General features: G+C 27.5%; 5 protein-coding genes and 1 long non-coding RNA gene across 14 annotated transcripts; 5 read left to right on the top strand and 1 right to left on the bottom strand.

Moving 5' to 3' along the window:
• Nucleotides 1-4,075: 4,075 nt before the first annotated feature.
• Nucleotides 4,076-37,611, top strand: LOC118066941 (leucine-rich repeat-containing protein 70-like). 8 transcript variants are annotated; one of them, XM_035083393.1, is made up of 8 exons: nt 4,076-4,207; nt 31,342-31,865; nt 33,022-33,244; nt 33,830-33,969; nt 35,560-35,712; nt 35,825-36,005; nt 36,900-37,039; nt 37,212-37,611. In XM_035083393.1, the coding sequence occupies exons 2-8, from the start codon at nt 31,511-31,513 to the stop codon at nt 37,478-37,480; spliced, it is 1,461 nt and encodes a 486-aa protein (XP_034939284.1). In that variant the 5' UTR covers nt 4,076-4,207; nt 31,342-31,510; the 3' UTR covers nt 37,481-37,611. The 8 variants fall into 8 exon arrangements, with proteins under 8 accessions (XP_034939284.1, XP_034939288.1, XP_034939287.1 ...); XM_035083397.1 differs by lacking the exon at nt 4,076-4,207 and adding an exon at nt 30,200-30,218; XM_035083396.1 differs by lacking the exon at nt 4,076-4,207 and adding an exon at nt 30,606-30,743.
• Nucleotides 27,779-30,403, bottom strand: LOC118066943 (uncharacterized). 2 transcript variants are annotated; one of them, XR_004690303.1, is made up of 3 exons: nt 30,277-30,403; nt 27,972-28,050; nt 27,779-27,908 (listed from the first exon to the last, which is right to left on the bottom strand). It is a non-coding gene; the product is annotated as an uncharacterized lncRNA (long non-coding RNA). The 2 variants fall into 2 exon arrangements; XR_004690304.1 differs by lacking the exon at nt 30,277-30,403 and adding an exon at nt 28,391-28,705.
• Nucleotides 37,612-46,677: 9,066 nt separating the features above from the next.
• Nucleotides 46,678-48,204, top strand: LOC118066999 (leucine-rich repeat transmembrane protein FLRT2-like; the record flags this gene model as incomplete). The annotated part of the gene is made up of 1 exon (XM_035083503.1): nt 46,678-48,204. A coding segment is annotated over one exon (1,527 nt), but the record flags the coding sequence as incomplete, so codon positions are not given.
• Nucleotides 48,205-49,344: 1,140 nt separating this feature from the next.
• LOC118066907 (troponin C, isoallergen Bla g 6.0201-like) lies at nt 49,345-50,948 on the top strand. The gene is made up of 5 exons (XM_035083328.1): nt 49,345-49,503; nt 49,648-49,681; nt 49,775-49,921; nt 50,356-50,610; nt 50,807-50,948. The coding sequence occupies exons 1-5, from the start codon at nt 49,501-49,503 to the stop codon at nt 50,830-50,832; spliced, it is 465 nt and encodes a 154-aa protein (XP_034939219.1). The 5' UTR covers nt 49,345-49,500; the 3' UTR covers nt 50,833-50,948.
• A 2,878-nt stretch (nt 50,949-53,826) lies between these two features.
• Nucleotides 53,827-55,767, top strand: LOC118066908 (troponin C, isoallergen Bla g 6.0201-like). The gene is made up of 5 exons (XM_035083329.1): nt 53,827-53,962; nt 54,079-54,106; nt 54,189-54,332; nt 54,422-54,673; nt 55,236-55,767. Exons 1-5 carry the CDS (start codon nt 53,960-53,962, stop codon nt 55,268-55,270), a joined length of 462 nt encoding a protein of 153 aa, XP_034939220.1. The 5' UTR covers nt 53,827-53,959; the 3' UTR covers nt 55,271-55,767.
• Nucleotides 55,768-99,596: 43,829 nt separating this feature from the next.
• LOC118066920 (laccase-5-like) lies at nt 99,597-107,574 on the top strand. Its single transcript, XM_035083349.1, has 2 exons — nt 99,597-100,049; nt 105,565-107,574. Exons 1-2 carry the CDS (start codon nt 99,953-99,955, stop codon nt 107,544-107,546), a joined length of 2,079 nt encoding a protein of 692 aa, XP_034939240.1. The 5' UTR covers nt 99,597-99,952; the 3' UTR covers nt 107,547-107,574.
• The last annotated feature ends 114 nt before the right edge of the window (nt 107,575-107,688 follow it).

A 107,688-nucleotide genomic window follows, 5' to 3' on the forward strand; every position in this document is an offset into this window, starting at 1 on the left:
CGATAATATTATTTATATTAAATTGTAACGAAAATCATAAATAATGTAGTAACTTCAGATAAAAAAATATATGAACATCTTTATGACTTATAAAATGTGTATTTACTTTTTTAACTCATAAAGTTTAAGTTTTAATTACTCTGACATCAAAAATTATTTTAGTTTATGGTTCAATCCCATTTGTAAATTTATTGTGAAGAGTTAAATTGTTATTAAAATACCCTTAATTGTTAACTTTTATCAGACGTTTATGAAGTAAATGAAAATTGTTAATTCAAATCGAAGCTTGAAAAAAAAATAATCAATTTTATTTGATAATTTATTAAATGATAGAAATATTTAATTTAAGAAATATTTTGAGATCATAAAACAAGACAAATGGAAAAATGATTGTAAATAACCAAAGCTTTTTCAAGTACTTTTTTTTTATTTATAACGACGTTACCTTTATACAATTCCTTATTTATTTAAAAGCTCATGCTACACAAGACTAAATTAGAAATAAATAAAAGATGAAAGAATATTATACCAAGTGAAAAAATTTTCTATTAATTAAAAATAATTATGAAACTTTATCCGTTCAAAGGTTTAACTTTTGTTTTTTTTACCTTAAATTATTAACAACATAATAAAAAAAGTCATAATGAAGAAAAAAATTCAAGAAAAAAAGTTTTTTTTTCACTTAAAATTTTCTATTGTTTTACTTCTAATAATTAAAAAATTTCACGAAATAAAAACTGTGTTAGCCAGGAATAAAAATAAGTGGATTATCAATCATCCATTTCGTGTAGTTTGTTAAGTAGCTTATTTTTATATTATTATTTATTATTTTGTTGGCTATTTGTTTTTTTTTATGATGTAAAATAATACCAGGATACAGGATAATATTAAGTAGACACCTATACGACCCGAATCGGTTGCCATGACAACGCCCCATTAGATCTTCAATGCCCGGATGTCGAACAAAGTTCCTCACCCTCTTTCTCTGTGAGTAATAAAAAAACAATACATGTTGAACATCACAGCCTAACTTATCGAAACAAAACATTTATTTATAATAAATTTATTATTACCACTTTTTTTTGCTATTTTTTCTTTTCTACTTCAACTTGGAGGAATCAATAGCATTCAGAGATATCTGGTATTGAATCTTGCATTATCATTTCGATCAAGAAACACAATATATACTAACTGCCATTTTTCTGTTATCAAATAACTTTTCAAATCTATCTGAAATTTTTGAATAAATTTTCTCCTAATTTTAACGTACATAAACATTGAAAAATATCTTCTTTTTATGTAGTTTATGTCACGTTTTTGATTTTAAAATGTCACTGATCAATTTTTCTATCACAACTATTTTTTTCCACATCAATAAATAGAAAAAGAGTTTTTAAAAATCATGAGATAACTTTTATATCTATAGAAAACTTATTTACATAAATATTCATGCAATTATATGATGGTATAATTAATACCTTAAAATAATTTATTTGCATAATATTATAAAGGACAATATTTGTGCACTTTCACAAAGCTGTTTTTTGTTATGATTGCCATCATCAACCTAATTTTATATTTATCATAGAAAAACACTCACAATAATTTACAGAAATTATTGTTTTCATTAATTAACAGTGAAAAGTGTATAATTGATAATGTAATAATAATAATAATAATTAAATGCATTTTATTGACAATGTTATGAATAAATAAGATAATGTTACATATTATTGCAATAAGTTTAAATATTATTATTATCATGTTGGTTTCAACGAATATAAATGATAGAAATTATGTTAGCAAAGAAAAAAAAAAGTAAAAATTTATGAAATAACTAGAGTAAAAAGAACAGTCACAGAAAAGGGGTTTTTGAAGTTTATCTTATCTTTAGTTAGCCTAACTACATACATTTTTTTTCTCATGCCTCTACCATTTCATAGCTACATCCTTCGTAACCAGCAATCTACAAAACCATAAATTCTTACAAAACTTTCAATACAGTCTAGTCTAGAATTCACGCCTCTAGGTATTCGTCTCACTTGCAATATTCGCTTCAAATATATTCCACTTAATGTTTATACAAAAATTGCATTGGCTCTTTTTTTATAACGATGTTCATCTAAAATTCAGTTCTACTTTTGTTTATTAGCCACTTCTACTTTGGCAAATTTTCCGGTCATGTTCTTAAATCTCTAAATTCAAATTAACGTCGACCAATTTTTATAAATCTACTCCAAAAGGTGGCCTTTTTCGTTTTTAATGTTGAAATAAAGCTTGACTTTTTTTTACGAGGGTTTTTGAATATTTATGAGAGTCTATTTGTCTACCATGTGGTTTCCTTTTATCAGAAAGTAAATCCCACTTTGCAGAGAATAAGAAGCAAGATTATATAGTTATTAAATTGCAAAGTTTGAGTAAGTTGTTCTAAAATTAATCTATTTACTGTAAACAACGTTATTTAATTATGTAAGTAAAGGAAATGAATAAATTTTATTAAAAAAATCAGTACAAAAGAAATTCAATGTTCAATAAAATCATATTGTTTGCTGCCAATAAGAGAGAAAAAATATTAAATTTCAATCTTGAGTTGTTGATTTGAGGACTTTATTTTGAAAAGAAAAAAAAATTGTTATTCATTTATAGAAAAAGGAATTGTTGGAAAAATATTCTTTAAATTTTAGAAATTTTATTTATTTATTTTTTTTTAAAAAAAAAGGAATTATCTAGGAAAAAGGATTTCTAATAGAGAAGAATTATTCGAATGGAAAGATGTAAGATAACTCTATTTATTCAGGTTATCTTTAATCTTTGACAAGACTAATTATTTTAACCCTCTGGCAAATTGAAAAAAAATATGATTACAATTCTGGAGTATTCTGCTTTAAAATGACAAATTGATTTTCAGAATTCATTTTTTAGATTTATTAAAATTTCATGTTGACTTAAAAAAAAAAAATTACATTCCTTCATTACAAATTTTATCAAAAATTAAATATAAATATTTGTGAGTAATTTTAAATTTATCATAACTGAAAATAAATGTTATAAAATCTAGAAAAGGTTTAAAGAGTTATTAAGAAATCCGATTACATGAAAACCCCATTCTCTAAAAGCCTCTAGTAATGATGAAATAGAAGAAAATTGAAATAAAAGTATTCTCTTTAAAAAATAAAATACCTCTATCTCCAGAACAATCTTTAAAGAATTATAAATAAATTCCTTTACTTCCAACTAATCTAAAAATTTTAATGAACAAAAAAAAAAATGAAAATGTATTAAATAAACATGAGATTGTTGTTATTCTTAAAGCAGTTTTTCATTTCGTGACAACACTACGAATAGTGAGTTAAACTGTTGCATGGTTATTAAAGCAAAAGAAGTTTGGAACGAGGATTATGTAGGGGAAGAAATGTTGAAGGTGAGTTATAAAGCAAAGAGTAAAAGAAAGGATAAGAAATAGTATTGACCCAGTTGGTAACATTTGCAGGGTCGGTGTACAAACTTACCCTGTCAACAGCATTATTCACATTCATGTGTACACGCAATGTCAAATGAGCATTTAGTTATGATGATTAACGTCTCTATAAGCAAAGGAATCATATTACAACATCGTTCATATCATCATCATAATTCAATAGTGTAACATAACTTGAATTTAATCTTCTTTGTTCAATCAAAAATAAATTTCTCCCATACTCTTCACATATTAATCGAGCTATTTTCACATACTGAAGACATTTCAGCAAACAAGAGATAAATGAAAAAAAAAATCAACAGATATTTACCAAGTTTCTATTGAGAAAATACAGAAGGGCAAATGTTTAGGAGATTGGGAAGGGGGTGGAGGTGAAAAAAGGTTGGATAGTTGACTCAGGTGTTCCTATACTTGAAGTAAAATAAAAAAAAATGAGAAAAGAAGGGATGCAACCTGCAGGGCGCAGGTGCGAGAATGAAAAGCGCCGGCGCCAAAGACTTCCCCCACATTCAAGATGTACAAGGCAAATCGTTTGTATGATAAAGAGGGTGAGAACTTGAGACAGAGACCTGTACATGTACGATCACGAGATCGTGCGCCTTTCCATCATAACCGGTAGTCGCCGATTCGCTCGTCGTTAAGTCTCATATCAGAGACACGTTACTTCCTGGGTATATAAAGAAAAAACCAACATTGATATTGAGAGACTAAAAAAACGTTTTAAAACAGGTCAGTTGGACACTAAATCAAAATCAATTGCACTGTGAATTTTTGTGTCTCGCGCGTGATATAAATATTAGCATTTAATCTTGTAATAATTTACCTTACACAACAGTATCGAAAAGTCTACGTTGGAATAGTGAATGAATTCATCAAACTGAGAGAGTAATACTAATTAATTCACGTCAAAGTAACGAAGCATTTATGTCATTCATCAATTATCTTATTTACTTTTTTTTCTTTCGGTTATTTAATTATAAATAGTGATATGCTATTTTTTATCAATCATCTGAGGATGAAGTAAATACCGTCACCATTGATCATTTTTATTTTTAGCATTATTAAAATACTGTCACTAATAGTAACAAAAATAAACATTTAAATAGTGATATATACCTAATTAAGTAATCTTCGTGATCTAATGATTTGAAAAAAAATAAATTATTCATTAATTACATTTATTTTTTTTTATTACAAAATGATCGTCAAAAATGGAATGAATTAATTTTTTTTTTTTTATTTGCCAATAATAAAAATAATAATTTGTAAGAAATATAAAACAGTGACAACGAATTATATTGATACAAGTAAGTGAGTTGTTGATTTTTAATTTTTTTTTGCAACGCATGAATTTATTGTTTGTGCAAGTGATTGGAATTATTGACACGAGTAATTAAAAAATAAAAAAAAAAGAGGATTTTAAATTTTATTATTTTTTTTAATACTCGTGAATTTTTATTGGTGTGATTGTCGTACCAATATAACTCTTGGTTGCGTGATTCTGAAGAGGTCGAGCTCCAGGCGATTCCTTGGTGAGATAATAAGTGCTATGGCTGTTATATTATCCATCCCCTTCGCTAGTTCGAGCGGTTTGTGCGCCCCTTGAGCTCGACCGAGCGCAAAGACCGAGCCCAGAAATGGAACGTCAATTTTCTCATTCTCTCACCCTCCTTTTTATTTCTAACTGACTCATCGAAAAATTAATAATTTTTGTTCATCAAAATTGATACCGCTTAAGACAGGTAAAGAGGATAAAAATGATGAAGATTAATTAATAAAAGAGATTAGAATAATAGCTAATATCTTTTGTAAGTTGAAAAAAACTCTATCATGTCAGTGTGATTTTATTTTTTTTATTCCATCATCATTTTACAAGATGAATCAATACACTTATGATCCGTCGTGTATTTTCGTTTGTAACAGAAAAGTAGAGAATCAGAACACGTAACAAGTGGCTCTGTTCCACCACCGGGCTTGAATCACTTGTTGTCGCGACGTACCAGCCAGTAAAAGCAGGAAAAAGCATTACGAAATATTAAAATTCTGACAGTTGAAATGTCTACACAGTTCTTCAAATATTCAAACCAACTTTTCATATATGTTTTCCTTTATGCAGTTTGCTTATTAGGTAATGGATTATTTGATTGATATCAAAATCGTGGTCTTTTTGTTGACCACAATCCACTAATTCAAATTTTTGATTCAAAATTTTTCAACTTTCTGCTGTGATAGCTTTCAAGGTCTTGGAAAGTAAAGTTCGAAGGTTAATTGAAAAAGATTTTTATTTGGTAATATAAAATTTAAATTTTGGAAGCACATATTATATTGCCATTTTCATTTATATATATTTATTGTGATGACTGTATTGCAAAATATTATGTATCGATAAGTAATAACAAAAGAACAAAAATAATAAATAACAATAAGAAGATACAGTATAGTATCTAGCAGCAGTAGTAAAGTATGAAATGGTAGTAATAGGATGGTAGTGGAAGAAGAATATGGTAAAGTAGTAACAGTCGTGAAGAAAAAGAAGCAAAATAAGTAAATAAATAATTTAGAGTAGAGCAAATGGAAGAAGTAGTGAAAATTGTTATGAACACTATACCTTAAATAATAAAAATTCCTGGTCTTCAAACAACTAGTATTTAGAGAATTTTGAGATTTTAGTAATTCCTGATTTGCATCTACAACAAAGAACTCAATTATAATCATTTTCATTTATTTTATTTGAATACCCATTGAAATGAATGGTAATAAAAATTTTAACAATTTATTGGCAATGTGTGAAAAAGGTAGATTTTTAAAAAACTTTATTAGCAGTATTAAATCGTAAAAAAACGTGAATTACTTTGAATCAAACTTTTCATGTGTAAAAAAGCTTGTTATAATTTTAAAAAGTTTTTATAGAATAAATGATATCATTTTTAAAAGTGTTCTGTTATTAAAAAATTAATGTATCTTACTGTAATTAAAATAAGCTGGATTATTTAAGTAGCATCAAATAATGTGTTCATTAAAGCAATCTAGTTCCATATGTGCTCCCAACACAAGGATTAAAAATCAAACTAATTACAATCGTTATACTCTTTGATCCTTTTTCTAACTAATACGAATCACTTGTCTGTACATTTCAATTATTAACTATTGATAAAATTCCAGGATTGGATTTTAATTTTTGAAGTAATAACTTCTTTTTTTTAGTGCATCAAAAGCATGGTATACAATCCATTTGAGTTATATGTTTTTATCTCATCGTTTATTACTACCATTCAAATACTCGATCACTCATTTTTTTTTTAAATGGTACTATTATTTATTTGTACAAGTTATAAAAAAGTTCAGTCAAAATAGCTAACTAGTTCACCCTAATTAATTAAATGCAGTTCGTTAGAATTATACATTTTTAAAGCACATTCTGCACCAACCCCCACGGCAAAAAAGGTTGTGTATAAAAAAGTAGGAAATAATTAAAGACATAATTTCAATTGGCTTTCAAATGTTGATTTTATTTGAGTATATGAATGATGTGTTCTACAAAAAAAAAAACTTCTAATTAGAATTTTTCCTGAGGCTTATTAGGAAAGCTTAATTTAAATATTTTTTTAATTAAATATATGTCTCTATTTATATATTTTAAAATAATTGTATGTCTCCATCTATATATTAATTGATTGATCAATTTATTTGTGTTTAGGATTTGATTGAGACTAGCCTTAACTTGACATCTCTCTGAATCTATCATAATTTATTCATCTTCAATCAACATTTAATTAATTTTTATTTCAAACATTGAAGTTTCCATTTCGTTATATTTCACAATATTGTTCAATAGTGTCTACAAGGTTCTGACAATGTAAAATTCCAGTTATTTGACAGACATATGCCTAGATTATGATATTCTTTCCTAGACTCCTTGACTCAAAATGGTGTTACATCTCCAGTAGAAATCAAAAGTAGATCATATCTGGCTTAACATTGAACCATGCTTGGAGATGCTCATTTAATTATGGGCCAGTAATGTGTCAATCTTATTTTTTACTAAAAAATACCTCTTGGTATAATAAATATAAACATATCTGAGGAAAGGCCTAATCAAGAACTCTTGACAAATCTGTAACTAGAATAATAAATAACACAATAAAACACAAATAAGAAGAAAGAATAAATAAAACTAATAAAAAGCTTAAGGAATTTAATTATCAAAAGCTGATTAAAAATAAAATATTTACTCATCAAGTAAATAAATCAATATTTAAATATTAATTTAGCTTTCAACTGTCAATCAATCAGCTTGACTGAAAATTATAACATTAAATATTCACAACAGAAAATGTTCATATAAAGTTGGAAAAAGCGATGCAAATGTGTTAATTTTCTGCGAGGAAAGGTGTTAAAATTGTCGCCAATTTTTTTGTTGTTGAATATATTTTTTAACGACAAAGTACTTTGGCCACTTTTCTCGTTACAGATTTGACATTTTGATTATATAACAGAGAATAATTATAGTATAAAGAAAATTTAGATATTTAGATATCATGCATTTGATTTCCTTTTATTATTAGAACATGAACTCAAGTACGCATTGTTTATATGTACACAATATATACATATTAAAACCACAGAGAAAATGTTCATACAATGATTATCGCGCGTACAATCTCAAGTAACTCTCTGCTTTAATATCGCGTGATCCGTTGAAACTTTGAGTCATAAATGCTCCACCCACCTGCACGCACATATATTTTTCGCACGTTTACTTTTCTGTCTCAGTTATTTTATTTTATGCAGCCCATAACTACTCACTATATCAGACGTCTCTAAATGTCCCAGAAAATTTACAAAGTCTATAAAAAAAAGAATACTCTCATTCTATAATATATTTGATTACTTGTCTTGACAATTATTTTTATTAATTCATAATCGATAAAAATTGATCAAAAATATTTCTTTTTCTACCATGCTGACACATTCTAAGGCTAAGCATTGATCATTGGACAGAAATTATTTCTACATTGAGAAAAAAATTTCGTTAAATGAAAAAATTTTTTATTTAATCAATAAAAGGAACTTGGAGTATTTTCAAGATAATATTTTATTTAATCTAATAATATTGTTATTTAAAATACATGTTGTCGTTTCTTTAAATGTTACGACAAGTTTGAAAACAAATTTATTCATTTGATTAAATAAAATGATTTTAATAAAATATTTCATTGTAACTATTTGAAATTTCGATGTTAATTTCCAAATGAAATATCTTTTGTATGAAATAAATTTTTTTCTCAGTGTAAAGCCCAAACTAAATGTATATATTAGTCAGCTATAACTTAGAAATAATAACAAATAATTGTTGTGACTTGGAATAGAAAGATATTTGCATGTTTATGAGCATTGTGTTGAAATTGAATTTTTAATAACAAAGTTAATCATTTCTGAGAACTGTAAGTAAAATATTGTTGCTCATAGAGATTAATGTCTCTTAGTATGATTTAACACGCAGTTGTTAACAGAGGAAATACTAGTACAGTTGATTTTATCCTGTTATTTAAATCCTGAAACAAATTCATTAGTTCAAGAATAATAAAATCGATAAAATTAATAACGGATTGGAAGTGAATGTAATTAATTTCAAAAGTAGTAACGATTATTTGTATTCTATTAATATGTTAGCTAGTACAAATAGGTTAAAATGACCTTCGATAACTTTTGGAATAAATAAATTTCTAATACAGAGAGATATATTCAGTTATAAAGATTTTTTTCAAAAAAAAAAATAGGGTGGATCAGATCAACAGATTGTTAAGGAAATTCGAAACGTAAATCAAAGAATTCATTCCAACATGAAAGTATTTTTTTTAATGGCTAAAAAATGTTGAAAGAAATATCATAATTTAATAAATAATCTATTCACCATAAATATAACATTAAAATTTATCAACAATAGAGAGAAAATATTTTTTTTATTCAACTTACAGTCTTTCTAGAAATCCTACAAATAAGTTTGGAATATTTCTAGCAATATTGGTGTTTGAATAAATCTTTTTCGTGTTATTCTCTCTGAAAAAAATACCCACCAACATTTCTTATTTAAATTCCCGACATTGTAACATTTTTCACGCTATAGTTTAACAAAGCTCTGAATAATCTATAGATGAAGATAAAGATAAAAAAGCAAAAACAGGGATTCCCATATTTTATTTCGAACGTTTTAAAAGAATCCCTTAGGGCAATTTTGAAATAAGTTGTTCAATTAATGGCATCCTCGACAGTTTATTAGATTACTTTAGTCATTAAATTAATCTTAAAAATGTGGTTTCTGTATTGAGATGGAAAAATAAATAGCAACACTCAAATACTTTGTTCATCTAGTGTCAATTAATTATAATCAATAATTGACGACTTGCTTCCCTTTTATTACGTCAACCATAAATGTACCTAAAATTAAGTTATCTTTTTGGTCATTTATCTTTCTTTTTTCATCTAATAAGGATTTTCTTTCTCATTTTCTTCAAGTAAGAAATCGTGTCCTAAATCTTTAATAAATAACGGCATGTGGCTATAAATACAGCACTCTCGTGCAACCTTTAACTATCAATCACTGCGTTTGATTTATCTCAATTTGAATTTATTCCATCATATATGAATTTTTTATTCGCTCTAGAATCCTTTGTCATTTGATCCAGCAATATTTTCTGCATTCAACTTTTGATGCTTTATTTTTCTTGTCAAAAAATATAATCTATTATTATGTCAGTTGTGTTGAATAATAATATCATACACAATGAATTGAAGGTGCGTTAATTAAATAGTGTGTGAATACGACCACGCAATATTTATCAAAGTGATAGAAAATACCACAGAGTAATTGTAAATTCTAAAGTACAATTAAAAGCTGAAAGCTAATTGTAAGAGTGTTCATTCATTGATTCTATTGATTTTTCTTTTTCAGTAGTTGAGAAGAAAAGGAAATTAATAGACGTTTGAAAATTATTAAAGTTATGTTTCATTGACTAGGTATGAGAGTACATTCATTAGTCAAATATCATAAGCATTCACTATTGGCTTTATAAAATTGTATATTTCGTTGCCTAATAAATAATAATAATAATTAATCAAATAAACCTCTTTTCAATCTGGCAACAAGATTATTCTTTAAAAAAAAAATTCATTTAAAGTACGGTTTAAATGTTGTGCCTTAAATTTTCTGCATGGGTTAAATTCTCAAGTTGCTTGGGTGAAGTAATATTTGTTGAGCTGGTTGTTGAAAAAGTGTTAAGAACTCTTATATCAAAAATGTGGAATTAAAAACTTCACTCGATGGATTATCGACGTTACACTTTTCCTGATTTACATGAAAAAAATTCTAGATACCAACAGAAATAATTTTGAAGTAAATATGAAAAATACAAGTTTTGAATTGTTGTAATCATCATATTTCCTTATCTGAGTGACTGGTATCAAGGTAATAAGTCTTATCTCGATACTTATTCTGAATAAAGCACAGATTCAGTCAGTAAAGATGATAAGACATTTAGATAGTCAGTAATATTTTGAAGACAATGAAGATTGTTTTCATCAAGAAAAATTGTGTCATAATTAAAAATTAAAGTGTTGTTAGAAACTTTTTAAATCTTGGATTAATTGATATCATTTATTTAATTATTGCTAAAATATATTTCTAATATTTATGTGGATTTAAAATTATTGATCTGATATTTATGTCAAAATATATCTGAATTTATAAGTCCTTTTTTAAATTAATACAATTACTCTAGAGATGTTATTATTCAATTTTGTTGAGAAGTTCTAATGTTTCAGACACTTTGAAATACAACTGGTGTATTATTGTATCCTATGTATCTATTCAACTCAACTTTACTTCTGTAATATCAACTAGCTGTCTTTTTCAGAATGAAAAGAGATACAATGCTTGATGAGTTCTCTTGGTATAGTGTTCAAATTCAGTTGTAAAAATTGATTTAAAATTCTTGTTCTCCTCTGAAGAACTAATTTATCTAGAATAATTAAATTAACCTCAAGCAATTGTCTTTAAAAAAAAAAAAGAAAAAGATAAAGTCTTTATCAATATTCAATGTGATTGAGTACAAAAGTTGACTGAAATATTTCGGGTTTAAATATAACTAAAAGAATTATTATTCCATAAATTATCAACATATAAAGACATTAAACAAACAATCATGTAGTTATAATAAATTTAATTATTATACTGACCTTATCAACAAAATATTTATTAATTAAAATATAAAATTTTGTATATTATAACACCCTGTCTGAAAGAAAACTATTATAAATGAAAATTAATACTATTTTTGTAGGTCAGGGTAATTTTAAATAATTCCCTACTAAAAAATGACTTGGCCTGTGCTAGGGATTACGACCCCTTAGAAAAAAACCTGATGCTTGAAGGGAGTAAAGTGAGACTTTACTCCTGGACTCCAATCATCACTAGCTATTCTCCCCTTGTCTTTACCACTTTGACATTTTTTTTTATTCTTTTGAAACACGTATTATAACGAGATACTTTAAAACCAGGATCAATTAGTTTGGATTTTTTTATTAGAGGTATTATTATTGTGGGATACTTTGTCAGACAATTGGAGTCGTGATGCTAGAAAATTTACATACCATGATAATAGTATTGTTATGTATAGTCTGAACAAAGTTGTGAATTAAAATGAATTACATTTAATATTTTATGGTAGCATATCGTTTTAAGTTCATGGATTTAACTGAGAATTAAAAATTTTAAAAAGTAATAGTAATTAAAACAAGTGTTTTATAAAATTTATTTTTTAAATTATAAAAAAATTTAAAGTTCAAAGTATTCTGATGTTTAATCATTTTGGATTAATAATATTAAATTGATTTAAACAATGTTACGAACGTTTGATAGATGTTGTAACTCAACTTTACGTTAATAACAGAGTAAGTACTCCTAGAAAAGTTTAAACCATCAAACAAAACGAAATTCAGCGACATTACTAATTTAGTTTTAAGTTTAAAAAAAAAAAAGAAGGAAGAATTTTTAAGCAGAAAGTTTTTAATTTTACCTTAAGGACCTAAACAAACTTCATTTTCTTTTGATAATTGAATTTATTACTTCATCGTCTGAGGAGAAATTTCGACTGTGTCTTACAATAAAGTGTCTTTCATTTTTCCTAAAGGACAAGTAACATAACACCATTTATGGTATATTAAATTATCTATTTTCCCGTCTATTGCTGGTCTTATAGCTTATAAACCAATAAAGAAGGAAAAACCGCTAAAACTTACGAGGAAAAGCTGTCTGCAGTTGACAACAATATTTCATAAATAAATAAGAAATATATTCTTTCAAGATTCTCTGTAGGTAATAAATGATGAAAGAAAGTAACGAGTAGTTGAAAATGAAAATAATATTTATGGGAAAGTGTTTTTCACTTAGACAATGCTCTCGGTTGTTATCAACTCTTGTATAATAATACAAAAAAATGACCTCAAAGAAATTAACGAGCAAACAGAATAGTGAATTGAAACCCGCCATTTCGCTAACGGCTGTGACCTACATTTCCTTCGTTCAGGATAATCATAGTAATGAAAAAAAGTGCGTCAAGTTTCGTGAAAACGAAACAAAGTAATGAGTAAGGATATTGATTTTTTAGTCTAGAATTTTTCTGCTCTTTTTCTTGTCCACATTTTAAAATTCAATGGTTTATTTCAAATCCATCAAAAAAAAAAATGAACTCTTGCTTATGAAATTTTTTATTTGGCTCATGTAAAAAAAATTTATTCCAAAGCTTCATGAAAATGTTCTAAACATCATACACAATAGAACTTTAGAGAAATATTTTTAAAAATACTTAAATAAAAAATAAAAATAAATTTTTAAATGTTGGTTTATGTCAATACACTGAAAGTGTTTTTAATAACATTGTTAATCACTTTTACCTGCATTAAAATTATACACTATAATTTGTAGAATTTTAAAAGTTAAAAATTTTAAAAAAAATTTTACTTTTATTTAAGAACTTTGAAATGTAATTTTTATTTATGTTTGTAAATAAAGTAATTAATAGTTTAGTTGATAGTGATTGAAAGTATTAAATAAATTTTTAGCCAATTTTAATAACCATTTCTGTAAACAATAACTAGATTAATTACTAGAATTCATCTTCCAATTTCTGATTTCGACATAGTTTATTGATACAATTTCATGACAATTAATATCGCACTTGTTTACAGTTGTGGACTGGTAGTATAGTAAGTAGTTTCAGTAAATACATTTACATTTGTGATAATATTTATTTACTATTCAATATTTATCAAGACATTTGTTTACTAAAAATTAAACATCAATTTCTGTAGTGCTTATAAATAGAAATTAATTCAGAAAATATTTTTTTTGTCTAAGAGAATTTTAAGAACCATGTAAATTTATGTAAACAACTACGGTTGAGTTATGATGATTTAATTACATCAATGCAAATTTTTATAGTCAGAGGTGTCTGAATATGAAAAACATTTTCAGACGTTTAACCAAATAATAATTAAAATTGTAGCAAACCAAACAATGATAGATAAAAAAGGGGATTTTATAATGTTGTCTATTTCAAAAAAATTAAATAATTTTTTTATCATTAAAAATATTTTTTACATCCTCTAAAAGTTAATATCCATTATTCTGCAAGGGTTTTAACGCATTCATTTTTAGAAAACCAAAAATATAAATTTCAATATAAAAATTATTTTCACATTGATTTTCAATTTTTTTATTGTCAGAATAATTAGGAATATTTGTTGATAAATTGATCAAACATTGAAATCAAAGGTGACTTCAATGCATGTCATTGTTTCAGAATATAAAAAAATGTCAATCTCTGATGTGAGTGCCACTAGAAAATCATTGTATATTGTATAATAATATATAGCACGGAATTTCCCAAGTTGCATATTACGTTTAGTGCAATATTATGGTACGTTATGTACATTAAATACAGCTCGTGGGAGCGAAAATTCATCCTGATTTGCGAGGTAATGACTAAATCCCGATGAGCGAATTTAATCGTAAACCACGCGATCGCGGAGTCTTGCAAATTGCCTATAATTTACCTTGTCTACATATCTATACACAATCAATCACTTCTATTTTAAGTTATCCGATTGATTTTCTAAATATATACTTCATTTCTATATTATTATTGTAATTATAAAAAAAAAATATAACACGTTATGAATTTATTTAAAGTCCATATTTTGTTATTTCATCACTCTAGCAAAATTTTTCTTTGATGGTTTATTCATTGTAAGAATTATTCTGCTTGATTTAAATGCTTGTAATTCATGAATAAATTATCATACTAACTTGTCCAATCTCCAGTAAAAATTTCCAAACATGTATGACCTTTACTGACCAATTTCAGTTTCGATTACTATCAAAAATTGAGACAAATTATATTGATATCATTGAGGTTAAAGTGATAAAGGAAATAGCTGAAAGATGAGAAAATAATACTTGGAATTTAGTCAGGTTCAATATATCTTAATAGAAAAATTGATTTCTAGTTATTTTATTCCAAAGGGATAAACTCCCTAGAGAAACTACTTTTATTATTTTACTTTTTTTCATCAATTGATAATCAATGGCACTTTTAAAACGAGAAATTAATTAAAAAATATGAAATTTATTGCAACGAGCTTATTTAATTTAGTAAAAATGAAAAAAAAAAAAAAATTCAAACCAGTCAAATAAAAAACACTAAAGTGAACATTTATTTTCCATGTTGAAAATCAAAAGTGACTCTTTGCACTGTTAGCTCATAGTTGGTTGACAGTAGACATACAACAATACAATAGAAAATTAAAGGGAAAAGTGTAACTTCCAAAGTTCACTCCTAAATGTAATTTAATATTTGTGTTTATATCTTTGAAAGCTTTTTAAGTGTATAAAAAATAAAAAAATACGATTCTCAGTTTGTTATTTTTCTTTTTGCAATTTTTTTCAACATCTTAGGTTCTGACGTAATAACTGTAAAAAATGAAAGAACTTTAGTAATGAATTCCCAATAATAGATCTGTACTTTTCTCAAAGAAATAAATTCAGAAAACTCTAAAGAAAAATTTCAAATAATTTATTAGCTAGGTTGAATGTTTTTTTTTATTAGATCAATTTCTTTTACAATTTACAGAGTAAAGAATAAGATTCGAATCTTGACGTAAACTTTTAAAGCTCTAAATATCTTAGGAAAGGAAGGAAGGGATTTAAATCTCCTCCTGCAAATGCATAAGTTTAAGGCTTTGGTTGATCTTTAGTATTAAAGTTATAATAAAGAGACAGAAAGTAGGATGACATTTATTTCAAAATTCTTTTGCTGAAATATGATCAATACTGTTTACTATTTGGTTTCGTACATTCAGCATATGAGAGAGCTATTTATAACATGAAAATTTTATGTGGTGATGGTAGCATGTCATATTAGTAACTTCACACAACTCTAACTGTAATTTGGAAGTTCAATTTGATCAGCTTCAAACCATGAATAAATTCAAACTATGTATTAATATTTATTATTCCGTTATATCAATAAAAATAACTATTACCCCTGGTTTTATTTCTTTCCAAGTTTAGTTCTATCATTTAATCATCATAAAACAATTTAAGAAACACAAGTACATAAATACTATAGAGTTTTAAATAATTATATCCACTTTCTGCTGGAGTAACTTCTGCTAATCATCATCTAATTTATTACAATGTTGATTTACTTGTTGATGACTTACATATCATCAGTCTACATGCTACTGAATTTTTCACCAAAGGTATTATCGTTAGATTGATTAAGAAAAATCTAGACAATATTATTGACTAATGAAGAAAATAGAAACATATGATTCACCTGGAAACACTTATCATGATGTTATGTCTGCTCCATAGATCTATTTATCATTAATGGTTTCACAACTACAGTCAGTAAATAGAATATTTGTTCATTTATCATCAATAATTAAAAAAGAATATATACTTCATCTTGTGCAAAAGTATTTCCTGCTAATTTAATATAATTATTGGAATATTTCTAAATTAATTGTTTATCTAGAAAAAAAAACAATGATGCTTTTAATTTATTCTTGGAGATTTATTGTGTAAAGAAGTGTTAATTATTCTCACATTGTGCAACTAGAGAGATATTGCATAGAATCAGACAGATTTAAGAGTGTAAGCAAAGGAATGCTAGAAGGAATCTTGAAATACCACTAAAACAATCTCTCGTTGGCTTTAAGTGTAAGAAAATATTTAAAATTCTTTGAAAAACTACGCTTTAAGTTATGGTAGACAGAGTAAAGCTTTTTTTTTTTTTTTAATATCAAAAGATTTACTTTGAAGTTGAAGTGAACCTGTCACCAAGTTTACTTCAATTTCAAAGGCACTCTTATGCATTTTAATAAAAAATTATTACTTACTAAATTTTTTATTCTATTTTCTTGACTTTGATGACTTCTGAATCAGTTTTTTTTCAATCACTCTTAATTCTTTGAATGCAACTTAGCAGTTGGATCTCTATGATTTTAAGTCTTTTCCATCAGATTTCTTTTTTCAAAGATCAACAGTTGCTCATAGAATCCAAAGAATAATTTTGAAAATAATCTAGTGTATTCTAAAAAAATTAGAATAGCAAAGCAGTAATTCTTCTCGTATAATTTATTTCATTCTTCCATTTTCCTTGAATATTTCTCTGATACAAATTTTTTCTCCAACTTCTAATCAACATTGGAATATATATTTTATCATCCAGTTCCAACTTTAAACGAGAACTATTTCAACTCTACCAAGAAACAGCTTTATTCTCTCTAGAAATTCAAATGACATACACTAAAAGTCCCAAGGTTGTCACAACGCTTGCTTAACATGTTGTATATTTTAAGTTGAAATTTTAAAAGAAACGTTTCTTATTCTAGTATTCAATCCTTTGAAGTTTCAGTAAACTTGACAAATATTTTATATTATTCAGTATTGATGAAAGATAGATAGGGGGAAATTGTTGACTTTTCTTATTTATTTAATTTTTTCTTCCATCACCTGTACCTTTCCCATTTGCTTTCCTTAGTCAAACTCGTACGTGATCTCTAGAGTTACCCAGGTGTCACCCTGGGCAATGTTACTTCTAGGAAGGCAAGGTCTCTTTATACTTGAACCACTTTCCTCTACCCTTGAATATTTTATCAGTGTATACTGAGTAGGGTGAACTGACGGTAAAAGTTGTTATAGTGAAGCATAAGCTACCGTTTGATGACCTTTGGAAGATGAATTAAAGCTATTTTGCCGCAAGGAAGATGCTAGGTTCTTGTCGGCTGTAATTGCTCAGTCTAAATGAAAGCTCGTGGCTCTTCATGGTACAAAAAGCATCCTGGCTCTTGAATTTGCACCATCGCTACAAGAATCAGGTGAAAATTAATCTTCCTTTATAGTTTAGTCTAAGGGAAAATTAACTCACATGTGCCTGACCATAAAAGTACTTCACTACTGGTTCTATTTCCGCCTGGGGAAATGGATTGGAATAACATAAGATAAAAATTCTTCAATCAAATTCAACTGATGTCCACAATAATAAGAACAGTGTCAGTTATTGGAAAATTTTTATCAAATAAATTTATTTCTTCTAATCAAATAAAAAAGGAGTCAATTTTGTAACAAGGTTTTTTTTTGGCTGAGATGATTTGGTTTAGTATGAGATAATTTTAGATTATATTCCTTATTATTTTTATTTCTTTCATAGTGACTTTCTAATAAATAAACTCCCTCTACAAATGGGTGAACATGCTTATCTTTAGAAAGTACAAAAATAGTTTACACCTGTAACATCGATCCTCACTTTAATATAATTGCATATTATTTACAAATAATAAAAATCATTAAATTCATTTTTGTATTCGAATTGATAGTCATACTCAGAAATAATATTCATCTATTTTTACACAAAAATAAACATTATAAATTTTAAATATATTCACAAGGATACTCAAAAAAATGAATTAGATTAAATATAAAATTATAATCTAGGTAAATCCAGACGTAGATACTTGTTTTTTGATGTAAAATGAATAATTAAAAGCTCAAGTGTATGTTAAGAAAGCTTTAAGTAATGTATTCGATCATTTTTATAGAATTTATTTTATATTTGATCATTATCCTTGACAGAAAATAATAACTATTATTACCATGCAATCAGTTAAATGTTAGATTAAAGATAATTGAACTCAGTAATTAGGATTGACATTGATTAATAAAATCTGTCTAGATTGTAATAAGGGCGTGTTCATTGTGACAATGTGCATTACATTATTAATATAATATTATTTCATCCACCGAGTGAATTAATAGCTGCATGCTTATGATGAATTTAAGTACTTTGTTTTATGTAATAATTCACTACAAATGTATTCATTCCATTGTAAAGGATAATATGCAATTCAAATGTTACAAACTCCATCTTATAATAACTCTTTCTCGTATTTTTCATTTTAATTCATATGAAAATAAGCAGAAGCAAACAATGGAGTTCAATTATACTCAAGCAATATAACATATTTCAAATACTAATGTTAGTATTGAGTTAGAGGACCAGAAAAATGTGATGAAGGTCATTTCATTCCACTCACGTCTGAAACTTGTACACGACTGGCGTTGACTTGTAATATTAAGTATTGACATTAGCACTGTATCCAGCCAGTGAACGTCATCTCCACAAAGGGATCGATAATGCTCGATTTATTTTAAGGACTTTATATCAAAATTCTACCATCTTATCAAGCTTTCTATTTAAACATATTGATATAATCGTAAAGTTGATTGCAGTAATAAATTCTAAGAATGTTAATTGTTGATTATCATAAAAAATTATCTCTGATGATATATAGAAGATGTCAAAAAAGTTGGATCCACATATAGATTCAGTTTTATCACTGAGGAAAATATTTCTTAAAAATAAACCTGGACGACGAACTTTTTCATTTATTAAAATCAGTAATTATGTCATCTTTTGTTTATAATAAATTGCCATTATTATAAACAATACACCATTTTCGAATCACATCAAGCTATTTATAACAATATTTTAATCATGGTAATGGTCATTCAATAAATTAAAACTATCTTTAATTGTTTATAACAAATTAAAATTTTTATAAACAATTTATAATTGTTTTTAAGTCATGTGAAATCATTACCATAGTAGAGCTAAATGAAACAGTGATTTCCTTGTAGATCATTTTTACTTACAAATTTTCACATTTAGGAGAGATTTTCTAAATTTTTGTTGCTAATACCTACATTATTCATACGAGTTAATGACTTGTTTCACTATTTTTGGTATAGCCATGTTCATTTTCAGTTTGTTACTTGAGGAACAAAATATTCATTACTGCAGAGCTTTAGATCGGTAGACGAGGAAAACTCCATGATAAACAGAGACAGAGGGATAGTTAAATATGTAAAATAGGGTTGACCAGGGCAAAAGTTTCCCAGTTGATGTGTTGACTTTTTTATTTGTTTGAATAATGATCAACTCTATTTATATGGTCATTCTGTATTAAGTAATATTTCGTTTAATTAAATATTAAGCAACGTACGTCCATAGAATATTAACTAGTTGACATGAAAACCTTCGGGGATGAAAGATATTTTAAACATAAAAAATGTCTTGACTTAAATAAGAAATTATTAAGAAGAAAAAGAAAAAACAACATTTTTTTTAATAAGAAAACTCTAGTATCAGAATTTAAGCAGAAGATTAATAATGATACTTTTATTTTTCTATTATGTTTGAAACTTTCTGATAATAAATTATATTTTATTATTGTATTCCCATGTAATATATCTGACTGTCAATTTATATTAAAAATATAATATATTTTGTTTTTAAAAAAAGTTTTCATGTCGAAAAGTTAAATTAACAACATTCCCCTCAATACCTAACAAATGCATGGTATCATCAATTACGAATATGATTTTAGTCAAGTGCATCAAATTCTTGTTTATCGATATTAAATTGGACAATCTCGCAATGAAAATTCAATTATTCAATGTATGTAACTCCATGAACCATTGAATCATGCGAATTTTCAATTAATATATCCACCAATAGATCAATGTTATCATCCTAGAAATGCGTCATGTGATCACTGGATTTAATGTTACTATGAAGTTATTTGTCATACTACTTTCCACCAATTCTATTATCTGATTCTTATCAAATGATTTTATCAAAAATCCTTGCTAAAAATTAGTTATATTTATTATACAGGTAATATAACAGTATCAATTTGCTGCAACGTTGATGAATATTTTTGGTAATTGAATTAAAAGAGACTGAAATAAAATCAAGGAACTTGTGAATATTTTTGATGTAACAATGATAGAAAGTATTTAACGAGCTATAGTATTCAGCTTTTGGCATTGATCAGAAAGTTCGATTGAATGACCACTTCAATCTCAATTTCAAAGGACTTCCAACAGCATCATCATTAAAGGGAGAGAGAGATCTTCAACTGCAGGTTGTGGTTAGACTTTGTAATGGCTTTGCAATGAAAAGGATCACTAAAATCAATGATGAACAATAGGGAATCAAAAAGTTAGCAGAATGATTGAAAATTTTGCTGCTAATATGGAAGAAAAAAGATCATCTTGCTAGGATCATACCACCAACTTGTTGATTGTTATTAAGAGTATTAAATTATAATAGAAGAATGTTTGTGAGAAACAGAAATCACACATGCATTTTTTAACCGGATTTTCTTGGGCTTCTTTTAAACTAAAATCAATTTACGAGCCACAGAATAATAAAGTTACTCAAGAGAAAATAATGAATTGAATCACTGTTGAATCTTAATTAAAGCCTTTTTTAAAGAGCTTAAGGTAAGCTATACCTGCAGCGAATTTTATGATGATGAGCTTTTCTTTATTATAACTTGATGGATTGAAAATGATGTTATAATTATACTCAGGATAAAATAATTTCATCCTCAACTTTATTATAAGATAAAAGTTGATTAAAGTTTAGATATTGTTGATTAATTATTTCACTAAAATAAAAATAAAATACATTTTTAGACCCATGTATCTTATTATCCATAAGTTGGGTATTTGATTAACTGAAACATATTGATGTTGTAGTAGTTAGAACAGATGAAACTCCAAGATAAATCTGCTAAACTATTTCCAACTTATTTAAAGGTATACAATTATTTATATTAATTTATATTTATAATTCATGAAAATGAACTCTGAATAAAAAAAGCTCTTCTATTTAAAAAAAATTTAATTCACAATAATTGGATATCACATAAAAATTATCACAGATTTATAAAAGTTTGTTTATAAACTCTACAAAATTATTGTATTGTGTATTCAACAAAATGTAACAAATGTAATAATCATCATTTGGTTTAGCAATGTTCCTTCAAACATAAAAATAGTAAAACAATTACTCTCCTGTTTCAATTGTTTTAGTTTTTTATTGTGTTATTGTTAAAAAACCATTGCTAGTTTGCAAAGTTATTTGATTTATAAAGGAAATAAAATTAAAACCCAGTAATAATCGTTTTAAAGTTTTACCTACTGCTTATCACTAATTAAAACTTTGGAGATGTTGGTTTTGGTGACATTTGTGAAAATAAAGTACTACTGATCAGTAAGTACTGGACATCTGAATCTCTAATCCAAGTTTAATGTATATTTTCGAATAAACTATGATGGTTTTTAACATGAAAAATGAAGCATAATAAAAAAGTAGATTTTATTTTGTTTTATCTTCTAAAAAGTTTCTTTAAGTTTAGGTATTCATACTCAAAAAAGATGTAACACCAAAAGAGTAAAAAAAATTTAACCTGTGGACTTATCACACAGGAGTTTTCAAAACTCGAATCCAACTTCCGCGATCATTTTACAACAATGTAATGCCCCTAAGTTGGAAAATTCAAGTTCCTTTTCCTGTACTTTTGCATGAACAATCTAACAGAAAAGAAAAAAAGGTAAAGAAAGAAGGAAAAATAGTAGTCATTATCATTATTGACTGTTTTTATCTCACACATTTGTGCAAGATAGAATAGTCTGGAATTTTTTATCTCGAAAATACTTCCAAACGAGTGCAATCAGAATCCTTTATTTTACCTTTTTTTTTTCTTTCTTTTCTGTATTTCTTCATCTGATTCCTTTTAACAATGTCTAGGAGCATTGAATATTCAAATACTCAAATACTTGTGTATAATTCACGCTTGCTGGAAATTACATCCTGAGTTTTCAAGTATATAAAAAAAAAGACCATGCTTTATCGATTATCAAAGCCGATAATGGATATCACAAAAAACTCGACAAAACAATAAGGTAGATGTTTGTATTGTAGTTATGTTTATTCAGATAAATTGTAACTAAAGAAAATAAACAAGAACCCATGGGATATAAAAATAAAATAGAAATCAGAGGGAACGCAGATAAACCAAAATTAATGTGAAGTGAAGGGAATAAGCTTCAAAATATTAATCACAATAAAAAAAGGAATGTTTTATGATGAAAGTTTTATTACATTTTGCTTACTTGATTAGTAAGTTTTATATAAAAATTTGATTGGTATCCGTTCGTCTTAATCGAGTTAAATTTTATAATATTTGCTATTTTTTTAATATTCTTTAATGGAAAATTTCATTAGTTAAAAGCAAATATCGTTTTGTATCAAACTTGATTCAATGAAATTATTAATAATGGAATGCTATGATTTATCGATGTAATCATTTATAGAATGGAAAAGAAAATCAAAAAAGATATTCATTGAAAGAATATTAAAAGATACTCCCACAACACATCTCTTATTTATTTTATATTTATTAAATATAAAGAAAACAAATGTAGAAGAATGTGTTATTTAGACTACATCACAGAGGAAATTTTAGTCTTCTTTGTCATCTTGAATTTTTCATAATGATAGAAACTCCTTAATTAAAGTGTAAATTAAAATTTCGAGTTGGCAACAATAAATGTAAACTTTAATCAAAGTACTTCTATTGTTCAACATTTAAAATAAGTTAATAAAGAAGTAAATTTGAAAGAGAAGACTTTTCATGTTCTAAATAATTTACACAGTCTTCAAAAACTTTATTGCTCACTTGTATTAACTAAATGCTTTTGAAGAAAATAGATGGTGTCCATCAACGAGTTTATTACAGAACTTGAAATTACTCGAGGTTTTTCATCCTCTGCAAGTAATAAGAAGTAATGTTCAGAAAATTTATTGTATAATTCATGAAATTAATGTACAGCTAATTAATGTTACTGTAAAAAAGAAAGAAAAGTATTACAAGATAATTGAGAATTAAATATTGTTATTCAAATAAAATACTGATAACTCGACGACCATGATTGAGTATTTTAATTTTTGAAGGAATTTAATTATTCGATTTTAATACATTAATTTATTGGCATCCTAAGTAAAATCTTCTATTGAGTTTCTCTTCAAGTCCCTTGAGGTTTTCATGGAAAATGTAACACATGCTACAGCTACTCAATGACTGCCTAATTGGGAAAACCTCATAAGCTCCATGTTAGTCTGAAGTTTAACTTCTAAATCTAAGTAGATCCGGGTTAGTTTCACAGGCTTTAGATGAACTCTAGGCTAACAATGGATACAGCTATAATTAAAAACTGTTCTAATCAAAATTGAACATTGAATATTGATTGAAATATTTTCATGGTTTAGGTCGAGTTTTTAATACATATTTTAGAACATAAACTATCTTTATCAATATGATTATTACCCTGGTAGCTAGATCTTGATGATGGACTTGCTCAAATCTTCTTGAAATGTTGGATTCAACAATAAGCCTTTACTAGATGTGAGCAAGATTACTATCAGAATAAAAGTTGTGCTGCTAAAGATACTAAAGAAAATGCAAAATTTCAAAGAGTTGTTGTAATAAGGAAAGATTAATGGCGTTTTTGAAATTGGAGCCCACGAGCAATATCCCTGGGTGAGTCTAAAGCAAAGTGTATAAACGTTATCAGTTGCCTGTAGATATAGGGTTTGTTTATGGAGATAATGTAAATATCTTTATAGTAGCAAACAAAACAAGGGTGGAAATCGATATCTTCTATCTTCAATTATTTTTACAGTCATCTCATCAATAGAAATAATTTAAATTACCTATTAAAGAGTTGTTTTTTAACGTAACAAAGTGATCAAAAAGTCGTATTTTACTAGCACCTACTCATTGTCACCAATGAATATCAACATAAGCAATAAATTTTTCTGAAGACGTTAATCTTCTAACTTTATTTTCATTGAACCAGCAAAGAATTCAAATTCAGTTGATAAAAAATTGCTCAAGTTTGCATCTGAATGGAGGTGAAATCGATGCGATAATTAGAACCAAAGATCAATATCTTTCCAGTTAGGAGCAATTAAATAGAAACCGATAGCTAAGTTGAGATATAACTAATGAGGAATCAACGAAAAAAAACGACCTACGTATATGATAACAATCGTGATGAAAAGGTGTTAATCTTGTAACGCTTGAAAAATCAAGATTCTGATCTTTCACACCTACATCATTTAATCAAGTTTTTCTTTGTTTTGTAATTTTATCTCGTGGATAACTTTATTACTTTCATGCCATTTTTTTATAATAAACATTTCGAGTATTTTTTATTCTTCTATTTCAAGGTAGTACTTTATTAAAAGATACAGCAAATCTCCAAAGAGGCCAAAGAGAATTGAACTTTACAGTACTTCTAAATTCAAGCATTATTTTTGATGATTAGTTGAATCAAATGAGTTTTTTTTAGATGATTAAGGCTGACTTTTCTAGAATGTCACGTCATTTTTATATCATCAGTTATCACGTGACCTCTAAATTGCATTAAAACTGTAAATGGCATCATGCTGACTGGATCCTTGAAGCTCTCTTGAGAGTGTCTTGATAGGGTTGAAAGGATTCCAGGAGATTTGGTCCAAAAGAGTAACCATATTTACTGAAGATCGTGTGCTCCTTGTAATATGTAATGAGATGAAGTTTGCTACTAGGTTGATGCTTTCTATGAATTGACATTTCCCTTATTTACTCAAAGATACAATTTGTTTACACTTGTTTGAGTACATTTTCTACTGAGGTGAGCTTTATTACTTGTGAGTACGATGGGTGTAAATAAAAAAAATATTGTCGTAAATATTTTATACTCACCAATAACTTAGTTCAGAATATATACTTGAGGTAAGCTCAAAATTTTCTCATAAAATTTTACTATTTTGTTTGATAGTTGATTATTTGGAAGAAAAAAGTTACACTTCATATTGAATAAATTTATGATGGGAATGAAAATTTCTGATCATAAATTCAAACGACATTGCGTTTTCAATCTTGAAAGATTCTCTAGTGATATAAAAAAGAAATTTAAGCTTTTAAAAAGCTTAATTCATGTAGATTTAGTTTAAATCTAAATTAAATAAACGATAATATTTGAATATTTGAGTCATAAAGATAAATTTATGGTAAAAATGATCAAGGAAAATTTATTCCGTCATGAAAATTTTTATCATGCGACAAAGTAATTTACATTATGTAACTAAATAAAATTCAGTATGATCGTACAATTACTATAAATTCTGAGGTAATTTTGATGATATAAAAACCAATTTCTTTATTAACTCATGTTAAAAAAAATTTTAACTCTTGATATGTACTTTAAAATAGATAATGAATTTCACTGAAGACAGTGTATGCATATAATATATATTTAAAAGCTTCAATAAAGCTCACAAAACACTTCAACATTTGAACATCGATTATCTTATTACTGTTGCTTATTTATGAGACACTCTATGTTGAATGAACTTTAAATATTTGATTTAAAAATATTTTAAAAACCTGTAAACTTGAAGTAAAGTGTTCTAGACTTTACATCATGTGTACATAAAAATCTGCTATTTAGCAATTTCACTTGTTGCTCTAAAAAGCTGGATGATAGAGAAATTTACGTAATCCTGTTCCTATTAGCATGCTGATAAATTAACTAGGGTACCAAATTGAATATTTTTAGATGTGTCTTTCTTATAAAACATTATGTAAAATACCAAAGATGTAATATTTTTTAACTCAAAAATTTATGTGAATATATGATTTTTCACATTTGACTAAAATATACTTTTTATATATTCCAAAATGTATATGTAATAGCAAATGTATTCTTATGAGTTTAGAATAATGCTCCACTTCGAGTGCATTGGAATAAAACAATCATGTAAATTCTCAAGCAGTTATACTTTTAGATATTCCAATAATACAGTCGCAGTTCATTGGATGATAATGATGATCTGGCTAATTTTATATTCAAAATATTATCTCAGGAGTATGAGTTATTCTGATTTGACATACACTTGCAGAAATGTTTCATCACTCTAGCTATATCTGGATGAAGGAAAGTTATAAGTTTTTTACTTCACCTGAATTTTGTTGTTAAATAGTTAAATAAGTAAATTGTCAGTAAATTGAAAACTGAGAATCCAACAGAGTTCAAATCACATTATTATGATTTTATTCCACGTTTCCAGAAACATATATTGGAACCATATGCACGTATCTAACATTTTCCAACATTTTAACCATACACTCTGGCAATTACAATTCTCGAACCATTGTTAAACAACTTCTGAACGTATATTACGTTGAATAACTTAACCATTTCAAATATCTACTCGATTTAGCTCATTTTCTTGACACCTCTGCACAATGTTCCTTTAGGAACAAAATTAAATACGAGATTTAATTCAACAAATAAATCATAGCAGCTTGAAAGATTCCTTTCCTGTGTGTTAATAAGTTGAACATATATCCTAGAATTAAATTTTATGTAGCAAATGTATTGATCAATAATACCCAAGTTTAATATGACTGCATTTTTCTATTTTACAATGCAAGTTGTATAGAAAAAAGCACTCTTTGATGTTGAAAATATTGAAGCAAAAGTAACATACAAATTCAAAAGAAATTCTAAGAATAAATTTTTTAAATGTTCAAATTATTAAGAAAAATGTCAACGATATTTTTCATTTCATTATTATTGCATAACTTTTCAAATTTTTTATTTTAAAAAACTCGTACTAAACTTGAACAACTTTCTTTTGATTGTATTGAATTATCTATAAAACTTATGATGAATGAAGGTTAAACTATATTGATTGGACTTTTTTTTTAGAAATTCAGGGAAATATTTTCAAGTAAACTGATGGAAGAGGATGTTTAAAATATATTACTTATTCATTTGGAAATAATATTAGCTTTACTTATTACTTTCAAGTTTGTTTTTCAGCAATTGTAGACAAGTTTTTGAGTGGCTGGACAATTGTTTGTCATCAACTATTTTCATGTTGATATAGTCTTTTCCTTCTAGCTGTTTTTGATAAGAGCTTTATTAAATTATGACGAACTTGTTTAATAAAACCTTACTACTTACTCTTGGTAAAGCTAGCTAGATTTTGGTCTTGATGATCATGATGATGAACAGTCTCCAAACTTCTTATAATTTTTGATACCTGAAACATAATTTGATAGTTTTGATGATTGACACACTATTAAACGTAATTATTAGAAAGCTTTGTTTTTTGATATTCAATTTAAAAAACAATACAAGAAACAAACAATGAATAAAAAAAATTGAATATTTTAATCAATATTTTTTCCACCAAATAACCTAGATGAAAGCAATTCGAATATTGTCAAACGGCTTTTTTGTTACTGGGGAGTTGCAACAAATGGCACTCCCTTGTGACTTAAAGCTCGAGTAAGAAAGAAATTGAGAAAAAAGTGCACATGCATTGGATGAATTTAGTGGAACAAATAAAAAGCGATTGAACGACAGACGTCCGCACAAACCTTATATTGAATTCCCACTGCGTCGTCTATAGTTCGTCTTAGTACTCTTCAGTTTTTTCTTTTACATCTTAACCATTTTTATTCTAGAAACGTCTTGCCAAGTTGAAGGTTTTATAAAATATTCAATTGACAAGTAGAGGAATAAATCTTAACTAAAATCAACTATTTGGGAAAAATTTCGTCTAAGCATATTTATTTATAACTTCCATTTATCTTTAATTTTTTTTACTTCCTTGAGTAAATGAGATAACATGATCTCCAAAGTAAACTTGAACAAACGTTCATTGGATAAAGAGCGAACTATATAAGTCTACAATTATGAGATTTTTCAAACGTATTGCATTAAAGATAAAACAAGTAAATTTTTTTAATTATTTCATGTTTGATTTTTAAATAAATAGATTAAAGAATTTTAGACTTAATAACTAAAGCTCTTAGCAACCACCAGAAAGGAAAGATTAATAATTAATAAACGGCAAAGATTAATTTTTACCATCTTTCGTTTTAAGTTTACTGAATTTTTGATAATTTTTTTTTTTAAATTTTTATCCATGTACTTGAAATAAAATGTATGAAGGTTTGAAATAAGACTATCAATTACAAAATCCTCTAATAAATTATTTCAACTTATTCAGTTTAACTGTCTAACTTTTTTTACCGTGAGTCTCACATATTTCATTCCCACCCTATTTATAGAAAATTATTCAATATTTTTCATCTGATTTTCCCATGTAATATGTGTTACAGGTATTCTCCAGTGTAAAGTTATATTTTGTCTCAATTTATGGTGCACCAAGGTTTATCACTATGAAATAACTTTCACCCCTCTTGTGTAAGACCAATCTTACTTTTTTATGAGGCAATTTTTACTTTTTTATTCTTTTTATGCAGATGCCATTTCATAGAGGAACAGTACAAATACAATATTTATGAATAACTGTGTTGCATTGAACAAAATATGCAAATAAAATTAACCAACGATAAATTAATGAGTAAAAATAAAATTAAAAATTTTTTTAATCTCTCTCTCTCTCTCTATGATGTAAAATAAATTTAAATTTGAGATAAAAGTGAAAAATATTTTTGCTCATTAAAAAAATTTTTTCATATCAAATATTTAATTCTAAAAAAAAAAAAAAATGAAATACTCTAGAATGATAAAAAGTTAATTTTTAAATATTTCCCATCAGAAGTAAGGAAATGAAATGTATATAATCAAATAGTTAATCAAACACAGCATATTTGTTCACACCATCTAACCTCTAAGGCGTCCATATATTTTATTTATTATCGTCTTCATTATTCAGTCACTTAGCACTTAATATTAGTAATAATTCACTCGATTTTTATCAGTACACCATTTTTTCTAATCCATCAAAAGATGAAAAAATATAATTACTACAATTTGATTGAAAACTTAGAAAGTCCATTAGCAACAAAAATTTTAAAACTTTAAGTTTATATTCTCCTACTTTCATGAGTCTTGAAACTCAATCATCATTATTTATATTTTCTTATCAGCCTCAGAAACATGTTGTTTGTTTACATTTACTGTATCTGTTTCGTACTGTACGTTATTTAATACAACACTAACTTGGTCCAATAAATGTTTTATATAAACTTTTATCAATAAAAGTTTCTCTATTATTTTCTATTCTTCTATTGTTATCTATTCTGAACAATTGTATTGTTACAATATTTATCACATCATCAATTCTATTAAGTAGCTGATGGAATGTTTGTTGCATATTAAATGGTATCAAAAGAAAAATTAATATCACTATAAAAAAATGACTGCGTAAAATGATCGAAGAAAATGAACATCTGGGTAAGTAAAAGATTTCCAAATTGAAAAGAAAAAAAAAATTAAATAAAAACTCCCCCACCTTTTGTGTGAAAATACATGACGCACTATCTCATAATTCTCCAAACCGGAAACCATCCATTAGTGCCTTAGGGAATGACGATGCTAGCAGCCAGGTCTGAGTAAGAAACGCAGTAGTAATACGTCGTGTTACAAAATAATACACTCATTCTAGTTCGATACTTATCATTATATAATTAAATTGACCTTTGATACTCATTTTATTATAATACACGAAAAAGATGTTTGTAAACATCCATGTCAATCAATCATAATTAAGGTTATCTAGATTTGATTTGTGATTTTCAACTTTGAAATGAAAACTTGGAACATTTGTTATTATTATCCCAACAACTCAAGACAATTAAATAAATTAATTCAAATGTAAGGTCGAATTTTCTTGTTGACACAATAACGAAAACGTAGAAGAGGTTTTAATGTAAATTTATGATGGTCTCCTGCAAGTTGCACGTGTTGGAATGGAATTAAGTGTGTGTTTGAACTGATTTTCATTTAGTTATCGAACAACTTTTGTTTACTACTTTTCGATATTGCTCTCGATAGCTGTTTTCGAAGAATTTTACCAACACAATTCTTCATTACTGAACTGTGTGTTCAAACTGTTGTGGAATATAATATTGCAAGATTCAATGGCTTCTAAATGAACTTACTCGATTGAAAATATATCAGTGGATAAATATGTCGAAAAATATAATCATTTTCAGTGAAACTTGATAATTATACCAATTGTGTTTTTATTTTATTGAAAATAAATGAATTGTTTTAAAGTTAATAGCAATTTTAAATTGTTTTGATCAGTGTTAGAAATTTACAGTAACTAAAAATCAGTCATGTATAAATATAAAATTAAATGAATTATTACCCATGGTTAAAGTTCTAACAAATGGTGTTATTAATACAAACGAATGATTTTTTCAACAAAAAACAAACTATCTTTGCAAATGACATAAATTTAATAGCTTAATTTTGATAGAACTCTACTGAAATTCTAAAAAAAAAAAATAATCAAATTATTAATTCATTTCCTGTCGACTTACCAGAGCAATTATTTTGAATTAATTCACAGATTTGGCGTCCTGGGAGTACCGTGAACAATGAAAATAAATAACATAGACTTGAAGTAGCAGGCTGAGGTACAGGAGGACAAATTGGAAGTGGATAAAGTGAATATCATTGTGGAGAAAAGTGAAGCAGCTTATAGATAATAGAAAAGCTAAATAGAAAGAACCCAAACGATGTGCAATAATATGAGGATACGAAGATTTTTGTGTCTTCTCTTTGTTTTTGTTGGTAGTTCGTTGACACAAACGATTCAACATTGTCCCAAACCTGCTGATATTAGTCCATGCTCTTGCTCTGTCAAGAAAAATGGTTTGGATATCATTTGTGAATTTACAGACCACGTACATATCAACAATGCTATAACAGCTCTCAAGCAACAGCAAAATGCTATTATTTTTTATCTTAAGTTACGCCACAATAGTTTCCCCAAGCTTCAAGGTTTTGTGTTCTTGGGATTAGTTGTTCAACATCTTACTATACATAACAGTAGTCTTGCAACAGTTGAAGAAAGCTCTCTTAGCTCTATTGGTAAGTCTTCTTTATTTAATTAACCATCAACTTTCTACAATAGATACTAAAAGAATTATTTAGTTTTTCTTAGCAGTAAATCGTTTTCAAAGGGAAATGTAGTAAGTTTGTGTTGAGGGAATAGCTTGGCTTCTAACTTTTCAATTCATCTTATTTTCTTGATTTTAATTGAATGATTAAGAAGAGTTTCCCTTACTTTTAGAAAAGTTATTAACTTCATTTTTTGACTTAAATATTTATCAAAACGGATATAGAAAAAAAGAACAATTTGTTGTGGAGAAAAGTTACTTTAAGATTAAACTTTTAATTTGCTTTTTTGGTATGTACTTATATCAATAATAGTTTTTTTATCGATTCTTGTAATTAAAAAAAAAATGGAATAAGAAGATTAAATTAATGAGTTAAGAAGCCTTGAATGCTTTGCTTAAAACTTTTCATACCAAAATTCATTCATTTAAAGATTCTCATTGATTTTCACACTGAGTAGTAAAAAAAAAACTGAAATCATTCTTGCTTCAATACTTACCATAATTGGAAAAAAAATTTGAATGAGTTTAATGTAAGTATTTATAAGTGAACTTCAGTCGATGAATAAGAATAAAAAAATCCTCTTGAAAAGTGGTGTGTGTTTTAGAAATTTTTCATATCACATCTGAATTTTTAGAGGTAAAGTTATTTTACAAATTTGTTCAATATTTAAAAAGAAAAAAGTAATAAAAAATTTTGAATGAGGTTTTTTATAAAAAAAAACTTCTTCATAATTTTTGATCCGTTAAAATTTGATTATTTTTTCAACAGCAGTACTACTCTCTGAAAGTTTTCAAAATTTTAGAGTTTTTATTCAGAATAAATTTTTAATATTAAAAATTCACTGTTGGAATGATAACGTAATTCAAATAATCCTTTCTATTCATTATTTTTTTTTAAATTTAATCATCTCAAAATACAATACATAATAATATTTTAGATTCTATAAATTTGAGCGATTTAATAATATATCTAGATGTAGACAGCTTCAATAGGACAAAATTCCTATGAACGGCTGTAAATCAATTGAAAAAGAGGAATTGATTTAAAAATCTTACAATAAATATGAAAATTACGATTTCATATAGTCGTGCAAATAATATTGAAGCTCTTTTTTTTTGCTCTACAGGAAAAGGACTAACGCAATTGGATCTTTCACAAAACTACCTCACTTATGTACCATCTTCAGCTTTAGTAAATCTTCACTCCCTCATAATATTGAATTTGAACCGGAACAAAATTAAGGAATTACATGCACGTTCATTTGCTGGATTGGATACACTAGAAATTCTGAGTCTTTATGAAAATAAAATTTCTTCAATCGATCCTGATGCATTCACTGGCCTTGATGAGTAAGAAATACATACACCGAAATTTTTCTATTAAATAGAAGGAATACTCAAGAATAAAATTGAAATTTGATTATTATATGTAATCATTTGAATTGACTGTGATGAAAAGCATCCAATTAATTTGAAATAGGCAAGAAATTTTTATTCTCTTTGTAAATAAAAAATGATGAATGGCTTTTCTATTCCACAAACTACAGAAGAGTCTATCAATTTTTCAATGATATTTATTCCAACAATTTTATGAAAATCTATTTACGTGTTCAGAACGTTAAAAGCAAAGAGAAAAAATTTTACTCAATTGTAAAAAACGAATCCAATAATAACGATTCAGTTTTCTTTATACTTCCATAAACGTAAATCCAATAAACATCACAAAAAAAACGGATGAATAAATGTAAAAATTAATTTAGAAAGATAATTTTGAAATAACTCGCTTCAGTGAAATGAAAAAAAAAAATAATAATATCAAAACCATGATGAATTTCTGTAATTTTGTTCTTGAGTATATCTCTTCATTTTCTCCGTTATAGTTGAAGGATAGTTGTTGATGTTGATCACTGATTCAATGTTTACTCATTTGTCCAGCCGGAAATTAAAGCGGCTAAACCTTGGTGGAAATCAGCTGACAAGTGTTCCTACATCAGCTTTATCATCCCTGGATGTGCTAAAAAAGTTAGAGTTGCAAGAGAACAAGATTACAAGCATTCAAGAGGGAGATTTTGAAGGTAAATAAATCTTCTAGACATCCTAAATATTTTTGTTTTCCCTTGAGAGATTTTTTCTTGTATTTCAAATCCCTTTAAATTACAAACATTCAAACTGTGGATAGAATACGAGCAAATGTCTTTTATTTGTAACGGAAAAATTGCTAAACATTTTACTTTGTCATCACGTAGTTATATTGCCAACGAAAATATCATTTAGAAGATTTCTTAGGTCTCACGTCTATACGAGGAAGCTTTTTTTTTCATTTTTTTTTCTATGTCTTTTTTATATCTAACTTTATAGCTCATCTTTCCCCTCCATTATGTGAACTATAAAGGATACTTAAGCTTTACCTTTATTTTGAATTTTTCAATGAATTTTTCCTCGGTCACTGATCTTACGAAAAAGCTCTGAAGCAACCGTTACGGATTATTCATTATACATATTCATTTTAACTGCATTGTAAGTATAAAAAAATATAAAAAAGTAAATCTTTCAAAAATTATTATACACCTACCACCTCTAAATAGCTTAAAACGACGCTCCTACCACCCCCCTAGCATCTTTTATAAATTATATTTACCCTCATGGCTATAATAAAGCCATGAATTTTTATGTGGAACTGAGAGCCAGTGTTGGAAACTTAGTTTTATTTGCACTTTTGAATAATTACCAATTTTATCTACAAAAACTCTTGTTGTTATTTTGAATTATTCTTTTTACTAAAAATAATTATTTAATAAAAACAAGAATCTTTTACTTAAATAATTAGCATATTAGAATAGAAATAGAATTAATTAATACTCCTTCTATTTTTTATTTCCTTAAAAAACCAAATCATACCTGAGAACCTTAATTTTATAATCCATCACATCATATACATTCAGTCATCAAAGTGAACCCATTCGAGTATTAAGCCCAATCAACAACTAGTGATGTTTATTTAATTGGATCATGACTTCACATCATTTAGCATGACTTAGTCTATCATAATTCACTAACGAATACATCAGCATCAACATGAGTAAAATTATCAATTATAAATATACATAGAATAACTTGTATAGCTGAAAAATACGTAGGATTACTCTTTGATGTTGATTACTATTACATACAGTTTACGTACAGACCACATTTGAAAGCCTCGCTATTCAGAGAGATACCAGTAGATCTACTGCGGATGGAAATGATTAAAAGTGATGATAAAAAAACCGGAACTGATAGCTTGATTAGTCAGCTTGAAGTGTTTTATTTAAAACTTTAATAGCTATTATAGTATTTTTATACAAAATAAAAAAACAAAATTAAAATAAAGCAAATATTTTATTTTGATTAAATGTATTGTAGATACTTGATACAGTAATTAATTATTTTGATAATTTTCTTGAATTCTACATCATTCATTTAAAATTTAAAACATAATTTATTATTTGCCATGAATGTCCAAAAAGTTTCCACATAAAACGTACAGTTCATGATATAAATTTTAGTTTATTTCCCTTTAGCTTAAAGTTATTACCAATTCTTTCGTTCGAAAACATATTTCTAACTTGAACTATCGTTTAAAGAGATCGTGACAACTGACCCAATTGAATTTTTCTACTCTGCAGGTTTGAAAAGTCTTGACTCATTGGTATTGTCACACAATCAAATTCGTGAGGTGCCAGCACGAGTATTTTCACACTTGACTCAATTAAACTCTCTAGAGCTTGAAGGTAATCTTATCAACTATGTGGATCCTGATGCTTTTATAGGTTTAGAAGGTAAATTAATATTATTTTTATAACATAGATTTTTACTACTGTAAAAATTCAAATGACACACCTGGTTCAATTGTTATTATACTTTTCATACTTTTCTCTTTTTATTATCTAGAGAATCTTCAATACCTCAAGCTCAACGAAAACAATTTACATATTATACCAAGTGATGCGCTCCGACGTCTTCATCGCCTTCGCCATCTGGAACTCAAATCTAATAACATCACCGTCCTTTCAGATGATGCATTTACTAGTTATGGAGACTCTATATCATTTCTGAACCTCCAGAAAAATTTGTAAGTATTTTTAAAATGAATTTGTTATTTTTACCAATGCTTCTTGGTTTTTATTATTTCAAGAAATTATCTTCAAGATTAAAATATGCATGTTTATTAAATTTTATACATCGTCTTCATGTTTTAAGAAGGTATTGTTTCATGTCATAATTATAATTGCAATTTAAAAACCGTTCTATTGATTCAATTTATTAAAGAGCAAATCGATTAGTTTCAAGTTACATAAAACAGATAAAATTTCAAACAAAATTAAAAAATTATCTCAGAATAATAAAAAAAAAGCATGGATTCAGTTTTTTATTTTTATCTTTGAATTAATATTACATATAATTACATTTTGAATGATCTATTATTATTGGATATATTTTATTGTTGATAATTATTCAAATTTATGTAATAAAGTAGTAAGATTATTATTATCAGCATGACTAAAATTGATCGTAGATATATATGCACGTCATTGTATATTAAATGAAGGGTGGAACCGTCTTTTTTAAAAATATTCTGTTCATTTCAAAGATTAAGTTTCAATTTCGAAATGAAGAAAAGAAAATAATAGTTGAATATTTATAAACTCACTCAATTACATTTTCAAGAATTTTAATAATTGAGTTAAAAGTATTGGTATTGAATTAGATTACGAATAGTTGAAACTTTTTTTTCAGATTATTTCTAGCTTCCAAAAATTGAAAATAATGTAGCAAAGCTAGAAAAAGCTTCCAACGTTGTGCTTATAATAGTCAAATAAATCATAATTAATCCAATAAATTTTCATTTTTAAATGAAAAATGTGAAATTTTTTTCTCAAAGTCATAAATCATTTTTAATTTATGGATAAATGTTACGATTAAATATAAAAATAGTAATATTTTTATTTTTTTAAATTACTTTCAGAATTAAGACCCTGCCTGTAATGATATTTGAAAATCTCAATTCTCTCCAAGCACTTAACTTAGGAAACAATAAATTGACACACATTCCTGAAGAGACAATTGAAGATGTTCTTGATACTTTAGTCATGATTGATATAACAGGTTTGCATCAAAATATCATTTCTTTCTATTTATAAAATGCAATGATTTATTAATATCGATTCATTTTAATTATCATCAAAAATAATTGATATTTAAATGAGTTTATTTGATGAACAAACTTTTATTTTTCTTTGATAAATTGATTGAATGTTTTTAAAATTTTTTTTTTAAGACAACCCGCTAATCTGTACTTGTGATCTACGATGGTTTCCTTATTGGCTGAAGAATTTAAAAGGTCAAGATGACGACACGATGTCAAAGAAAAGAACCGTCTGTACAATGTTACCAGAAAATCGCGAATATGCATTACAAAATATCCCTCTCGAAAAAATGGGTTGTGTTGGAAAGACAGGCAGAATATCAGGATCAGGCATTGCATCTTATTATAACGTGAATGTTCTTCAATTTATTATCGTCGTGAGTACAGCAGCTTTGCTGTAATATTAACGAGATGATAACAAATTTATTTAATAGCTTATTTAGTTAGATTCAAATCTGCATTAATGAATTTTAAAGCATTTTTCATGAGACTTTCTCTTCGATATCAAGGAAGCAATTAGTGTAGACAATGAGAAATTATTATAATAACATTTACTTCGACAATCCGTAAAAGACTCATGTTTTACGAGAGTCAAATTATTAAACAAAATGTTCGACATTAAGTCACTCTAACGATACATATCAAAAAATCGTTGCCAACTATATTTTTTTAAATTTTCTTTGAATTTTTTTCTGAATATAAAACATAACTCTCAACGAGTTCCGGAATATGTAGATTCCGGATTCATATACATATCAATGCGTTTTTATTCAACTTTCGAGGAAGTATTCTCGACTGAGAAAGGAATTTAGATATAATAATGACAATTCAAGAATAATTGAATCAATGAAATATTACGTTTAAATATTTGAGTTCAAAAATCTTACAACTCATTCATAATAATGATGAGTATATGAATTTTAATTTACTTCAATCAAACGCCCACAAATAAAATTAATTTTAAAAATCATCAGAATATTTTATTGATTCAGATAAATCTGCAAAAAAAAAGAAAAATTATGATAGTATTATAATTAATAAAATATATTTTCTGTATCGATTTAGATTTCTTTCTCAGAGTTTAACATAAAAAGTATAGTTTAAAATAAAAGTATAAATAAATATGAAATCAGAGATGATGGGAATTGTTGATATTTACAAAACAAAAGAGCAACGAAAATACAAAAGATGATTAAGGAATCCGTTGATAGGATTCGATACATCTTCGTATTCACTTGAACAACATGATACAAATGGAATTATATAATGACGCCGGTATATGAAGCGTAATACACCTAACAGGAAGCAAACACTTGTCCAAGTACTCCATGTATACTTATATGGTTCAATTCGTGTCTCTTTACCCGTCATCTCTTCGCGGATTTAGATCGAGCAATTGGGATTTAAATAAACACGAGTCCTCCCTTGTATTGATACTGATATGTTAATATTACTAAAGTTAATGATACAAATATAAATAATTAAGGATATGGTTAAATGATTAATTATAAAAATAATTATTAATTAATGATTAATGTTAATATTGCATAAATATATATATATAAATATAGATATAAATAATTATTCTTGAATAAATATAAAAATGTAGGTTACAAGGATTTAAATATACAATTAGCTTATGTTTAATGCACGCCTCTTGATTAGTAGGTTCACTGCACAGATTTTAAGAAGCTGAATTAATGTTTTCTTTCTGTGATTGCAATTAATTCATTTTTGATAAAAATAAAGAGTATGATTTATTTGAAAGTCGGATTTTTTAACTCGAATAAGTCTCTTTTATTTATTTCAATTGATGGATAATAATGAATGGTGATGAATTAGTTGAGCATTACTCTGAAGAATTTTTTTTTAACATATTCAACAATTTTATTTTTAGCAAAAATAATCTTCTGATGTAATATGAGCTTGATGATAATGATTCATGTAATTAAAAAAAAAAAAATTATTTATAATTAAGAATAATAATTTTAATAATTAAAACCGATAAAGTTGAAGAAAAAAAAAATGATTGTTAGAATTTTTTTTGTTGCTTTAGATAATATTGAACAACAAATAGAAATTTTTAACGCGCTAATAATAATTAACAAAACCAAATAGAGAGAGAGAGTTAATGATGGTGCAAAAAAAAAAGACCATTAAAGTTATCATTAGATGATTTTTATCTTAAGCGAAATCGTTGATGGATGTATGAATAATTTATAACAATAAAAACCTTCAATTATTTTTATTTCTTCCGTGTTGATTAGTTTTAGTTAATTGCAATCCTAGAAAGCAGATGACTGAGATGTACAAACTATATACAGTTTGTATTCAGCTATCTTTTATCAATTTCACGAATTTAATCGAGAAAGTGAAAATTCTCTCTTCGTATTGTGGAGAATAAGGGAACGATATACATATCATTCACGATTTTTCTGATATCTATGACATATGATAAAGCCTCGAATAGATAGTTAAGTGTAGTTATTTTACCTTGACCATAAAAATCACATACATATCTCTTGACCCGATTTTGGGATTAGTGTGACAAATATTTCAGAGAATTTATGAGTAAATGAATATTATACATCATCTATATACATTATTATGACCATTGAAAAAAAAATATACACAAAAAAAAACGAAAAAAAAAAATTATATTAATAGTAAATATGTTTGTAGAAATAATTATTATTGATTGATGATTATATATAAGGCCCAGAATGTTTTCTATGAAATAACATCAATGAAATTAAACAGAGCAATGAAGAAATTTTTTTTAACAATGTTAAGAAACATATAGTGAAACATAATAGTAAAATAATTGCAATAGTATTGATTTGTAAGAAATATTTTCATTTTATTAATAGTTAAATTTAAGAAATACGCCAACTGCGATTTTAAGTGGGCCCTACTTTAATACTTAAAATTCGTATGCGGCATATTTCGATTGATTGTGGGCGCTCTAGTAGCTGATGAAAAGTAGACTAGATCAAGAGAATCATAAATGCAGAAAAAATAACTAAAAATAGTCAGAAAATAGTGAAAAAAAAGAATTAACAATCTATAGTTCGGTATAAATGTAGAGATTATTTAAGGTCATGGGGCAACGGATACCTTCAATAATAGAGTTAAGAAAACTATCAATTAGTAAAATGATGAACAAGTTATTATGGGACCGTATTCCCACAGAACCATGTCGAGACATATCGATTTGGCGTAAGCTTGCTCGAGGCGAGCAGAATTAATATTAGAGATTAATTAATTCAATTAATAATAAGCGGTATTTTTGTACAGTCTTACAAATAAATCATTTATTAAATATTTTATTGCGGCTGGCTTCACTGATAAGAGTGCACAAATCCGGCTGCATACTTACTAAATATTCTTCTTGCTAGAAATTTTCGAGTTACTGAAAAAAATTAATGAATAATTAAACCAAACTCCCTCTCCCCCCGTCTATAAAAACAATAAAACATCAATTAATTATAATTAATTATGGCAGATATGAAGGTAAAGAGCATAACATACAGTTAAAAAGTGTTGATTATTTAAGAGGAAGTGAAACTATTTAATATCGTGATGTGCTTGTACACGCAAAATATATTAACGCGAAAGCTGTCGAAAGAAAACGCAGCATTAAACTAAATAAAAAAAAATTTTGTCAACAAAAAAAAATTGATTAATCTATATAGAAAAAAATTTTTCACTCATTTATCTAAATGTTGTTTGCTAAGTCATAAATAATTTTATTGTCGTCATGTTCAATCTTTGAATAAATATTGCATCTATTGAAAGTCTAATATACCTAAATGATTAATTATTATTAATGATAATGCTAATGGTGATGATAATAATATTAATTATTATTATTAATTATAAAAGAATGTGAAAAATAAAATCTATATACAAAATGCCGAAAAATAAACAATCTATCAATGTTATATACATAAATATATATATAAATATATATATATATATATTGTGAATCTTCAACACTTATTATTAATCATGTATATCGTTATTATGATAAATAATTGATTGATCAATTAACTGGTAATTATTATTAATTATTGAATAAATATAATAAAAATTGTTTGAGGAATATTTTATTGATTGTAACCCTTAATTCATTGGTGGAATGATTATTATAATTTCATCAAATTATAATTATCAGCAAGTCATGTGTAAATGTCATGCTCCTAATTGAATAAATATTAAATATTCATAAGTCTAATATTATTTACCTTTCGGTGAAATAGGTCTACGTGCTTCATGATTTGTGGAAGAGAAGTTGCAAGTGATGTCATATTTCATTCGTTGCAGAGACCAGTCCCATTGGATAAACATAAACAAAAGTTCATTAACATAATGAAACTGTGGTTTCAAGATATAATGAGCCACGTTTTTTATTCAGGTAGGTACCTCTGATTTACTCTGGTTTTAATTTATTCGTCTGCTGCTGCGATTTTGTGCTCTATTTATTCATTTAAATGTGCTCTGTTATCGGTTGGAGCTCACTACTGGCCATCTCTGAAGGTTTCCAGCTGATGTGGTCCTGAGCTAAAGAGTATTCAGGATCCAACCTGAATTAAATCAGGAATACCTGGTTGATGATGAATTTATAACTGCTAATTAGTTATTTAGCATCAAAATTTTGGGTCTGTTGACCTATTCTTCCTGGTCTATCTTCATATTTAAATAACGAACTTTTTTATTTTAATAAAACATGGGTGAAATATTCTGTTCAACTTGGTGCATGATAAATAAAGCTTTCAATTATTTATTCCTTCAATATTTTCAAGTTTTTCTATACATATCTTTTACTTTGATTCGATTCCAGAATCGTGAAAAATACTTTAAAATGATTGAAAAAGTTATCCAATGATTTAGAGATCAATGTTCCTCAAGGACATGTGAATTTTTATCTGGTTCAGCAAAAATAGATGCATCATTATACCTTACATCAATATTATATGCTGCATTATAATATTTATGGTACTAAAAAGGCACTTTTTTCTAATGTTTTATATTTTTACATATCAGTATGATAAAAAGACCCATGAAGGTACATAAATTATTCCTCAGCTTTCTGCTAAATTTAATGTATAAATCTAGCAAATAGTTTTTATTACTCTCTACATTTCTGAGGTAAATTTTTCCATATAACTTTGTTCGAGTATTATTTATCAAGCGTGATAAAATTATGTATGCATTTGTTTGGCTACTTGGCCACAATCATGTTATTGTGACTACCATGAGTCATTTCATTTCATTGCCAATTGATTTATTGATTTATTTCAAATCAAGATGGCTTTTAATCCTTGAATATTTTCAGCAGATGGTGAATTAAATTGACTGATAAATTTATTTCATTCATTTATCAACCATCAGTTGATCAGAATTGCCACAAAAAGATAGCTAATCGTGATTAGAAAAATTTAATTGTTGATTAATTGAGTTTAATGAGACAGAGTTTTTCAATTCGGTTGACTATTGTAGTTTAGGGAATTATTTTCCAAAGTTTTTGCCAACTTTGATTGTTTTGGGTATGATTGGAGCTTTGGGATTATTCACACTAGTGCTTTGGTGTTCTTACGTGACTTCCGTGAGAGAAAAAAGTAGTGAAGAACTCGAATTTAATGTAAAAACTGGTGATACAGCATTGATCCCGACAGCAAGAAATCGGATTACCGTGTCTGTTCAGACGTCTTTGCAGACTTACTGCACTATTGCAGAATGCAAAACTATTACTTGTAATTCTATTTCATCTCTAGACTCCGGACAAAGTAGCTTCAGCATTTTTAGCAAATGCTTTTAAGGTATTATCTCCTGAATCTTAGATTAATTGATTTTTCTGATGTTTGACCTGATTCCGCATTTCTAGGCATTGAGACGAAGAGAATGAGTGGTCGAACTTGAAAATCGGACAACTTTGATTTTTCGACCCCAAAAAATGGCAAGTGGTACCCCTTTCCATTTTTTTCAGCCAAAAAATAAAAGTTCTCCGATTTTGATGATTGAGGGCTCATTCTCTTCGTCTTGATGCGTAGAAATGCGGAATCGGGGCACCGCCCGAAAAAATTCGTTTTAACACCCTTAAGAGGGGGTAAAACTGGATACACACTAAAAATCATCATCCCCTTGTCTTTCAACCCTTGTAACTCATGAATGGACGGCCCAATAATCATTTTTAGGGACGTTTTTAAAACCTTAGAGTCTGAGCTATCTGACGATATTCATAGATTTATCGAGAAAAATTTCTTTCACCCTTAAAATCGTTAAAATATAAAAAAAAATCATATTTTTTGAGGAGTTTGCCAACTATTTTGGCAATTTTGAGGATGAAAGAAATTTTTTATATGTTATTTATGGATATGTATTTTTAGCTTAGATTCTGAAGTTTACAAACATCTCTTAAAAATCATCATTAGATGACTTTCATGAGAGTTATAGAGGTCTAAAGTTGAAGTAAGGGTCAAAAATTATCTACCCTTCAACTTTGGATCTCTATACCTCGTAAAAAAATTATCAAACAATGATTTTTAAGAGATGTTTAGAAACTTCAGAATCTAAGCTAAAGATACGTATCCATAAATAACATATAAAAAATTTATTTCACCCTCAAAATTGCCAAAATAGTTGGCAAACTCCTTAAAAAATGTGATTTTTTTTTATATTTTAACGATTTTAAGGGTGAAAGAAATTTTTCTCGATAAATCTATGAATATCGTCAGATAGCTCAGACGCTAAGGTTTTAAAAACGTCCCTAAAAATGATTATTGGGCCGTCCATTCATGAGTTACAAGGGTTGAAAGACAAGGGGATGATGATTTTTAGTGTGTATCCAGTTTTACCCCCTCTTAAGGGTGTTAAAACGAATTTTTTCGGGCGGTGCCCCGATTCCGCATTTCTACGCATCAAGACGAAGAGAATGAGCCCTCAATCATCAAAATCGGAGAACTTTTATTTTTTGGCTGAAAAAAATGGAAAGGGGTACCACTTGCCATTTTTTGGGGTCGAAAAATCAAAGTTGTCCGATTTTCAAGTTCGACCACTCATTCTCTTCGTCTCAATGCCTAGAAATGCGGAATCAGGTCAAACATCAGAAAAATCAATTATTTCACTCCTAAAATGGGGTAAAACGGGAACTTGCTATAATTTCAGCAAAAATAATGCTCCAATGATAATTTTACCTAGTGCAATAAAAAGATCTCATTTTTACAAATTCATTGATATGCTTATTTTCTATATAGGCCTTATAGATCCTGAGTTATTAACAAAAAACCAAGTTTACGTGTAGAGACATGAAATGTAAAAAAAAAAAATTTTGTTCCTCAAACGTTCTCCATGGTCCCACGAGGGAAACTTTGGGGAACTCACCTACTTGCGAAGATTCGGGGAACGAATTTTTTTCATACGAGTAGTGTTAATAATAAAAATATATTTATGTTCTAAATAAAGTAAATGAGTTGTTCATGCCAATCTAGTTATAAGATATGCTATTTTATAACGAGATTTGTTCACTGTCATTAAAATTTTCATTATTCAATTTATCTACCAAGTAATAAGCATTGATATTACAAACATCATCTGTATGTTAACATTATGTTGAAAGTTGTAAAATATTCAAAAGGATTTATCGATCTTCTCCATAGAAGCTAGACATTCATTCATTATATCAACCAAACCCATGATGTTTCTAGCTAGTGATTTTTCACAACTGACAATTATTGATGAATCATGTTATTATGTGCCTGTCTTCTTGAAATGTAGTGTAGAAGTCAATGCAATCAAACCATTATTCTACTGTCTGACATTTTTGTATTTTTTTTTTTCTTCCTTTATGAGATATTTTATGAGAAAAATATGAATGAACAACGGAAATATATAATAAAAGATCTCTTTTTTCACCATCATAAATCCACCACCTTATTTTTATGCAACCATAAACGATTTTGAATGATATCTACAACTTTAATGTTCAAAGTAAACATTCATATGAAAACAAATATTATTTCAGCTTTTGCATATGGAAATTTGTGAATATTACATGTAGATATGAGAAAACACACCTTTAAAAATACCATCATCTTTTGTAAGATAAGTTTTTTATTTAATAAATAACTTAATAAAAGATGAATTTCAATCCCACATTAAACCACCTTTCTATACCATTCTGATTCATACCAACTTTTTGATGTTTTTGCTGGAATGTTTCTATCAGAAAGTGCATCACTTCCGCTCTCAAGCCTTCAAATGTAAGAGTGCTATCTGATTACCATGCTAATTTCACGTTTAGAAGAAGGCATTGTTTCTTTGATCAACCATATCTCCAACTATGCTATGTTACCTAGCTCTCTTCTCACTGTGCAATGTACTAACATATACATAGCTACTTTCTATGTGTTTCAATATTATACCCTTTGGCTTTTGTATCTCATTTCATAAATGAAAAAACAATAAATATTCTATCACAAAGGAAATACAAGTAGATAGCATCTATCTATCAAAGAGTATATTGGAAAATTTAGAATAGATTAAAGAATCTTCAAGTTTTCTCTAGGAATAGTCTAGTCATACTGTATAGATATTTGTTGATATGATTGTCAAACTTTTTTTTATCCACATTCTTACTTTTAGCTTTCCACTTACAAATTATTGTGATAGATCCAATTTTTACTTTCCTTTTTTTATTTAATATTTCTATGTTTATCAAGAACGTGATTGGAACAATTGTTACTATGGAAAATTAGTTGCAGGTAAATACAAATCTTCGATTTCTAATGTTTCTATCCTGTTGTATAGAAAATAGACTGAGACCTTAGTCCAGGGTACAACTTTGTGTTCAATGTTTTCATTCATTCCACTAGAAAGCTAAGATTCATTCAACTAAGACATCAAATTATGTAGCAATTCACATGATTATAAATTATTAAATATTTCTTGAATTGAAATATAAATTCATGATGTTCTGCTTTAAAATATTGTTGCTTGAGAAGAAATAAAATAAATTTCCATAAAACAATGAATAATATTATTTTTTCATCCGCTCAATGTTTTATTTTTAATACGAGTTCTGTTGTAATAATATTTTTTATCATTTTAAATCCTCTACAGTCCAGGAATTTTCAATTTATTTATTAATTAAATCATTCTTTCAGTGATATTTAATTAAAATGTCTATCACTAACAAAATATAACATCTCATAGACATGGAGCAAGGTGTTAGTGCAATACCTTTTTCTTGATTAATCTAATGTGCTGTTATCCAATCAATAATCAAATGATCACGTTTTATTCCAAACTAAATTACTATTCTACTATTTTATTCTCATATGATATTATTTTATCCTTTTTCAAGGTTCAGTGCCCGACTAAACAGACAGTATCAGCTCTCGTGTTCAGACACTCCAGCTTTTCTGGCAGCCAATTAAGTGAGTCTTGGTTAACACCAGTCATCAAAATAGATGGCATTCAATTTGAAAATTGTTACTTGAAAGAAATAAAAAAGAATGCTTTTTCTTCATTTATTTTTAATTCCACAAAAAGTCTTTCAATTATTAATACGAAAATTAGTATTTTAAATAAATATGTCTTTGAAGAACTTGGTAATTTACATAACTTAGTTATTCAAAATAATTTACTCGTGGAAGTGGAATACAACTTACTGAATAATGCAGCTGAAACATTAGAAACAATCGAGTTGGATAAATCCATTGAGAATATACAAGTTTTGTATAATATCACGAGAGGAAAGAAACTTTTAAAGGTTCAATTATTGTCTCTGCAAGGTAATAATATTCCAATTTTATCAAATGAAATATTAAAAGCATTCCCTAATGTTGTATCACTCTATATGGATTCATCGAAGATTCAGAGTATTCATGAGAATACATTCAAGTCATGTCGACAGATTAAGCAAATCTTTATCGATAATAATAGACTCACAACTCTGACAGAAAGTACTTTTAATTTTCTATTGTACTTCAGTCCACAATTTAAGATTTCAATGATTGGAAATCCTTGGAACTGTGAATGTGACCTGAAATGGATCCAGGATATGCTTCTGAAAGATCCACAAATGATGACAAAAATTCCAATTTGTAAAACTCCAATCAAAAATAGTGGTGAGTCTTTTTTGACTGCTGAATTTTGTGATTATCAGCTTTCCACAACTCTTGATGCATCAACAAAGTTGCAATCTACTTCAGAAATTCCTATTAGCTATTCAACTGAATCATCGATTGGAATACTTTGCCAGAATTCTCTCTCACTATTACGAAATGCTCAAAGAAAGTTATTTTCCATATCAGATTATGAATTTCCATCAAAACAATCAATCTTTTTTATTCAGCAATTAAAAAATGGATCAATTATCGTTAATTTAAGTAAAAATGACTCTCAAGCAATTTTATGGTTCAAAACTTTTAATAATGATATTGGAGAGATTAATTGTTTGAAAAATATTAGTGGAACAATTATTCTGAATAACCTTCAAGATGATTCATTGTATACTATTTGTTTATTAGATAAATCAAACTTTAAAGTTTCACCATTTAATTGCTTAGCTTTCAAGACTTTACCAGCAAAAAATGCTCGGATTTGGCTGTCAAATGGTGATAAAACATTCGTTTTATCGATTTACACTGTTATTGCTTTTTTATTTTGTCTTTTGGGTGGAGGAAGCTGCTTTTACATTATAAAAAAGCATCCAACGTTGTTGAAAGGTAGTAAAAGAGTAATTCTGGTTAAGCGTGGGCAGGTAAATGCCTTGGTTCTACCAAAAGGAATTGATGATGATTTTTTTAAGAGAGCAAAAAAAGAAAAGCCAGGAAAATTAGATGATTTTAAAATTCCTAGAGTCGATTATCTTACACCAGTTATGAAGAGAAATCGTTGGTCAAATGTTTATGATTCAATAGATAATAAAAGATCAAAAAATGTTGAATTAAATTCTAGGGAAAGTGTTACAGAGAATATCCCTCCTCCATTACCACCTCATCCTTTTCACGGTGTTATACCTTCTGTTTCATTGTTAATGGATCTAGAGCATAAAATACCAGGTGGATCCAACGAAATACAAGATGACACGGAAATTTATTCTTGCATCCAGCCAAAATAGTCAATGTTGCGAAAGCTTGGGATAATGATAATATTAACGAAATGTCGCTGATGTCTATTTTTGTAATTAAACACATTGGACGAAACATGTGCATCGACATTTTATCTGATTGGCAAAGCAGGTCGTATTTGATGCATATATTCAGACTATAGGCAATTTGCCAGCGAGCATTTGAACGGCTAACGAGAGAAGGGGTGGCCTTTGGTAATGAGCTAGATACCTACTAACTTTAAAAGGATAGTAATGTTAAGATACTATAAGCTTGTATTATCGTTTGTTACTCCCTGATCATCATTAATAATAATAAACATAAATAATAACACATTCTTGCTGTAATTTACTTATCTTTATTGATAGTACAACATTTTATGGCTCCAATTATCTCTGAAAATTAGAAATTATATCAATTTTATCAATAATTAATTAAACACTATTTTAATATTTTAAATTATTATCATTAAGTTGCATTTAATCAATTAGTTAATAAAAGAATCTTCTATTAATATCAATTTTCCTCATTACTTTAATTTATGAAATGTTCTGTTATCTCTAGGACTTGAATTAAAAAACAAAATTAACTTTTAATTTACAGAATATTTGATTAACTTTTTGAAGTACTGTTAAATTTTATTAATTAAATTTTTTAAAATTATTTTGATTAATTTTTAATATTTAATTTAATTAAAAATAGTATTGACAGTAAAAAATATGATAAATGTTTGCAAGCAATGAACAATATTGAAATGATTAATTATAATTAAACATTTTTTATTGATGATAAAAAATAATTATAAAAAATGTGTCAACAATTATTTAACAAAAAAAACTGCTAAATAATTCATCATCACTCTGTAACTTGATTAATAAACTCTAATCTTCACACATTATGTTTCAAATGTAAATTTATTTTATCCATCTGTTTAATAAATCAATAAAAATAAATGATGCCTATTAATAAATAAATATAAACAAAGCATCATAAAGTTTATAACCATTATAATTTTATAGTTTGATTGAACTCTGAGGGGTTTTTTTTAGGCAACTCCTTTGCACATTTCAGAGTCACCCAATTGAGAAACTTTTTATAGTACTCGAATGTCAACAGATGATTTGCAATGACCCGGAGAGAAAAGAATGTGTGATTGCGGTCATCTCAATCGATCAACGTGACGTTTCAATTGGATCGGAAAGCCATTAAGAGTTGATCGCTCATCGAAGAACTTACGTTTGTTCTATTCACGCCTAATTGAAACCAGTTTTAAGTTTTATTATCATAGCATCTAATTATCTATTACAATGGTAATTATTGTTGTCTTTTTACTCAAATAGAATATCTATTAAGTAATTAGTGATGATAAACATATCAAACAATTAATTCATTTATTTTGATACTATTTATTTGTTGATGTCAGTGCAGTGATAATTAGTGTTTCATTTTTACAGGAACCAGGACAGCTTAGCAAGGATCAGAAAAAACGTAAGTTGAATAACAATTTCAATTCAAGAAAAATAATTATAATGAACTGGACTTGAACTTTTAAATAATGATGACCTTTTCTTTATACATCAGAGCTTAAAACAGCTTTTGATGCATTCGACAAAGAGAAAAAGGGAGCCATCAGCACAAATGATGTACCAACTATTTTTGATATGATGGGTCTTGAAGTTGAAAATCAATCTGACATTACAAATGCAATATCTGAAGTAGATCTTTTCAGTAAGTAGATTATGTTAAAGAATAAATTGAAACCTTCTGAAGAATGGACTTATTGTTGGATAAAAATAGTTATTATAGAAAAGTGGAGATTTTAATGAAACGAATTAAGTCTTTCTAGGAAAAAATTGTTTGGCCTAATCAGATCTAAGACTTTCAGATCTAATTAAATCTTAATTATAAGGCTTATTATAACTAATGAGAGCTAATCTGATTTACTCAGACTTGTCTTAGCTAAGTAGATCTAAAAAAGTTTAGGTCTGGAATGTCAAACATATTAAAATATATTCTGATCTATTTTATTGAATGTTAATATTCAAAAATATTGACTTTAGCTTAGTTTGATGGTCTTGCCAATTAGTCCACCCTAGATCAATTAATGAATTAGACACTATTTTGAAGAAAACAAATGACTAAGCAATTTTCTTTATCTTCAGGTTCCGGAGAGTTGAAGTTTGATGATTTTTGCTCAGTAGCAGCTAGATTTATGGAAGAGGATGTAGATATTGAAGCATTAAAGTCAGAATTAAAAGAAGCATTCCGGCTTTACGATAGGGAAGGTAATGGATATATAACGACTGACTGCTTTAGAGAAATTCTATCTGAAATTGATGAAAACCTCACTGATGATGAGTTGGACATGATGATTGACGAGATTGACGCTGATGGCTCTGGAACCTTAGATTTTGAAGGTAAATTAAATTCATATTTATGTATGCAAGTTTTCTTATCAATTAATATTACAAATTTATTCATTTATTCTCCCAATGTCATCAAATATTCTAAAGTAAATATTAGTCTTTTAATTAGATTTTCTGAAATATTTTATAACTCAAGTTATAGCTTGTTTCTCAACTCCAAACTTTAAAACATTTTTACTTTTTTCAGAATTTGTTGAAGCGATGACGCATTAACGACTCTAGGATTTATAACAGACTGAAGAAAAATCACCAAAAAAATTCTAATAAACTATGCTCACAATGATTATTGTACTATTTTATTTGTAATAAAAAGTTTCAAAACAATACAAGAGTAAATATTTAAGGAATTTGATAGAAGTGAGTGATAAATCAATCATGTGATGCAATGACACATAAAAGTGTCAGATGGAATAACAATTCAACTTGAATCTGCATCCACCTGCATTCGATCAGAAAAATTCGGCAAGTTGGTTCATAAGAAGAAATAATTGATTAGATGTCAGATAAGATTTGAACTTACAGTGACATACATGACAATGCAAGTACAGGCATTTTTATCATCAACCATCTGGGGTTATAAAGTCCTTTAGCTTTCAAGCATCTTATGCAATTATTTTTCTTCAGTGTTGCCATTAATTACATCACTCTTCTCAAGTAATTCCCAGGAATTTTTATAGTTTAGTGTGTACAGACAAGAAGCAATATCTGTTAAAGCTATTAGAACACAGAAAAAGTTGCTTTTACTAATACGTATTTACTGAGCGACTATCCTTCCTCTATTTATTTTACTTAATGACATTTTTTGACTACTTTGCTAATGAATAAAACATCAAGTTCCTTGTTATAATTAGGGAAGTAAATTGACATAAATACCCATCATTTCATTCATTGCTTATAGGAAATTTAATGCAAAAAGGAAAAACTAATTGCTCAATAACAAAAAAAAATATCACAAATCTAGAACAAATTTTCTCACACTAATAGTAATTGAAGACCAGTTTATTTAATTGATTGCTTGCATATACTTCGATTTCAAATAAATTGCCTATTAATTTAGAGAAAAAATTGTTTACTAAAAATTGTACTCATTACGTTTTTAAATACTTTGATGATATAAATCAGCTTTTTATTTTTATATTGATGTATCAAGTGGTTTGAAATGTTTATACAAAAAAAAAAACAACGTTGAAGTGAATATTAATTGTTATAAAAATTTGAATTCACCAAAGAGATGGAAAATAAATAATTATGATAGAATTTTTTAAAATTGTGATTAGTATATAGTAAAATAATCTATCAAAAAGGAAGTATTGATGTGATATAGACGAATGATGAAACGACAAAAGTTTGACTTTTATTGCAAACAAAATTCAACCTCTCTACATGACGCTATTTATTATTCAAAAGTAACTCTAAAAACAATCAATAACATCCAAGTTTCAATATTTCAAAGGAAATGGATGAAAAACGATACAAAAATAACTGATACAGCTTGAACATTGTCATGTAGAGCAATAAATATGAATATCAAATCTTCTAGATACATCACTGACTAAAAACATTGACCAAGTGTTTCAATTTTGTTAGAAAATTATTTTTATTCATGTAAATTCTTGATAACAATTGCTAGATGATCATAAATTCCTTTCAATTCTTCTCCACCAAACTAGCACAGAGAACTTTGAAAGTTTCCTGAGGATTAAAATCGAATATCTAATGAGAATGATGATGTCCCTAACTTAATGCAAATTGTGCAACTCATCAACATGTTTCTTAATTATTGTAATTTGATCATAAAGTCATTAGGTGATCATTGCTTTTAGAAGACAGAAAGAATTGCACAGTTGGAAACTGAAATACAGATTTTGAGGATAATGTGTCACAACCTCAATCTTTCATCTTGCAAATAAAGAACATTTAGCATATCTAAAATCAGATGGACGTGAATCATTCATATATTATTATTTTTTTTTTACTTGTAAATTAGTAAAATGGATAACGTTTTTTTTAAATCTTACTACACAAAGAGAAATTTTTTACTGAATCACAGGACTGGTATTTAGCCTAGTAATGATGGAATGATGAACTGTTATTGATGATGAGTAGAGTTATATCTTTAGTTATCAAATTGAAGACTTGTTACAATTTATTTTTACTTACAATCAGATCTAGTAATAAATTACCTTCAGTATGCTGATTTATAATGAATACTTAAAATTAAGAGTATTCAAAAATTAATGTCCATTATCGTTTTTATTACTACTATGATTTATATTAAACAGTTGTATTATTCTTGGATGTCTTTGCTTCAAATAAAAATAATTTGTCTATTTATTATGATTAATATGTGATGTTAGAAATTAGTTATAATGATGTTTCTAAGTAATATGCTTGTCTAAATAAATGGATTGTCTATTATTATTTTATTTACATTGAACGAAAAATTGAATTTGCATCAAACCATGAACTTATTGGTTTCGAGCCAACCAAATGATTTATTATCCATGAACAATAAATTATTCTCATGCAATTTGTAATTATAAATACATTAAAATATGATTAAATTAACTTGGCCACTCTAGTGATTAATTCATGTTTATTTAAAATTTTCTAATTTTTAGTTCAAAGATAATTTGTCGTTCAAAAAAATATCTCAAAAATACAATAAGAAATTCCACTCAATGAAATCATTTCAGTGATTCAATTAGATTATTGTTGCTTGTGACTCTAGATTATATTTAAACAATGGTTAGATATTTTGATAACTAGCTCAACTAACAATATTTTTTGAAGCTTATAAATCCATTATTTTTCAATTTTAAAATAATGAAGTTCAGAATTGGGAATTAATTAAAATATGAGCATAATAATGCTTTGTTGGACTTTAATGTAGATAATTAATTTCGTAAATAAATTTATTTTCAATAATGAAAATAAAATTATCTGTTTATGTTTTAACAGAATAATTACATGAAATAAAATTCTGGTCTAGCTTAAAATATTCACCATATGTAGGGAACGAAATAAATACATGTTGATTTCCATTTTATTTTCGATCTCTACGGGTAGACTTATGTTAATGTTATTAAGTAATATAAATGGATGTAAATAAAGTATAAATTGCAACGAGTTAGGAAGAATCTGGGAGACGCACGCGCGTCCTCGAAAATTTTGAAAACCGCTAGACTAACATGCTGTACTGTTTCATGATTATTGCTGCCAGAAATTACTCGCGATTGCTATTAAAACCAACGCATTTACCTTCGCAATTCGCACTAATTCCCGGGCGTACTTTGCCACTTACTTGCTTATCCAATTTGCATATACATTAGTGTCCGGTATGGTAAGTTTTTTTTTTTTAGTTTTATTAAATTATAAAAACAAAAAGTATCTAATGTAGTAATAGATAACGTAATAAGTTGTATCATGTAATAAAAATTGAATTTTTTTTTCAAACAGGATGAATTGACCAAAGATCAAATTGCACGTGAGTTAATATTTGATTAATTAAAAGTAGTTTAGCTAAAATAAAAATTGATTAAAAAGAGTTGAACTATTTTTTTTTTCAGTGCTTAAGAAAGCGTTTGATGCTTTCGATCATGAAAAAAAAGGATGCATTGGTACAGATATGGTGGGAACTATTCTAACAATGTTGGGATATGAATTGAGTGAAAATACCCTGGCAGATATTATTAAGGAGGTTGATGAAGATGGTAGATATTACTGGATTCAATGCATTAATTATTCTTGAGAAAGTATAAGCGACATTAACGAATAAATTAATGGTGATGATCATTTATAGGATCGGGAGAGTTGGAATTTGAAGAATTTTGTACACTGGCAGCTCGATTCCTGGTGGAAGAAGATACTGAAGCAATGCAGCAAGAATTAAGAGAAGCCTTTCGTCTTTATGACAAGGAAGGAAATGGTTATATAACGACTGAAGTGTTTCGTGATATTCTTCATGAACTCGATGACAAATTAACTAATGAAGAACTTGACTTAATGATTGAGGAAATTGATGCTGATGGCTCTGGCACTCTTGACTTTGATGGTAAAATTTATTTTCAAATTGAACTCTAACTAAAAATAAAAAATAAGCTATTCTATTAAATCAAAGTTTATTTTTAATTATTTTTAATGATTGAGAAAAAATATTGATTTAAAAGTAATAGAATATGTAACGAGAATAATGAAAGGATTGATAAAGTCATTTACTTTCAAATGGTTTTATCACTTAATCATTCTCTTTTTTTCATTTGAAAATATTTCCAAGCATTTATACTCTTTTTCTAAGTCTTTCACTTGGAGATCTAAGTTATTTCGTTATTTATTTCATCATTTCTACTTTTTTTTAGTGTTTACAGTCAATAAAAAACAAGCTGAAAATATTCATTTTAATGATTAAAATTTATTGCATAAAAATAAAATGCAATTTGAAATGATTATGTTGGTCATAATAAAACTATAAATGTCTTTGAAAACAACAGTAAATTAAAAAAATATAAAAAATCATAAACATTTAATTTAGCATTAAATTATTGATAACTGCAGACATTCACTTAAATGACATTTCATTATATAATTTACATGAATTATTTTTCTTATGGTTCCAGAGTTTATGGAAGTGATGACAGGTGGTGATGACTAACACAATGGTTAATCTGGTTAAGGAGAAATTTTCAGCTGTCATTACATAAATTAACAAATGTACTACACACTGTGATTCGTTTAATTGAGTAAAAGAAGGTTTGGCACATCAATTTTCATTCGGTCTCCTTAAATGTTCGTTGAGCAATGTCAAGACTTGATAAGATGTGACGTGAATCAGATCCACATGTACTCATGAAGAGTTGTTAGCTCAAAGACGAGATAATGAGGATCAACCTTCGAAGGGAAAGTGCAAGTGTCACAACTTCCGTCAAATTAACGCTAAGACCATTCTTCACGTGGAATCGAATTCTTTTATTCGCACTGCTGTATGAATGATGGAATCAAGCAGGGTACCGACAAGTATTCATGAATATTTATGCAACGAATAACTCGAAAGTCCAAGCCTTCATTTCTTTTTTTTTTTTTTATTTACAAATATATTTTACTCAGTTTAACTTCAAGAGAGATGTATTTTTTAAGGTATAGAATTAAATTCAACGATGACTGAAAAATTTCAATAAAAAAGGTTTAAAAATAAATTATTTCGTTTTAACTTATTTATAAGATGATTTTAATTTTTTTTTATATAAAAAAAAACTCGTCTTAACACTGAATAATTTTATTTTATTGATTTTAGAGTGTTGATTTAAAAACATGTTTCACTGATTTATTATATTTTACTTGTTGAAGCAAAATCAGTTTTAAAAAGATAAAAAAAAATTGTAATTTTATTAATAAAATTAAATGCTACTATTATGGTTATATCAATCACTGAATTTTCAAAATATCGATTCATCATTCATTATTAAATGAGTGTGTTTAATATGACTCGAAACATTAATTTTTTTATCAAAAGAAAAATTGGACTCAATTTACTGATGGACGTAACCAATGTATCATTTCGAGATTACTGGTATGACACAAAAACTTGACATCCTGATACACATCAGTTCCAGGTCCCTTGGTGGGCATTCAAGGTGTGACCAAACCATGACAGCTGTCTACCTGCTAACTCTAAGATAATCTGGATTGATATGGCTCATTCCAAGATCTAAATTTAATACAAAACAGATCAAATTATTTAGAAATATCACATTCTAATGACAATGGTACTGTGTTGATTAAACTTCATCAAGGTAAGTATTGATAAACAACACAATACATCTATTATTTACTCATACCATCTCCTAATTAATTGATAATGCTCTTTATTCATTTGATTTGTTTAATAATTAAATATTGTTCAATAATTAAGAGACAAAGAGAAACAGGCTCTTATTGATAGCAATCAGATCAGTGAGTTAATTGTTTAGAACTTTTCAAACTCTTATTGTTTGAATTTTCTAAAGTAAGCAAAAGAGAATATTGGAGACATTCTCTTTTACAAAGAGAAGTAATAAAACTTTAGTTTTATACTGATTATTTCATAGCAAATAAGTATAAGATGAAAAATACAGTTTTCATTTGATCAGCTAGTTGAAACATTAGCATAATAAAATCGTTCAGCAATATCTCCATAAAAGTCTTGATATCTATGAATACCTATATGTACATATCTATGCATAAGTATCAAACTTCAATTGTATATACCAAAACTTTGTTTGACAATTTTGTGAAAATAGTTGATGTAAGTTTAGTCATGAGACCCCAACCCAATGAGAATTGTGATTGGCATGTATAGAGGTAATTTCAAGTTGACAAGATTTTGAATAAATTTGGACAATTCATTCTCAAATATTTGACTTTTGAAAGACAGTCGATTTACAATGTAGGTAAAGATATGTAAACTGTATATTTTTTTAGTGAGTTCAAATTCTGGTGCTCCTGAATTAACATATCTAAAAGTGGGAACACATCAATCAAAGACTTCAAAACTCTAGACAAAACTTTTGACTGTTCTACAAAAATATTATTCAAATTTCTATTGATCAATAAATTGAATAAAAGTAGATTAGTAGTTATATTTTAGACATAATAATGTCTGTATTGTCATCATCATCGGATTACTTCCATTGATTTGCTGATGTTTGTTTGATCATCAACGACATCAACAAAGAAAAAGACAATATCCATCATTGTCTGTAATAAATAGTAAATAATTTCCTTCAAGTTGCTGATGAAATAATTTAATACAGCTCAATAGCAGATGTAGAGCTGTCTTCAATACCGAACAATCCTTAGAAAGCTGAAAGACAAAAAAAAAAGAGCAGACTCTGATGGAAAAACTTTATTTTTAATGAAATTTATATTCTTTTTTTAATGAAAGGGAGATATTTCCAAACTAATGTAATTATAACATTTGTTTGATAATAGAAGTTATGGAATAATTGAATAATCAAGCAAGTTCCTTAATAATAATTTTCCTCCCATGATAATTGAGAAGTGAGAATTTCCAAATTTGGTATTGGAAGCAAGATAACATTGGTCAAGTAGCCATTCCCACGTTATTACAAAGTATAAAGTCTTGGTTAAATGTATAATCTGCTGTTCCAGATTCACTCACATCGTTTTTATACTTTTTAGATATAAATCAAAACAATTGTCTAGCAGCAGCAGCAGCAGCTTCTACTTAAGTAGTTTGAATCTCTTTCAATGAATCATTGCTAATGCTGTTGAAAAGTATACCCAAGACAAGTGTGTATATAATACATCTATAATATATTTGCTGAAGAAATAAAGTGTAGTAAGTAGCAGTTGGATTATATTCGTTGTCAGCCAGTCGTTCTTAACGTTCAGCTAATTATTATATCTAGTCTGCGACTTAGTCTGAGTCTTGGGGACTTTCTCCATCAATTAGGCATCTGAGCTTCGTTAGCTTATAGCATAGAAATAATGTGTAACCAGTACACATAGGTTTTGCCCATCAAATGCAATTATATGAACTAAAGCTTTCATATTCGTAAAAAAAAAATAAATATTTATTATAGTAATAAATCTATAGTTATATCAATTCTAACTGAGTAATAATGTTAAGATTTTTTCATCTCTCTTCTCATAGGCTTCATGTTTTTCCTAGTCCTATAATTTTTTAATTGCATTTCTTTCACTTTCCATCCGTATTTTTCATGTCAATAAAAAATAAAAAAAAAATTATATTATCTTATAAACACTTGTTAATTAATGTTGAGAACATTCCTACGAATTTCAACGGAAACATTATTTTAGTTGGAAAATACTAATTCCTAAGTGAGAAAGTTTATTTTAAATAACATAACTTGAAGAATAAGTGAATGTCTTGGGTTGAATGATACATAAAAACAGATCTTCATAAGTTTTTAGCTCCAACATTGGAAGACTTGTTAATAAAGTTCATGTATGGCTGAATCATAGATGAAGAATAAAAAAAATTGAAATTCATGGAGACAACAAGTTTGATAATTAAAGTATTTTATCAATGAAATAGAAAGTAAATTACAATTCACAAGTGATAATTAGTGGTGTAGATGAATGCAGTAACAATTTAATAGCGAAGAGTGTACTGTAATTACAACGTTTGTTCAACATAGACATGTAAATAGTGAATAAATATTTATTAATAAATTATGAGACTGAAAAATATTTTCTCGTCACTATTATCAGCTTATCATGAAGTATGTAATTTAAGATATGGGTCAGGAATTTTATAGAGACTAGAATTTTATGCTGAAAAGAACGGAGAATAATAATTAAATGAATTAATTTCACTTTAACTCACTGTGTGGAATTTATCCACATTACAATGTTGGAGATCATTGTCAACTTAGCACCAAGTGTACAACAATTAATTAATAAACTGTTAATTGATAGTTTCTACGATATTTTAGAGGAATATCGAATGGAATTGATTTATAGATTAAGGTTCAAAATATTCTAGTTTTAATGTGATAATGTAACAAAATTTATTTAAATTAATTACTAGTGCTATTATAATTACAATAATTACTATAAATTATATCATTATTGCTGATTTATCGATAATTATTCTGTATTGCCTTGTTAATGAAATATTTTATTGAAAATTGAATATGGTAATTTGATTGATCATTCTGTGGAACAATTATTTTCTATCCAGTAATGATGGTTTACATGAAATAATATTTTATCTATCAGGTATATTGTAATATTGCTACCCTATTACTACTATGGAACTATCTATTACATGGATAATAATTAAATAATCCTGGTTTCATTTTCTTCTCTGGACTGAAATTTAATAACCCGTATAAAAAAATTTGGTTCCCCAAACGTTGTGCATAACTTGTATGCTAATGATGTTACAGGATTGATCAAGGGCTTATATAAAAGATCTGGACGAAAGGAAGAAAGTCGATATAGATAAAATCATAATGGGAGCATAATTTATGCAAAAATTGAAGCAAGTTTCCGTTTTACCCCATTTTAGGAGTGAAATAATTGATTTTTTCAAATGTTTGACCTGATTTCGCATTTCTAGGCATTGAGACGAAGAGAATGAGTGGTCGAACTTGAAAATCGGACAACTTTGATTTTTCGACCCGAAAAAATGGCAAGTGGTACCCCTTTCCATTTTTTTCAGCCAAAAAATAAAAGTTCTCCGATTTTGATGATTGAGGGCTCATTCTCTTCCTCTTGATGCGTAGAAATGCGGAATCGGTGCACAGCTCAAAAAAATTTACTTTAACACCCTCAAAATGGGGTAAAACTGGATACACACTAAAAATCATCATCCCCTTGACTTTCAACCCTTGTAACTCATGAATAGACGACCCAATAATCATTTTTAGGGACGTTTTCGAAACCTTAGAGTCTGAGCTATCTGACGATATTCATAGATTCATCGAGAAAAATTTCTTTCACCCTTAAAATCGTTAAAATATAAAAAAAAATCACATTTTTTGAGGAGTTTGCCAACTATTTTGGCAATTTTGAGGATGAAAGAAATTTTTTATATGTTATTTATGGATACGTATCTTTAGCTTAGATTCTGAAGTTTCTAAACAGCTCTTAAGAATCATCATTAGATGACTTGCATGAAAGTTATAGAGGTCCAAAGTCAAAGCAAGGGTCAAAAATTATCTACGTTTCAACTTTGGATCTCTATACCTCGTAAAAAAATCATCAAACAATGATTTCTCAGAGATGTTTGGAAACTTCAGAATCTACGCTAAAGATACATATCCATAAAAAATCTGAAAAAAATTTCTTTCACCCTCAAAATTGCCAAAATAGTTGGCAAACTCCTCAAAAAATGTGATTTTTTTTTATATTTTAGCAATTTTAAGGGTGAAATAAATTTTTCTCGATAAATCTATGAATATCGTCAGATAGCTCAGACTCTAAGGTTTCGAAAACGTCCCTAAAAATGATTATTGGGTCGTCTATTCATGAGTTACAAGGGTTGAAAGTCAAGGGGATGATGATTTTTAGTGTGTATCCAGTTTTACCCCATTTTGAGGGTGTTAAAGTAAATTTTTTTGAGCTGTGCACCGATTCCGCATTTCTACGCATCAAGAGGAAGAGAATGAGCCCTCAATCATCAAAATCGGAGAACTTTTATTTTTTGGCTGAAAAAAATGGAAAGGGGTACCACTTGCCATTTTTTCGGGTCGAAAAATCAAAGTTGTCCGATTTTCAAGTTCGACCACTCATTCTCTTCGTCTCAATGCCTAGAAATGCGAAATCAGGTCAAACATTTGAAAAAATCAATTATTTCACTCCTAAAATGGGGTAAAACGGAAACTTGCTTCAATTTTTGCATAAATTATGCTCCCATTATGATTTTAAGTTATGCACAACGTTTGGGGAACGAATTTTTTTATACAGGAAGTGGACTTATTTTAGTCCATTTTTTCCCCGACTTTCTTCGCATTATCAAGTCTTGTATGCAATTGGCTGAAAGTTAACAATTTAATTTGTTTCCAAATCATCTTGTCAGAAAAACTGTTCCACTTAGTAACCCATACACCTGTACATCTTTTTGGGAATAATGTTGGTGAACTTCTGACATTCGAAGCAAAAAATTGTAATCAAGTATTTAATTTAGACTTCTAAATGTTTACAAATAACTCTATTTATTACTCATCTAAATACTTCAGGAAGTCGATAAAATGAATCCTGATGATTTCACACCCAAGATCATTCACTGCAAATGCCATGGAGTAGTTGGAGATGAACTGGAATTATTCAAAAAATTCAATAACTGACGAGTCATCATTTTTACATAGGAGAACAGCACAGTGCATTCCAATGAAGCTTGTCAGGTGTAGGATAAAAATAATCTGAATGTGGGATGCAGAAAATTGATATCCTCTCACTGAATAAATATTTACAGAATAAAAATTCCTATACCTGGAGGTCAAAAAATCAGCATCTGACACAAGAACTTAATCAAAGAGAATGAATTTCTAAAAGAACTCATCACTTTATTCCAGACCCTTCAGATGTACCGACCAGGAATAATTCACTGCCAACAGTAAGAATGCCTTCAACTGCAAATGGGGCCAGATTATCAACGTCCAAACTACAAACAGGGTTCCAAGCTGGTTATTTCTCCTTTTTTTGAAAATAATTTATAGAAACTTTCCACTGTCAGTGGGTAAATAATTTTCTTATGCTGAATATTTTGTTATCAAACAGGTTGATAACATAATAAATCAATTTTGCAATAGTTGACTACACATATTTCTAGAAGAATAATTTGTATACAATTAGTTATTTATTGATTACATGTAATTAATAAATAACAACGTATGAATAAATTAATTATATATTCTTGAAAATTAAAAATAATAGAAAATAGAGTATTGGTCATATTTTATCTTGCAATTGAGTAAATTAATATTGCAAACTAAAATCAGTGTAATTTTTGACTCTCTACAACAACAATAATACAATAATTAATACAACAACAATTAACTAACAACAATAACCAACAATACTAACAATGATTAGTTAATAATTAATAATTATTAAGATTTAAAAATTTAAATATTTAAAAATAATTAAATCTAATTGACTGAATATTTTTCTTCAATTAATTACATAATAATAAATGCAAAGAATATTCACAATAAATTTATTTAAATAATAATTTTCAAAGTTCTTAATTACAGTTTACATTAATGAGATACTACTGAATGAATAAGGATTATTTATTAGAAATGTTTCCTTATTGAAGCGAAATATTTCACAGTTCATTAATTTGTTTCTTTATTAATTAATTTTTCTAAAAAACAATAATTTTAGCATAAATCATTAAAATGTAGGTTACAACTTAAAGTCGATTAATCTGCTCTAGTTATTCGAGTTAAACATGACATTTTTTTTAAAACTGTAATTAATTAAAATTTCTCTTGTCAGTTATTTAATAGCATGATTATTACGTATTATCCATAGATAATCGGTTGTAATGGGCGAGCGATTTACCTAGATCCGTCAGACGATCGATTTCTTGATTCTGGAAAATGAAAAGAAGAAATGACCACCAGACTACTAGCTATTTCGTAATTGTTCAATCGACTGAGCCCACGTATTTAACTTTTTCCTCTTTCTTTCTCTCTTTCTGTCTCTCAAAACATTTATTACATTCAATCAATTGATTTACCGATTATTCAATCATTCCGGATGGCTATTAATAAACTTCTAACTTATTCGATCGTTAGATAAGACTTAATAATTGAAAATAATTGGCAAGGTCATACAGGTGTGTCTGCGTTTATTTTTTAAAACTATTTCAACTATTTAAACTTATCTTTATTACATAATCATTCTTAGATATTCAAAAAGAATTAAATAGTATCCTGATGTAAGATTAAGTATTTATTGTCCCACGAACTGTGAATGTAAGTCACGAATAGCGACAAAATGTCAGTTTCATCAACGCTTTCGATCTTTTGCGTAACACAGGACAAGAAGACTCATTAGGATGGTCGAGTTATTTTTCTGTTGTCTTTCCTAAACATTAGTGTGCTCATTAAAAATTCATTTAAATATTTCTTTATTATAGCATTAAAATTTTCCTCTTGATAATTCAAAGCAAAAGCTCTAGTAAAGATAATTCATGTACTGGACATGAATTTTTAATTACTACAGCTCCTACTTTTAACCTTTAATATTTTTATATGGTTTATGGTAGACAGTTAATTAAAAATCATCTCTAAAATTCGTGAAAATAATTTTTTTTTCCTTTCACTGATTAATATTGAAGTATCTTTATTATTCTATGATCAATTATTATATCTAACAATATTTTTAAACAAAATTAAAATTAAAATTTCCCTGAATGTGTGTGTGTTCGAAGCTGGAAGTGGAGAAATAATAATTTGAACATTTATTCCAACACATATAAATAATATTATAATATTATACAAAAAAATCTTTATTTAATTAATAAAAATAATTTGAAATAGAATATTTAATTGAATTTAACGAAATGTATTTTGATATTTGGTTTAAGATTATAATGAATTAATTAATTCTTATTTTCTGAGACACCATGGATCTTATGATCAATCCAATGAAACAATACTCAGATAATTATATTAAAAATAATTAATATAATTAATATTAATAATGTCAGTTCTAAAAAAATTTTAATTTTAATTTTTTTATTTAAAAAAATAAAACTTTCCTTGTTTGCAATAAATTCTTTTTTCAGTGTAGTCATTTAAATCTTCCAGCATAAAACAGATGAGTAATTGATTTTCTATAGAATGTCATCTAGAGTTATTTTTCATTGTCATGTCTTTCTTCCTGTGTGTACTGAACTCTTCTTCAATATGATAATAAACAACACATCATTTTAAAATTGTTTAAAAAATTTAGTGTCCATTTTTCTTCATTTTTATGCAATATAAGCATTCTTTATACCTGTCATAGAATATTGACAGTTAAATTTTTATCAATTTATTTTACAAAAATTCTCCATGCTAAAAATCTTGTGGTCTTTATTTTTATAATTCAATCAGTGGCTACTTATGAATTTTCTCCATTCATTTCCCATATGTCATAATGAACGTGAAAGTCGAAATTCAGCTTATCAAGCAGTCCTGTTGAGAAATACAATGCATTAGAAGGTAATTTGAATGTACGAATAAGCATTATGCACAAATAGTTTTATCAACTCAATCTTTATGCTACAAAACATAAAAAAAAGTAAAATGTATTTAAGAGAAAAATATCATCAACACATTGTGAGTACTTTTGCTTTTAATTATTATATAAATATGTGTATTTTGTTTGCAATAATTAATATATTTAGCACACATTAACTGTATTGTTCAAGCATGCGTTTTAATGTTTGAAGTTGAAGTGAGTGTTAAAATGTTTTCTTTACTAACACAATTACAATTTGTATCATGGATTGGACTGACCGGATGTTAGTATAATTTGAGGATATATAAAATCAGATAATGGAGATTATTGATGACTAATCACAATGATTTATAGAGAAACGATTGCTGATAAATATTAAATACATAATTGATTTTTAAAAAATAAAATCAGTAAATCCGCGTTAAAATGCCACGAATTCACTTTCATTTTTCATCAGAAATCGGATATATTGATTATCTCAGCAGACATTGTGTGCACGAGCGTAAGATTCGTGCGAGCCCACGCCTTTCAAGGCGTCAAGGGAGTGTAGAATCGAGTCGTATCCATATAAAGTGCATGTGACTATGACTATGAACACTATGAAAGCATAGATAGAATGAGATAAAGTCAATAAGTCTAGTCTCAAGCAATATTTTTCTCGTAAAGTGCAAGCCGGAGCTCAACGTAGCTCTAGATATCCCAGTGTTTCTTTCCGAATCAAGTACAGTGCTAATTTCGACCTCGAACACTGCATAACTTGAAATAATACTCACGAGAAAGAGTAAGAAATAGTTTCTTCATGGCATTGATGAAATAGATTAATTATGTAGGAAAGAAATTGAAATATTAGAATTATACTTTACAATTGCTAACAAACATCTGTGTTTATTGGCTATTTTGTTTTTACAAATTACAATCATTTTTCATTCGCTTACTTTTCTTTATAATCCTGAATAGAAATTATGCTAATGTTTGAATTTATCTGCTGATATACATTAACTTTATAGGTTTGTAGATAAATACTTATACTGAGTTTAGATCTATTTAAATATTTCATTGATATATATTAGATATATTGAGGATACAATTCATTTATCTCCCAGATCAATTAGGGGAATACGAGACAAGACGACTTGTTGATTTTTAAAATGACTTATACACAAAATCAATGTTAACTTTCGTATTAACAGCTTTGAAGGATCCGTTTTGCCTCACTAAGTTACCAAAAATCGAAAAAGCTGTCTTGCCTCGTATTCCCATATGAACACTTAGGATTTCCGGATGAGTAAAATTCAATAAAATATTTTATAGCGAATATTTCAAATGATTTTTATTGATTGAATAAACATTTTTTGTTTGTATCAAAAATATTTTTCTCACTGTATTACTTACAATTACTCAGCAGTAATAATTAAGTCTAAGAAGACGCAGCTAACTTTAATTGAAGATGAGACAAAGTGAAGGAAAACTGACAAAGTACACAGTGGATCATATGCTTCACATAAATAGTTGTATTTAATGAATAATTTTAATTCGATGATAATTATTCAAATAATCTAACATGAATATTAAGTGAAAATAATTAAATAAATAATTCATATCAAGCAAGATAAATCAGTATGAAATAGACTTGTGATTTTATTTTAAATGTTATTCATGTTTGTGTTGAAAAGGAAAAATTCACAACGTGTTACTTTGCTTAATGAATAAACTCAAAGACTTGTCGACTCAACACTAGGAGTTTTAAAGGAGTAAATTTTTCATCAGCTATTCGATATGCCTGCCGCCAGTTCTTTAATACACCAAGTTTATCTTAGAAAGGAAAATGTCGTACCGATTGATTGATAATTCTCTTCAGTATTAACCGTAAAGTTTTAAATTGCGAAAATTCACCATACCTTATATATATATTTTCACATTGATGTCCTATTAAATTTTCATAAGAAGTACACAACATTGTATTGACAAACAACTTTAGTTTTATAACATAAAGAACATTGATTTTAGACGATTTGAGGTCAATTATTTTATTCAGGAAATATGTTGCGGTTTCTCTGTGGTTGATGTTTGGTTTAGTGAAAGGAACTCAAGGGTTCCATCGAATTTTAGTCAGTGACTAAACCTCAGGGCATTCTATTATTAATCTATACCTTCGCTGCAACGAGTCATTTATCGAAGGACATTTGAAGACTAACGTAACGCACCTCTTACCTATTTTTTTTCTGTTTTTTTTGTTTTGACTAATCTCTTTTTCCCCCATTTGGTCCATTGTCTATCTAGTCTATTGTATACTCAACAGGAAATAACTGAGAAACAAGAGTTAAACTTTAATTGCCTCGCTAAAGGTACATAAAAATGTGCAAGACTAATTTTTCGACATTCCTTTCTCACAATAATTATCATAAAAAAATATATGATAAATATTCCTCCAATGAGTTCAAGGTCTAGACTTTATTTTTTTAATGATAAAAAATTGAAATATAATTCCTTATTTATTGCACTTTATTAATCAATACAGGAGATAGTTAATTAAAAAAAAATTCAATTTTAAAAGTAAGAAAATATTTATTTCCTTTGAATGATAGTAAAGGAAAATATTTCTTCAGTTCTTGATTGATATTTTTCTGAATCTTTGGAATAATGTGAATATTAAGTGTACCCTAGACATGTAATGATGGCAATTATTTCAATTAGTTTCATGTGTCATGTGTGTCTTTGCGAAAGATATTTTATAGATCATATGTCATACCTGAAAATGCATGATACTTCATTTTGAATGATTTTAAAGATGAAAAAAAAATTGACCTAGATTTAGAGTTTTAGAGCAAAGTGTTTTGAAGTTACCAACGCACTCAGATGTTCAGTAATATTTGCAAAAATTTATTTCAATAAAAAAGTTTGATTAAATATTTTTTTTCAATACCAATTAATGGTTTATATATTTAAAAATAATTATTACAATGAATGGTGGTAAGTAATGAATTTCTTATAATTAACATAAATTAATAAAAATACGATGAATTATTGTGTGAATTTTTAATTGTGTACTTATTATTATTCGTTAGAAAATAGTTTTATTCATTATTTAACTGTTAATTAAACAATAATAAAAGGTGAATAAAATAGATGGGGTTTTTATGATTAATTTCTTAGAGTGTAATTAATTCGAATATCTTAGAAATCATGTTATAAATTAAGTAAATTTGACAGACATGCGGAGATATACTGAAAAATTTCTCTGCGTTCATCTACTAATTTCAATATTCGAAAGTGAATATCTCACGCAACAGGATATATTATCTCATAACTTTTCTTCCTAATGATTATTAATCTCACTGAGGAATTAGACTTTATTTATTAGTATACGTGAGTGTAAAAAAATAGAAAGAGTAATGCAGAATTTGCAATTGAATAACATACCAATGACCCTTGGAATTATCCTTCCTCCATTAATGGGGAATTTAACCGAAAGAATGCCTGGATAATTTGGCAAAGTCGGTAAGTGATTGAAGCTAAAATAAGTAATAAGACAATGCATGTTGCCTTTAGCAACTCATTTTTATTGTGAAGTAACATACACGTTTTGGTACATTTAAGGCTTTGGTGTAAGATTGGCCAATCGATGTATACTGACAGTTAACAATTAAACATTGTTTTATGGATTTTTACTTGAAGAAAAAAATAAATTAAAAAATTCCAAGAATTGATAGTGATAAATGGAAAACGATTCATCAATTATTTATTGCTCATTTATTATTGTTTATGCAGCAGCTAATTTTATATATTGCAAATTAATGTGTTTTATTTTAATGCATTTAAAGTATTTTAAAATGACTTTATTCATTTGATTAGCATTGTAATCATTTTTAATCCATTAAGGCCCATGGCCAGCACAAAATGGATAATGCTAAATTAATTATTGGAATCATGGCGTGGTTAAGAAATTGAAAAAAAAGTTTTTTCCCCATTTTTTGCAAAATTGATTTATTCCATCTGATTCTACGGAACAAATCATAAAGAAATCACTAGTCATAATATTTTTTTTTTAATTTTTTAGTATGCAAAAAAAATAATTAAAAATTCACTTTTTTTTGGTTTTTTTTTCTCTTTCCTAGATAAATAGTTATAAGTCATTTATATGGGGGTTGAAGGACTTTATTAGTGTCCTATTCATAGCATAGGTATATAAGGTATAACATAAGATCATTTTCAATTCACCAATTACCCCTTTATTTTCATGAATAATTTGTAACAAATGGATAATTAATGAGTTATATTCTATTCAATGAAAAATGTATGAATTGATCTAATAAATGTTGTGAACATTGTGCATTAAATATTCCTACAACATCATTTCTATTGTTATATTATAATTCTAAATAGATACACACAATACTTCATAGTAAAATACCTAAAAAAAAAAACGTAATGAATGTAGAACTTATTTAGTTTTATTATGTTACTCTGAATTGCACTTGAATTGTTGTTGAAGCCAAGAATTACTCAAAAAAAAAAAAAATAATTTTTTTTTAGACATTGCAGATGAAAAGAATAATTGTTTGATTGTCCTGGTAAAACGTTCTAAATAGATCAATCTGGAGAATAAGTTATATACGTGATTAGTGAAAGATTACCAACGAAAGATACTACTTCAGTGAGCATGTACCGAATGAATAACATCTTTGGCCCGAAAAAGATCGATGAATGGTTTGCTGTGTTTTATAAATTACCTTGGTCAACAGCAGAGTTATTCTCTGAATGCAACGTGCTAAATACGTTGAATGCACTCTCAGCATAAAATATAGCTGGAATATGGGAACAGGTTCAAAAGATCGAAGAGATATTTATTTCATAACAAAATTTTCAGATTAAAAAAAGGATAAAAAGCTTTTATTAATTGAATTTTATGAATTGAAAAATTTTCTGTGAATAAAATTTATTTAATTGATATAAATCTTTAACGTGAATAAATGAACACAAATGTTGAAAATTTTTTGCAAATTAAAATGAATTAGTTTACAAAAGAATAAAAACATGAAATTTATTTTATGAAAATAAATAGGTGCTAATGAAAGCGGATTTATCATCAGTTATTTTATAAAAATTTAGATACAACAAAAATAATAACCAAATTTTATATTTTTTTTATTTATTAAACTTAAATGATTAGTGTAATAATTCTGTAGAAGATAGCAAATATTTTTTTTTTATTTACAAATTAATTAAAACAATCATTTACTTAATTACGGAATTTTAATAATTAACAACATGTACATTTGTTTCAATTAAATATGATAAATAATTCAAACAATTATTTACGCTGTTCAAACAATTATATCCAAACGAATTAACTCACTCGATAACTTTTCCTTGAGCTCACATTTCTTTAATAAAACTGGCGATATTTATGCGAGTTAATCTCAAGAGTAGTCAATTAATTGTTTAATATTATTTTTGCAATATTATTACTAATAAAAAATGGGTTTGTTTTATGAAAAAGAGTTCGATATACTTTATTCTTACTTTTTATATTTCCATAAAACAGAGAAAAAAACCATTAGCTTAAATAAATAAAAATCAATAAATAATGATTATGAAGTTATTGATAAGGTCTCAATTAGAGTACGCCTACGCTTTTTAAATTTTTTAACACATATAGACGACTCCACAACTGTCTCAGGACGATTCCCAGTGAAATAATATATTGTGTCAAGACCCGGAGTCGAACCCAGAACCTTCTGCTTACGCACTGACTGCTAGACCAATGTATTCACTATTTAAGTGTAACTCAGCACAATTAATTTATATTTGGATACGTCTTTTAATCGAAATTCTACCGAAAATAATTTTACTCTTCTCCTCCACTTCAAGAACGAACAATACATTTATCTACCACTGCCTAATCTCATAAATTATCATCTGATAAATTACATTTTTATCTCATAATTTTAATGGATGCCACACATTTTTCAAAACAAGTTTCCGAATCCACTTAATGTTCACAACTTTATAAAAATGGATCAATCATAAAATAATTAATTGACTTTCAGATGATTTTTGTTTTCTTTTATTTACTACTCACCATAGTAATTAATTAAAAACCATAAAATATTTAAAATACAACTTCAAGCTTTCTTCTAGAGTGATTGCAAAAAAAAACGCAGTCTTTTAAAACGGCATATTTTTTATGACCCAAAGAAAGGAATGAAGCCATACTTATGGAAAGAGAGTGATGAATGAAGACCGATTCGCAGGTAATAAACTACTGATTATTATGATTACATCAATATATATCGTAAAATCGTGTAATATGTAATCAGGTTATTTATCTCAATTTATCATATTTTTTCAGAAAGGGAGGAGTTTACTCTTTAGATTGGAAGTAGTTAATAAACCGAAGCTATTTTCAACTATCCGTATTATAAACAAGATACATGCTTGGACACGCTTCGGTAGTTACATAAACTTTCTCTTTAATATACGTCGTACTTATACATGTTAGGTACGTTTCAATATCTACATGTCAACCTAGCCATACATTAATTGCATTGATGTTCATAAACTAATTAATTAGCTAATTGTAATGCAGTATACGGAATGTAATTTTTTATTATTTCATCAACATCAAAGATTCATTATCCCCAACAATTGACTCTGATGGCTGTAATTAGATGATTTTATTCAATGAAGCGCGTGGGTAAAAATGATTAGTTAAGCCACTATTTTTCCTTCTATACCTAAATTATATTGTCACCATTTCATCATAGACGCCGGATATTGCAGGTAATCTTCGGCGAACTGACGCCAACTACAACGACACAGTTTTATTATTTTAAGAATTAGCTTTTACTGTCTGTTTTATCCATAAGTCTTGCAAGGTATTCCTGGTTGGTGCAAAGGAAGAGAACAATTAACTGCATTTCTATTGCTAATTCATGTTTAACTATTTACTCATTTATTTTCAATCTAATGAACATTCTAAGCCCGTCAAAATGTCATGACGTGTTAATAGACATAAATAACATTGACAGAATTCCTACATTTTCTGCGAGGAAATAAGAAATTAGTTCAAAAGTAAATTTCAAAGTATGTAAAAGATAAACTACTATTTATGCTTCAATTTGAATAAGTATTCTAGTAGGTAAGATATGTTGTGGTGAATATTCCATTTTCCTTTAATTTATCTTAATGTAGAAAATAAAATATTGCATACAAATTTATGATATTTATTAAAAGTGTAAATTTTATATAATAATAATTGAAATCGTGGTTTAAATTATTGATAAATCAAAAAAATTTCAAATCATCCTAACTTTCTTAAATCTTTCTTACTATTAAATAAAGTTACTACCTTAATGCTATTCATTTTATATCAAATTCTTTAGCTAGCAAAAAAATTCTATTTTCTCTATGATGTATAATTTTCAAAAAATCCAATAAAATTTAACGACAACATAATTGTATACTTTAGACACAAACATTCGCTTTTTAAATTATCCGCAAATCCTATTAGAAACGGCAGTTACTTACATTCACTTCAATACATTCAACAATTTACTTTTTATCAAGACGATCTAATGAACATAGTCCAAAAAAAAATAGCTACATAAAAGCATGAATAATAATTTAATTAAATGCGAATTTAATTAAACAAAATAAAGTAAGGGGAAGAGGGGGAGGGGAAGAAATTAAATTAAAATTGTATATTAAACCACACGACTTCCTATAGAGGTATAATAAGATAGTAATAATTACAATAATTGATTTAAGATGGAATAAAATGATGGATGAAAGAGGTGAGGTAATAGAAAACATCCAAGATCGTAGTAGTGATCTTCAAGTCTACCGAGTAGTCTCAAAGCCATGGTCAGATGATGTAAGAGTACGAGGACGTCTGAGGAATCTCAGGATGAACTTGAGGCGCCGTCTTGTCTCGGAGAAACTTTTTAGCCTTCAAAGTGAAGTGTTTAAGGCTTCTGATGATCTCATTATCAGACTCTATTACAATCTTACGATAAGTCTCCAATCTGAACTCGTTATAAGTATGCGTGACGATTGAAATTAATGGGCGTGGTAGCTGGAGTATAATAAGATTGAAATAATAAGGGAGTTCGATGAAAGAATATGCATCATGTAGCATTATACGGAAATTTAATCAATATAATATCTGGTCATTTGAACAGGTGAGTTTTTTTTTTTAGCTTTAAATAATTTCGATAGAAACCAGTTTTTGCTGTTATGTCAATTAAATATTTTTTATTTGTTCACAGTGAATTACTAGTCAGGTGAACATTAATGAATTTAATCATACCTTAATGCATATACATACGTGTCTGTCATTTGATTGTATATAATTAATTATGTAGGTGAAATAAATCGATTTTTACTCTGATAACCAAATTTAATTGTCCATAATTAGAGAAAATCATTTAATGTAAAATTTGATTGTTACTGATCATCGAGGTTATTCAATTACAATTTCAACAGCTAGAGTATTATAAATTTGTACGTGATTATTACATCAGTAATACCGATTATATTAATAGCTGCTACTTTAAATAAATTATTTAAATACGTCAGTCTTTTTAAAAATATTTGTAAAAAAAAAGTCGAATTTTTTTAAAGCATTTTGAGAGATAGTTTGTCTTTAAAAAATAAAATAAGATAAAATATTTTAATTACAAATAAATAGTTGAAATAAAAAAAATTTTAATCAATTATTGTTATATAATAATTAAATATTATGATAAATAAATAGGTATTGTTATTGATAATTGAATCATTACATTTAGGAGCAGATAAAGTAAACACAATTACATGACTGGTAACATGATATTAATGTTAAGCAGCAATAAAGGGTACAATAGACCAACGTATTATTGAAACTTTACATCTTTTAAGGAGTTTCAAACTATCTAGACAGACAGTAATATAAGGTTTTATTATAATCATGTTTATGTAAAGAAGTAACTACTACTTAAGTTTGACTATTTTATTATAGATTATTTTAACCTGCACAGCAACGTGATTAGATAAAAAAAAACATTCTAATTGCGAATAGAAACATGTTTTATTATATTATTTTTATATATAGTTGACACTTGATGGAAGAATGATTGGATATAATTGAAAAATGAGTCACCACTGTCAACGATATCCTTAAATGTTAAGTAAATTAATTACTTAATGACTAAAATTGGTTTAGTCGTTCTTGGAATACTGCTAAAAAATATTTATTCAAGAATATATAATGTGTAAAACAAACTAATTAAAGTGATTGACAAATTAATCTTTTTTTTTATACTCTCGATTACAATAGCTGCTTTCTATTTCTATTTATTTCACATTTGTTGCTTTCGTATGATTTTATTTACAAGTTTATGTAATGCATTTATTTTTTTTTATTAAAAGGGATTTATTATTAATTCGTTACTACCCTTCGTTATTACCTTCAAGCTATCCTATTACTATCAATAGAACTACTTATTACCTAAATAATTACTAAATGGTTCTGGTCTTATTCTTTTTTCAAGGCTTAAATTGACTTCTAATGAGTGCTTTAGCAAGAAAGATGTCTCCAAAATTAAGTAGGTCACGTTCAGGACTCTAGAATAAGACTGGATTTAAATTGCTATTCAGGATGATGATGAATGAAATCCTATCACACGTAATGTGTTGTAAATATTATTATATTGTCAACAGAGGATAATAGATACTTATGTTATGAATAAACAAATTATAGTAATGATGTAAATATAACAAAAATACTGTCACGCGAATCATGCACTGAACGGAAAATTACCATATAATGCTTATTAAATAATCCTCTACTTCTGAATTATTATTTTATTCATGTTTTCACATGAATGTATTTTTTTTAGCTTTAGAAATGAATTTATTTATTATCCAACTTGAAATAAAATTAAATATATTCATTGAGAGAAATGTATAGTTGCATTTACTATTAATAGTCCGAAAAGAGGACTCAACTATTTTCTGTCTAATGAGAAATTAACACAGGATTGTAAATTCAACTATGGGACTTGACTATTAATTTTTAGAGTGTTGTAAAATAATTGTATGTCTCCAGAACAGTTTGACTGCGATTTTTGAACCCATTAAAATCTTGGATATCTTTAAAAAAAAGTGACATATCAATTTTTGTATTTCTTGTTTATTTTTAATTAACGCAATTAATGTTTTCGTTAAAATACTTTTGATCGCTATTGTATACCTTGACAGACAAACGATGGAATTCGTTGTTAGTAACACTTGACTTATTTGTTGATATTAATTAACAACTCTAATTAAAAGTTCTCTTAAAATAAAAATAAATCATTAGTCTTTTTTAAGAATAAAAATATTCCGGACCATCTGTTCTTTTATTTCACCATATTTAAAGGCTGTTCAATTGAACGTTCAAGAATATATAGATAATTTATACTGCTTCACAATCATATGAAAATCTAGTTCTTAGGAAAACTGTAGGTAGATAAAATAAATGAAAACAATGTAATGTATTCTTGTAAAATAAACATATTCTGTGCATACTTGAATTAGTCTTAAATGAGACTTAAGAAAATTCAATAAAAAAAAAGAGTTATTATTTTACATATATTATAATTTTAAAATTTTTAAAATAAATAAATTAAATTAATTTTACTAATTAAAGTAACAAGTTTTTGGTGTAAAAATTCTTTTAAAAGTCCATGTATACGTTAGAAAAATTTGGACCGATGCGATGGAATGTCGATTGTGATATAGAGACAAAAAATCAATCGCTACGCACTAGTAAGTTATTAAAACATTTCGTAATATTGCACGGCATGTTTCACTGCACTAGTATTATTAGATGTGTGTTAGTAAAAGTTTAATGTACATACCGGACGTAACGAGTTTGCGAACACGTCCACCTATATTGATATTACATATAACAACTTGTCAGAATATTTATGGACCTAAGGAAAAATTTAAAATTGATTATTTAGACAAATATATTTTTTTTAAAATATATATCAATTTACTCTTACTTTCCTCTAGTTTTATCATTACACACTCATTTTATTATTATTATAGATCATTAATGAAAAATTATTAAGACCACTAGTGCATAAAAAAAATATTTTAAATGTGGGAATAAAATTATTTCAATTAAATTCGAAAAAATAAATAATATCTTCAAGTCCATAAATAATTAATAACTGAAGTTTAGAAAATTATGCAAAGGCATAACTTTTATTACTTAAAGCTAGAAATGATGAATAATCAATTAAATTATTGCACTGATAGAAGTATTTATTTGGCGGGAATAAATACATTTATTAAAAATTTTTTCCAGCATTTATTTGATACAAATAAATATTATTTATAACCAAATCAAAATTTCGTAATTATAAATAAAGTTATTTTTTATTTTTATGCAATTACTTGTCAAGTTATGGTTTGACAAAATATTATAATTATAATTATAAATATTAAGAATTACGAAGTCATTATTGTATTGTATAATAATTTTGACTTTAACATTTACAAAAAATAATAATTATGTTGTTAGTTGATTCATTGCTAAATCATTACAAAAATATATCCCCTGAGTTGAATCGTAGTTTTTCGGTAGGAAAGAAATATTTGGTAACAGCAAAGAAATCATTTATTTGAACTAAATAAATCTACTCTAATGAATGATTTCTTAACTATTAACAAACATTTATTTGATTTTTTTTTAAATAATACATTTATTAGCTGCGAATAAATTATTTTACATTCAAAGAAATCCTTCTATCAGTGTGGAAATATTCAATCGCATTTTAATAACCATTTTTCCTGTGGTTCAGAAAAATAAGTAGAATTTAAGAGAAAACTAGTTATTGAATGAAGAAAAATAAAAAAAAAAAATATCTAGAGCATATGTTGAAATACATATTTGTCACGAGATCGGGTGTAACGTTTGAAGAAAATTGACAAGGTGGTATTAATACAAATATGGAAGAATTATGTGACGCAGTAACGAGAGAGTTGTAGTTAAATCGTCTCTTACTACTTGCGCTAATATAGTAATATAGTAATATATTAGCGCAAGTTTGTGCGCACGCCATCCCTTTTGTTGCGGAAGAATAAATTCGTGCATAACTGTGTAGCAATGTGTTGTTATACTACTCGCCATGTTAGTGGAGTAATTGAATCAAGGGTTCTAATTACCAGTGTTGTATCTCAACCGTGGATCGTACGAATTTCACTATTCGAATCTATGACTCTACATGCTCTTGAGTTACTAGTGTGTATTTACACACGTACATTTTTTGTCCTTCTCTTTCTTAATTTAGCCTTTTTTTATCTATTATTTTATTACCAATTCCACAAACTTTTTCGTTCGATTTATTATTCATTAATTTAATTAAATAATCGACAAAAAATAATTGTGTAACTTCTTTTTTTTTTATTAGTCAATGTTTTACTAGTATATTAGATTTTTATTTGTTTAATTAATTTGTTAATTATTTATTAAATATTTATTATGTTTTTTTTCATCATTTTTATGCAATTACTCCACTGAATTTCTTATTATTGAATTATTACAGCTACTAATAAAAAGTTGAATAGATTTTTGTAACAAAAGAAAATTTTTTTAACAAAAACAATAAATTTTTATTCATTGAATTTCACTTGATTTTTTTTATTTAAAAAAATATCGATAGATTTTGTAAATATCTAAGAAAAGAAATTTGAATTAAAGTAATATATTTTTACGCACTCGACTTTCATTCCTTTTTTTCATTTCAGCATTAGGATTAATTTAACAAGAACTTATTAATAAGAACAGGATATGTTATTGTGACACGTGTCGCGACATCTTAACGTAAAAAAAATTCCGTTGCAATGTTTTTACGTAAGCACTAAACAGACAAAAAAGTTATTATGTATATAGAGAAAGAAAAATATGTAGAGACATTCACAACGCGTGGGAATTGGCGAACTCGGCAGCACCATAATAATTGTACATGTCATCCCGCACGCGTATGTAACTAACCCTTGTTTAACATATATAGATATATACCATATTATACTTTGTTTCTCTACTATACGTCAGCTTTAATTATATATTTCCTCTGATCTTTCTATCTTGACTCTGAGCCATTGTAAGCGTGCAAAACTTTCTCTCTTAATCCCTTTTTATCATAACATTTCTTTATTATGGTCTACTTAGTGCTCTCATAAACTGCATGGTCCTTTGAAAATTATACTATGGAATTTGTTTTAATAACAATATTATTCTTTGCTTTATCACTGAGCACAAAGTTTTGAGTTTCAGTTATTTATTTGGAATTTAACTTAAAAAAAGAATGGAGTAATTATATTTATTAGGGAGTATTACACAAAGTGAGGAAAATATTTATTGTGGACTAGCAATATTTTTTTTTAAACTAATAAAATAAAAATTTTGACTATTATTCTATAGAATAATGAAAAAATAATTATAATTATTAATATCCTAAATACATTTCTTTTATCACTAATATATATTTATATTTTTAATATATATTATTAATATTTTTTGTATCCACAAAAGGTAAATTTTCATTGTAATTTTTATGAGTTACTTTACAGTTAAATTTACTAACAAAAAAGATTAAAAGTTGCTAGGTTTTTTTTTGCCGTAAAAATTCCTATTATTTTCGGTAAAAAATTTTCTAAAAAATTCGGAGTAAAGAATATTGTTCTGGTTGAGAAAAATGACCAAAATAGGGATTTTTACTACTTTTTTAGTGATTTTTCTAAAAATCTTTACCAAAAAAAAAAACCTAGTAATTTTTAATTTTTTTCTGCTAGTAAATTTTACTGTAAATTGCCTAATAAAAATTACTATAAAAATTTCTCCCGGGTAGATATATTTTAGATAAATTTAATTTATCCCCCAGATACATAATGGATCCATAGGATTTCCGGATGGATAAACTTTTATTACCATCTTTAACCAATTATCAAAATACACTTTTCAATTCAATAAAATATTTTATTCCAAATATTTAGAATTATTTTAATCAAATAAATAAACATTTTTTTATATAGCAAAACATTTTTCTTTTACTTAAAGTCGGAATATTGTTTGAGAAAGTGCTATTGCCTACTTCCCAAACAGAGTTATATAATAAGGTCATAGTTGGTTGAAGTCTAGGCCATCACTGTCCATAGGATCCACTGTTGGCCCAGTCGTGGGAAATGGCTGGATTATAATACTGATCCAACATCTCCTCTGATAAATGTGACATTGATTTTTATCAATCAAGAAGGATTTATATTTTCAAAGTAATGGTAACTTTCTAGAGCATCACTGAGATTTGATAACTTCAAGAGAACTTAAAAGCTCATCTGAAGCTTCAAGATAATGTACTTTCCTTTTGATATCTCTTTTTAATGTGAATTCACAAAGTTGTAAAATTCTGCTAATTCTTTGCATTTTTATGTAATTTTAATCCCATAATTATACCCATGTTCTACAAAATGTGCACATTGTAGCTATTATTTGTGTCTACCGGTAGCAACACAACAGACATTATTATAATTACTATAATCATGCTTCATTTTGTAACTTAAGTCATTTTGTCATTGACTTCACTTGTTCAATCTAATTTACTTCAATGTATGAACTTCAAATTCCTTTCCCTTCATGTCTCTTTCTCTTTCATCATTTAAACACTTGGTATTAACTACTTTTTTTTAATACTTCAATAATCTAATATTTGTTATAACAAAATATTTCCAAACTTCTCACATATTTTTTTTATTTATATTTAATTTTTTAACATAGAAATTCAATTAACTATTATCAAATAGATTTAACTAATTATTTTATTATGCTTATTTAAAGTTGTAACAATAAGATAAAAGATATTAAATTAAAGTTATGTAATTTTATTTTTAAGCATTGGTATTAGTTAAAGAAGAAAAATTAAAAAGAAATAAATAAATTCAGAAAAGATTAAGATGTAAAAAAAAGAGTAAGTTTTTATTATAAAATTAACTAATTAAAATTCCTCGTAAAGCTTGTTGCAAAAAAATTTTCATACTTATCTAACTTTATATACAGAGTATCTTATTCAATTAACATAGTGTAGTAAATCAAATCATGCAACTATAATATTCTTTTTTTCATCAGTGTTTCATTTTTATATTCCACTAGAACACAACTAAAAATAAATCTCAAGATTATTTGATTAAATTCTTTCCCTTTTATGATAATATTTAAACTTTCACTCTTCATTTACTAACTTTTCAAGAGTTACATATAAATTAATTGCTCTGATAATTATGTGGAATTAGCACTTACGTGTTGCAGAGTGTGACAATTCTGATGTTGTTGATCACTTCCTCTACTCTTGGGCGTATGTCGTTGAATAATAATCCTCTTAGTAGATATTTCCGGTTCGTTAATTATAGATCATAGATTATAATTCATTCCTATTACCATTTATTGAATAACTAATTGATGCTTTTGTCAAGACATAACAGAATAATGCATTGTCACTAAATCTCAAGCCTGCTATCTTCCAACTGTTCTCCAACTCTTACTCGGAGAACTCTGACAGTCCTGCTTATTTTCTATGCGTACATATCACGACTACATAACTGAATTTTTTACTTCCTGAAATATGTGAATTTTTCACTCATAGAAATGATACTTGTCATAGTATCTTCCTTGATAATTTTTTTCTAACATCTGTTTTTCAAGATAGAATTTTGTTCTGCACAACATAAGTTTAAATTTTATGCAATTCAATTCAATTGATGATCTTAATTAATGATGCAATAGGAAATAATCATGAGAACATAGATATGTTTAATTAAAAAATAATTGATCAATTAAAAATTTTTTTATGTCGATACTTCTCAATATCAAATGAGAAAAAAAAATAATTATTTGAAGGATTTTAGTTACTCAATGTGAATTCAAACTCTTTGAAATAGTTGTTCTAATTCAAGGTAGAAGATTTGTTGAAATAATCTATTTCATTTTAGTATGATTGATTGTATATGTTGACAGCAGTTTACTCTAGTAAAAAATAATTTCATCAATTATTTTCGATGTCATAATAATTTTAAACAATACCTATGTAATAAAATATTATTCAAGGAAGTACTGTCAAATATTTCTAGCTAAGAAAAAATTGTTTTCAATTTAATAGTGTTTATTGGTAAGATTTAAAAATGGATTTTTGTACGTACGTACAAATATACGCACGTATGTCGTTTTCAATGATTTCACACGACTCTAAATAATTATATATTGTTGAAAACAATTTTTTTCGACTTGAAGTAATTTTATAAGCAAGCAAGACTGAAAAATTTTACAGTAAAAATTGCCATAGTAGCTTAAATAAATCTCATAGTAACTAAACTCGTTGAGAATTTTTTTTTTTAATCCATGTATTTCGATCAAGACTGAAAAGTGTGTACTAAAGTAACAGCACGTGTGTTTGTCGTTGAAACGAATTTTTTTTATTACAAAAAAAAAATCTGCACACCCATGTTATCCAATAGACCATAATCCATTTATCGATGACCGCATACCAGAAAATCGTATGCAGTCTAGTTTATCCGGTATCTATTCGTAGGCTTGAAAATGTATACTTTAAACAAACGAAAGCAAGATCACACCATAGATAGTTCGTAAATGTCACACAGTGTTGCAAAGTGTATTGATATATTCCGAATAAATTGGAGTACATACGCTTTTTGGTTGTAGTACTTGAGTTATATAATCTGGAGAAAAAATGATTGTATTATTCTTATTCGAGTCGAGTACTTTGTATACATCTACGTCTCGAGGAATAATTTAAGATCAAACATAAAATGCGTTCTGTGTAACATTCTAAAACGTAAGAGTTCTGCTGTTGATTGGAGAACATTTATAGTGCTCCAAAGTCTAATATACGAGTTCTTAGATTATTTATAGCATCTACCTGGACGATATTTATCCATTTTTTTTTATTGTCATAACTTGCAAAATAATTTCTAGAAATATTAAAAATATCGGTAGAAAAAAATATTATTTATAACATAATAAAAATGACGATTATTTTTTTTAATTTATCTTTTATCGACTGTCAGTAATTTTTAAATATCTCCAAATCATCTTAAAAATATCCCTTATCAAATACTTACATTTTTTGCAAAAAAATTTCAAGTAAAAAAAAAAAATTGATCAGCCTATATGTTTCAATACTTGTTGAATTTATCGATGAGTGAAACAGTTCCTACTTCGAATTGAATTTTATGTCTTCTGTTTTTATCATTATTTACTCCTTATATCCTTACTCGTCGACCCAAAGAGATAAAAATATGACATTGTTATCAAAAGACCACAATTCATATTCCATTCTCCTCTACTTTTACCCCAAGATAAATTCAAACATTTCTCACATGAGTGCACACTGGAATAATTCTTTTCTTGTTAAGTATAACTGGTTTAAATTAGCGATTCTATTACAATATACCACAAATAAAATTTTTATAGCCTCTTAAAATGAAAATTGCTAATAGATGGTAACAATAAAATAAGAAACATGATCATGTTTAATTAAAAGATGAGTATAAAATTAATTTTCATTAATAAAATAATTGAAAATAAATATTAATGTAACTTTCAAAAATTATTGACACTTTCTAATGTATTTGAATGGAATAGCACACGTCAATAAAGCTAAAGCGTACGGTTTCACTAATCCGCAAAATATTCTCATGCATTTGTTTCTAATATACATTTACATTCTATCTGAAGAAACGAATGTAAATGATATTATAAACCTACGAGTGGTTGCATATGCGTTTGACCATCATGCAAATTCATTTCTGCAATTTCGATATATATATATATTAAATGCAAAAAAAAATTGGCCAACATTCCCAACAGCTGATATGGCCGAACAACTTGTATAATTATTGCATAAATTAAAGAATAAGACACGCGACTTTAAGAGAATAATGTGAATCTGATCGATATATAATTGTATAAGTGTGTATAGATACTGATACGTTTGATGGTTCAAGAAATACGTGAGATTGTATACAACTGAGTACGCAAGTGTACTTGCAAGGGTACTTACAGACCATAAAGATATGAATGTATTAGTGAAAGTATATACTTTACAAATAGAACATAAAAATACAATGATCTATTTACATATCATTGGTTATGCAGTTCTCTATACTATTGGTAAGCTTTTTATGTAATAGATATTTTCATTGTAATAAAATGCTCATTAATTATTTCCATAAACTAAGATAAATGATCTCGATTTAGTTAAATAATAGACAATAGAGAAAACGAGATACAACCAAGTACCCACTTTTATCCAAATAATTCTGTTTTTATTTTTTAAGTGTGAATAATACGATTGATATAGAGTTTTGAAATAGTAAGGAATAATATTTTATGAACAAACAACTTTTACTTTGTCTTATAGTTGATTTAAGACAAGTGATTTTTAACTTCTCATTAAGAAGTTATTGTAATAGAATTGATTTTTAAAATTTGTAATTTTATCATATTTTGACGTTTTGAGACATTTAAAAGCATATTAAAAGGTTTAGAAATAAATGTATGTACGTACGTACACTTGGACGCGCGTGTGTATGTACGTACGTATGTCCGGGTTTTTTTTTTTATTTTTGATATCTCGAGAATCACTGAAGGTATCGACTCCAGACAAATTTTGTTTGAAAGATAATACAATGGAGAAGATCTGAGAATAAGTTTAAACAATTTCAGCACAGCCGTTTTTTTTTTTTTTAATAACAAAAAACTGTATAATAAGTTAAGTAAAAAAGACATTTGAAATAAATTCTACTTATTAGATGATTAATATCGTTCGAAAATGAAGTTGATGTCAATAAAAAATAATTGCTCATAACTCCACATGGTTCTAAACAATTTACATTTGTTATAAACAATTAAAAATGGTTTTAATTTATTGAAGTATCATTTCTATGATTATATTCGACAAATATTAATAAAATGTTGGTATAAATAATTTTATGTGATTAAGCAATTGTATATTATTAATAAAAGTAGTAATTTGTTATAAACAAAACAGCTAGAAAATGAAAAAATTAAGGATTTTAAAAAATAGGGCATAAACCCATTTTAACCCTTTTAAATTTGTTACTTTCTTATATAAAATGATTTGGTAACAAAGAATGCTAAGGGAAAAGTTGGTTTTAATTATTAGAGTTAGAAATAAGAGTGTAATTTTTCCTTTATGATACCGGAATTAGTCTCTAGTGTAATTCAGTGTTGAATGCTGTTTAATCACCGCTTGGTCATTTCTGAGGTATCATAAACCAGAATTCCATTATCATTCGTTATTAGATTCTCTCATATAACTTTTGATTGTAACCGTTGAGCTTTCTATTCAAGTTTCTTAGATGGAAAAGATTTTTTGAAAGTTTACATCACATTTTTAACTTCCCAGTGGGAAGTTATTGTGATGGGTCCGATTTCATTTAATTAATTCATAATTATGTAACTTAGACCTGATTAGGGTTTGAACAAAATCAGTCGAGTTGTATTTTTGCCGAATGATAAAACTGAAAAGAAGAAAAATAGCTGATTTTCACATTATATAGGTTCAACCTCAATGAGAGTACAGGAGGCGAAGCCCTTTAAAGTGAAAAAAAAAATATTTATAAAGAAATTATTAATAAATAAAATTAATTCTCTAATACGATTAATATTAAATATTAAATAATATTTTATTCAATAAAAAAAAATTTATGAGAGAAATAATCCAACATCGAAAGTTCTGATAAATTATCTCCAAAGAATGCAGACCTGAACAATATTTTTTACTTAAATAAATTAAATAGCTACTCACTGTCATTAATGACTTCGATTATTATCCTAACAATATTAATTATTTCACTGAATGATTTTATCACATACTTGAGATTCAAACAATCAGTGCTATTCTATTCCTCTCAATACTGGTCTTGTTCTGAAGGAATTAAAATCAAAGTTGGTCAATAAATAACAAGATCAGTATTAGAAAGAGATGATTAATCTCAAAAATTATTCCAAGCTGTGTTCTATGTTAGAGAAGTAAAGAAACCAAGAGTAAAATATTCATAAAAAGTTAAATAATAGTTATTACCATTATCTCATCTTTCACATTCACTTCATTAGCTTTTACACATGGTATAATCATCACATAAAGATAAAAGCTATAATATTTATAAAAATAGAAAATCGTTGAATGTGAATAAAGTGTTATTATATTCATTATAGGGTTAAGTCTGTAAGTGCAGCATTTACATGGAAACCTTGAAACAATAACTGCACTTTTTTTTTCACCAGGGAAAATAAAAAATTAGCAGTCGAATAAAAAAAATATAATATCTGTTATTTACTAATTTTTCATAGAAATTTCATCAAAAAATCTAGAGATGAATAAATGAATGTTAAAAAGATTGATTAAAATTAAAACCAGAACTCAATTAAAAAGCAGAGTAATAATTTAAAACTGATTCAGAAGTCGATTAAAATCACAAAACAATAACAGGTTGGTAGAGTTTCAATTGTCTTTAATAGACTTGAATTAATCAAGTTCGATTGTCTACGATTAATATTGATTCATAATTCGATTGTCTTTGGTACATGAGTTCCAAGGTCTCCTAATTTATTAGTCAAAACCTTATTGCCACAGTCCTAATAATGTTTTCATAGCATGAAAATGGAATAGAAATTTAGAAACACACAAAGAACTGAATGTTTGATAATTGTTTTAAGTATCGTGGGAGTGGTAGTTGTATAGTGATGCAAGTTAAAGGACGAGCCCATTCACTTTTGCGTCCTTCAAAAGGATAGAGAGCAAATACATAATTACTGATTCATTAAATAAATGTTTCACTAGAGGCTCGAGGAGTCATGAGAATAAATGATAAGGTAGAAAAAAACGTATGGAAATACTTGTCACTTTTTCCAGGTAATAAATCGGATCACGTAGATTACATTCCAAGATTAGCAAAAGCGATATCTTGAAACAGATGCTTCATGTTTGTCCCCTTCTCCAATCTAACAATGTGCGTGATAGTTACGTCCAAGACTTGTAATAAGTAACTGCAGTCATGTACGAACGACATCAGATTCATTTTTTCTTCCTATTAACCGTGCAACCATGGTGCTTTCGTTTATGTATTTATATATTTAAAGAAAGTTTTGATGTTATGAGAATGAAAATGAACGACGATGGTGTAATAATAAATAATAAACCATGAAATACATTAGAAATTCATTTAAGTATAGTTTTGGAGTCACATTTTGTCAGTTGAATAAATTCAATAATGATAACTGATGGTCTTCAAAGCTAATTACTTGGTTGAACTCATGTTGAATAACAACATTGTTTTATGTAAAAGATACTCATAATATCAATAAACATTGATGTTTTATTTTATTTTGCTTCTTAGATTGAACATCAAGAAGTACCAAGTTTGATTCATGCTGGTATGAATGAAGAGGTTGATGCTGCTGATACTTGCTGCTTAGGATAATAACATAGAATTCCACACCATTCATTTTCACCATAATAGTTGTTTTGAGTAATGTACATTTTTATATTCAACTGTGAAGGATTATTAAACAATATTTACAACACATTATAGCAAGAAGAATAATACTATGTTCTGGTACATGATTGTTCTTGTTCTAATGTGATGCTTTGAAATCTCAATAGTTTATTGCCATGGGAACGATTAAATGTCAATACCAAGTGAGTACATTTAGATGTACTTTCAAGTGTATCTCTTTAATGTTATTATACAATCGTTGATATTTAAGGTTATCATTACATTGACTTCGTTAAAAGTAATGATCAGGTGAAGATAACTTTTTTTCTTACATCAAACTAAAACTGAGCAGTGCAAAAAGCAAGAAAAAGGTTTCATCATGATAGGAACACACATGTTCATGTTTTTAAAGGAAGTTAGAGTTGGTTAATTATTTAATTAGTTTGAATGAATAAAGTATTCTGTTTAATCTATAAAAAAAATTAGAAGATAAATCTTGAGAGTAAAGAGAAGTAAAATTTAATAAAGAAGAAAAAAGAGTAAAACTTGTAGATATCCTTTGAAGCTTTAATGCTCAATCAAGCTACAGGTTTTACTCATGAATCAGTGATAGTATATGTATAACTGTTGGACTCTTGGAGTGATTCAACGACCTCATTACTTCCTTTTGCTCGTTCTAAGATTTAATCCTCAGGAAACTTGCCTATATATGAATTTAGAGTGTAGGTTGTTGCTGGAGATATGTTAGGATATTATTCATATTTAATTATTATTACTTTGCTATCTACTTTGATCACAACTGGAACTATTTATTAAACTCTCATCATATATTAGATACCATCGATTCAAGATCAAAGCTCAGAAAAAAGCTCAACTTTTACTCATAATTCTTATCATTTTTATGAAGTATAATTTCTACAATTATACGTTCACTTCTGAATGAAATTGAATGTTCAGGAAGATGATGATATACTTGAAAAGAAAATGTTTTTAGATCATTTTTAACATGAAATAATTTGTGATTAGATTAAATTGAGCTGGAAAATAGAAATGATCAAGTAACTTTTACTTGAGCTAAGCAAAGGTATTGATTTTGTATTAAGTGAACGTTTATTAGCATTAGATAATTATTTATTGGATTACAAAGTTACAGTTAGTGACAGAGAATAAATGTACTTAAATAAAGTAGTACAATAATTAATTCAAGATTGTTTTTTATTCTGTTCAACTTATTGTGACCAAGTGAGCAACTATTTAGAAATTAATTTTTTTCCAATTGATGGTGAAATAGTGGAAATATACATATTCCTACATCAGAACACTTCTATCAGACCAGTTTAAATGTCATATTGAAACATAACTACGGAAACTAAATTATGAGAACAACATGATTCTAGTCAAGTCTAGGATTTCTTTATTAAAACAGTTCCATTTAATTAATAATATAAAAGTTTAATGTAGCTATACTTTATTGATGATGGTGAACAATCTGGTGATTATTCTTAACATCATTTTAAAAGACTAAAAGCTAGAAACTATTTAGAAGAGTCTTGAAAGCACATCCGGGTGTTGATGGAACTATTTGTAGAGTGACTATTGAAACATCAACCGGAACTGTGACTCACTAATTCTGAAAATGGGTTTTTCTGTAGCCAGATGAAGAAACCAGTTTGATAATAAAATTGTATAATCATCTATTCTGCAACTGTTGGTTGGAAAATCCCTCGAAAAGTGCATCATGATATTTTCTCAACAAATTATTCATTCATTTGCCTGACTAAAGCTATTTAAAGAATTTATTTTATTGACAGTTTAAACAGTTTTATATGGATTTAAATATATAACTGTCAAGTAAACCAAAAATTTGGTTTTTCAATATTTCAAATGAACGTTGATGATAGTTATAACTTATTTGGAATGAAGCAAGAAATTCTTTGCTAAATAAATATCTATTTATATCAGTCAATCATTGTATTTAATTGTATTTGCATTTAATATTGTATAACTACAGTTTCATGCAAACGTAACTTGTTTAGTTGATTAAAAAATCATAAATAATGTTATCAGATTTATCATATAATTGGACATATACAGAGTAGGTTTAATGATACATATCCCCTGTTAAATGTTAATTTTTAATTAGGACAATTATGTAAGAAAACAATAAAAAAAACCAACCCATGAAAATTAACATTCATTTGTTATAACAATATCTTATCAAAATGCAAATAAATACGTTATAGAATTTATTCGATCAACTATAATCTAAGTATAATTCTATGATATTGAACAATAAATAATTGACGTAATGCCAATTACTTGGTGTTATGTAAAAACGGGTAAAACTATGTGAAAATTGTACCCAGTTAGCAATTGATATTTGCATAATTCAGTTCGATTGTCATCAATGAAATAGATTTTCAGTGATCAATAAATTTTTTTTCCTCTTGGTGATAAAGTGCAGATAAATTGCTAGCTTCTTTCACCGACTGCATTCCTTTGACGATCAACGACATCAAGGAATTAATTGTAACACTTAATCTGACAATCATATAAATTGTTACCTAAACAAAAACAAATAATGTCTTACGAAAGTTTTTGCTTGTAGCTTTGGATTTAATCTCTCACGACATGAATATGTCAAACACGCCCGGAAATTTAAGTCTGCTCTAAGAGTTTCTTTACATCAATCTGTGATTGACTGTCTCGACAATTTTTTTCTTCATGTCTCTCTAACATTTGCAAGTCTTCCAATCAATTCTCAACATCCTTAACAAAATGGCGTAAAGTAATAAAAAAAATTCCTCACCGGTTAATCACCACAAAATATGGACTTCTTTCCAAAGTAGAGGTACAGGATTTTTGTGTCCAATTCCAGGAGACAAATTTCTCCAAAAATTTCACAAGCCATTCAAGCTTGAATATATTCACATTTTTCCTCGCTTTTTAACTATAATTAATCAGTGAGTATTTAAATGTCTTCATTTTTATTCATCAACCAACACTGGTGATCTTAATAAAATATTATTTTAATGCATAAAATCTTATAAATTATAATTCTCAATTAAATCAAATAATTACAAATGCAAAGACAATAATTTTTTAATGAATATTTATATCACCTATTTTTATATATTTATATAAATTTAAATACACCATAATTGGATAATTTTCACACTTTATGTAACTCTCCAGAGTTATGTTGTTCAATACAAAGAAATGTAATTCAAGTTATAAAATAAAACGAAATTTTTTCAAACAGAGCAAGCATGAAAATAAAATTATTTATCACGTAAATGTTAGCAAATTTCTCAGTGTTTATTCCGAGACATATATTTATTCTGTTCATGAGAAAATGATTTATTTTTTTAAGTGCTATAAAATACTTTCAAAATAAAATTATAAATTACAGAAACGTGATAATACTTAATGATTATTATGTAAATTAATGATATTTATTTATTATTAAATATAAAAAATTTTTTCTCTACATACAAATATCTTTGATGCAAAAATCATTCAAATTAAATTTGATTTATTGTCATGAATTAATTTAAAATGAACTTTCAATTGATTGTAAGCTGTATAATATGTTTAATAATATGACATTTATGTGTTATAGTAATTAATTATTGTCACTAATTAAATGGAAGATTCATTAATTACCAATAAATCTCCATTTGTGTGTTGTTTAAAAAAGCTTTAAATTCAACAGTTTAATTAATATTTAAAAAAGAATAAAAATTTTATGGTGATGAATAAGAATGAAGGTAAAATTTTTCTCATTAGTTAACACTAGAACAAAACTGGACTGATTTCTCGACCCACGAAAAATGCTAAATTGCATGTATTTAGCTTCAGAAATAATTACAATTGTGGTGTCCACTACCACACATTCAGAAACTGTACCCAACAAGTGAAAGTACAGTCAGAATTATTTTAGATTCAAAGGTAAAAGTGAATTAGACAAGATAAGGAACAATCAAAGAAAAAGGCTAAAAAATGAAGGCGAGAGAAACAGAAACTCGTGTCTACTGTTGAGTTCAATCGTGCGTAAAGTCTTGCTTAGAACGACCGATTAAAAAGTTTTTTTTTTCTCTGATAAATCTCTATTCTGTTATCACTAAAAGTCCCACGAGTGTTGGTAAGATAATTACTCTCGTAATCCTTTTATTTCATGAATCGAGTTTTTACTCATCAGTGAAAGGTCCTGTCACTAGACCTACATACATCATAAATATAGGTCTATAGATATTTGTATGCAGGTGATTAAAAGAACTTGAATGTTGGCACGAGAGAATATATATAGTGAAGGATGTGAATGTGTAAAGATTCAGAGCGGAACGTGAACGCGTTTAAGAAAACGAAGGGGACATGAGCGCGAATAAGCGTGTCCTAGGATCTATGTTGTTTCATTCCTTTTCAATACTTGAACACTCTTACATAAATTAGATCAACATTAAGTACCATACAATGTCTTCCGGATGATCGATACGTTTGTCACACGTGCTCAACTTTACTCAAAGCTTCGTTATATCTTTCATTCAGTTTGCTGTTGTGTAACATACACCAAGGCAATTATGGAAATCATTAGTGACTTCCAGTGATTGCATGTATACACATCTCCACAAACTCTCAGTCCAATGCGCATGGGAATGTCCTCTCAGACTATCCACTTGTCACAATGATTGGCCCAGGATTCCGCTTCCTACATGCACGTCCGTAAACACACACCACCTTTCTTCCTTCTTTGATGCAAAATAAAATAAAGATATATATTTTATACCTCACCTCTCGCACTTCCTTCACATTACATTTACATCCAAAAGAATTTATAAATATCGTCAATTAAGTTTTATTTATGTCTCTGTTGTTCAGATTGAGGATTCAAAATGTCCTCTTCAGACAAAAACACGTTTAACTTTTGTCACGTGTTATTTTAACACGTTTGTCAAAAATATTTTTGTGAAAATATATTTGCAAAAATTATCAATGTAAAACTTATTTTTCTTAAAAAATTATTTAGACTTAATAAAGAAAATAAATGAATAAAGAGAATATGCATGGAAAATTTAATTGGGTAAGCATAGCTATAATTTTTTGGCTGGAAAATTAATGAAGTTTTTATTGGTATCTGAAGGAAATGAGGCATGAGAGTCAAAATGAGACTAAGTGTTCAGATAAAAAGCGTTGTGTATTAAATGGAGCATTAATAAGTGATTGTACGATCTCGTTAATAAGTAGGATTTAATTAATAATTATTTAATACTTATTAAACAAAAATAATAAAATATTGTTTAATCAATGAAGTGAATAAAATAAATTGATTGGCTAATTTAAAACAAAATTTCTTTTTTAAACAATTCATATTAATTTATTATTTATTTAGAATGATGAAAAAAAATATTTTTAAGATGTTTGTATTCGATGGGATAATAAAAAACTTGTAAATTAGCCACAAATTAAAAACTCTGACTCACAAATTCATTCTTCAATCTACTGACTCAATTACAACGCAATTTATACGGTGTATTATTTAATATTTATTCAACAACAAAAAATCTCTACTCCTCCTTCGCTAAAAGAATAAGGCACTTCTTCAGCATTAGTTATTAGCTTGATTACGAATTCTATGGTGCAATCAATTTAGGTAATTATCAAGTATTTCAGAAAATCTAAAAGTTCTATTGTTGAATTCTAACATCTCTTAAAACACATTAAGACGTTTTTTTTTATATTGTGGGATTTTTCTCATTTATTACGAATTAATGAATATTACACATTTTCTACCTTATATAAGATTCTTGGCGAAAAAAACGTGAAATATTTTATCTAGTGCAATAAAGAGAAATTTTATAATGTTCGTAATAATTACACTCAATTTGTAAGATTTTTGAAAACTTCTCAAACACATAATAAAAAACTGTAAAAATAAGTAGATATTATTTTCTGTCAAATTACTGAAATTAAAATAAATATAATAATTTATGAAATAACGCAAAATAATCGTTCAAGTTACCTTTATATTTATTTCAATGTTAAAATAACAAGCCTTTATTTTTCTAAATTGTTTTAATTTATTTTTTGCAATTATCCTACTTTTTTCTGAGAAGAACATCAGAATTAAAAAGACTACGAATTTTTGAACATCTTTATTGAAGTAGGAAGCAAAGTTCGTACATTGTTGGTTCAACATTGAACCAACAATTTCGAGTTTAGTCTAATGCTTGATGATCAAGAATAGACAACTCTTGCTTCCTACAAGAATAAATAAACTAAAATAGGTTATCAGTCCATTCCTTTAAATAATTCCTACGTAATGATGATAAAATTTGCTATCAATCATTCAATTTCATAAATAGTAAAGTTATTTTGATGGACATAAAGGATGTATTAACAAGGTCTCCAATTAGATATAAAGAGACCAAGAATCGTTATTTAATATAAAACAGTAAAGGGATGTCAATATATAGCTGACAAATTAATTAGCAAGGAATGTTTCATTACTGCTTTCTCCAGAGTTTTTTGTAAACAGTAATTAATTCAATACGTTTATGCGTTTAAAATAACCAATTTATGAACAATAAGATTCTTAGAAGTAATTTGTAGAATTACTCAACATAAAGGAATATCAATAAGTTGTCTAAGTATTTTATAATCTATATTGCAGTCAAAGTTTGAGTATATTTAAAATGTAATTAACTGAAAAATTATTGCTAGATTTCCGTTGTATAATACCAACAAACTCATTGTTTCCATTAATTGGATTCATTTTTCTTTCAATACAATCACTTTCTCCACTACACTAACGTGAGAATACCCTGCGAAATAATAAAATAGGATATTTTACGTTAAACTGTCACACATAATGAGCGATTCTTTCATTGATTCTCAAGGACTCATTCATTAGTGTATTGAGGGTTTTCAATTATTTTACATAAAATTAAGTAATATTAAATCATTTACTAAAAATCGTTTAACGTGCCCAAACAAATTTTCACATCAAAAAAATTCTTTATCTCATCCCACATCATTTATCACACATTCAATCTTTTATACTTAACAATTTAGACTTTACTATAAAAATTAAAATTCATTCATAATTGTAAACAGTGATCACAACTTTCAAAATATTTAAACACACATCGTCTAAATAGAGCAACGAAAATGAAAAAAGAAAATTATTAACGCTACTGGAGAAAGCAATTGCAGCTAAATTAGCATATTTCAATTCTCAAAAAAGAAATTAGGAAGAACTTGACAGTAATATCAAGTAATTACTAAATAAAAGACGAAAATAAAATTCCAAGGAATTAAACTGGATGAATTTATCGCTAGATTTCTATTGAAATACAAACAGACAATGGACAAATTGTTCGGATGAATGATTATGAAAAATTGGATAATAATGAAGAAAAGCATATTAGAAACGAAAGTCATTCTTTTAATAATTCCACTTGATGTTATGCAATGAATAAGGGTATACATGTACATGTATAGCCTTGGTCGAGTGACCTAGCGCATTGAGGCTCGAGATTACAAATGAAAACATGACGAGAGTAGGATTAAAGTAACTAATACGACTTTCTATTGGATTACTTTTTCATTACATTGAATATTATTTAAAAAGAGAAATAAAACAAATGCTGTACTACTGTTCTATATAAATATTATTTCCTGGTTTTTTCAAGTCATATCAAGTAGTAGAAATAGAGGAGAATGTTTAGAAAAACACGGAAAACGGAAGAATCAAAAAATCAATGATTCAATCAGCGATCAGAATGATTTGATTGAAATCAACCGATTATATCGGAAAGAGGAGAAAGAGCACGTCGATCAATTTGCCTTTACTTCCATATTTGCATTTCCCGATGGCAAATAAGCCTCGTTCATGATTGAATTTTATCTCCAAGATCGATTAGAAATCGTGCTGTGCTAACTTAAGCGAGAAAACGGGAGGAAGTTATATTGCGGGTCCACCCGCGGTCCTAGTAATTTCCACGCACATAAGTATGTCTCATAAATAAAACGACTTATAACCTATAGTCAACTCATGGAGTATAGACTCATTCCGTGTTCGGGGTCTTCGCCTCAGGCTCTTACGTCACACAATCACGTGCCAATTGCGACCTGGGTGATCGAATGTAATGTGATTACCAAGAAAATCGAAATGATAAATATCATGAGCTGTTACTCACAATAAATTTTGTGGAATTCACCACTACTTTGGAAATGTTTCTTCATACTTTAATCGATAATGCTCTGAAATTAGCAGAATTTTAGATTTTCGTTGCTTCAGGTCTTTTGGGAGATAATGTTTTGCATTTTTGCTGAAGACAATGGAAAATTAACTTTACTGAGAATTTAAAGTCTTAGAATTAATTATTCTATTTCTAAGAAATCTTGGAAGAAATTAAAAAATAAATTTTGGTTGTAATTAACTTTAATTCTTGAATTTTATTACTGGTCATTTTTAATTTTGTTTAAAATATATTTAATGATTTATTCAAAGAAATTAAAATACATAGAAAAAAAGGTGGAATTTGGAAATAAATAATTAACTTAACCCTGGTTCTCCAATCACCCAATAAATGATGCACCAAAAAGCACATTTTTATTATGTATTTTGAAAAAAAAAAAATAAAAGTATATTTTGTGAACACTTAAAGGACATATTGATAGTGGAGAATATAAAATATGTTTTAGATCTCATCAAATGTCATGAGAAATTAACTTTATGGTGCAATGTCCCCAAAAGTCACTGCTCCAAAAAATTCTAGTATTCTAATGTCGTTTGAAGCGACAAGGAGAAAAAAATGATGATTCATTTAGATGAAACAATAGTAGTGTTGATATTGAATATAAATATTAAAACGACTGAGACTTCTATTATGTACTAATGTTTGGTTCTATCTCATTAAAACAATCTTTAATAGATAATTTTTTTAAATACCAATTTATAATAATAATAATCATCATCATCATTTTTTTTTAATTTTTTTATAACTTATCTGTCTAGTACTGTGAAGTTATTGAAAAAGATATCAATCCAAGCATGTCAGTTCTTTTTTCAAAAGTAATTAATTTTTTAATTGAAAATTTTTTCATGTTATTATGCAGAGTTAAAAAAATAAAAATATGCCAAAATTTAACTGTGTCATTTTTTTTGAAGCTTACTTTACTCAACTTTGACAATTAATTTCAAAAATGTATAAAATTAGCTACATATAACAATAACCAAAAATTAAATAAAAATCTGTCATCTTTTTACTCTATTTTAAAATTATGAATTTTTATAAATATAAATCTCGTTATAATTTATAACATTCAATTTATTCTTCATTGCATTTTATTTTTAAAGTTGTCCTGTTATGACCAATCACAAATAAACCGTAAAAAGTAGTTCAAGTAAAGCTTTTCTGAACCGAAAGAAATAAAAAGTTTTCGTTAGTTAAAGCACGTTTTTATTTTTTAAGACTTATCAGCTTAGTTTAGATAAAAAAAATAAATACTACTTATGCATGCAATAATCTGATTGTATGCAATAATATTTTATCTTCAAAAATAAATTTAAACTACTAATAAGTTGAGAACTGACATGAAAGTATATTTAATTGAAAATTCAAAAAGTCAACTAACAAAAATTATTTAACTAAAAAAAATATTTTTACTTCAATCAAGTTGGTTTTTAACAAATTAATTAATTAATGAATTATTTTAATAAGATTATATCTATAAAGCATTAAATCGTAACAATCTAATTAATATGTGATTACGATCAGAATGCGAAATTTATGATCAAGTAAAGTGTTAGAAAAAATTAAGTATGGTCATTACTAGTCAATTTTAATTCAATTATAATTAATTATTTACAAATATAAGTGATTATCAATATTCTAGCTAAGCAAATAAATTTATATTCTACCCTTCAGCTATGTTGTAAATTTCATCACTAAATTGTTAATCAATTTATTGCCTCATATCAATTTGAGTCGATAACTACAGCAACAGTGACAGTTTTAAGATCACATTTTTAAAAAAAAACTTTGCCATCAAAAAAAATATTAAATTTAAATACCTTCATGACTCGAAATGATTTAAGACATATTTTATGCAGTTATTTTTATGTTTTGTTTCAATCTAGTTGCTTTATTGATTTACAGGGTTCGGTCGGAAGTAATATCTTTGACTTCCGTCTTAATTATTAACCTTACAGTACATTCAATAACACATATGGTACAACCAATATTATTAAATATATTGTAAAATAAATCAAAACAATAACTTTGGAAAAGAATAAGAAAATAATTATTACGTTTATTAAATTAATTCATTAGAATTAATAATAATTTATTAAATGGGTCAATTGTTGCTAACAACAAGTTCATTTATTTTATAATATATAAATATATTAATTTTTACCTCTCTTAAGATGACATTGATTTGTTTTTTGAGTTAATATCGATTGATTATAATTTCATCAAATAATTTATAAAGTTAAATTTCCTTGTATTAAATAAACCTGAAGTACATAAAAAAGAAGTTTTTAGATTTATTCCAACATGTTGAAGAAAATGCTTTGATAAAAGTGTATCCAAACGGAAGAAATCTATTTTAGCAAAGAAAAAAGACCTTTTTACAATGTTGTTTTTATTTAAATTAAATTCGAAAGTATTTTTCTCCAAGATTGATGAAAATAATCGTTGTCGTGTCATCGCATGAGTATTTGAAGTTCAGACAATCCTTACTCGGCCAGTAGAATAATGCGTGAGACTGTTAGAAATAGAAACGAAAGAAATTCTAACATAGGCAGTTTAAATGCGTCCCAAGTTACAGGACGTACATTTACATTTGCACTCTGTACTTGTAATTGTTTCAAGAGAGAAAGTTGCTTTTCAAATGTTTCACATTTGCCACTGAGATTAGTAAAGTATATTAAAAATTGAGAGGATATAGAGAGTTGTGCAAACATGGTTTATGCTTAAATTCTAGTGTTACTTGAGGCGCAACTTAAGTAACTGGGTTATTATTTTCTACATAAAATCTGGAGTAAACAGCTGACGACAGGAGGTGGTGAATAACGATGATAATAATGATCCATCAAAATGTTTCCGAAACACTTATTAAGTCATTATATTTACTAACAAGCATGTAAAAAATATTCAAGAAAGCACGTTTAATACTTACTGATTATTATTTCACTCATAAATTTAATCTACATCCGTAAATTATTATGTTGCACTTCTGCATCACGTTTTGCGTCTAAAGACTTTAGTTTGAAGAAAGTTTAACGACGATATTCTAAGCTTAACTGCAAATACAGTGCATCAACATCGGTTATAATGGAACAGAGAAAGGTGATTGCACCAACAACGATTCGTGCGAAGCGAAACGAGACGTGCGCTAAACCCACAAGCATACCAATCTTTCTCATTGCCAAGGTGCGCGAATAAGAGAGAGCATCAGAATCCTTTGGATTGATTATCTATCTCGCGGTGCGTGTGGCGCTCACGCGAAAGGTGTTAGTGGCTATCTTTTCCCTTTACTTCCCCATATATGCATTATTTACTTTTCTTAATCGATATTTCGCAGATATAAGTTGCAAAAAAATTTTATTAGATAGCTATTGACGCACGATGGAGAAGCATATATAGACATTATCGATGTAATCATTGTTATTATTCCAATTATTTGTTATTCACGTAAGTATTTCCGTGACTTAGAGAATTATATTCAATATGGACTGCTAAATTGATTGAATAATCCTTTTTTTTTTTTCGTTAAATTGTTATGATTATTGTTGATTATCTAATTTGCAATTTGTCCAATTATTTAGTTGGATTAAAGATTTAATTTTTCCGAGGAAGCTTCGATAAATACAGTTGTTGCAAAATTCAGTAGATTTATGTAATGTCTGTTTGTATTTTAATTTCTTTGAAAAATTATTAAATATAGTTGTATGAAGTTAATTTGATTATCAAATTATTTTTAATGAATATTTACATTAATTTGCAAGTAAAAGTAAGAAACTGCGATAATTGGATCATTAACTGAGGATCAATCAATTGTGATTTATTTCAACTTGAATAAAAAAAAATCATCTGTTGGTAAAACAGAGTTAAATTATCATTATAATATTTCAATAATTTTTATTCAATAAATTTTATTATTGTTTTTATATAAATTACACATCTTTACTTTCTCTAGAGAAGATCCTTTCATCGGTGTCTATCAGTCAAAAGGCCAGGACTACAAAGAGGAACTTGAAGTCACTTTTTAAAAGTTGAGCATATGATTCACATATTAATACCTTTAAAAAGCAACATTACATTAGCATTGATTAAAAGTAAAATAGTTTTAAAAAATGATTAATACTTACCTATTTTTATTAAGAATCAATTAAATAAAATACATTAAATTTAAAACTACAAACTGAATAAGATAGAACACACGAGAACTAATCAAAAAATAAATGCTGCGAAAAATGAATGCATTTTTTTTTGAAAGGCACGAGGAAAGAACGTTTTAATGAATTGTAATTAATTCATTACAGCGGAAATAAAAGTTATACAAGAGTTATGAATGATTAAAAAATGTTTTTTCCGTTTTAAAAAACTTTATGCTAAAAGTGAAAATATATATTTCAAATTTATTCCTTTCGTTATAAATATTATACATTCGAATTATTTTTATTAGATATATTCAAAACCACTTTGAATATTATTAATCCAACAACTTTCAAACCTGTTTAATTGCCAAATCAATTATTCTTTATAATTTTTTTTCACTCAAGCATAACCAAATATAGAAAAAAACGATAGGTTAAAAATGATTGTGAATTCTAAAAATGAGTTCCAATCACCAAACTCTATCCATAGATGTGAATCTTATTGGCTAAATAAACCAACAGTGTGTGAAGAGAAATGAAGTGTTAACTTTCAGATTTAATCTCAAATATTTTCACGAATAATTTTTATCATGACCTTAGAAAAAATGTGTTAAAAAAAAAACATACTTTAACTTTATAAATCATACCTTGCAATCGTATAAAATAATTTATACTTCTTATAAATATAACATAATAAAATATTTTATTAATTTAAAATACATGTAGACCGAGAAAAAAAAAAGATTTAATAATAATTAATGATAAGGCAAATTTCATTTAGTAAATTGAATAATATAATGAATAAAAATCCATATTTCACCTATCAACAAAAAAAAACTTCTTTTCCTACAATTTCCTAAAGTTTTTTTCCATGTTGAAAACTTCACAAGAAACTCTGGTAAACTTCCGTCAGTTGATTGAATCGATGAAGTTGCCTGAGAAACGATAGACAAATATATATTTCATCAAAGTGTTGATGATTTCGTCACTGGACCTAAATATTTTTTACTGACAGTATTGTTTCATAAAACAATTCAAAGCTAGAGGAACATTACTCCAAATTATTTACATGACTTATTACATGTAAAAGTATGTTCATGTAGCAATATAGGTCCATTACCTTGATCTGTGCAGCAAATCCTATCGCATGTCTATCTGGCTCTCGTCACATCTACTCCCACCGTCCTCCAGAGCGCCGTCGTCGTCGGCGTATAACGGAAAAGGAGGTGAACGCGCAGGAGAGTGTACGATTGGGCATGAAGGCGAATTGGGGCTGGAGCCAATGGTGTGGTGGAGTGTCGAGGTGGAAAGATAGGTATTAAATAGGTGTGCTACCCTGAACCTTCCGTGTTGAGTGCTGCTCTTTGTCATCGCGCACATCGTCAGAAGGCGGCTGAGACTTATTAAAATTATTCTTAATTCATATTTTCCCCTTCCCCTCCCTCTTATTCCCCCTATTACCAGTGATTATCAAGTGATTTTAAACTCATTTTTATTCATCTGAACCTCTTTAAAACAACGCTAATGCTCCGGTGAATTAAATACCAAATCTCAAAGGCGGGAACGTAGGAGAAAAAGTGACAGCACAGGATATCAGATAGAGTGTTCAAGTCAGTCAGTTGCGGTCGAGCTGGTGTTTAAGACACTACTTTAGTCTTAATACAAACATTCCCTCAAGACATGGGACACCAAGGTGTCATTCTATGTCTCATCATTGGACTCCTCGTGCTTGAGTGCACTACTACGCGAGTTCAAAACACCACCAAGCGGAAGAAGGGTGAGTTTGTATATTTGTCAAGTGATTGTGTTGATGTGATGTGATTTTATTATCAAAACTATTTTATATATTTTACCCTTCAATTTAAATCATCATAATTATCCTCATCATTAATCAATTTATACACAATGTTATTTAAAACATTTTATTTGATTTTGCTTCTTTATTTGTGTGAACTTTGAAAATAATTATCAACGTATATTCTTGCAATTACAATCAATTTAAGTGAAATGAAATGAATGAAATAAATGTTACGTTGAATAATAAAATTAATTTTTTATCAAAAAAATGTGCGAAAAAAAATGATAAATAATGACATTAATCATTAGTAGTTGGCGAAAAAAAAATTTCGAACAAAAAAAATAGAATAAAAAATTATTTCACACGTTTATAGAAAGTAGGAAAAGATGACCACGTGATTACATTTCTTCTCATCGTGCACCTGTGTTAAGGACCTGGTTCCTCAATCTCTTAAAATAAGCACGTGTTAATACACCGGCTTAACAACTGTGAATCCTTGTACAAACCAGTTTGTAAAGAGATCTCGAACTTGACGTCCTTAACGGTGATGTTTAACAGCTGATCGTCAGGCCTATATACGACTTTATTGTGGCAAAAAAGAAATAGCAAAAGAAAAAAAAATAATAATCTAAAGTAAGAGTTAGAAAAAGAAAGGCAGTGATGCTAATAAAGATCTCTCGAAACAATTTAAAAAAATATCCTCTCCTCGTTCTCACAAATGAAATAGTCTTCGAACTTGTTTTACTTGACTAGGGAGAGCTAGATTCTCAGGAGAACGGCATAGACAAGCAAAACGTGTATCGGTATTAAACGACGAGGTCGGGAAAGTGGCGACCTGTGTGCACTCGAGATTCGCAACCAACCTCTGGGTTCCACACCCTCACAGCACGATCCTCATGTTGATCGCGACGATTCCAATATGTCAAAGTGCACATTAAAGGATCTATTATTTTCCCAATGTCTTTGTTTTTCAGTCTGAATCAAGTTGTTTATATAGAACTAATGATTTATCGTTTATCATTCGAGAGAATGCCATTATCCGATCAAGATGAGCTTATTTATGAATAAAAGGATGTTTAATAGACAGTAAAAATATTGTAATAATCTTTCTTGAAGTTATTTTGTATAAAATATCATTTTCAATGTGATCTTATCGACGTGATTGATGTTTTGGATTTTAAAAAATATTGATTGATGGCCCAAACATTCAATCATGTAATTGCAATGTTATTAAAAAATTTCTTTATTTTGTTTCGATTGAAATTAAATTTTTTTTTTTATTCTGCAGTAGAATTAAAGTTTATTAGAAAATAAAATGTTTATATCTTTACCCCATCGTTGTGTAAACGCAGGATTTTAATTTTGATTTTTTTTTCAGTAGTAAGAATAAAAGAATAAATTTGATATATAAATGAAATAATCAATATTTTTCTGTACTAAAATTTTCTTATTTTAAATGTATTTATAATTGTTATAAATAATAAAATCAATTAATATTTCTATTTTCACCCTTGAGAATTGATGGGTTAATAAAAAAATTAATTGATAGTTTAGAATTTGTGTTGTTTAAAATTAAAATTAAACCAATGATAATTGACTACAAGACTAGTATTTTTAACATTCATTTAAAAATGGCTCCTTAATTTTTCGTAAAAAATATTATCTAGTATAAATGCATTTGTAGAAAAATACTTTATCAAAAAAAAAAACCAGTTGCATTATAAATAATAATTCTAACCTAAATTCTCTGATAAAATAGACATTCACCTTTTTTTATGTTTTTCAAAATAATAGAAAACAAATAAATCAATAGGCAGAAAGTTAGTGTGTATATTTTCGAAGAATTATTTATTTTATTTCAAAAAAAACCCTGGATTTTTTTGATTGTAAAAAAAACTTTGATAGAAAAATCAAAACACACCTTTGTCGAGCAGAATGTTTAAAAAGCCATTGTTATTTGTAAATAATAAAAATGACAGTAGGCTCGTCTAAAAATGTCAAGTCTTATTTACAACACCTTTATTCAACATATTTGTAGGCTAAACGTTTATTTCATAAAACTTTCTGGATTCCGGCAGTATAAATGGCTGCGTATATACAAAGAAACAGAAATTAGCGTCAAGAAGTACATACAGTGGCAGAGTGATTTTTTCGCCAGTCACTCCTACAAAAAATGATGAAATGAAACAATAGATGAAGTAAAAACTTTCCTCGGGACTTCTCAGTGACAATCGGAAGTTAACTGTCACGTTGGTGTCACAGAAAAGCGAGAGAAAACGTCCGTATTTTCTCTTTACATTCTCGTCGCGTGTCTTTCTTAGAAAGATATTCGCCTACAGATTTCTTGACTCGAAAACAGATAGAGGGCGTAATAAAACTGCGAGACACTAGATTTCGACGAAGAAGTTACAGGTGAAATTTTTGCCAGGTTTGAAGATTATCATCGTCAAATGATGTTTACATCGTTCTTGTTGTTGTTGGTTTTTTTTCGAGGAAATAAAGTCTTTTATTACCGATAAGACGCAACAAAAAAACCGGCGAATCAACTTTCGTCATGAGTCAAAGTAAAATAAAAACTTCGTAGTGCGTAAGAACCTCGAACTTGGCCTTATGGACTTGACATCGCCAAAAGTTTCAATGCTAACTTCTTTCTTTTGACGACTTAATCACTTTATAAGCATGTTTACGATCAATTTTATCGAATAAAAAAAATCTCCTTCAATTTTAATATTAGATCGATAAAACTCTTTACAGAATAATGAAAGATACTTTCACCATCGAGATACACTTTGAAAAACTTCGTGTAAAAAAAAAATTATTTCTTATAAATCTTTAAATGCTCTAATTAATATTTGTATCACATAAACTTGATGAAATTTTTATAAACAAAAAAAAAAATTTTTATTCTTTATTCACAACAATAAATTAAAACTTGTTCCTAATCATAGTTGTTATTTAAATGATTTTATCTACATCACTTGGAATAAATTAATTCCAATATAATAATTTTTTTTTACAATTCAAAATGAATAAAGAATCAATAAATAATTCAATCGATAAATAGTGAACAAAAATTTATTCATAATGCCCTGAAAGTGAAGTTCTAATGATCAAATAAGTTATTTTTTTTTTTTTAATGACTAAAACAGTTTCTCTTTCGTTGTCGGTCGTATTTTTATTTAGTTTATGTCAGGTTTACGTCTAAGACATTGCCTGAGGGTATTAAGCGAAATCTAGAGCGATAGAGATGCAAAGTGCATTGCTGATACAGTTGCAAATTACCTCTCACAGACATGGATGAAAGCGAAGACGAGCAAGGGTAAAAAGAGTGAGAGACGTAGGCACTCTTTATTTCCGATCTAACGGAGTATTAACCGTTTGAATCCGTGTCACGCTTTCTGCACCACTTGGTGTGTGTTTACCACACTCTGGCAAGTTTCATAGCTCACATATAGTAACCGTGATACTCACCACGAAGTAATATAATCATAACATTTGATTTTAAAAATGATGTTAACCCTCGCAATTCGTTTCACAAGCATTACGCGAATTGTCATACCTGAAATAATTAACATTATACCACAAAGTCACGCAATATGTGATACTTGATGCACTGTAACTGCAATAGACTTACGAAAGCATTCTAGACACACTGGCTATTCATCGGACGAGGGCTTAACCATAATCACACTAGTTGATATGGGTTACTAAGGATCAAAATACACATTGTAGCTCCTGGCTAATGACTAACATACATCGATAAATCTGTTATATTCTTAGTGCATGATACACATGATATATCTCTGGTAAAAGGTGACACACTTTTGCATCGAAAGAGATTTTCATCATAATCACACATAGACTATGAAATTCATGTTTTCATTCAATCCATCGGTTAGATATACAGACCGCAAACAAAAAATTTCAGTAATTAAAACTTAATTAATTAATTATCAACATTATTAGATGAAAATAAGCCAATCGAGATAATTACGTTAATTAATTTTAATTTAATGTAATTATGAAATTATATTTTTATCGATATTGAAATTGTTTTCTTTTTGTTTTAAAATAATTATTCACGAAAATACTATAGTTTGTTCATGGTGTTCAACATTGTAAACAATTAGATGTTTAATTATTAAACAATTTAAGCGTTTTATTACTAAACACTCGAATTTTACCGGATTTGTAGTGTTGGTGAATAAATTATCTTAAAAGTCATATTGTTTAATAAATAAAAATAATGATATTAGTTGGTGTAGTAAATTCTTTTAGCAATTTATTCTTATTGGAATAAAATATTATTGAAGCATGTTTCTGATAGTAAATCACTCAATTATTTTTTTGTCTTTATCTTTAAATTGGATTTTATGTTAGTGAAAATACTTCAAATTGAGATAATCTTTTTTTTTTCTTTTTAACAATGAATCTGAATGAGAAAAGACTTTTACTCCTATTACGGTAGAGTACATACCTCAGAAGCAAACGTAATAACATAAATAGATGTTTCTATAAATAGCAATCGTTCAATCAATTACAAAGTAGGTAAAAAAAAATAACAACATCTGGTGATTTATTTACCTTTAAATTATAATATTTTCTATCATTTTTTGTTATTGTTTTTTTTTTCATAAATTAACTGTTGAATAAGAGAAACAATTTCTCTACTAATGATTGATGCTCAAGAATGTGAAAATTGTTTCGAATTAGAAAATTATGTTGTTGAAAAACTGTAATGAAATCTATCTGACTTAGTAATAATTTTTTTTTATCTAAATCATTTTTTCCAACTTCTTTACAATTTCGTAGACTCTGTTACATAACAATCAAATTAATTTTAGGACTTTCTCGTGGACTATAAACTAGTTAAAGACCACCGGTCGCGCACCACTTGAATTTCCTGAACATGAAGAAATATTCAGCTTTCTCGGTCAATCGCGTCTCAACGTTTAAGGTGCAGTTTATGACTTAGGTTATGCGCGAACGCTTGTAACCACTAGTTCTGTTTACCGTGACTGATCGTTCGCGATTGTCATGCTCAGTAGTTTACATTTAAGTTGAGAGCTTTTATTAAAGTAAATGAAATAATTAAGTTATTCTCATTAAACCGATACATTTCACTTATCTCACAACCAATGTCAGTTATGAATGAATCTTTCAGACCAACTTTAATCTTTACTCTCCCTCGGTCAAGGTCGAGTACACGCTTTCGCTTTGAAATAACCGTTTCAATTGATCTGTCTTACAATGAATCCTTCACCATTACAAATTTCAAATTGGCGATATCAAAAGTTTCTTGCAATTATTTCCAAGTTATCTAATTAATCTTTTATTCAAGCCTTTAAATAAGTTGACGAAGAAAATAATTGAGTATTCTTCAATAAAAACATGCTATTTAGAAATTTCTTTTATAAACTTGATGATACCGTATTGATTTCTCTGTTGACTTGTTCTAAGATTCTTTAACCTTTTCTTGATGTTAATTTTTCAGATGTAACATCATCGGTATCTTCAACTGATCAAACAGGTGCCTCATCATTCTGGAGTCCTTCCATCAAAACAGGAAATATTTTTACGCAAGACAGTTCATCTGGATTCTTTTCATCAGCTCATGGTCTAGTGCAATCGCATCCAAGAGGATCTGGTAGTGTTTTCCAGAGTGGTTTTGGTGGAGTTGATAATTTAGGACGACAAGGAGTGACGACAAGACCACCAAGAACACGACCACTGGATTACAGTGAACGAGCGACAGCTGAGTTACGAAGAAATCCCGCACTTTCAGCTCCTGATGAATGTGCACGAGCCTGTCGAGAGGGCGAGCCGCCAAGGATTTGTTACTATCACTTTACTTTAGAATATTACACTGTCCTTGGAGCTGCCTGCCAAGTCTGCACACCTAACGCAACAAATACAGTCTGGAGTCATTGTCAATGTGTTTTAGCTGATGGAGTAGAGCGTGGAATTCTCACTGCTAATCGGATGATTCCAGGACCAAGTATTCAAGTATGTGAAGGAGATAAAGTGGTTGTAGATGTTGAGAACCATATGGATGGTATGGAAGTGACTTTACATTGGCATGGAGTATGGCAGAGAGGATCTCAGTACTATGATGGTGTTCCATATGTTACTCAATGTCCTATTCAAGAAGGAAATACTTTCCGTTATCAATGGACTGCAGGTAATGCTGGAACTCACTTCTGGCATGCTCACAGTGGTCTTCAGAAAATTGATGGACTGTACGGAAGTATTGTAATCCGTCAACCACCATCTAAAGATCCTAACAGCAATCTTTATGACTATGATCTTACCACTCATGTGGTATTAATCAGTGATTGGATGCATGAAGATGCTGCAGAAAGATATCCTGGTAGACTTGCTGTTAATACTGGTCAAGATCCTGAGACTGTTTTGATCAATGGAAAAGGACAATTCAGAGATCCCAATACCGGTTTTATGACTAACACACCTTTAGAAGTATTTACTATTACTCCTGGTCGTAGATATCGATTCCGACTGATCAATTCATTCGCATCTGTTTGCCCAGCTCAAATTACATTCGAAGGCCATACTTTAACTCTCATTGCTACTGACGGAGAACCTGTTCATCCAGTTCAAGTCAACACCATCATCTCATTTTCAGGAGAACGATACGACTTTGTTATTAATGCCGATCAACCCGCCGGAGCTTACTGGATTCAGCTTAGAGGTCTTGGAGAATGTGGTATCAAGAGAGCTCAACAGTTGGGTATCTTACGATATGCTCGTGGTCCTTATCAGCCAAGCACACCTAGTCCTACTTATGATGTTGGACTTCCTCAAGGTGTTGTACTTAATCCTCTTGATGCTATTTGCAATATGCCAAGAGAAGATGCTGTTTGTGTTAATCAACTCAAAAATGCTAAACACATTGATGAAGGTATTCTTCAACAAAGACCGGATGTTAAGATTTTCTTACCCTTCAGATTCTTATTCTATCGGCCAGAAGAAATATTCCAACCTAACACTTATAATCGATTCTTAGTCGCACCCACTGGTGATCACGTTATCTCACTGGTCGATGAAATTTCCTTTACGTTCCCACCAGCACCACCACTCTCACAAATCGATGATATTCCACCTGAACAGTTTTGCAATGGTGATAATAGACCTGGTGACTGTGGCGCCAATTGTATGTGTACGCATAAAGTTGATATACCACATAATGCAATTGTTGAAGTTGTTCTTGTTGATGAAGTACAACAACCAAACCTTTCACATCCATTCCATTTGCATGGATATGCGTTTAACGTTATTGGTATGGGACGTTCGCCTGACAGGAATGTTAAGAAGATTAATTTGAAACATGCACTAGATCTTGATAGACGAGGGCTCTTGAATCGAGAATTCAATCTACCACCTTCTAAGGATACTATAGCTGTTCCTAATAATGGATACGTTGTGTTCAGATTCCGAGCTGATAACCCTGGTAAGTGAAACTTTCTAAACGATCCTAATGAATAAATAATTACTGTCATGATAATACCTACGGTTAACATTACTTTTTACATGTACTTTAATTAGCAATTGATATTCCAAGTCATTCTTTTTTACTATCAAGTTTTTTTGTTAAGTATTA

This window comes from Chelonus insularis, unplaced genomic scaffold, assembly GCF_013357705.1.
Source record: "Chelonus insularis isolate UGA/USDA-ARS -01 unplaced genomic scaffold, ASM1335770v1 contig_358_pilon, whole genome shotgun sequence".
NCBI classification, from domain to species: domain Eukaryota; kingdom Metazoa; phylum Arthropoda; class Insecta; order Hymenoptera; family Braconidae; genus Chelonus; species Chelonus insularis.

Bases quoted from the DNA above. Each gene is read 5' to 3' on its own strand.
- LOC118066920 (XM_035083349.1), top strand. From the start codon at position 99,953: ATGGGACACCAAGGTGTCATTCTATGTCTCATCATTGGACTCCTCGTG. The intron at 100,050-105,564 runs GTGAGTTTGTAT...TTAATTTTTCAG, and splicing joins CACCACCAAGCGGAAGAAGG to ATGTAACATCATCGGTATCT.
- LOC118066907 (XM_035083328.1), top strand. The intron at 49,922-50,355 runs GTAAGTAGATTA...CTTTATCTTCAG, and splicing joins ATCTGAAGTAGATCTTTTCA to GTTCCGGAGAGTTGAAGTTT. The intron at 50,611-50,806 runs GTAAATTAAATT...TACTTTTTTCAG, and splicing joins TGGAACCTTAGATTTTGAAG to AATTTGTTGAAGCGATGACG.
- LOC118066941 (XM_035083393.1), top strand. From the start codon at position 31,511: ATGTGCAATAATATGAGGATACGAAGATTTTTGTGTCTTCTCTTTGTT. The intron at 33,245-33,829 runs GTAAGAAATACA...TCATTTGTCCAG, and splicing joins GCATTCACTGGCCTTGATGA to CCGGAAATTAAAGCGGCTAA. The intron at 37,040-37,211 runs GTTTGCATCAAA...TTTTTTTTTAAG, and splicing joins AGTCATGATTGATATAACAG to ACAACCCGCTAATCTGTACT.
- LOC118066908 (XM_035083329.1), top strand. The intron at 54,107-54,188 runs GTGAGTTAATAT...TTTTTTTTTCAG, and splicing joins GACCAAAGATCAAATTGCAC to TGCTTAAGAAAGCGTTTGAT. The intron at 54,333-54,421 runs GTAGATATTACT...GATCATTTATAG, and splicing joins TAAGGAGGTTGATGAAGATG to GATCGGGAGAGTTGGAATTT.